Raw genomic sequence first — 144,179 nt, 5'->3', positions numbered from 1 at the left:
CCCTTTGTCAACTTGACACACAAACACATCACTATTAAGCCTCAACCCTTACTTTCTTATTCATCCCCACGATCTAAATAACTTTAAAAGTCCCACAGTATTTACATATTAAAAGTTCAATCCCTTTAAAATTTCCAATATATTTTAAATTTTAAAATCTTTTAAAAATTCAAAGTCTCTTAACTGTTGGCTCCACTAAAATACTTTCTTACTTCAAGAGGGAAAAATATCAGGGCACAATCACAACCAAAAGCAAAATCAAACTCCAACTGTCCAATTTCTGGGATCCACTCATGACTAGGCTTCTCCAAGGGCTTGGGTCACTTCTCCTGCTCTGCCCTTTGTAGCACACACCTTGTCTTCTGTACTCCACTGCTGCTGCTGTTCTTGGTGGTCATCACATGGCACTGGCATCTCCAAAATACTGCTGTCTTCTGCTGTAACTAGGCTTCACCAATAGCCTCTCATAGGCTCTCTTCAAGGTACTAAGCCTCAAATCCTTTGTATGACCCCTTCATCTCTGGGCCATCATTTGCAACTGAGGCTGCACCTTCACCAATAGCCTTCCATGGTCTCTCACAGTGCCAAGCCTCAGCTGTTCTTCATGACCCCTTCATGCCTTCAAAACCAGTACCATCTGGGTGACTCTTACACAGTACCAAGTCCAGCCACAGCACAAGGTACAACCTTGGATATCTCTGGAACCTAGCTTCTGTACTCTTAGAAAACACTTCCCAGAAGATTTCACCTCGGTGATGCTGGTCTCTTTTTAATCACCACTAATTTCTTAGCTCCAGCTTCAACAGTCCAAGTAATGCAAAGTTTTTACTTTAGTAGTTCTGGTATCTTGCTAATCACAGCTGATTCTTCAGCCCCAGTTAACCAAAACCACAGAATCATTACAATCAAAATAGCAATGGCCCTGATAAGAGTCTTTAATCTTCCCTCTGAAATTTCACAAGCCAGGCCTCCATCTTCTGCACTGTTCACAACATTTGTCTTTCAAGCTTCTTCACAAAATCCCACAGAGCTCCTAACATTCTAATGACTCTTCTAGCTCAAAGTTCCAAAGTCCTTCCACATTCCTTCCCAAAAACATGGTCAGGTTGTCACAGGAATACCCCACTATGCTGGTACCAATTTGTCTTAGTCAGGGTTTCTATTCCTGCACGAAGCATCATGACCAAGAAGGAAGTTGGAGAGGAAAGGGTTTATTCAGCTTACACTTCCACATGGCTGTTCATCACTAAAGGAAGTCAGGACTGGAACTCAAGCAGGTCAGGAAGCAGGAGCTGATGCAGAGGCCATGGAGGGATGTTCCTTACTGGCTTGCTTCCCCTGGCTTGCTCAGCTTTCTTTCTTTTTTTTTTTTTAATATTTTTATTTTCTATATTCTTTGTTTACATTCCAAATGATTTCCCTTTTCCCAGTTCCCCCCTCCCCATATGTCACATAAACCCTCTTCTCTCCATCCATTCTCCAATCACCTCCCTCCTTTTTCTCTGTCCTTATATTCCCCTGCAATGCTAGATCAATCCTTTCCAGGATCAGGACCCTCTCCATACTTCTTCATGGGAGTCATTTGATATGCGATTTGTGCCTTGGGTATTCAGGGCTTCTGGGTTAATTAATATCCACTTATCAGAGATTGCATTCCATGTGTATTCTTTTATGATTGGGTTACCTCACTTAGGATGATACTTTCCAGATCAAACCATTTGCCTAAAAATTTTGTGAATTCATTGTTTCTAATTGCTGAGTTGTATTCCATTGTGTAAATATACCACATTTTCTGTATCCATTCCTCCTTTGAGGGACAGCTGGGTTCTTTACAGCTTCTGGCTATTATAAATAAGGCTGCTATGAACATAATGGAGCATGTGTCTTTATTGCATGCCAGGGAATCCTTTGGGTATATGCCCAGGAGAAGTATAGCAGGGTCCTTGAGGACATGGGCACAGGGGAAAAGTTCCTGAACAGAACACCAATAGCTTATGCTCAAAGATCAAGAATTGACAAATGGGACCTCATAAAATTACAAAGTTTCTGTAAGGCAAAGGACACTGTTAAAAGGACAAAACAACAACCATCAAATTGGGAAAGGATATTCACCAACCCTACATCTGATAGAGGGCTAATATCCAATATATACAAAGAACTCAAGAAATTAGACCCCAGAAAACCAAATAACCCTATTAAAAATGGGGTACAGGTCTAAACAAAGAATTTTCACCTGAAGAAATTCAGATTGCCGAGAGGCACCTTAAGAAGTGCTCAACATCATTAGTCATTAGGGAAATGCAAATCAAAACAACCCTGAGATTTCACCTTACACCAGTCAGAATGGCTAAGGTCAAACACTCAGGAGACAGCAGGTGTTGGTGAGGATGTGGAGAAAGAGGAACACTCCTCCACTGCTGGTGGGGCTGTAAGATGGTACAACCACTTTGGAAATCAGTCTGGCGGTTCCTCAGAAAACTGGACATAAAACTTCTGAAGGACCCTGCTATACCTCTCAGCTTGCTTTCTTATAGAACCTAAAACTACCAGCCCAGGGATGGCACCACCCACAATGGGCCCTCCCCCTTGATCACTAATTGAGAAAATGCCTTACAGCTGGATCTCATGGAGGCATTTCCTCACCTGAAGCTCTCTTCTCAGTGATAACTCCAACTGTGTCAAGTTGACACACAACCAGCCAGTACAACAGGTGTGTGCGCTCCCCAATATTTACCCATCCTCCATCCAAATGATTTCCCAGACCCTTGATATCACTTAGAAATGGGACATATTCTAGAATGGTTAATTTGGACTGTCAATTTGATGGGATTTAGAACCACCATTGAGACACACCTCTAGGTATGTCTATGATGGAGTTTCTAGATTAGATAAACTGAGAGAGGAAGTCTGGCCCTAAATTCAGGGAGCCTTGGGATGAGTTCCTGGACTTCCCCGAAAGAAAAGGGCTAGCTGAGCCAGCCACCTTTCTTAACTTCCTGACTGCAGATGTAATGTAACCAGCTTCTACACGCTTTTGCAACAGTGGCTTCCCTGCCATGAAGAATTATATCCTCAGACTGTGAAACAAAACAAATTTGTCAGGTAACATGTTGCAGCAATGATAAAAGAACTAATTACACACTTACACACACACACACACACACACACACATATATATATATATATATATATATATATATATATATACCAACAATATGAACCATGAACCATATATATATAAACCAACCTGAAACCTTAAATGCATTTCTCTACATCCACCATTCTGAGTTAGCATTGATGTTCACAAAAATCCAGCAAGAATCTCATGAGTTAAATAGAAATTTGTGGACTGGCCTGAAAAACCAACCACCATTTATAACTTGGTTTCTATGGGGAAATGCATTCAGAGTTCCAAAAAACTGGCTCACATAGAGATTTCTGGAACACAGCCTGGTCACAGCGCTGAGAACTGTAGGTGGCTTCTCAGTATACCCAATTAACATGGTCACTGTAGCTAGTTAGCGGAGGGCTCTTGTTCCAGACTCAAAACTCTGAGGAATGTTCTGGGGAATCTCCTGAAGTGTATCCCACCCCCTTCCTTCTGGAGCTGAATGTGACCTAGAGCTGAAGGGGACACTGGAGAACACCTAGAGCCACGCAGCACCCAGGGGAACAAACCTGGTGTTATCTGCTTACAGACTTCCAAGACAGTCACTGCTTCCTAGAGACTATATAGGGCTAGCACGCTTCAACCATTGATTCACTGAGCTAATTATGTGAAGTCCTTCGCAACCCCACCCTGATAACACCACTGCTATTTCAAGTCATCCTTCAAACCCTGCTCAGGTGCCAATGTCTTGGAGAAGCTGTCCCCAATCTCCCACCTTCTTCCACAGTAAAATAAGACCGATCTGCAGTGACAGTTAAGCGAAGGTGTTTCAAATGATGGACACTCCCGGGTGACAGGCCAGAAGAGTTTTCCACCTCTTAAGTTATGGTTCTCAGCGCCTGGCACCTGTCAACCTCTTCTGAGCAGGTGGCAGTCAGAGTGGGAAGAAGATGGGGTTCTGATCTCGGGAAGGACTCACCATCCATTTCTGACACTGGCAAGAAATAGAGCGAATGTATTCACTGGGCATTTGCTTTGTGCCTGGCATTGTGCTGAGAACTCATGGACTTACCAGCCTCCTTCTTATGTTTAAATCTACTGCTAGTCTCTGCACTATGAATGGGGACATTGAGGTATGGGGGTGGGGTAGAGATGGGGTTGAGGGGCTCCACAGCTCCCTCTGCTCCCTGCTCGCTTCAGTTCCTTCACACGGGGCCTTCCTTGTGCAGTCCTGGCAGATTACCTGAGCCCTCTGGGCCTGTGTTGCCACATTTCAAATAACACCCACTACTCCTATTGTTGCAAGAGGCACAGTGCTCAGCAAATCTGAAAACAGTCCCGGGCCTCCTGAGATTGTGGGGTCACCACGCAAAGTAGGAAAACTGTGAAGCCCCAAGGACTGGGCTCCTGCATGCAGGACACATTCCAGAAGCTTTACTGCAGGCAACCATGGCGGGACTTTTCCTGGTAAAACCCAGTATGAGCCGGGCTGGGAGTAGAGCAGAAAGGGGCTCCAGAGTTTGGAAATCAGCAGTTTCCTAGGGAGTCCAGCGGCTCCATAGCGGGCATCTTCCCATGGGGTTTTCTCCAGGATTTGTTTCTGACTTGCACTTCCTGCCTATTTTGCATCTGCCCGTTTATTTATCAGGCTTAGGGTGTGCCCCACCCCCAAGTCCTGTTTCTGGGAATTAATACTATATTGGAGGGGAGTTGCCCATCACCTCTCTCAGACTCCCAAACAGCCTGGGAGTGCAGCTCTCCCTAGTGCTTTCTTTGCACAGGTCCAACCCTTGCTACCCTGGAACTTACACCACACATAGTCTCCAGACCTTCTGTTTCCCGAGAGAGAACACCCAAGAGGTCCTAATCGTGAACCTCTGCGCCACAAAAACAGACATCACAGGGAAATGCTTGTTAAACGGCGTAAGGAAAGTGCTCATTTTTACTTTTTTTAACTTTATTTTATATCTCTGTGTATGTGTAAGCATGCATGCACACATACATGTTCGCATGTTTGGGTGGAGATCAGAGGTCAATGTTAGGTGTCTTATTCAATCACTCTGTATCTTATTTTTTGAAATAGAGTTGCTCTTACCAATTTGCTAGACCGGCTAACCAACAATCCTCAAGGATCTTCCTATCTCTGCTTCCCTAGGGTTGTTGCAATTATGGTATCCTGCCACACCTGACTTTTTCTGTGGGCACTGGAAGGGCAAACTGAGGACATAGTGCTTACATGGGGACCCGAAGAGCTGTCTCCCAGCCCTCTGTTGACTCTATAATGAATGGAAATACCAGGATACAATGTAGTAGATTTATACATGTCTATTGTTATAGGTGTTATATAATATTATATAAATAATATCTTATAAAGTTCATAGGGTAGAGTAATTATAAGAACACTTCATTCTTTTTGCATATTTTGCCTTTTTAAAACACATTTGTATAAGCATTTATTATCAACTTAAATTCATTTTTCAGTTATCTAAAACCTTAATTTGCTGTGTTCACTTTCTTGCCCATAAAAACACCAAAAACCTCTTTCTAGCCAACACAATAAAGTCTGAGAAATTTCTCATGCTGGAAGTTGTTAATTTTTTTCTAAATTAACTTTTTTTTTCTTAAATATTTATTTTATGTATGTGAGTACACTGTTGCTGTCTTCAGACACACCAGAAGAGGGCATCAGATCCCATTACAGATGGTTGTGAGCCACCAGGTGGTTGCTGGAAATTGAACTCAGGACCTCTGGAAGAGCAGTCAGTGCTCTTAACCACTGAGTAATCTCTCCAGCCCCAGAAACTGTTATTTTTAACTCTTTGGGAGCTATAAACCTTTCAGAGAATCAAGTTGTAGGACTCTCTAGAAAAACATACAGAGAGGTCAAATGTAATTTGACCCTAATGAAATCTATCCATGAATTTCAGGTTAAAAGCTTATGATCCCAGCAAATCCTCCTGTTTCAAGAAGGGGAACCGGGCCAGGAGAGGGAAACAGCTAAATAAGGAGTCTCCTCTAAAACCCCACCTCCCTGTACAGCAGCTCCCACCTCCTCCTGGCTTTTCCCAAGTGCTTCCCAGCCTCTGATACACACCCTTTCTCTTCCCTCTAACTTCCAAATCCTCTTCATTAGTGTCAGGACCAGTCTCTGCTATGTATAATGGAACTCCTTCTGTCTTAGGGTGTCTATTCCTGTACAAACATCATTACCAAGAAACAAGTTGGGGAGGAAAGGGTTTATTGAGCTTACACTTCCACACTGCTGTTCATCACTAAAGAAAGTCAGATCTGGAACTCAAGCAGGGCAGGAAGCAGGAGCTGATGCAGAGGCCATGGAGAGATGGTCCTTATTGGCTTGCTTCCCCTGGCTTGCTCAACCTGCTTTCTTATAGAACCCAAGACCACCAGCCCAGGGATGGCACCACCCACAAGGGGCCCTCCCCTCTTGACCACTAATTGAGAAAATGCCCCACAGTTGGATCTCATGGAGGCATTTCCTCAACTGAAGCTCCTTTCTCTGTGATAACTCCAGCCTGTGTCAAGTTGACACACAAAAACAGCCAGGACACCATCTCTCCCAGGAAGAGTGCATCATATCAGTTCCTAGTGAGCACAAATACAGCAGTGTTTAATAAAATATTAGCAGGCTGAATCTAGACCTATATAAAATAGCCCCACCAGGATCAAGGGGGTTGTAGAGCAAGGATATAAGGCTGGTTCAAGGTTTGAAAATCAAAGACACCAGTGCAATCATAGGGTGTGGTGACTGACACCTGTAGTCTCAGCATCTGGGAGGGAGAGGTAGGAGTTCAAGGTTACCCTTGGCCATACATTGAGTTATTGTAGAGTTTGGGGCCAACCTTCAATATATGAGATTCCTTCAGGGCAGGGAGGTCGGGGGAGAAACACACACACACACACACACACACACACACAGAGAGAGAGAGAGAGAGAGAGAGAGAGAGAGAGACTGATACAGATACAGATACAGAGAGAGAAAGTAACAGAAAGAGAAAGTCATTGTAATTCATCATATCGACAGAGTAATGAACAAAAACTGCGATTGCTTTATCAGATACAAGAAAGCACTTGACAAGATTCAGTTCCTTCTGTGAGGGAGAAAGGCAGCCTGTAAGTACCACTTGCCAAAGACAGATACTTCCTGAGATGCTAGCGGCTGTTGTTCATATAACAAGCCACAGGTACTGCATCCCTAAACAAGTTTGGTTGATCCAGTTGTACCCGTCTTGATCACACATAGGCAGGAAGCATGCCGGGATGTATGTTTGCCCCAGTTGGACGAAAATGGGAAATACCTTGTGGGTTTGCCTTTGTAAGCACATGGCCAATGTAGCTTGCTGCCGTTCTCTGGGAATCCCGAGTCCGGGCACAGCTAGGGTCCATCTTCCTGGCCAGTATTAAATAAAGTTTACTTTAATTGGATAATTGTGGTACTGGCCTTCCTCCTCCGCCTTCTCAGGTTTAACACTCCTTGATTAAAAACTTCAGTCAGGTAGCTGTAGAAGACATTCCCTCACCTTGATAGGGGAATCTATAAAACCGTAAGGTAACAGCATGATCAATGTTGAAAGACTAAATGTTTTCATCCTAAGAGCAGGAATGAGGCAGGAGTACCTCTCACCGCTGCTCTTCAACATTACACTGTCATTACACTGTCAAGGCAATAAAGAAAAAACAAACAAAACTAATCGGCTACAGAGGACTGAGAAGATGACTTAGTGTTTTCCCTAAGAATAAAGACCTAAATTTGGACCCACAGAGTCCACATAAAAAGTCAGGCATGGGAGCACATGCCTGTAATTCTGGTACTGGGAAGGCAGAGACAGGAGGAAGCTGGAGCTACCTCCAGCCAGTCTAGCCAAACTGGTGACGTTCAGGTACAAGGAAAGGGCCTGTTTCAAAATGGAAGGTTGAGAGTGATTGAAGGAGACAACTCTGGCGCATACACACACACACACACCACACACACACATCGCACACATACACACAGACACACATATACATGCACACTTGCACACATACAGACACGCAGACACACATACATGCACACTCACACACATACATACATACATACATACACATACACACAACACACACATATATACACACATGTACACACACACATACAACACACACATACATACTCACACACATATACACACAACACACATATACACATATACATGCACACTTGCACATACACACAAACGCGCGCGCGCGCACACACACACACACACACACGGCCTACAGACTGGAAAAGACAAAATAAAAAAACCTTTTCTAGTCACAGATGCCAGAAATAAGCTTACCGCCACAGAGGAAGAGGCCACCACTCCAGCTGATATGTCTGGACAAGACAAACATTACCCTTGATCAGAGAGTGTGCTTGAAAGAGCAAACACACAGAGGTGGGAAATACACTTGGTTTTGTTCTAACTCAGGTGGTGACTGTGTTTTTCCCCATAGGTTGGGGTCTGACCTCCAGTCTTATAAAATGGGCTAATCTAGAAAGAACTGGATGAAGGAGAAAGTGGTCACTTCTCCAGTCTATCAAACTCCTGGATTACAGCTGGGGACCTTTGTCAGAAGAAAGCCGGTGGGAGTAGATGAAAAGCCTTACAAAGTGGAGGAGATAAACTATTTAAACTATTTTTCCTAAACCCAAGTCTATAATATTTGAGAGAAAAGACTCATTTAACATTTCTTACACAGATAACTAAAAAAAAACTCCTTAGCAAGGCTCCAGGACTCAAGCAAGCAAAATAGCCCAGCTATGAACAATTAGACTTCCATTATTCTAATTATCTTATTTGCAACAGCACAAAGACAATAAAATACTTAAATATAAATCATTCTTCTGAAAAGTATCAGTGAAGGAAATGGAAGAGGATGGATATGAAATCTCCGGGAAAGAGAAAACTCAATACTGCTAAAGTGTCAGTTGTCCAAACATTGATCTGTAGATTCAACTTGGTCTCACGCAATACTGGAGGAAGACTTTTTCTTTATAGATAAAAGCAAGCCAACTGTAAAATGTATTTAAATGGGCAAAGGAATTACACTAGTCAAAGTGGCCTTGAAAAGAAAGCATACCATTGAATTTGATACTGAGGGGCTAGAGAGATGTCTCAGCAGTTAAGAGCACTAGTTGCTCTTACAGAGTACCTGGATTTAGTTCTTAGCACTCACTCGGATGCTCACACCAGCTGCAACTCCAGTTCCAGGAAACACAGTGTGCTCTTCTGGCCTCTACGGGCATTGCATACACATGGTACAATTATGTATATGTAGGCAAAACACTCATACACACAAATAAATCCTTTAAAGATTCACTGTGGAGCATTAGGTGCTCCGTTGCCCAGCATGCATGAAGCCCTGGGTTCCGTCCCCAACAGTATAATCAGGTCTGATAGCGCACATCCGTAGCATGGGATGGATACAGACGAAGGAGGAGTTCGAGGCCAGCCTGAGGCCAGCTTGAACTATATGGGATCCTGTCTAAATGGATTGACTAGTTAATTAATTAAACGAAGTGAAGTGATGTAGCCACAGCAATGGTTGCATTGTGGAATTGGAAGAGGATGACCAAGTACACGAACCAAATGGCAGAGGGACCCAGAAGCAGCCCTCCAGCCACGTGCTTGGCAGGTTTCTGAGAAATGCCCAGAGATAGTGCAATTGAGAGAAGTCTTTCCCACAGCTTTCTAGAACAATTTCACGTAGTACAGTTCTGTGTTTTTCATCTTCCTGTGCATCCGCTCCATTCCCAGGAACTGTCTGAGAGAAATAAAAACTTTTATTCATTCAAGATCTGTATGCAAATGCATATAGCTGGAAAAACCCGGACATCCTTCAACTGGGAGACATTGTATAATGGACTATTAGTGTGTAATAAAAGAAAACAACACCTGATTCACATTTAATTCAGGGCATCCAAGCCATCAGGGTAGACTGAAGCGTTGTCTGTCTACCCGGATAAAATCCTGAGAAGGAGGCAAGACAGACTCCTCTGGTGTCAGCAATCCCTGATCCATGGATTCCCAAGGTGCAGGGGGAGGTCTTGCTGACCCAGAGCTTATAGTACTAAGTCCTGGGAGCACAGGTTTATTGCCCCAGGCTTTACAAACCGGAGGCATATGGCTCCACTGGCTGGAAGCTTATTGCTCTGGGTCTTAATTCCCAGCAGCCCCAGCACCGGGCAGCTGTTACAGCCCCACAGCAGTGAGCAGCAGCAGTGGGCAGCCCTAAGCCCTTCTATTGGAACCCTCAACTCTTAAGGCTTGGTGAGTCACTGCCCCTACCCAGGCTGCTTCTGCTGTCCCCTCCTCCTGTTACCCGTTTGCTCAGCCTGACCCATGCTGCCAATAATGACCACAGGAGGTGAGGCTGTCACTGGAGAGAAGCCTCTTGAATAGATTTCATGTTTTGTAACACCAGGAGATAGCCCAAGAGGGTGTCTTCTGGCTGATTCAGAAAGGGAACCCAACAACCTGTTTATACAGTCAGAAAGGAAGGTGTCGCTGTTACTTTTATGTCCCGTGATGAAAACACTATGACATATTCAACTTTAGGTAGAAAGGGTTTGTTCTGGCTTCCAGTGCCAGGCTACAGTCCACCATACCAGGAACGTCACAACAGCAGCAGCCTGAGGGAGTTCTCACTGCATCTGCCATTGTGACTCAGAAAGGGATGAATATGTTCTCAGCTCAGTTGCTCTATTTCTCAGTCCAGGATTCCCCTCCTATAATAGGTGGGTCTTCCCACCTCAATTAATATAAAATAATCCCCTATAGGCATACCCAGAGGCCCTTCTCCAAGATGATTCTAGTCTCCTGTAGAACTGATAATTAGCATTAACCACCATAGGAGGTGAAGTGGCAGTCAGTGTTTGCACCAAACAGGAGGCACAGCTCTTCATGCAAATGAAGGATTATGCCTGTACCAATCACAAGCCTTGTGCTGGGTAAGGGGCGGGAGGGGGGAATGTTTGCACCAATCAGCATGTGTGGCTCTTCATGCAAATGAAGGATTGTGCCTCCACCAATGACAGGCTTTCTGCTGAATAAGAGGCAGGGGGAAATGGCTGTTAGAGTTAACTGAGGCTTGTGACCACAAAATACAGACACAAGCTGTTTGGAACATCTGTGGCTGGGACAGTACCTTGGGAGTCAGCGTTACATCTCAGAAGCAAGTAGCTGTAGTTGTAACATAACTTCCTCAAGTCATCCATGGAGTATTCAAACTCCAAATCCTGTGCCTCAATCTTCCACATTGCCTCTGCATCTGGCTCTTATAATTAGTATTTCTGTCAGCATGGGTAATGTTGAGTTTCTTTTCCTTTGCTAGAGAGCTATTTTTGTACTGGTTTTCTGTTTGTGAGAATTATCTGTTCTTATCTTTTGCATATTTTTGTATAGGATTCTGTCCTCATTTGCTTCTCTGTTGCTATGATAAAACACTGACCAAAAGTAACTTGAGGAAGGAAGGGTTTATTTCAGCTTACACTTCCTGGTAACTGTCCATCACTGAGAGAAATCAGACCAGAAACCTGGAGGCAGGAGCTGATGGAGGCCCACGGAGGGATGCTGCTTACTGGCTTGCTTACTTACTCCTCATGGCTTGCTCAGCCTGCTTTCTTATACAAGCCAGGACCAAAGCCCAGGTGTGGCCCTGCCCACAGCGGGCAGGACCCACATTAATCATTAATGAAAAAGATGTGCCACAGACTTGCCAAGTCAATGTGAGGGAGGTCGTTCCTCATTTGAGGTTTCCTCTTCCCAAGTAACTATGCTTTGGGTCAAACTGACAAACATTAAGCAGTAACTAGGTATCTAGGTTTTTTCTTAGTTAAAGACTTCTTTCATATTTTTAAATTCTGTGTATGTGTAGTGTCTGTGTGGATATGTGTGCCTGAAAGTAGGTACCCACTGAGGCTCAAGGCATCAAACCACCCCCTGCAGCTGGAGTTACAAACAGCTGAGTGCTATCCCACATAGGTGCCAGGAACTAAACTTGGGTATTCTACAAGAACAGTATGCACTCTTAACTACTGGTCCATCTTTCCAGGCCTCAGGATTTCATTTCACTTTTTGCTGTGAATTGTGCAAGGACCATCTTGGAGCTATTTTATAGATGCAATGCCAGAATGCTCACAGCTTAGAAAGTCAGAGAAGAGATGGCACAAGAGCCCAAGGCAGCCAGTCATAAACCCAGGGGTCACGGGCACACTATTGATCATGTAGGGTTAAGACTCCCAAACTTCTCTTCCTTCCTTCCTTCCTTCCTTCCTTCCTTCCTTCCTTCCTTCCTTCCTTCCTTCCCTCCCTCCCTCCCTCCCTCCTCCCTTTCTCCCTTCTCCCTCCTCCCTCTCCCTTCCTATATTCCCTCTCCTTCCCTCCTGGAGGTACTTGCTTTTGTGTTTCTGTCATTTTTTGTAGACATCTTTTATTTTATACATATGAGTGCTTTGCCTGCAGCATGTCTGCGTGCTCCATGCCTGCTGGTTCCTGGAGGTGAGAAGGCACCAGATCCCCTGTAACTGGAATAACAGACAGCAGTTAGCTGCCATGTGTGGCTGATAATCAGACCAGGTCCTCTGCAAGGGCAACACGTTCTCGTGACTTCTCAGCCATCTCCCCAACATTCCAGAGACACTGTTGCATCTTCTTTGTCCTTGATGATGCAGACCTTGAAATGATCTTTATAATAAAGAGGATAACCAGGTAGGGGGGGGCGCAGCCTGGGAGGTGAAAGCAAGACCATGAACCAAGGCCTGTCTTGGCTTTATAGCAAGACTGAAGTTAGCTTGGGTTACATGTATCAAAAATAAATAAAGATAACCAACCGAACAAGCAAACTGGGAAATGTCCTGGCTTAGGAGGGATGTTCTATTGGCAGGTATCCCCACACCATTGAGCATTCTCTCCATCCCCCTCCCACACCTGTTCTGAAAGAAAGTTTTCCTATGTAGCCTAGGCTGGACTAGCAACTCCAACTCGTGATTCTCTAGCCTCGGCTCTTGGGTTCTGGGTATATACAGGTGTACACGACTAGATTTAGCTATAAGCTCCCATTTTTGTATAGACTTTATGCATGTCTACATATATTGAATAAATCCATAGTTTATTCTTAGAAATAATTCATGGCTTGTGAGGCAAACCCTCACTCTCCTCATCATCTTCGACTCTCCGCCTGCTCCCTCCTCTCCCTCCTTGGATGCCGTTCTAATAGATTTTCTAAGTGTACACTCTCTCTTAATGAATGCAAAGGGATCACTCACTGTGGATCTCCCTCTGCGTGTTTTCTCTGACGCTGTTTTAAGCAACTCCATGTGGCCATGCATACATCAAATCTATTACTTTTGACTGTGGGTGTGGAAAGACAGGATAGCAGCCTCAGCATCAGCAGTCTGAGGATAGGCACGGAGGCGTCCAGTGCAGGACATATGAGGATACAGGGGCTACGTTGTCTGAAACCGAGAGCCACTGCCCTAATGACCCTGCCACACTTGGAATAGCTGTTGTGGCTCTGCGTCCACACAGGGACTGACCTCATCTGGCTGAGTCCACTTCAGAGGCATCCCAATGCCTTTGGGGGCTGTAGAGATGGTGGATGATAAGGGATAGCAGTTTATCTCATGAGCTCAGCCAGCTCTGGGAGAGAGATCTTCGCTTATGCCTGGGGTGGCAGCACAGGCCTGAATTCTCTGACAGGCAGAGAATTTGTTTTCATTCTTCCCTCCCAAGCTTCCAGGACAAAGAACAGAAAACCTACACAGAAGACTGCACACACCCTATGTTTGGGGCAGAGATGGTTTGGCGCCAAGCCTATGCCAAGCCTGATGTGGGAAGCAGGCCTACAGGACTCCTTCTGAATCAGGGCTCAGCAGCAATTTGGGAGGAGAGATCTGAGTTCAAATGCTGCCCAGCCTTCCTAGCTCCAAGGCTAGTGGGAGGGTGGTGGTGGTAGCCTAGGGAACGGAATGGGGAAGATGATAGGCCTGCTTGAGGTCCCATAGCTGACAAGATGCCATTTACACCCAGATCTCTCTCTCTCTCTCCCTCTCCCTCCCCCCCTCTCTCTGTCTTTCTCTGTCTCTGTGTCTCTGTCTCTGTGACTATCTCTGTCTCTCACTGTGTCTCTGTCTCTGTGACTGTCTCTCTCCCCCTCTCCCTCTCCCTCTCATCTGTGCTTTCTCAGCCTCAGGCGCCCACAGGAGGATGCCAATTCCCTGTACTCCAGCCTGAGCCGCCACAAGAATTGCCTTGTCAAGCACAAATCTCTCCATCCTTGGCACGTTGGTGAAAGTGAGTCTACTTAACCCAGGAGGCCTGAGCTGGAGGAGCTTTTGAAAGCTGGAAAGGTCCAGCATTAGAGGAGCCAAGGCCGGATAAGGTAAGGAAGAGAGCCTAGAACTCCCTTCCCCCTCACTAGCCCCAGCTTTCTGACCATGACCAGCCGCCTACTCTGGTCCCTGGTTCCCACACGGTTATCCTAAAAAGGAAAGGCTATCTTGGTGGGGCAGCCCCAAGAACAAACAGACAGGCATGGTTCCAGACACTCCAGTTCCCCAAACCGTCTTCCCAGATCCAGACAAAGGAGGGTGGTCCCCAGCTCAGGCTGAAAGCAGATCTGGCCAGGCTGGATTTCACGAGGAGCCTCTCTGTCCATTCATTGACTGAGTGGAGGGAGGGCGCCCCAGCCAGACAAGCCGAACGGAGGCTGTTCCTTCCTCTCATCCCTTGTCTACCGTCAGCATAGTCAGCACAGGGCACAGCAGCAGTGGCTAGCAAGCAGTCTTGGGTGGCAGGTGTCCGATCTGCCCTCCAAGCATTACGCCACCGAAGCCAAGGGCTTCCATTTCTGCTTTGTAGATAAGCAGGGCTAAATGACTCACCTAGAGTCAAGTCAGTTGTGAGGAGGGAGCGAGGACTCACCTGATGTGATCTGACCCCCAGTCCTGGCTCCATGCGTCTCGAGAGCAAGTGGCTCCATTAATCTGTGGGCAGATCTAGTTCTCTGTAGACTTTCCAGGATTCCCAAGACAATGAATGCGTATTGGATTTGCTGGGAAACACTAAAAGGCACCTACCTATCCTTCCCACTGCCCCAACAGTATATTAGCGTAGATTGCACTGAATGAAGCCTCATATATGGTTAGAATGTCCCAGATGGTTCTGCAGCTATTCCTCACTACCCCTGAGAACTGCCAACCCCAGGCCTATGCCCATCAGACCCAAGGAGGAATAGCTTCAGTCCTCTTCACATCCAGAGGTTGCCTACTGCTCAAATGGGAACATTTCCCAGGCTGATGCTGCCTTCCAACAAGTCCCCAGTCCAGAAGATCACTTCCAAGGCTAAGAGAAGAGTGTAGATACGGCCATAGAACTGGTTATCACAAACCCCATCAAGTGTGGGGGCAGCAGGCACAGAGGGTCAAGATAGCAAGGGTTGAACTTCTGGCCCCTGCTGCTGTGTCCAGTGACCTAGGACCTCGCCTAAACTAAACCCAGCCTGCAGCAGAGGCTGCACATTGGAAAATGGCAGCGATGAAGTATTTTTTCCCCAACGGCTTGCCGTAGGATCACAGGCAGTCATAGATGCCACATGCTTAGCATGAGAATGTTTTCAGAGAGGAGAAAACGAGAAAAAAGAGACGTGCACTAAGTGCGAGCAGCGCTATCCCACGGGCAGACAGTGGCATCCATCTCCCTCAGCTTCCCTAGTGTGGATACAACAGAATCAGCCTCTCCAACCCTCTGCTGCCACGCCTTCCCCACCTGAGGGCTAGCTGTGATTAAATCTTCCTTCCTTAAGTCACTTTGGCCAGGAAGTTTGCCACAGCAATGGGAAACATAACTAGCAGTGAGCTAACAGACTAAAACCACAGAAGCAGCCCCTACTTAACCCGAACTACACATACCCCCAGTTCAACTTCCCCCAGACAGATCTCCAGGTCCCCAGGGCCATCCCAACACCATCTGTCTGTCATGAGACAGAACATAGCAGAGGGGCCATCAGAGGGAAGATAGATCAGACTTAACCCACTGTGGTGGTTCAAATAGGTTTGATCCTATAGATTCATGTATTTGAATGCTTGGCCATAGGAAGTGACACTATTAGGAGGTGTGGCCTTACCGGAGTGGGTGTGGCCCTGCTGGAGGAAGGGCTGCACTGTGTAGGCAGGCTTTGCGGTCTTCTAGACTCAAGCTCCACCCAGTGTGGAATTTCTGTCTCCCGGCTGCCTTCGGAAGACTGTCTCTTGTGGCCTTTGGATGAAGATGTGGAACTCTTGGTTCCTGTAGTACCGCACCGTGCCTGCCTGGACACTGCCATGCTTCCCACCATGATGACAACAGACTGAACCTCTGAAACTGTAAGCCAGCCCCAACTCAGTGTTTGCCTTTATCAGTTTTGCTGTGGTCATGGTTTATCTTCACAGCAATAAAACCCACACTGATCACTCAAAATTATCCCTTATAAATTTTATGGAAGCGTGTGTGTGTGTGTGTGTGTGTGTGTGTGTGTGTGTGTGTATGTGTGTGTGAGAGCCCTGCAAAGTGAGGAGCCTCTAACATTAAACCTCTCGCCGTTCATCTGTCTGGCTCTTACCACACAGACACCATCAGGCGTACAGACGGGCTCCGCGGTTCCTATTTCAGTTTCTTTTGGTTGGCTGGTTGGTTGGCTTTGCCTTTGGTGTTAAAGGTTGAAGCTAGACCCTTACACATACTACTGAGCTGCACCTCATCAATATGTTTTAGTTTTGGTGAAAGGGACGAACGTATCTAGGGAAGTACAAAAAAAGAGCAGAAAGCTCAAAGCATGTAGCTCAGGAGTCCTGGGCCCAGTGCAGCTACGCCGTGGCGCCTCCCCAGCGTCCTGAGCAGCAAACGGGGTCAAATGGTGTTACACGTTAAGTGGGCAGAATCCAGAATCCCCAGAGAGATGGGCCAATGGATATGCCCGTGGGGAATCACCTCGATTATGTTTATTGATGTGAGAAGATACATCTTCCCTGTGGGAGGGGTCATCCCCCGGGCAGGGCATCCTGGACATAAAATGAAGAAGGCAATCCGAGTGCTTGCACGCATGCACTATTTCCCAGATGTGGATATGCTATGACCCTGCTGCCCTGACTCCCTGCCCCGATGAACTATACTTTGAACCCTGAGCTAAAGCAGCCCTTTCTCTCTCTCTCTCTCTCTCTCTCTCTCTCTCTCTCTCTCTCTCTCTCTCTCTCTCTCTCTCTCTCTCTTTGAGACAGGGGGTTTCTCTGTATAGCCCTGGCTGTCCTGGAACTCACTCTGTAGACCAGGCTGGCCTCAGAACTCAGAAATCTGCCTGCCTCTGCCTCCCAAGTGCTGGGATTAAAGGCGAGCGCCACCACCGCCCAGTTAAACCCTTTCTCTCTTAAGTTGCTTCTGTTAGAGTAATTTTGCCACAGCTCCAGGAATAGACACTAAGACAGGGTATTGGTGGCACCTACTCTGACAGTAGAATAAAAACCCAGCATGAGCTGAGACCCCCTCAACAGGCACGGGGACACGCAAGGTGGGGTGGGTTGTCCCTGGGAGGGGCATCTCTGTTGGACCCTAGAAGACTCAGGCAAACAAGGAAGAGTGTGCTGGCAGAAGATACCACCCCCAGGCGGGGCAGCACAAGGGAGCTAGTTGAGAGGCAGACCATGAACACTGCAGCACAGAGGACAAGAGGCTCCCTGAGAGCTACGGCTCGGCTGATCAGCCAGTGCACTGTGTTAAACATAGTTCCAAGGGGTCTTCTGTTTACAAAGAATAAGATATGCTCCCAGACAGGGTATCCTGAAGGCCAAGCAGTCAGGAAGAGTGCTTCTGATGTCACACAAGCATCAGCACTGAGTGGCATGGGAGTCCCCACATAGGCAGCCCCTATGACCATCTCGTCAGGAAGCTACTGTGCCTGCTTCTAGTGTTCCGTTCAGTCAGTCCCCCAGATCTGCAGATAACAGAGATAACTGTGCCCACATTCACACTGGCCTCGAAGGCAGACATCCCCCACCTGTCGGCTACTCCAGTTACTTGATAAGGATTACAATCCTGGTCAGCAGGAGCTCAGAGGGTTTGGGGACAGACAGTGCACTAGACCATGACCTAGGAGCACCAAGACAGAGCTAGGGTCACACTCCCGAGAATGAGGGTGGACACTGGCCTGCGCCAGGACTGGATTCCAGGGAGCCGACTGTCCTGATAATCGTGTTTCCATTCGTTAGATTACATCCCTGAATTTAGTTCGGCAAACAAGGTCACTACTTACCAGTGGAATGCCCAACTCTAAAGAGTTCTACCTGACTCTCAAGACTGCCACAGCTCAAAGATCTACCTAGAAAACTCTCCTTCCTTCCACACCCTCGCCTACAGTCAGGAAAGAAAGCATCCTCGAACACGTGGGAGACAGACACACCGACTTTAACGAGACGAGAAGTTTATTGGATTTGAAAGCAAATCGATTTGCTTTCTTGTTGAGAAGTTGGAGAAATCAAAACAGTCCTTCGCAGTAGGAGCCTTAACAATCATTTTCCCACTGTCTCTTTACAATGCAAATAGACTCAGCTGTAGGTCACTTAGAAAATCCGTGAGCAGGCAGTTTTACGACCTGTTCCTCTGTGTCTTCACCTACAGATACATAGGCCTTAGAGTCAGATAGGGAAAGTGAGACGAGATTCCCAGGAGGGGCATAAGGAACAACTTCTGCTTAAGCACCCAACAGCTACAGCCCCCAGCAGCCCCTCCCACCCCAACAGTCCCAACCCCTCGACAGCTCCACCCCTCCAGACAGCCCCACCCACCCCCAACAGCCCCGCCCCCTCGACAGTCCCACCCACGCCCCAGGCAGCCCCTCCCACTAGCCAGCTGCTTTCCTGTTCCATGAGCCGAACTTAGTCACTCCTGGGAGCCTGTCTTCTAGTGCTGTCCTCCAGAATGGGACGGCTGGCCCTAAGGTCTCTCCCTGCCAACCGGCCAATGCCTCTGTGACTCACAGTTCTTTTCTAGGTTTACCAACTCTGGACTCCTCACCACTTTAAATGTCATCAGATCGGCCCTCACTGCTATTGCATTTGGCTACACTGTATCAATCTGTGTCCTCTGAGGAGGAACTGCAGGTGTCTCTTAGTTATAGCTTTATGATCTTTACTTCCCAAACTTTTCCACAAACTTATACTACTTCCATCATTTAATAAGTAATTGCTTCGCCATTACATTAAAACGGTTTTTTAATGAGTGTGGGTCTCATTATGTAGCCCACCTCCACCTTGAACTCATAATCCTCCCGCATCTGCCTCCAGAGTGGTGGATTATTGGTAGGTACCACCATATCTGCATTAGCCAGCTAAATTTATAAGTATCCCTGGTGACCGTAGTCAGTGCTAACTTGCCTCAACCTGTACCTGACCTCAGCCTAAACTAGTTAATGGAACTATGCATGCATAATTCAGGAATTATGAGTGGTTCTTGTCACAGAGTGCAAGTTGTTTCTTTTCCTTTTCATCAATAGGATTCTTGTTACTCTCTTATTGTACCTAATTTATAAATTAAATTTTATCATGGGGCTGGGGGTGTTGCTTAGTGTGCCCAAGACCCTGGTTTCAATCACCTGCACCAGAGAGAGGGAGAGGGAGAGAGAGAGAGAGAGAGAGAGGGACCTACCATAAGCATATGGATACAGGAAAAAACATATTCGGGACTTGGACTTGGTACTCTACAGTCCCGGGGTCCCCTGACTGCCTCAGAATGCATCTCCTATGAACAGAGCCCCCGCTGCACTCACTGGAACATTGCTGTCCACCGTCCACTGCTTTCCTCTGACTTTGGTGACTGGACCCAAGCTCCAAAGGCCACAGTTACAGTGGCGATCTCCCCGCTCACCTGTCTCCTGTGTACACAGGCAGCCTGGAAAACTACATTTCAGCGGCTTGCCAAAGAATCTTTGCTTTTCCTGGCTGGCCATAAATATGTTGAAAAGTGTGTGTTTTGCAGGAGCGGGGGGATCCTTTGGTAACAAAACTCACTGGGTATGGCTTGCCACGACTTAATGAACTATTCCAGAACGAGCATGTTCTTTGTAACGAGCTCCCAGGCCATCTGTTTAATAATTCCAGAGTGCTGTCGAGTGGCATTAAGCTAACGTGCCAAAAGCTGGATCCTTCCCGGTTTGAAAACCGGGACATTTTGCTCCCTCTGGCTGCTTCATCCCTCCTCTTCCCTCTGACCCACCCCTCCCGGTACTACCTCCCCCACTCAGGGTGAGCCAGCCGCCTCATCTCACAGGGAGAACAGAACAGCAGCAGTAACAAGGGGCGGGACACTCACGCCAGACCCAGGCTACTGTGGCCAGGCTCCTGGTTCACGCACTGCCATGTCACAGCTAACTAAAGTTCTAGTCAGTTGGCATCAGTTGCCACTGTCACCTAAACTGGCGAAGGGGTGGACAGATGTCCAGAGGTTCTGGTCCCTGTGTTGCTTAGCAACTCTTACTCAACAGCATGCAATAGCCAAGCCTTGGTTATAAGCCTGGATTTTTACTGTAAAAAGCCCCATTTCTTATTCTTTACCCAACTCCTCATCTGGACTTTCAGCTTAGTATCTCTGGTATATCCTGTGTGGACCAACGAGGCCATGGGCCACAGTAAGTGGATCCCCCGTGGCTTTTCTTGACTACGGTCCAGTTCCTGTGACGATATCCTCCACTTCCTGACACCAGGAGAAACTGACAGGGCCTCAGAGAAGACCCAGGCAGCAGAGCCTCTATCTCCCACCAGTTCAGAGAGGAACCATATTACGTCCTTGAAACTGTCAGGTTGTGCCCAGCCCCTGGGACCTGGGAGGATGACACAGCAAGCAGATTTTACCTTCTGATCCGCCTGCAGAGCCCTGAGGGCCAAGGCCCAGCAGACAATTCTGATAATCTAATACTCACCAAGGCCTTCCAGGCTTGTAATTGAATTCTGTGTCCCTACCAACCCAGTCCGGGGGCCTCACTCAACTTCTGCCTGACAAAACACTGGGTCAGGCATCTAGGGAGGGGCAGTGACCTAGCAGGTCCTTGCCAGCTTCCAGGATCCAACATCTCTGCTACCACAGGCCAAGGACAGCCAGTCTAAAGTGACCACCCCGGTGCCACCCCGTCACTGCTTTTCATTTCTAGAAGGATCGCCAGTCAGGAGAGCTTCTAGGAGAGGCTTGCCTTGTCTGTGGAGGAACAGGTGACTGGCGGCAGGATTCTATCAGGTAGGGAAGGAGAACCTGGAGATGAGAAGCCACAGATTCAAATAACATTCAAATGGCAAGAAGTAATCCTGCCTGCATGGGCCTTCACAGCCTTCAACCCCAAGCCCAAATTACTCCAGAGCAGTTTCCAGGAACTTGGACATCCAGACTGCTCCCCACTTGAGGACAAGGTCACTGGTCTCTCTGTCCTCTCCTGTCCCCCTCCACAGCAAGCAGTGTGTGTCCAAGCGCCACTTTACCATTTCAGCAGATCCTCAGTGACCCAATGACGGGCAGGCACGGCCACGCCCCCTGCTGGACCCACCCTTCTGGGTCACACGCTCTTGCTATTCTCCACGCATACCCTTAGGGGGCTCCCCAGCACCTGTCACTCTCCAGCGGTTTCTAAAGCCCCTTTAAGTCCAGGGATCTCTGGGGCTTTAACCCCGCCCCGCCTCCGCCCAGCCCCCCGCACGACCCCCCCCCCCCTCCGGTGTCATCTCCTGCTACACTAAGCTCTCTAGTTCTCTAGCTCTCACATTCTAGTTTAGTCTTTCCTGGCCTGTTACCTCAACTCAAGATTGCAACGTGCAATCCTAGTCCTACAGGAGACTGTGTGAAGGAGGTAAGAGGGTGAAGCAATAGCGGGCGTTCGCTCCAGCAGGAAGGATCGCATCAGGATTTGCACTCAGGTGCCTGGTCTCCTAGTTCAGTTTCTTTCTTTTTTATATTTAATTATTTGTTTTATATATGTTTTTTTCTTTCTTTTTTATATTTAATTATTTATTTTATATATGTTAGTACACTGTCACTCTATTCAAGCACACTGGAAGAGGCTATCAGAGGCCAGGCATATTCAAACCGCGACAGTGCCCTTGCCTGAAGGTCTCCTCCAGATGACTCTAAAGTGCATCTCAGAGCAGAGAAGACACCAGAATCACGGGGAGGAAAAGAGAAGCGCAGAAAAGAGGAGCAGACTGCTTCCTTCCCGGAGTCTGACGGCACCTGAAGAACAGCCGGGGCTGTCCATTTCTAACAATGCCCTCGGGAGCCGTGGCTGCTGTTCCTTCAGCTCCAGGGGCCCTGGAGCTCAGGTGTCTGTGTATTCCCAGAGCGCCCCTCTGATCACACCAGGGGGGCCAGAACTCTTTGCTTGGTTATCTTGAGTCACACAGGTCTCATCAATGAATCATGAGCCACTTAGACAGGCTCCACGCTCCGACGCAGTATGCCTGTCAGTATAGAAGAGGAGCCGTGAGGACCCGAGCTTTCACTGAGGGCCTTTGGGCTCCTTTGATCCTCATCTACTCCCTGTAAGCAGGCAATAGCACTCCACTTCACAGTCAAGAAAGAGTACCTTGACACTGGGTTAGGCAGCGACTCATCCAGGTAGGCCCTAGTTGAACAGAGGTATCATGGGATTGCGCCTATAGCTATTGTACTGGAAGGTCCTTTTGTAGGCAACCCCAAAGCACGCTCTTCCCCTCTTCCTCAGCCTAGATTCCCACTGGGTCTCAGAACACCCCTGGTCTATCAGATCAGCCAGGGAGTGTAGGCAGTATTTTTTTTTTTAATAAAGACGTCTTAGAAACTTACGGCTTCACTAAACTTACATTACTTCACCAAACGCACATGAGCTTAAGCCCAAAGCGCATCGAGATCTGCATGTCTTACTGTGGCAGAGAGTTTGCAAAGATCACTTATTAAACTAAAACCTCCAAGTCTTGCACACAGAAACCAGCCAGGTCCCTGCTGTGCAGGAGCTGCGAAGAGCGAAGTCGCCCTCTGCTGGGCACCAGTGACATTGCAAGAGAGCTGTGACATGGGAGGGCCCTGTGTCATCTTGGCTTAGGAAAAAAGCAACAATTTCTTTAAGGCAGAATGTCAATTGAAAAAAAAAAGAAAAGAAAACAGACCCTGTGGAGAGTCTTTTGGGAGGACCTCTAGGAAGGAATCTGACATTGGACAAGGACAAGGAAATGGGCTCCAGCCTGGAATCTGACATTAGGCCAAGGAAGTAAGCTCTTCCAGGCAGGAATCTAATTTTAGGCTATAATAGGGAAGTAGTTTGGGCAGGAATTTTAATCTTAGGGTGGAACAGAAGAAGTAGGCTTCTGGCAAGAATTTGGGCTTGGACAAGGAAGTGGGCTCATGTATTTTGGTCTTCCTTGGAAACAACTGTCACAGGACTTTGCCTCTTGTGTTGCTTATTCCTTTGTACTGCTTGTCCTTAATACTTGCATGTAAAATGTAAAATGGTCTAAAAGCCATCGGGGAAAAAATAAACCTGCCTCAGAATCAGAACTGGCTGGGGTCCTGCTACAATGTTGTCAAATTGTCTCTTTTTCTTTTTAATTGAGAGACCCCCAACTCAATGTTTTTAGACCTCTAAACAACTAGCCCAACACAGAGTAACTTGTTTTCTGCTTTCAGCTTGAGAAAGATAGCCCACCCTGTTCTAGTTCCAAAGTTTAACTATACAGTACCCCAAGGATGTTTGCTCCAGATAATCTCTAACCTTCCTTACTTCCTCATTCTGTACTTCCCCATTCCATGCATATTTTGTCCTCCACCCCTTGCCTTGTGAATTGTGTCCTCCAACCCTTGTCTTGTGATTTTTCCCCTTTAAATACCCCTGACTTCAGTTGCACAGGGTCCTCAGTCCTCTACCCCTGCGTGGGGTATGGCTGTGGAACCCAGAATTCTGGAAATAAAGAAATCCTCATGCTACTGCATCGAGACCTTTTCTCGAGAATGATTTGGGTGTCGCCTTCCGAGGCGTGGGGTGCTGGGGCACCCTCGGTTTTTGGGGTCTTACATAATCCTCACTCCTGCCCTGGAAAACCTGTTGACTGACTGGGCAGGCTTGGTCAAGACACACTTTAAAATAAAAGGTATGCTAGTTAGCTCTTTGCTAACTTGACACAGCCAGCGAGGCTCCTATAGAAGAGGGAATATCAAATGAGGAAATGACTCCATCAGTTTGCCCGGGAGGCCCATGGAACATTTTCTTAATTAGTAATAGATAAGGGGCTGGAGAGATGGCTCAGGGGTTAAGAGCATTGACTGCTCTTCAAGAGGTCCTGAGTTCAATTCCCAGCAACTACATGGTGGCTCACAACCATCTATAATGAAATCCAATGCCCTCTTCTGGTGTGTGTGAAGACAGTTACAGTGTACTCATATACATAAAATAAATAAATAAATCTTTAAAAAAAAAGATTAGTAATAGATCTAGGAGGACCTCGCCCTGAGGCCACCATGGGCCGTGACATTCCTTCACATGTGGTTCTGAGTTGTACTTTAGAAAAAAAGCAAGTGGAGCAAACTGTGGGGAGCAAACCGGAAAGCAGCCGTCCTCGGTGGTCTCTCTTTGATTCCTGCCTTCCCTCGAAGGACTGTAACCAGGAGTGTAAACTGAGCTAACCCTTCCTCCCCCAGATGCTATTGGTCATCATGGTCTTTGTCACAGCAACAGAGAGATGCAAACTGATGCAAAATGTTTATTTATTTTGATTTCCAACATAAAAAGTGCCCAGGTCACCACACTCGGTCTTGTCTGCAAGCTGGTCAGTGGGTCCACAGTCATTTCTTCTTTCCAGGTGGAGGGGGGCTCCTTGAGGAGAGCCGCCATCTTTCTATTGAAAGAATAGAAAATACAGCCTAACTCCAGCCTTCTAAGGAGCCCCAAACACTTCATATTCCAGAGCCCGCTCTTTGTTAGAAACTAGGTAAAAGGTCACAGTCCAGAGCCCGCCCTTTGTTCAGACCTAGACAGAAAGGTCTTGAATAGGTGATCCTGGCCCCACAAGGTAACTGGAAATGAGCTAAGCTTATCTTGCTTCTGTAAACTGCTTATGCCATTACCCCTATGTAGGAGTTCACGCAGTTATAGACATCCAAGAAATAGGAAACTAATTGGTCCACTGAGCACGGGCTCCGATAATTTAAACTGATTGGCCTAAAAACTATGGAATGGTACAAATCGATTGGCTTGCATTTCGTGGGCTCTCGATGCTAAGGAATGATTGGTTGGTGATTTGAGGGCTTCGTTGTGAACTTATAAAAGCTGTCCCAGTTCTGGGGTCCACAGTCCTCTAACCCTGCACGGTGTGGAACCCAGAATTCTGGAATAAAGAAATCCTCATGTTATTGCATGACTGTTTCTCACGGGTGATTTGGGTGTCACCTTCCAAGGTGTAGGGTGCTGGGGCACCCACAGTTTTGGAGGGTCTTACATTGTCTTGGTGCATTGCCCGGGAAGTGCGACTTTCTTTCACACGCGAGAACCAACTCGGAGGTAAAGGGGATCCCCTCTGGAATATGTGTGTGCCGGCTGGTGTCTGTCCTGAGTGTCTGTCCTGCTCTGTTTTCTGAATCTGAATCTTAGGAGACGCGCGGGTTTTTTTTGTTTTGTTTTGTTTTTTTGGGGTTTTTTTTGGTTTTTTTTTTTTTTTTTTGGTGGGCAGTTGTTCTCTGGCTTGTGAGACCAGAGGACTGTGGTGAGTAGACCACAGGCTGCGACCCTGAGAGACGTCTCAGGTGTTTTGGGGGAACTCCAGGGACCCTGAAAGATTCCTGTATGAGTTTCGGAGAGGACACGGTAGTTCTACTGAACTGGTGAACTTATACGCCCTCCCGGCCTTCTGGTTTTCTAATCTGGTTCTGTCCCTCTCAGTGGAGGCGAATACTTATCAGTTTTGTGTGTCTTTGTCTACAGTTTGACCACTAGACGGGTGCTGCGGTTTGTTTTCTGTCTGTCTCACTGTGTGTCAAAGTCTGAGTCTATAAGCCTTTCTGAAAATTTCGGTTTTGCTTGCAAGCTTCTAGGGCTCGGAGAGCCTGTCTGGTACAGTGCATTTGACTGGTAGCTGCTAGAGTTGAGACCGCAGGGGGCGGGGGGGGGGGGGGGGGGGGGAAACTGGAGGAAGCTGGACCCTGGAGAGAACTGAATAAGGCTCTCTTCCATTTGTAGACTGTTGTATTCCATAGCTGCCTGCAGCTATTACGAACTGGGTTGCTGGAACAGAAGCTGAGGGATGGATGGGGAAGGGGCGAAAAGAATCAGGACCAAGACAGCATTTCACTGATCAAGGCCGGAAACTTTAATGGTTTAACCTTTTAACAGTTTGGGCAAACCCTTCCCCCCAGACTCTGATAATTTCTGGCTGAGTTCCCATGGAAGTTGTCTAGCTTCTCTTGGAGGTCCTCATCTTGACTGCTCCTGCAGCTGGGTGGGTCACCTGCTTAATTCAGGAATTCCTAGACCTGGAGGAACAATGAACTTAACCTACACTGAGCTTCTCCACCCTAGGATAAAAATTCCTGCTTTAACCTACTTCCCTATTATATCCTAACAGCAGATTCCTACCCGAAGCCAGGGATTGCCCTTGACCAATGTCAAACTCAAACCATGTGCATGACTGCCCCAATATGGCTCTGTACAGTAGACAGCAAGTCAGTAATGGTGGAAGCCATGTTTTGCTGAAATCTGTTTTATCTGGTCCCGGCAATGTGTGCAGGGACACCTGGTGTCTGAAACTGGGCACCTCTAGAGGCAAATTGTGTGATTTTTCTTTCTCTGTGTTCTTGAATCTAGAGGCCTGACGGTGGCAGAGTCAGGCTGTCTATGTGGTGTTATTTTGTATCGTTTTGTGTTCTTGGACTTAGACGGACAATATTATTTTGACTTTGACTGAAAAGCAACTCTGTCTGTGGTGCCAAAATCAGGTCACATGACTCAAGCTCGCCAACTTAGAACAAAAGGAGAGACAAAATACTTGGACTCTGACGCCCCCTGGTGGGGAAAATAAGTCTTGACAAGACGCTAAATGTGGCAGGTGTGAGTATTCTGGTATATTAAGTTGGTACAAATGGTTTATTTTAACTTGTTTAAATTGTTATGATCATGTGATGCTAAACTTTGTGGTTATATTATTCCTCTGGGAGAGAGGTCAAAATAAGGGAGACTTCCAGAAGACTAGATTCTAAAATATTAAGTGAAAAAATCTGTCTTTGTGATACTAAAATCTTTATAATTGATATTAAGTTCAAGGCATAAGTTCTTATTTGATACAGGTTTTATTTTGATACAAAATCAAGGTTTTCATTGGTATAAATACTAAATTTGAAAGTACAGGATTTACACCCAGTTCTTATTATTACTGATCTGAGATGTTTAAGCCTATGAGTTTAGGGCTAAATAGAGATATAAGGTTCTGAGTTTATTGTTAGGGTGTTTTCTAGGTTTTAATCAGAAATAGCTGAAGATAGTTTCACAGACAACAGTCCACATTACTTTACATAGATAGTTGGTTTTCAAAAATGTCAAAAATCCAAGGTATATGATGTTTAAGTCTTAAAAGCTGTGTTAAGCTTTCTATATATTTTCAGTTAATATTGGTCACTCTTAGATTTCTGATGGGGTTGAAGACTGTTAGTCTCATAGACAGCCCAAGATGTTTAATCCTGAGAAAGCTGATATAGATTTAAATAAATGATTTCCAGGTGACATAAAGTTTAAAGCCAGGATATGAGTCAATTCTTACAATGTTAATTCTTAAGTTGTATTGCCATATTCTTAAGCCATATTAGGGAGTCATGCCACATGGTAGGAACTTGACATTGGTCAAGGACAATCCCTGGCTTTGGGCAGGAATCGGAGGTTGGGGCATAATAGGGAAGTAGGTTACAGTAGGAATTTTTATCCTAGGGTGGAGTGCTAAGAGTGTACTTGACATTGGTCTAGGTGAACTTCTCCCAGCCTTTGTTGAGCATGGATTCCTGTGCTAGTCAGGATCCTGCTCCACCTAGCATGGAGAAGCTCAGTGAAGGTTAAGCGCATTGTTCTTCCTGGTCTACAAATTCCTGAATTAAGGAGGTGACCCACCCAGCAGTAGAGTCAAGAACCACCAGATGACTTCACCAGAACTCAGCCTGGGGTCTGGGGGGAAGGGCTTGCCCAAACTGTTAAAAGGTCTGACTGATATTAAAGTTTCAGCAACCCAGTTTGTAGTAGTGGCAGGCAGCTATGGAATGCAACATTGTTAATTCTGACCTTTTAAGATAATACAGATGAAAAGATTTCTGTTTAATTGACAGGGATGATAAACTAGGTGTTTTGTCTATCTTATAGTTTGTAATTTACAAAATGGTAATATTATGCTCAATTGATATTTAGAGAGGACCACAGAATGGAGCAGGAGAGGACCTGAGACCACCTATCCTGATACCATAGTAGCTCTCTCACTAAGGGTATATTTCCCAAGAGACTAATCAATCTCTTTGAGACTTTTATTTGTAATACAGGAAGCCAAAGGCATTACCTCCTCAGACAAAAGGTAAGAGGCACCTGAAAGACCAACACCAGACTCCATTGGCAGGTCTCGAGGGCATGGCAGCCCACAAATTTGACCAAGGTATGTAAGGTTAAGCAGGGACCAGATGAGTCACCTGCAGCTTTTCTAGAGCAGCTCATAGAGGCATTCTGCCAATATACATGCTATGACTCAGGGGCTCAGAATATAAAGCTACTATGACTATGGTTCTTATAGATAGGGCTAGTAGAGATATCAGGAAAAAGCTTCAGAGGCTAGAGGGATTTGGTGCAGGTTGCTGAGAAGGTCTGTAGAAAGATTTAATGTAGGTTGTTGAGAAAGTCTATAGAGAGATTTAGTGCAGTTTGCTGAGACAGGGAGACAGAGGAGGAGAAGAAACAGAGAAAAAGAAAGAAAATGACAGAGAAGGAAGGAGGGTACAGAGAATCCTGGATATAATAGTTAAAAAAAGCAGAAAAAGGAGACAGAAAAGGACCAGTGTGCATACTGTAAGGAGAGAAGCCACTGAGCCAGAGTGTGCCCTAAGAAATAGAAGCTGGGAGCAGGATTTCCCAGGTCTTGGAAAAAGATTCTTCTGGAATCTTCCTTGTTGTCTTCTCATCTTTTTCTTTCAGTACTCCAACCAAACACCCTCTGCTACCCAGAATTCCATATGACCTTAATGAGAGCATACGATTTCCCTCCATACCAAGTCAATGAACAGGAATCCCTGAGCAGGCTTTAAACTCTGCTCCCAGGGATAGGTTTCTCCTGACCACGGCCACTCGTGGCTACATTAACGAGGGGACTTTAAGGGGAAACACCAGTCTGTTTTGGTTAACATCAACACATTGAACCTGGCCTGTGATGGCTGGTGTCCTATCAGCTGCTCACAGATCCAACAAACAATAAAACTAGTGTCATCGGAAGAGTCATTAGCACAACAGGTTGAATGTACTAAACACCGGAGGAGAGGCTCCTGTCACCAACTGTAACGTCTGGTCCTGCTCACACCCTAGATTCCCTCTTCCGTCTCAGGATGGATTACGATCTGATGTAATCCATAAATCCATAAATCAGGATGGATTTATGATTGGAATGGTACCAAGCCCAGTTCAGAGCTCAGTCAATGGAGACTCCATAGTGGCCGCTGCCTCCACTCAATCCAACAGCATGCCAGGAAGAACAGAACCAAAAGGTGACTAGCTCTCATAGCACTTTTGGGGGGCGGGGAGGAAAATCTGTTTTTTTTTTTGGAGACAGGGTTTCTCTGTATAGCCCTGGCGGTCCTGGAACTCACACTGTAGACCAGGCTAGCCTGGAACTCAGATCTGCCTGCTTCTGCCTCCCAGAGTGCTGGGATTACAGGCGTGCACTACCACCACTGTCCAGTGACTAGCTCTCTGCAGAAGAAAACGTGGCGGTGCCCCCAAACCTGTGTGCATCCACATCAGCCGCACAGCATCCTCTCCACCATTACCCCCAGCCTTCATGTGGTCCAAGCAGCCTTGCAGGGCAGCCTGCTCACAGTATTCCCAAATGCGACCTGTGCTGCAACCCTACTGCTAGAAGCTACAAACGATAGTAACCTATCTTCACCTGCGGGGTGGGGGTGGGGGCGGGGTGGATAATGACATGAGACACACAAAAGCATCTCTCCAAACCTGACCCACTTTATTCCCTGTTTGATGGACGAAGCCCCGAACAGCCCCCACTCCCTTTATGTCTCTTCCACACCGCACCCAGATGCTGTTATCATATCTGTCCACCTTTCCTGCTTCTCATTCTGTTCTTTCCACCTTGTTCACTACTGCTTTGATTCCAGCCTCATCATATCTTCTTGGTTCCTATAGAATCTTCCTGGGCTGGAGAGATGGCTCAGTGGTTAAGCACACCGACTGCTCTTCCAGAGGTCCTAAGTTCAAATCCCAGCAACCACATGGTGGCTCACAACCATCTGTAATGAGACCTGATGCCCCCCTCTTCTGGTGTGTCTGAAGACAACTACAGTGTACTTACATATAACAATAAATAAATCTTTAAAAAAAAAGAGTCTTCCTAATAAATGCTACTGTTCCCAAACATCAATTCTCCTCTAACTCAGCTCACCACCAAGAGCTGCCCTGATGCTCCTCCCCACACAGCACCTCGGGGACCCCCTTTTGGAAGTACACTCTGCTTGCAGTTATAGGGCTTTAAGAACTGACTGGGCCTCGAATTTTAAGTGAACCCCTGCCCCAAGCCTTCTGAGTGTAGGGATTACTGGGCGTGTGCCTGGATACACTTTAAAAAAAATAATAAAAGGAATCTATTTATTTTACACCATTGCTCTCTTCAGACACACCAGAAGAGGGCATCAGATCCCATTACAGATGGTTGTGAGCCACCATGTGGCTGCTGGGAATTGAACTCAGGACCTCTGGAAGAGCAGTCAAGGCTCTGAACCGCTGAGCCATCTCTATAGTCCCCTACACTTTTGTGTTTAAACGGATACTTCCTACCTCTAAGTGTGGAGGTGTTTTTGAGGGTAACAGCATGACTCCCACAGCTGGCATATCTGTGGGGCGTTCCCAAGGCAACTGCTCTCTTCCACAGTTCCCCCTGGATCCCTGCTGTCCCCTCCGTGCCTTGTCCAGTACCTAAATAGTACTCTCCTGCCCACATCTCCCGGTCTCTTTGCCGGAAGTCATCCTTCGTAGCCATCCTTCAAACTGCTGAAAAACCGCACCCTTCCTCAGGAGCCCCCTCATCCGCCCCTTCCGCCCAGCCGGCTGGTTCAGCAGACTTCTTTTTGTCCTGTAGTGACCTTAACATCCAGTGGTTTTTGTAATGGTTTGCTTAACCAGAGAGTATCAGTTCACTGAGGGCGAGGACTAGCCCCAGGGCCTGGCCCGCTGCCAGGCACTCAGCCGGGCTGATCCAGTGAAGTGCGCACAGCCCACGGAGATAGCAAATCAGAAGCCTGAGGCTAAGTCTGACCTGTGAGGTTTCAGTTGGTCTCACCCTTCACAGCTGAGCGAAGCTGAAGATCACTGATCCAGGTGATATGGCTGGCCAGGCTCGGGACGCGGGTTTGGTCTTCCTTTTGGTTGACTCTTTAGCCAGCCAGAAATGTTCCAGGAAATGACTAGACCAAGGTTAAGTGGAACCAGTGCCACAGTTCCTTGAGTTCACTCCGTCCCTCCCTGGGGAGGCTCCCTGCAGTTTCGGTAGCCAGCACAGGGTGAAGGTCAGAGTATCAGGTCCTCTTGGTGGAGGGACAGAGGGGAGGGAGGTGGGGACCGTGACCCGTTAGCAATGGATCTGGATGGCCTTTATTTCTTCCCGGACCTACAGGTCTGTTTGAGCTGTATGTACCAACACAGCCACATGTGAACCTTCTTAAGTCAGAAACTTTCACTTGAAAAGAAAAGAAAAAAAAATGAAAGAAGAAACTTAGATTTTTTAAAACCCCATTTAGGAAACATAACCTCTTTTCATTTATCTTTTTTGTTTTTGTTTTGTTTTGTTTTGTTGACACAGGGTTTCTCTGTGTAGTCTTGACCTTCCTGGAACTCTCCTTGTAGACCAGGCTGACCCCAGATTTAAGAGATCTGCCTCTGCCTCTGTGTGCTGGGATAAAAGGCATGCATAACCATGATGCACTTCATTTACCTTAATTAATTTTTAAGGCAGGGTCTCGCTTGTATCCCTGAACCTTGCTATATAGACCAGACTAACCTCAAACTTGTAGAGCTCCTCCTGCCTCTGCCTTTCCTCTGGTCACCAGGAGTCCTACACAGTGTAACAGTAACAGGCTGCCCTACACAGTGTAACAGTAACAGGCCTTCACACACATGCACACAAGGAAAGACTGAGCTCCCAGGAGTCCCTGGCAGCCAAACCTCCAACGTTGGTTCCAGCTAGTTAGTGCCTGAACCGATGCTTACATGAATTTGAATGTTTCACTACTAAGAGAAAGGTTTGCATTTTTCAGTGCAGTCAAAAATGTACTAAGGGCAAAGGGCCAGGGAGCTAATCAACAGAGCTGAGCTAAGCTTTGGAGGCCATCAGACCGCCTAAAGCCAAGGGCTGACACATTCTCTCTCAGCACCCCTGAGCGATGCCACAGACTCTGCTGTGACAGCGACTGGGAGCCTGCAGCCAAGAAGCAGAGCTATAACCTTGGCAATCGGATCTTAGAACAGAAGAGCATCTGCAGTGAGAATCACAATTCAAACCAGTGCCCCGAAGATGCAGTCATGGCCAAACTAGAAAGGATGCCAGCTGTGGAGCCAGCTGTGGAGCATGCTCCTTAGAATGGTGGCAGAAACCTTCTGTGTGCTCAGAGGGATCCTGAGAATTCCCACAATGCCTGCCCAGGGCCTCTGTGGGAAGCCAGTAAGCACTCCCAGGCCCTGGAAATAATGGCTGGTTTAAATAGGAATAATTATCACCTCTGGTTTGGAAAGTGAGAAACCATGCTTCTCAAAGGGGTGGGGGTTCTTCTGAAGTCTCCCCCCAGTGTCAGAATAGTCTGTTAGTGGTGAGGAAGTCAGTCAGTTATGACCAGTTTTGTCTTCTGGGTCCCCTGGACCTAGGTAATAACTTGCAACTATGTTTTGTGCCCACACCATTTAAAAATTGTCTTCTGAAAAGTGTATAGCAGTTAGTGATGCCAAGATAGCAACAGCTCAAAGTTTACCACCCTCACTGCCGGAGGTGGTTTGTCTATTTCAAAAAGAGATACATACTATAAATTATTATGTTTTAAGGTTTTATTTATTTTTATTTTATGAGCAGTTTCCTGTGTAGACCAACAGATAGATAGATAGATAGACAGACAGACAGACAGACAGACAGAGATGCATCACACCTGGGAATGCAGTATACACAGATGCCAGCGGATTCGTTGGAGCAGGAGTTGCAAGCCACTCCACATGGGTGCTGGGAACCAAACTTAGGTTCTTTCCAAGAGCAGTCCATTCTCTTAACGGCTGAGCCATCTCTCCAGCCCACCACCACACAACTTTATACTACTCCATCAGCTCCAAAGATAGCCCTTATCCATTACTACTCTGTCTTCCTCAACAACCAGCAATCTATATCTCCTATAAATAGAAGAACATGCAATCTTTTTGTAAGTGGCCTTTACCATTTTTTAAAGATTTACTTATTATATGTAAATACGCTGTAGTTGTCTTCAGACATCCTAGGAGAGGGTCTCAGATCTCATTACGGATGGTTGTGAGCCACCACGTGGTTGCTGGGATTTGAACTCAGGACCTTTGGAAGAGCAGTCAGTGCTCTTAACCACTGAACCATCTCTCCAGCCCTGGCCTTTACGATTTAATGTGATTTAAAGGTTGATTCATGTATCTCTGAGCTTTTGGACTAAATAAGACTAGCCTCTTGAGGGACAGTTGAAAGGTTTCTCAAAAAGTCCCCAGTATTTTATTTTCCTACCGGGAGAACGTAAGGACTAGCTTTCCATTTCTCCAACACTTGATAACGCACAACTCTTAAATACAGACTTAAATTTGTATTGGTGGAAAGAATCAGGGGGTTCATCATGGTCTACACATCCCAAGTCACACTCCATGAAGGGAAGCCAAGCAAGAGCTCAAGGCAGGAAGCAGAGCACTGGGGATGACACCGCCCACAGTGGACTTGGCCCTCCCCATCAGCCGCCAATCAAGAAAACGCCCTGCAGGCTTGTCTACAGACGATCTGAGGAGACCTTTTCTCAACTGAGGCTCCCTTTGCTTAGATAACTCTAGCTTCCTCTAGTTGACAAAAAAAATTCATACCACACCTACTGTGCCTATCCTCTGCACTCCATGAAGGTCACACTCATCCTGCACATAGGTGCCCTTCTGCCTTCATGCCATATGCATATGTATGTATATATGTATACATGTTGATAATTATTAAATCTAGATCTTTGCATTAAAAATGCAATATTTTGCCCTTTTGGGTCCTGCATTATTCTCTTGTTCTCCTACTTGTCCTTCTCCTTTGAAACATCTTTTTCTATCCACATAGTCCCTTCTAATGGTGTGTGTGTGTGTGTGTGAGAGAGAGAGAGAGAGAAAGAGAGAGAGAGAGAGACATTTAGTGATGCCAAGATATTAACAGCTCAAAATATACTATCCTCAATTCCAAAGGCAGTTGATATATTTCTAAATTATCATTTAAAATGTTTTGTTTATTTTCATTTTATGAGTGTTTCCAGGATAGATAGACAGATAGAATAGATAGATAGTAGACAGACGCGTCGTATTCATGCAGTGCCCTCAGAAGCCAGAAGAGGGCATCAAATCCATGAGAACCAGAGTTACAGACAGTTGTGAGCTACCTTATGTGTGTGCTGGAGACAGAATGTTTGCAAGATCAAGTATACTCAACAGAGCCCCGCCCCCCACCTCATTGTGTGTGTGTGTGTGTGTGTGTGTGTGTGTGTGTGTGTGTGTTCGTGTCTGTGTGTGTTGGACATGTTTCCTCATAACAGAAAATAAACAGTATTTGGTTTTCTTATTTTGCTTTAACATGCTGATTTCTAGTTCTGCCCACTTCACTGCAAATGACATTTTATTCTTCTAAACTGCATGGTATAGAAATGCATTGTATCTAGTCTTCTGCTGATGGCATCTAGGTTGGCACTATACCTTGTCTGCTTGGGGACCGGCAAAGCAGCCACAGATGAGCAGGGATGAGCTTACACTCCCTTGGGTTTACATCCAAGAACAGTACAGTTGGATAACGTGGTAGCGAGATCTAGTAAGTGCTTTCCTCCTCAAGTTGTCTTTGGTCATGGTGTTTTACCACAGCAACAGAAAGCACACTAAGACAGTAGTCAGGTGAGCGAGGAAGAGCCAAGACCGGTTACATGTGAAAAGGTTACAATGAATCCCATTGTTTCCATCCCTAATAACTGAAGTCTGTTTGTCAGTCCTTGGCATTTTTTGTGAGTAAGCACAGTGCTCCTTAGAACAGCCTCTAAATATCTTTTGCAGTACTGCTTTGGAAGGTGTGGATTGCTTTCGTAAGTGGCTTTCTTGAAATATCTAAGTCTCTTCATCAAATTTATATATATACATATATATACATATTTTTTTTTTTTTTGGTTTTTTCGAGACAGGGTTTCTCTGTGTAGCCCTGGCTGTCCTGGAACTCACTCTGTAGACCAGGCTGGCCTCGAACTCAGAAATCTGCCTGCCTCTGCCTCCCAAGTGCTGGGATTAAAGGTGTATATAATTTTTTTAAGACTTATGTATTATTATATGTAAGTACACTGTAGCTGTCTTCAGACACACCAGAAGAGGATGTCAGATCTTTATTACAGATGGTTGTGAGCCACCATGTGGTTGCTGGGATTTGAACTCAGGAAGTGATCAAAGAAGACTGCTCTTTGGAAGAAGTCAACCATCTCTCCAGACCCCTTCATCAAATTTAAAAGACAAATGTTGTTGCATGTAGCAATCTTGGTTGGAAGTTACCTTCAGGTCTTGAAATATAGACTTGATCTCCTGATCTACTGAGGTATCAGCAAACAGTCTTACAGTCCTGTTGCTGCGACTACCCTGCTGTGATGAACCGTGTTCTCAAAGCGTGTGGGGGGGGGGGGGAGGTAGGATGCGTGCCCGTGTGCCCAGACTTAGGTGTTTAGAAGCCAGAGAACATCAGGTGTCTGTAATAGTATTTCTTTGTGGGGGTTTCTACGCCCTCTTTGTTCCCAAGCAACCACTGGATGTTTCTATACCTGCGCTAGCCCGTTTTAGCTCCCAAATAGCTGACACAGAGACCTGGTATTTTTAGTACTAGGCTGCAGGCACTGGGCTGGTCAGGTTCTTAGCTATTCTAACCTCTGAGGCTGCCTATTTCCCAGCTGCATGATCCTTCACCTGCATCTGAGTCTTGCCCTGGCGCATTCTGGTCCAAGTGTGTCCTTAGGTTGACTTCTCTCTCCTCCTGTCCCTCAACACCTTCTTTTCTCCTCCTCCTGCTTCACTCCCTTTGGGACCCTGTCACTGGGATTGGAAGTCCCACCCTATTCTCTTCTGCCCAGCTAATTGACTGATCAGCTCCTTATAAACTAGTAAGAAAGTGATGGAAAACAGTTTATATGTAACACTGAAACCGGGATGCTTGGCCATGCTATGTCCAGGCTGTTACCAGCTATCTGGGCCTAGACATAGACATCTGAATACACAGTGCACAAAATCATCCCCCAACAGGAGTCTTCCTTTACTGCTCTCCACCTTAGTTTTTGAGGTGTCCTAGTAAGGACTACCACTGCTGTGAAGAAACACCATGACCATAAAGCAAATTGGAGAGAAAAGGATTTCTTTGGGTAACACCTCTACTGTTTATCACTGGAGGAAGTCAGGACGGGAACTCAAGCAGGACAGAGACCTGGAGTTAGGAGCTGATGCAGAGGCCATGGAGAGAGCTGCTTACTGGCTTGCTCAGCCTGCTTTCTTATAGAACCCAGAACCAGCAACCCAGGGGCAACATTACCTACAATGGGCTGGGCCCTTCCCCAACAACCACTAATTAAGAAAATCCCCGAGGGCGGTGGTGATGCACACCTGTAAGCACTCTGGGAGGCAGAGGCAGAGGCAGAGGCAGGCAGATTTCTGAGTTGGAGGCCAACCTTGTCTACAGAGTGAGTTCCAGGACAGCCAGGGCTACACAGAGAAACCCTGTCTCGAAAAAATCAAATCCAAAAAAAAAAAAAAAGAAAAAAAGAAAAAGAAAATCCCCTACATGTTTGCCTACAGCCCTTCAGCATTATGGAGGCATTTTCTCAACTGAGGGTCTGTCATCTCTGATAACTCTAGCCTGTGTCGAGTTGACCCAGCCAGTACAGAGGGTCTCCCACTGAACCCAAACCTTACTATCTGCACTGTGCTGGCTGGCCAGTGAGTTCCTGAGGTAAGCCTGTCTCCCTCCACCCCACAATGCTGCAGTTACAGGCACACAGGCATGTTCTCACGTCTGTGCTGGTGCCAGAGATTCAAACAGGTCCTCTTGCTTTCTTACCCGCTGTGCAGTCCCTTCAATCAATTGCTTATTAAGCGTTTGGTTGAGGAGATGAGAAATGTACCTCACACAAAATATTGGTGCCAAGAAGCGGGGTTCTTGTAAGAAACCTACCCATGTCAGTAGCAGCTCTTTGAATCCGTGGGAAAGCTGGCAGGGCAGTGGTGGCTCATGCCTTTAATCCCAGCACTCGGGAGGCAGAGGCAGGCAGATTTCTGAGTTCAAGGCCAGCCTGGTCTACAGAGTGAGTTCTAGGACAGCCAGGGCTACACAGAGAAACCCTGTCTCAAAAAAACCAAATCCCCCCCCCCCCAAAAACAAACCAACCAAAAAAATATAAGTATATAATATATAAAATTATATATAAATATATATAACATATACTAAGATGTATATAATTATATATTAAGATATAGTTATATAACATATAATATATAATTATATATAAATATATAATATATTAATATATAGTTATATAATATATAATTATATATAAATATTGTATATATAAAAATATTGTGTGTGTATATATGTGTATATATACACATATATATATATAAACTTTATTTCGTTTTTGGCAGGGACTCACAGTTAAAAAGACTGCCTTGATAACAGGGATCAGCATGGCCCGTGAACAAGGACGACGCACAGAAGTGTGAGGAATCCATACTCTGCTTCGTGTCAGTCTCCCTCAATGCTCCGTGTGCTGGCTGGGTTTGTATATCAACTTGACACAGGCTGGAGTTAGCACAGAGAAACAAGCTTCAACTGGGGAAGTGAGATCCAGCTGTGGGGCATTTACTCAGTCGGTGATCAAGCGGTGGGGAGGGCCCATTGTGGGTGGTGCCATCCCTGGCCTGGAAGTCTTGGGTTCAAAACACGCGGTCCCCAGCAGTCAATCATGGAAGCATGCTGCTTAATGGCTTGCTCTACGGCTATTCTTTTTTTTTTTTTTGGCGGGGGTGGGGGGGGGGGTGGGGGGGTGTGGGTGGGGGGGGTGGGGGGGGGATACAGGGTTTCTCTGTGTAGCCCTGGCTGTCCTGGAACTCACTCTGTAGACCAGGATGTTCTCGAACTCAGAAATCCGCCTGCCTCTGCCTCCCAAGTGCTGGGATTAAAAGTGTGCGCCACCACCGCCCAGCTGCTGCTGTCTGCAACCTTTCTCGCCTTGCAGTTATAATCTTTTGGCAGCCATGTTGCCTTGTTTCCTCCCACTTCTCACGTTTCTGTGTACCAATCTGAGCATCCCTTGGTCTGGATACTTCCTAGTTTAATTTCAGTATCTTCTCAGGGAGCAACACATTCTTGAGGGTTCAGCGCCCAGTACCACTTACAAAAGGGAAAAATCAGCCATAGCAACAGCACCAGTAACAACCAGAGGAAGAGGCAGAAACACACTTAAAACCCACCGCCACACCGGTGGCAAGGGCTGTGGAACAGAACACAGCCAACACTGTGGAGGTCGCTATCAATTTAAAAAGTATTTTGAGTAAATATAGAAATAGCAAATGAATGAGGTTAAGGAAAGGAGTACAAGGGGGAAACTAAGACCAAAATTTAAACAGAAGGAGCCAAGGCCAGGCTTGGCGGCACAGCCTCCATCCCAGCACTCAGGCGGCAGAACCTACATAGAACGTTCCATGCCAGTCAGGGCTATATGACTTGGTGAGATCCTGCCTCAAAAAGAAAAAAAGGGGTGGGGGTGGGGAATGGGGAAGAGTGTTGTGAAGAGAAAAGGTTAAGAGCAAAAGAACATTACCAATAATGAGAAATTTAATAATCAAAATTTTAAATATAAAGGAATTTTAAAAATTAAAGCTGCAGGGTGATGGTGGTGTGTGGGAGGCAGAGTTCAAAGCCAGCCTGGTCTACGTGGCAAATTCTAGAACAGCCAGAACTCCAGAGAAACCCTGTCTCAAAAAAAACCCCTAAATAAATAAATCTATAAAAGCTTCAAAAAAAAAAGAAAAGAAAAAGAGATAGAGTATAAAAGTATAACCTGCAGAGATGGCTCAGTTTTTAAGGTGCATGTTGAACTGAGTTCAATGCCCAGCATCCGTGTAAAAAACAAACAAACAAACAAACAAACACCTGACCTGGGGAGACAGGAGACACGTGGCCACTAAGCTGATCAATGGGCTTCCTGTTCAGCTAGAGACCCTGCTCAAAACAATCAGACTGGGGTGGGGGAGGGGTGGGCAGTGGGGTGGGGGTAGGGAGGCGCTGGTGGGATGGCTCAGTGGTGAAGGCACTTGCTGTCACGTCTAAAGAGCTGAATTCAGTCTTCAGAAGTCACATTCCAGAAGTAGAGAGGACTGACTCCCACCAGCTGTCCTCTTGTCTGCAGTGCCGCCTGGATTGCCTTTCACGAGGGGCTCTGCCTTCCCTGACCCCCAGGAACTGTCTGGGAGGAGCCCTGTTCTTTTCAGAGGCTGTTCCCTGCCCAGCTCAACTCCTTGGTGACTTCCAGTGGTTTCCTCTCCTCCTCTCCTTGTTAGCCTGACTCTTCTTAGTCACCATATTCACCACATCAGAGAGAGGCAGGTTCCAAATCCGTCATCTTCCCTGGATGCGTTGATACCAGTCGTCTACATTGGCTTGAATCTTGACACCTCTCCTGCAGGTTCTTGTTTTGTGCACCTGTTTCCTGGCCTGTGGTGGTGCTCTGAAGACCGGAGAGCTTTAAGACCTGGCTGGTGGAAACTGGTTCTGACCTGGCACAATGTAAACAAGATGCTGCTTCACAGGGCCACACCACAGACTGAGATGCCTCTACCGTCATGCCTTTCCCTCCCTGATGAAACAGGAACGCCCTCCATCAAAATACACCTCATACAGTGGTTTGGATAGGTAAGGCCTCCATAGACTCCTGTGTTTGAATGCTTGGCCCATGGGGAGGGGGCACCGTTAGGAGGTGTGGCCTTGTTGGAGGAAGCGTGTCACCGTGGGGGTGGGCTTCGAGGTCTTCTATGTTCAATCTACGCCCAGTATGGCACACAGCTGCCTGAGGAGGATCCATGAGAACTCTTAGCTCCTTCCCAGCACTCCATCTGCACACATTCAGCCATGCTTCCCACCATGACAATAATGGACTGAACTCTGCAAGCCAGCCCCGATTAAATGTCTGCCTTTAAAAGAGTTACCTTGGTCAAGCTGGGCGGTGGTGGCGCACGCCTGTCATTGCAGCACTCTGGGAGGAAGAGGTGGGCAGATTTCTGAGTTCGAGGCCAGCCTGGTCTACATAGTGAGTTCCAGGACAGCCAGGGCTACACAGAGAAACCCTGTCTCGAAAAAAAACCAAATCCAAAAAGAAAAAGAAAAAAAAGAAAAGAAAGGAAAGAAAAGAAAAGAAAAGCAACAGCCTGGAGTATGAGCCATTAAATATTTGACTGGCATCTCTCTGATGGTATTGTTGTTGTGCAGTTACTGGATGTTTTTCTGTTTTCTAGGTAGAACTATACAGATCCTTTACCCATCTCTCTCTTCTTTCAGTCTGACTATTTATCGCTGGCTGGCTTAGAGCCTGCTATGTAAACCAAGCTGGCCTGGAACTTACAGACAGCCACCTGCCTCTGTCTCCCAAGTGCTGAATTAAAAGCGTGTGTCACCACAGCTGGCCTTTGTCCACGTGTGTGTGGTTTTTAAATTGAGTCATAAGAATAGATTCAGATACAAGTCTGAGCCCTCTAAATATTTTCTCCTATTGGGTGAGTAGTCTTCTATATCTTGGTGGTATCCTTTGAAGTACAAAAGTTTTAAATTTAAACAAGGCAAAAATTATCAGAAAAATAAAAAAAAAGTTTTGTTGCCCATGTTCTTGTTCTTTTTGTTTGTTTGTTTTTGTTTTTTGGTTTTGGTTTTTTGAGACAGGGTTTCTCTGTATAGCCCTGGCTGTCCTGGAACTCACTTTGTAGACCAGGCTGTCCTCGAACTCAGAAATCCGCCTGCCTCTGCCTCCCAGAGTGCTGGGATTACAGGCGCGCGCCACCACCGCCTGGCCATGTTCTTGTTCTTAAGCAGCTAACAGGAACCAGCTTCAGAACATATGCATTTCTAGTGGCAGACTAAGAGAGCCAGAAAAGGGTTTTTAGTCTACTTAAAACTCTTTTGGTGCTATCATAAATATTGAATACAGAAATGGTATTAAATAATTAAGTATTAAAACAAAAAGTCAAGCATGGTGGCACCGACCCTAAACTCTGCTCCACGAAAAGAAAAGAATATCAAGTCCAAGGCCAAACTAGACTGCATGGTGAAACAATTGTTTCAGAAAAAAAAAAAAAAAAAAAAAAAACTGTCATTGTTCTGACGCTGGGCGGATAGTAGCACAAACCTCCATTAACCCCAGCACGCAGGAGGCAGAAACAGAGCCAGGCAGATGTCTGAGTTCGAGGCCAGCCTGGTCTACAGCAAGTCTCAGGACAGCTAGGGCTACCCAGGGAAACTCTGTCTCAACAAATAAACTGTCATTGTTCTATTTTTATTACCCAACCTAAGAAACTGTAGTAACAAAGCAGATAGCTATGGCCCTGTCACACCCCTCTCCAGGGATGCCCATTACCCCCAAAGGCGGTTTTTATTTTTCTCAAGCACTTATGTGTACTCCTTATCAATATGCAGTGTTACTTCTTTTGAAAGGAGCTTTACATAGATTTAAGTACTTGGGCTTAAAGACAAGTCTCAGGAAAGGGAACAGACACATCCGAGGGCTTCTAAAGACGCAGCTGCAGTCAGGCCTCTTAACAAGAGCTCCTGAAGTTTTATCTCTAATGGGTGCTAAGAAACTTAAAGGGTCCCCAGTGAACGGAGATGGTCTGCATAGGATTACAGCTGACTCTACGTCACCACTTCTGCCTGTTCAGATCTCTGCTCTCTTGCCTTGGGCTTCTCCAGTTCTTCCAAGGGGTCCATCTGCCTGTGGTGCTCTACCTGGCTCCAAGTTTCTCTTCTTCTGTGCACGCCGGGGTCCTTCAGGACATCACTAAGGGTTCTAGTTGAATGCAGGGAATCATTTCCAGGTTCCAGGACATCCAGCTTCCTATGAGTCTCCTCAAAGAATCGTGGTCTGGAGGTGAAGCTACAGAAGAGGCTCTCAGTCCCCAAGGGCACAGACAGAACATGGCAACACTTCTCAACATCCTGCTTCAGTTTTTAAGTTTCAAAATAAGTGACATCATTTAATCTTTTGCATTTTGCTTCTTCTCTAATCCCACTACTGAGACAAAATCATGTTGCTGTAGCTGATGTGAGTACACAAATACACCTCTACTTATTCATCTTCACAGTGGCTTAGGAGAGTGGTGAATACATCTGGATGGATTCATACTGAAATAGCTCAAAATGGAAAACTGGCAAGAAGCGTTTTAAGCACATAAACTTTCTCCTTAAAACTGGTGGTGGTGCTGGGCGGTGGTGGCACATGCCTGTAATCCCAGCACTCTGGGAGGCAGAGGCAGGCAGATTTCTGAATTTGAGGCCAGCCTGGTCTATAGAATTCCAGGACAGCCAGGGCTACACAGAGAAACCATGTCTCGAAAAAAACCAAAAACCAAAACCAAAACCATGACTTTCCACTTCTCATTCATCCTGATCCTTGTCTTCTTCCTTTTAAAGCTATAACCCACAGTTTAAAAACACATTTTACTTCTTGGCCCTGTGTACACGTGAAGAATTATATCCATATACAGCATACAAGGATGTCGTCTAACAGTACTGTCTCCAGTTATTTTCAATGACCCCGCTTTTACAGAAACAACAAACTGGCTTATAGACAGAGTGAACTGTCCTTCTATACATTACGACCACAGGTGACATGATTAAAGGGACCATCCCAAGAAGGCACTTGACCCTGATGTACAGACGTGCTCAACTTTACTAGATAATTCCAGTTCCCCAATTATTGAGGAAAATTATGCTCCCAGAAGCCAGGAAACAAGTTGCTACTGTTGTGTCTTTTTAAAAATGTATGTCCATTCCTAACTATAAAAAAAAAAGTCATTCTGTAATACCAGTTTGCAACCTTTTCTTGCTTATAGGACATCTGAATTTTCAGGATTCACAACTATAGAATGTCTGAAACAGAAGGTTTCCAGAGCCAATCCAAAGCCTGAGCTGATCTGTGCTTAGCTGTGTGGTCTTGGTATGTATGTTCAAATCTCTGACCACTCGCCCAATCAACCATTTATCTGCTCAGAAAGGAATCTCATTCTCCTCTGGCTGGAATAAGATAAAACCAGTAGCAAAAAGAATTGAGGAGGGCTGAAGAAATGGCTCAGTGGTCACTAGTGGGCACTGCTTTCAAGAGCAGTCTGGTTACAGCACTCATGTCAGACAGATCACAGCCATGTTACTCCAACCCCAGGGGACCTGACCACCTTTGACCTCCACAGACACTTTGCATTTATCCCAACCACACACACACACATAGACATGACTAAAAATACAATTGTACTGGCTAGTTTCGTGTGTCAACTTGATACAGGCTGGAGTTATCACAGAGAAAGGAGTTTCAGTTGGGGAAGTGCCTCCATGAGATCCAGTTGTGGGGCATTTTCTCAATTAGTGATCAAGTGGGGAGGGCCCCTTGTGGGTGGTTCCACCTTTGGGCTGGTGCTCTTGGAGAGCAGGCTCTTCCCCTCAAAGGAGGAATGGATACAGAAAATGTGGTATATTACACAATAGAATACTACTGAGCAATTAGAAACAATGAATTCACAAAATTTTTAGGCAAATGGTTTGATCTGGAAAATATCTTCCTAAGTGAGGTAACCCAATCACAAAAGAATACACATGGAATGCAATCTCTGATAAGTGGATAAATACCCAAGGCACAAATCGCATAACAAAGGACTCCCATGAAGAAGTATGGAGAGGGTCCTGATCCTGGAAAGGATTGATCTAGCATTGGAGAGGAATATAAGGACAGAGAAAAAGGAGGGAGGTGATTGGAGAATGGATGGAGAGAAAAAGGCTTATGGGACATATGGAGAGGGGAAATCATTTGGAATGTAAACAAAGAATATAAAAATATTAAAAGAGAGAGAGAGAGAGAGCAGGCTGAGCAAGCCAGAGGAAGCAAGCCAGTAAGAAACATCCCTCCATGCCCTCTACATCAGCTCCTGCTTCCTGACCTGCTTGAGTTCCAGTCCTGACTTCCTTTTGTGATAAACTCCAATGTGGAAGTGTAAGCTGAATAAACCCTTTCCTCCCCAACTTGCTTCTTGGTCATGATGTTTGTGCAGGAATAGAAACCCTGACTAAGACACAGGGTTTCTCTGTGTAGCCCTGGCTGTCCTGGAACTCACTCTGTAGACCAGGCTGGCTTCGAACTCAGAAATCCACCTGCCTCTGCCTCCCAAGTGCTGGGATTACAGGCATTCACCACCAGCACCCAGCCTATATGATATTTTTTTAAACCTTCTTTTCTTTGCTTGGTGTTTCCCTTTGTTTCTTTTTTTAACAAAGATTGTTGTCTTAGTCAGGGTTTCTATTCCTGCACAAACATCATGACCAAGAAGCAGGTTGGGGAGGAAAGGGTTTATTCAGCTTACACTTCCACGTTGCAGTTCATCACTAAAGGAAGTCAGGTCTGGAACTCAAGCAGGTCAGGAAGCAGGAGCTGATGCAGGGGCCATGGAGGGATGTTTCTTATTGGCTTGCTTCCCCTGGCTTGCTCAGCCTGCTCTCTTATCGAACCCAAGACTACCAGCCCAAAGGTGGTACCACCAACAAGGGGCCCTCCCCACTTGATCACTAATTGAGAAAATGCCCCACAGCTGGATCTCATGGAGGCACTTCCCCAACTGAAACTCCTTTCCCTGTGATAACTCCAGCCTGTGTCAAGTTGACACACAAAACCAGCCAGTACACCCTGTCTCGGAAAAAAAAAAAAAACAAAAACAAAAAAAAAATTATATAAAACACACAGTTGTCCTAGACAAGTTTGTATGTGTAAATCTGAATCTGTCTTCATGCCTCTACTCAGCGTCTGATCTGTAAATTTATAACTATCTGTAACACTTCTTTTGGATTTTTTGGTTTTTTTGGAGACAGGGTTTCTCTGTATAGCCCTGGCTGTCCTGGAACTCACTCTGTAGACCAGGCTGGCCTCGAACTCAAAAATCCGCCTGCTTCTGCCTCCCAGAGTGCTGGGATTACAAGCGTGCGCCACCACTGCCCGGCTCTTTAACACTTCTTATCCCATGTGGAAATTGAGAAACAAACATTCTTTTAGAACTTTGAAGGCCGAGCTCACAGTCAAGGCCACCGGGGAGTTGGCTATCGAATACTTTCTGAAAACTCCAGCAAGAGCACACAGAAGTCCTTTGAACGGCTTTTTTGAGTACGCAGCTTGAACCCAGAAAGTCTATAGCACTACCCAACAATGAATCTTATCCCCAAACAGCTTTGTCAGAGACGAGACCTCCTTAGAGCTATGAAGCCCTTTTACAGAACCAACAATGTGTTCTCTACATTAAAAAAAGGAAGCGCAAGTCTCAAGTCCCATCAGTATCCAGTTTTCTGAGGTTATCTGCTGTTTTTGTACCCACCTCTGACTGACAAGCTCTGCCACGGGATAATTCACCCTAAAATCAAATGTGCTTGCCTTTCAGTCAGGTACGGAGTGAAGATCCACTTTACCACCTCACTCTTGAGATTCAAGTGTTTATTTGAAGGGAGCAGATCCAACTCCTCTAAGGTGTCAGTTACCAAAGCACAGAGGGTAGAGGGTACACACAAGCTTCTTTCAGCAGTGAGTAGGAAGTTATAGATAAAACTAAAAAATGGGGTAAGTCTACCTCCCACCAGCCACTGTGCCATACTCTTTGCAGAGTTGACGCACTCACTGGATATGCGACGTCCTTCACCTACCCAGCAAATGCAGCACCAAGGTCCAGCAGAAAGAAATCATGGTTCCCCATCACTCACAGGGACCCCTGCATAAAGCCCTGTGATCTGAAAGGCAGGGCAGAGGTGTGGTGGGACCGGAGCACCATAGTTTCCGGGGTAAGCGGGCGTTTCCTTCCTCCGTCTGACACTCAGGCTCAGCGCTTCTGAGTTCTCCGCTCTTGTTCTGAGTCAAGGGTCCACTGTAGCCTGGGAACTTGCCGAATTTTACGCATCGGTTTGACCCTGGTACCCACATGATGGGAGAGAGAACTGATTGCTATTGTTTTCTGACCTCAGTGCATGAGTGGACACGGGGTATGTGTGGGCATCAAGAAAGAAAGGGGGGGGGGATATAAGTATTTTATAATTTAGACTTATTTTATGTGTACACTGGTATGTATGTCTGTGTCTGGTACCCTCAGAAGTCAAAAGAGGATATGATATCCCCTAGACCTGAAATTATAGTCAGTTATAGACTGCAAGGTGGGTGCTGGGACTTGAACTTAAGCCCTTTGCAAAAACAGCCAGGATTCTGCCACTGAGCCATCTCTGTCTGTCTCTCTGTCTGCAGTCTCTCTCTCTCTCTCTCTCTCTCTCTCTCTCTCTCTCTCTCTCTCTCTCTCTCTCTCTCTCTGAAACATTAACAAGTTTATATAAGTACTGAACTGGATGGAGTAGAGTCTCAAAATGTTAACTAATTTATGCTAAAATCAAAAGTATTAATGGTAGGACACACCTGTAACAACAGCTCAGAAAGCCAAAGCAGAACACACTGAGCCATCTCTTAAGCCCCAAGTTTCTGATGATGGTGATGATGATTGATGATGTTGATGAAGAAGCTGTGTATGATGGAACACACGTTTAATCCCAGCACTTAGAGGCAGAAAAAGGCAGATCGGTGTGAGTTGGAGGCCAGTCTGATACACACAGTGATCCAGCCAGGGCTACATAGTAAAACTCCTTCTCAAGAGAAGGGGGGTGGGGGAGGGAAAGGAGGAGGGAAGGGGAAAAGTGGGGGCAGACAGGCATCAGAGAAGAGAATTATACTTACCAAGATCTAGGAAGATTGCTCCTTCCAGAACAGGAACAAAGCTAAAATAAAACTGTACATATGTGTACTACATGTATTAACTACATCTCTATACATGATTGCTCTGTAATTTTTTTCCTTTTAGATTGGAGTAACAGTGAAGTGGTGTCTATAGTTAAAACCAAACCAACAAGGCAGTGGTTTTCAACCTCCCCAATGCTGTGACCCTTTGTATGGTTCCTTGTGTTGTGGTAACCCCCAATCATAAAGTTCTTGGTTGCTACTTCATAACTGTGATTTTGCTACTGTTGTGAATAGTAATGTAAATCTTTGCTTGTAGACCCTGTGGTGGCTGTGACCCACAGGTTGAGAACCTCTACAATAGAGGCAGGCAAGCCACAGCCTAGCAGAGACTCTAGCGGGAAGGCCTAGTGAGACAAGTGCTAGCCACATATTGCTTTTTTGGCTTGTGCCTATTCTACAAATGGCTAACAGTTTCCTTGTAGAGTTACAGAAGCATTTGTGTGACCATAGACTCTTGGCAGGTGCTCCTACGTCTGGGTTTCAAGTACAAGGCAGTATGAAGAAGGCATTTCAAACAAACCGGAAGCGGCCTCTGCTTGGGAAACAGAATCACTAAGTGCTGGATTCAGACACTCTGGAGTTGTGACAGGATTTAGGAGCTAGGTCTCTCCCTGGAGCTCCATTCTTCATGTACGTCACAAAAGTCATGGCATGCTCATTTATGGCTTCTACTGCTTTTGCAACCAAATAAAACTCTGAAAACAAAACCAAACTAGGGGAAGAGTTCATGGGGCTAACTTAATACAGTGTTAAATCACATACAGTCATGGTGGTCAGACACTGACATGTTTTGTTTTTTTTTCTGAAAAGTGATTAGTTCTAAATAGAATTTTGTTCCTGGGAACAATGGTTCCTTCAACTGTGCTTAAAATCTCACTGGTCCTAGCTAAAGAGAGAGATACAGGCTTCAGGGATGCAAACGTAAAGCTGTCTTTCCTTTTTTTCTTTTATTGCTTTTTATGTGTTGGGGGCATATCCCCAAGTGTGTATGGAGAGGGGAGAGGAGGACTACCTTGGTGGTCCTCCTCAGAAATGCCATCCTCCTCATGACCGAGTGGGCCAGCCTAGGCATTACGCCCCAAGGATCGATTGATCAGTCCTCTTGTCTTGTACCTCCCCAGTGTGTGAGCCAACTGTGCTCCTAGAGTGTGCTACCAGCTTTCAGGAAAGCAAACGCAGGATCTGGATTTGGCAAGTACTTTAACCAACTGAGCCAACCCCTACTCCCATTAAACTATTTCCCCTGATCTGACACAGGCTACTACTTTAGTAACATCATAGAAATAGACACAGATATTGATTAGAAAACTAGGCTTCTTATAATGGTCTGTTAACAAAATGTAACATGTTAAACCTCCAAAGGATAGCTTGGGACAGGTTTCAGACACCACCTTATTAACGGACAGGAAAAAAAAAAACATTCTCCAAAAGTATCGTTTAAATACACTCTATTTTTATTTTATCTTAAAATAGTTTAACCTTTATGCTACAGACTTATTTCAAAAAACAAAATCTTATCTTGCACCAAAAAATATATATATAACACTCTGTTTATTTTTTTCTCCAAAGACCATTAAATACTAAATGGAAACAAAACCTAAATAATGATGTAAAGAACCAAATTTCATTTTACAAACTTGAGTTGCACATTTGGAAAACATTACTTCTACGCAATGATTTGTCATCACTGCATCAAGTCCACGCTCAGTCCCAGCAACAGCAGATCTGTGAACGCCAAGTGCACTGTCCTAGCCACACAATGGCTGACAATTCATGTTCAAGGAGAAGAGCAAAAGATTCCATGACCTTTGCACTCTTTAAAGAACAAAGCAACAACAAAAACATTTCCTAGTTTCCAGTGATTTTTTTAAGATCACTACCCTTTGAAATTTGTTAGAGAATAAGTAGTGTTTTAAATAAAAAGAAAAAATACAACAGCATTGAACTAAAATACGTGATTATTTTAAACAAACAGTGCACAGTCTGAGGAAGTTTGGTTAGGGTGCAATAGTTTTATATACACATGAAAGTCACATCACACACATACAGGAGAACAGGAATCGGGGCCCAGCTCTTTGCCTTTTAAAAAAAAAAAAAAAAAAAAGGAAAACAAGTCAAAACTAAGACTAAATTGTGCCCCAGGCTTTTGCAAGCTTTGTGACACAGTACAAAAGAAGCAGGCAACATCTGTCTTACATTACTCACGGTGCTAATTTGCTAACAGTAGGTGAACAAATGACTGAACTAGCAAACCAGGCAGGCCATGCTCATAGCTGTGCTGACAAGTGCATGCTCGAGCTGCTCTCTCACCACTGACGGCATCCAGTTAGTCTACATCAGTGGTTCTCAACTTCCTAACACTGCAACCCCAGTGAAGGAGTTATATGCCGCCCCGCCCCCAGGGGTCATGACCCACAGGTTGAGAACCACTGCTCTGTAGCTGAACTACAGAGCTGCCACAGTGATGCTCAGCCAGGTTTCTGCTTCTGGTTCTTCAAATTGGAGGGGAAGGGAATTAATCACATTTGTAGCATAAAAACCAATCTGTGATCCTACTGTATCCCTCAAACAAAGTCTTGGCAAAGCATAAAGAACTCATTGTACCAAATGTAAAAGTCTGATTAGGAAACAATACTTTTAAAGAAATTTCTAATGTTATAAGAGTTGTATGTCACAGAATTTGATTAATACTTTGCCAGAAACCACATTTCCACTCTCCTGGACGTAGCAATAACCAAGGAGTTCAACTGCCCTCTTAATTAGTTATTAGATGGGAAATGAGAAAGTCCCATACTTGCTAGAGAGAGCAGACTGCCTCACGCATCCCTTCACTTCTTGCATATTAACATCTAACGCTCCGTTCTGATGCACCAAGTCAAGTAGTCAGGGTCATATATCAGGAGTATCTGTGTGCAACCTAAAAGAAAGGGCCAGAAAAGAGCCTGGCTGCAACTCCTTTCCATCCCAGTCCGCAGTACCCAAAGACGGGGCGGCTAAATAGACTAAAGAAAATGTCAGGGGAAACCACCTGCTGTATAGACTTGAACGAAACATTATTAACATGAAAATAAGTAATGCAAAAACATTCTTTAAAATGGGGCTGTGCCCTGATACTGGGGGGGATAGATATAAGCTGCAAAAACTTCAAGTCATACCCTCCACTGTATTCTCTTACCAATGATTTTCTGGAAAATATAGACCAGAAATTATGTTTCTCTTTTGTTGAGTATTTTAATTCAAGTAAAAAAAAAATGTAACAGTAAAACTCAATAAATTAAACCTAAAGCAAGATGTGAAAGTCCAAAGATATACCAGCAGTGAATTTTTAGAAGCTCTGTTTTGCTCTGGCCTCTGGGTCTTTGGTTTCTATCTATGACTGTGGCCAGGTGAGAGTGATCAATGCTGCTCTGTAACTGGAGACTTGTGATTTTAAAGCCTAGTTAGTAGCATAGTAGTAGACTGAAGAGAACATGAGAAGTTGGTGAGCAGAGGCAAGTCAAATGAGATACTGCCAGAAAAGACCAGCAAGCACATGCTCAGATACACCCCTGCAGAAGGAGTCTACGAAAGAACGGAAGCAACCAGGAGAAGAAGAATGAATAAACCTGTCTTTATGTAAGGAAAAAGAAAGGCCAGGCAGATGGAGCCAGGCAGGCCCATGCAGAAACATGCAGGCAGGCTGTGTCTCATTCCTCCCAGGGCCTCCACACATCCACCCTGCAGAGTAGGTCCTTGGTCAATGTGTGTGCACTGAATGAAAGTAGGTCTCATCCTGTAATGAAGAAGAGCCACCCAGGCATTTGAGGAGGGAGGGCAAAGGGACATAGCAACCCCGCATGAAAACAAAAGCAGACATGTGCTGTCGTCTTCTGAGCAGATGTCACTCCACTCCCCTGTGCACAATACATAGTCTTCTAATTCTAGGTATTGCTTTTTAAAAGTACTTCACTAGTAACTACAGCATTGTAGGAAAAAAAGGTAGTAACTGATGCCACAAAATTCCTCCGCTGGCATTTCCTAATTCCCTGAAGTTTCTATTACCCTTTACTAATTGTTTTAAATACTGCTAAGACTTAACAGTACTATCAATGTGCTTTGCATCTCATTTCTTATGGTATACTTTGATTTCTCTTGTATACATATTTTTAGAAGGCAGAGAAGAAAGCTACCCAAACACAGCCTGGACCCAGTTAAACAGTGGTCTGTGGAGCAACCAGACACGAGGAAAGGCACTGTCCACTCAGATTTGCTAGTGCCTACAGGCTCAGATGCTACCTGGCCGGCCTTTTACAGTCTGCCCACTCAAGGAACAGGTTCCATGTCTGCTTACTGTTTGAATAAAACAGGAGGAAAAAGTTGAGAGATACGGATTTCCCACTCATCTCTCAATGCACTCCTCAGATATCCAGAAAAATCTCAAAGAATTATGAATTATTGCAACAAAGAGACCAACTGAGTCCCCTTAATAGTATTTGGAAATAAAAGGGGACATTTCAAATATTTGTGTTACAGCAAACAGACAAAGAGCAATGTCAGGAAAGAAGGCAGAAGAAGTAAGCTAAAGGAAAAATATATTTTATAATACTTCTGTCTTCCACATCTAAGGAAGGGTTTTCTAAATGCACATGCCCTAGCAGGCGCCGATGAGGACCTGACTGACTGTGTGCAAATGCCCGAGACCAGGAGTGACACTGACGCAGACAGAGAGTGCTCACAGCTACATAGTAATTTCATTATACAGAAAAATAAATATAAGATTCAAAACCTGAAATCCACTTTGCCTAGTAAGTAAAATATTATTCTAAATGGAGGGTGACTTTAAGGTAGGTCACCAAGCAAAATGAAGCTGTCTAATAAAATCCACCATTCTCATATTCTTGTTGAGGAAAACAAAAATTATTTCTCTGTGCTAAGTTATTTTCCTAAGTGAATTATTTTAATAAAAGGGGGGAGTTATCATGAATTTCCATCCCACAAATGCCACACCCAGCTTCGGAAGCTGAAGCTTGGAAATGAACTTCCATGTCACAGAGAGGAGCTGGAGGGAACAGTGCAGAGGGACAGTGACACCGCATTACAGTAGGTATTTGCGTCTGCTATCCTCATCCAAGGTAAGGTCGACGACCTCTGCTGGCGAAGCCCACGTCTGCTGCGGAGTCACAGCAGTCCATGACTGTGTCGGCCGGGAGCCAACATACTGCGTGCCAGAGCCATGCTTCCAGGAAGACACACTCTGGATCACACCTCCTCGGGGGTGGACACACCTGCGATGATGGAGAACAAAGGCCAGTTAATCTCACCGAGAGAACGACATTCGAGGTACTGACCAGTCCTATCAGACAAGCTCCTGACCCACCAGAGCCTTTTCCTTGCCTCTCTACAGGCCTGTCTCCTCCTTCCTGCTGCCACTCTGATTAACCTTTAAAAGACTGAGGACCCCAGTCAGCTCAGGAGTTGTGCTCCAGTCAATTACTAACAGCAGGGAAGATGACTTTCTCTGGACCTACTTAAATCTCTGGGATTCCTATGATAGGAAAATAGAATTCTCAACAGAATGAACAACCTTAGTTGGGACAACAAGAAAAATGGGTAAAATCTGCCTGTAAAACAATTTTGTAACACAATTAAATAACCATATTTTAATTAGTGAAAATAACACCATTTTACAGGTTGTATTTCTAAGACTGTGGGAACTCACTCTGTGGCTCAGTGAAAGGAGCAAGGCAGAAGCCCAGTTTATACCACACTGGAGGGAAAAAAGGCTCGGCTGATCAGTCACACGAGTTCACCAGGAGAAAACTACTGTAGAAACATTAGCATCACGAATCTCATATTCTAGCCAAATGATAAAACCAGAGCCTCCCCAGAGGAAGCACAAGAGGAGTCTTGACTCCAAAAAGAGAAAGGCAGAAGGCTGTAGTGCTAGCCCCATATCAGAAATTATTGAATGTCCCCATGTAACTCATGTGTGAGGCGACAAGCAGCATGCATCTTTCTTGGCAGTCAGTAACCAGAGTTCAACCATCACCACATATCATACACATAGTAATAATAACGTTGGGGGGGGGAGCCTTGCATATACCTCCCAAAATTACGTACACATTCTTTCAAGGGTTAGCCTGCCGACACCCACCCCCCCAAAAAAGCAGAAAGAACACAGCCGCTGAGGCAAGGCATATCAGAGATACAAAATCTGTTCAGGAACGGGCCAAGTATCTACTAAGCCAGAGGCCACAATATACTCAAAGACTAGCTAATCAAAGTATTAAAATAAGGGCCACACAGCATAATGTCTAATCCCAAGTCCTACAATCACTAAGTAAACACAGACTGGGTGTTTATAAAGTGGAAAACTGGCAAGTAGAAGAGTTTAGGCTAAGGTTGTCCTGCCAACATTTTGAAACCCTGTTTCTGATGAGTAGAAACAAACTATTAACTTTGCTAAGCAGTTATATATATATATATCATCTCACTGAACAATCCAAAAAACCTATGAGGTGGAATAACATTTTTTTTCACATATGGAAGCAGGCTTAAGGTGGGTGACAGGATTTACCTTGGTCACAATGTTTAAGAGTCAGGTCAAGGAACATTGAGGCAAGTCTACTGTACATCAATGTACATGTGTGTTAAGTAAAATGAACCAACTAAAAGTATGATGTTCTCTAAAACGTCAAAAACTCATTAGCACAGCACTCTAATTAGAGTAAAGCCAACTAGAAAATTAATAAGAATTCAGGGACTAAGTAGCCACCAAGACAGACGCTGTAATCTCTGGCAGAATTCCCAGAACATAGGGGGTTCTCCTACGGAGTCACGGGGAGTGGTTTAGAGGTCTAATCTGTATTTCAGAGAAGAGGATGGAATGCAACCTAAGTACAGAAGGACAGTGAAATCCCATCTCCGTTCAGGCTTACTGTCTTCCAGCGACAGCTGAAATACCACTCTTGATCCAGGGGAATGCTGCCTAGTCCCAGGAGTATTTGTTAAATATCCAAACAGATTCTAGGAAAGTATTTGGTTTAGGAGTAGGGTGTGAGAGTGAAAGGCTTAGAACCTGCATTTACTACTGAAGAACGAACAGCCAAAGCCAAGGGGAACACGAATTTGACTACTTAAACAGCCACTGCTGTACCATATATGGTACAGCAGCTCCAGTCACCATATGTGATATGGGACAGTTAGGACACCGGAACATCTAAAAGAAGAATGGATGAGATCAAGTCCTGACACCTGGGTGTCTTCAGAATTTAAAACTCTCTGGTCCAAAGCTTTCCTGACACTCAACAAGTTGTAGCCAGAAGGCTAGTTCCCACAGAGAGCCACCATGAACTAAACAGTCCCATCGAAAGGTGCCATTCTGCCCTTCAGATATCAAAGCCAGGAGTGAAACAAACCGGCTTCTAGAAGGCAAGTGTTGAATGATCAATTCTCCACAACAATCCAGCCATCACAAAATAGAATACACTTAAGACTCAGGCTGGGGAGCGAAGAGGGCTTATTTCTCTTATAGAGGACTCAAGTTCAGATCCTAGCACTCACCCTGGGTGGCTTACAAGTTTAACTCCAGCTCCAAGGGTCTGACACCTCTGGCCTCTGATGGTACCTGTACTCCTCCCCACACACAGTTAAAAACAAACATTTTCTATAAGATTCAAGCTGAGGCATCTTTTAGAACTAGAAGATGCGAACATGACCTCCAAAGTCAGTAATGACTAGGATTTGTTGGAAGTCAGAATCACGAGCACAGCAGGACTGGGCTGGGAAGTCCAAGACCACAAGTGCAATCACAGGAGAATGCCTGTCTGCGCTCTGATCTGTTTGCTGGCTACTTAAATATGAACAGCCTGCAAAAATGACAGTGTACACTATGATTTGTGTAGCCAGGAAATGAATGAAGCACAGTGAGGCTTTTTTCTTCCTTACGGTGAAAACAGGGAGGGCGAGACGGAGAGAGGGAGAGAATGAATAACTGGGGTTAATGTAGTTCACGTGGGCGTGTGCACACATGCAGGCCAGCAGGCAACTTCAGCAGTTTTCCTTAACTGCTTCTCTGCCCCCGAGACACAGACTTTCACTGAATCTAAGGCTCATCAATCCAGCTGGACTGGCTGCCAGTGAGCTTTCGGGATTGCCAGCACTGGGTTAGACACGGCCGCTGGGATCAGGAAGCAGGTCTTCATGCTCTGTACCACACTTTACTGACAGAGCCACCTCCCCAGCCCAAGAACTTTTTGTATAGTACAGAAAGCAGGCTAGTGTTCAAGAAACATTTCAACTATAGTGTAAAACAGTATACACTAGAAAAGTAATTTATAATGTATAATAACAGGGATGAAATTTTTCATAAGGTAAGTTTTCATGTAGTAAGACTGTGTTTTTATAAGCTCCATAGAGCTCTCATTAAGGCTCAAAATTTTGAGGCATTAAAATAAAAAACGCCAGGCGGTGGTGGTGAACACCTGTAATCCCAGCACTCTGGGAGGCAGAGGCAGGCAGATTTCTGAGTTTGAGGCCAGCCTGGTCTACAGAGTGAGTTCCAGGACAGCCAGGGCTATACAGAGAAACCCTGTCTTGAAAAAAACAAATCCAAAAAAACCAAAAGACCAAAAAAAAAAATTTTTTTTTCATACATAATCCATATACTTTTCTGTATTATGAAAGGCATGGGATAGGGAGCATACTTGGCTGGATTTTAACTGATCCGGTCCAATTCTAGTGCAGACGCAGGCTGCATACAATCTATACAGGACTGGTAACCCATTAAACAATGCAGAGATGTATTTTGAAGAAGCCTTTGATTCTGTTTTAACAGTCTCACTTTGTAGTTCAGGCTAACCTCCAACTGGCTATTCATATGCCTCAGCTCTCAAATACTGGTTATTATGAGTATATAGCACCATGCCTAATAATTTTAAAATTAAAAGAATCTTCAGACCTCATTTCTCAAATTTCTAAAAAAAAAAAAATATAAACAATAAAATCTGATAGGATTCCTTCTTCCTGCGCTGGAGCCAACAAGGGAGGACCTTCCTGAGGTGATCTTTCCACATCATAGACAGAACAGACTCTACCGACTAACACTGACAGGTCTACTCTCCCTTCTAAGAAAACAAAATAGAGAGTCATCATTTTTCCATTACAGAGTTTGAAGGTACCCAGCTATTTTTCTTAACTGAAACAAAACTTAAAAATCATCCTTGTGTTTTTAGGGAAATTCTAGTTTCCTTCCCTGTTCTTTTTTAGTATTGATGTTGACAATTGGTCCCATGAAACAATCTGTCTTAAATGCAAAAAAAAGGGGGGGAAAAGATTCTGTCAATTCACTTGCTGAGTATTAAGGCATTAATATCTAAAGTGTTAGGAGTCTTATTCACAATAGTCTCTGAAGAGGCTACTGAACAATCTTCAACACAGTTCCATACCCCAAAGAAGTACTATAGGCAGTAACCCACCTAGGAAAACCATCAGTGGAGCTGGTGGAAGGGAAGGGGGGGGGGGGCGCGGGGAGAAGGGAAGAAAACCATTGGCATGAAGACCAAAACATCTACCAAGCCTTATGTGGGCTAGAGACCTGAAGTCCATCTTACAAGCACAGAACATACTGTCCCAAGATCACCATAAACAAAGCACCCTACCATTATTAGTTCAGAGAGGATACTTTCCAATCTGTGGTCAGATAAAATGGTCAGACATGGTCCAGTGTGGTTCCCACGCCTGCCTGGCCCACATAGCAAATTCCAGATCAGTCAAGTCCAGCTACAAACTGAAAACTTGGCTCAAAAATACATAATCAATAAATTAGGTACGTAGGTAGGTAGACAGAACAACTCAAGGACCAAATTTGATTTTCTAAAATTCTTAGGAAACCCATGACTATGTAGAATAACAAAAGCAACGGGAAGGGGGAGGGGCAACTAAATCCAAATAAAATATCTACACATGCAAACAAAATGAGAACAAAAAGATATACAGTGCCCAAACACCTAGAACCTTTCTCCGACTGATAATTTTACCAGAAGCCTATCAATTGCATAACTGCAATCCAAGACCTGTTTAAAAAAAAAAAAAATCTCTAGATGAGATACAGGCAGGCAAAGGGGCAACTCTGACCATCAGGGAAGCCTCCTCTTTGGGTGTCTCAGAGTTTTAATCCAGTGCAGGAGTGAGGCTCACCTAGCTACTCCTGCAGAAACTGTTGCAGAAAATACTTCTAGAACAATAGAGCAATCATATGAAGACTACTCACTTTAGTCCTGGATCCAAAGGACAATATAGAAGATAATCTCAAAATGAAACAGGATTTCCTTTGAAGTCTCCAACAGAATCTACAAAATCTGTATTCTACTGTATACAGCAGAAGTTTCAAAATGGTTTCTCACTCCCAATTCAAACCAAAGGATAAGAATTGCAACTTATGCCACAGGCCTATAAGAAAAGGTCCTTGAAAATAATGATAGTCAAAATGTAATCTAAGTCATATGACTTGGTTCAAGAAATAGTACAAAATAGGTACAGAACAAGATGGCAGTCCAGACCAGCTGTACTGGCTGGTTTTGTGTGTCAACTTGAAACAAGCTGGAGTTATCAGAGAGAAAGGAGCCTCCCTTGAGGAAATGCCTCCATGAGATCCAGTTGTAAGGCAAAATCTCAATTAGTGATCAGGGTGGGAGGGCCCATTGTGGGTGGGGCCATCCCTGGGCTGGTGCTCTTGAGTTCTGTAAGAAAGCTGAGCAAGCCAAGGGAAGCAAGCCAGTAAGAAACATCCCTCCATGGCCTCTGCATCAGCTCCTGCTTCCTGACCTGCTTGAGTTCCAGTCCTGACTTCTTTTGGTGATGAACAGCAATGTGGAAGTGTAAGCTGAATGGAACCCTTTCCTCCCCAACTTGTTTCTTGGCCATGATGTTTTGTGCAGGAATAGAAACCCTGACTAAGATACCAGAAGTTTTCAACCTGTGATCTGTGAACCCTTTGAGGGTAATGAATGACCCTTTTACAGGAGTTGCCTAAGACCACAGGACCATCTGCATCAGATATTTACATTTTGATTCATTACAGTAGCAAAATTAGTTATGAAGTACCAATGAAAAAACTGTATTAAAAGGTTTTAGCATTAGAAAGGTGGAGAACCACTCATTTAGACCAAACACTTAAGTTCAGAAGGGTATAGCAGAGACATCTATACACAAATGAGTTAGGGATAAGGAAGCACTGGAATTTAAATGTTTGTAATGATAAAACCAATCCTAGACACCACAATATTGGTTGTAGGGTCAGGAGCTGGAGCTGGAGAGAGAGTGCAACAGTTGAGAGCACTTGTTGCTCTTGCAGAGGACCTGGATTCAATTGCCAAATGGTGATTTACAACCATCCATAACTCTAACTCCAGGGGATTTGCTGCCTTCTGACCCCTGCAGGTAATAAACACAAATGTGGTGCACATACATACATGCAGGTAAAGCACACATTAAAAATAAACGATTAAATCTTTTTAAAAAAGTTTTTAAAAGGAGCTAAAAATTTCATGATGAAAGAAAAGTTGAGCAAAGAAACTAAAAAAAAAAAAAAAAAGGCATCTGCCATTTCTAAGCAAAAGAACAATAAAGCAGGGAGATGTGACAGGGACAGAGGATTAGCACAGATACAGAATAGCATAGCAGGAAACCTGGAATCCCAAAAACAGGAAAGGAAGGGAGGGAGGGAGGGAGGGAGGGAGGGAGGGAGGGAGGGAGGACAGAAGGTTGGTCCTAACACAGGATTTAAAGGAATAGTGGTTTTTAAGAAACAATGAAAGAAATAAACCAATGGCAAAAACATTTTAAATAAAGGGGAGGAAAAAAAAATCAGTAGTTCTTTCTTCTTAATCTAATGGGGAAAATCAGATTAAGAAGAAAAGAGGCAAAACATAAGACAATTTATGACAAAACATCTTTTATTAAGTCATGAAAATATAAATAATAAAGATAAAAGTAGAAACCTATAAAAAGCCGAGCAGTGGTGGCATATGCCTGTAATCCCAGCACTTGGAAGGCAGAGGCAGGCAGATTTCTGAGTTCGAGGCCAGCCTGGTCTACAGAGTGAGTTACAGGACAGCCAGGGCTACACAGAGAAACCCTGTCTCGAACAAAACCAAATGGGGGGGAGGGGAAGAAACCTATAAAAGATAAAAGTCATCTCCCCCAAACAAGGAAAGCAACTATAAAAACAGAAGTGAAAAAGGATTCCACAGGCATGCTTCTGCAGAGAGGACTGGCTAGTGACACCCAGGACATCACTAATGTCTACAGAGGCAGAGCTGCTCCTCTGAACTAAGTCAGCTTTCTCAAAGTTCATTGGTTTAGCTTAAAAACTCCATCAGGAAGTATGATGAAGCCTTACTAGGTACCTCAGTTCAGACACACTTGAGTGTGTCACTGCAGTCTACACTTCAGTCTTTGTATAAGCTATACATAAAATACCGGCAAATATTTCATTAACATGCTAACAAAGGAATAAAATTAGAACAAAGAGCCAGGTGTTCTTAAACAAAGACGGTAATTGTTATACACTTTATTAGAGCACACACATACAACTTAACCCTTGGGGAGAAGAAATACTGGTTTTGAGAAACAGAATACATAGATTTAATATGTAAATTCTTGGTTTTTATGTAAGTGTATTAAGACAAGAAAATACATCTGAGAGGACTATAAAGAACTATTTAAAAATATGAAACAAACATGTGCCCGTGAGCAGCACATGCGGTCAAGTCTTCCACCGCTAAGACACAGCTCCAGCCTTATAACCAAGCATCTAAAAGGAGTCAGAAAGGTGTGGCATACACGCTCAATTCCAGAGCTTTGGAGGCAGAGGCAATGGATCTCTATCAATTCTAGGCCAAGGTCAGCCATAATGACCTACCGTCTCAAAAAAGAAGAGAAAAAAGGTAATTTTTTTTCTGCCAAAGGCCAATTACAGTCTGCTCAAACTACTCAGCTCTGTGGCTGCAGGGCAAAAGCAGCCATATGTTATGTGCAAAATGAACCAACAATAACTTCATTAGGATAACTTTATGAATTTCTTAGCAGCTCAACAGTTAGAGCACACAGTGGTCTTCCAGACGTGAGTTCAAACCCAAGCATCGCCTCAGCAGCTCACAGCCTTCTGTCGCTCTGTCCTCCAGCTCTAAAAAACTTGATACTTCTGGCTTCCACAGTCACCCGCACTCACATACAAATACACCCACCCCTACACAATTACAAATAATAAGACCTTAAAAAACTAAAAATGTAAAGCTCCTCTTATCTCTCAATACATACAACAAGCTGAGGCATGCCCGATTTGGCCTGTGAACCAGTTAGCTAACTCCCACCTTAAAGAACACCAAGGGTCACAAAAATTACCTTCCTTAACACAACACAATGTTTCCCAGATATTTTTTCATTCTAAACCAGCAAGAGGTATGGTGTCAGGTGTTTGTCCCCCAGTTGTTTGCTCCCAATATATTTCAATGTAAAATAAAAGGAAAAAAGAAAGAAAAAACAAAAACAAAATCCCACCAAGAATAAGTGGACAGAACAGCACATAGATACTTTCTTAAGAGCAAAACTGTTGGGGCTGGAAAGATGGCCCAGCAGTTAAGAGCCATCTTATCAGTCTTCTTTGAAAGATCAATGTAAGCCTGGAGATATGGCTCAATGATTAAGAGCCCAGACTGCTCTTCTGAAGGTCCTGAGTTCAATTCTCAGCAACCACATGGTGGCTCACAACCATCTGTAATGGGATCTGATGCCCTCTTCTGGCATGTCTGAAGACAATGTACTCATATACATTTAAAAAAAAAAAAAAAGCAAAACTATTTTGGTATGTAGACATTTATTTAAAAGGAGGGGGATAAGTCAGCTGTAGTGTACACACACCCATCACTGACATGTTCTTTTTGTTTGTTTTATATTTTTTTAGATTTATTTTATCATTTTATGCATATGTTTTACCTGAGTGTGGGTGTGGGTGTGGGTGGTGCCTGCTGAGGTCAGAGGGCAGTAACTCCCTGGAATAGGAGTTAACAGTAAGCAGCCACACAGGGGCTTCGAATAGAACTCTGGATCTCTACAAGAGCAATAAGTGCTCTTCATTACTGAGCCAATTCTCTAGCCCCAAATAATATGTTCTTTATATGCAACCATATGAGATAAGTTCTAAAACTTGGGTTAACAAAAAATATTTATTAATCCAAAGAAAGCTGCAGCCAGGCTATGAGCTGTACCATTTTTTATCACTTTCTTTTTCTGATCTAAATAAGGTCACAATTTAAATTACCAGGATACCAGTTACTAGCCCACCTTGCATGCTCCTGAACACCCACAATCTCCACTTCGCTATCTGAAGAGGCGATATTAATTTCTTCATTAAGTGGTGCACTACCAACAGATGTTTTGTCACTTGCTAGGAATCCTGGATCCAAATGACCTGAGAGAAAACAGAAACAAAACAGTTTGATCTCTTTAGACAGCAAAAGTTCACTGACAAGTTACTCATCTAGGTTTAAAGCAAGTTAGTCACAGCAAAACTGTTACCATGTCAAGCAGGGGCAGACAGAACTCTTGTTATTTTTTGTTTTCTTCCCTTTTTCCATTTTGTGTGTGTGTGTGTGTGTGTGTGTGTGTGTGTGTGTGTGGTGTAATGTGCATGTGTGTAAGTGTACATGTGTAGGCATACATGTGGCGACCCAAGGCTGATATCAGGAATCATCTTTCATCTCTCTTTAACCCTATTCACTCAGACAGGGTCAATTCAGAGCTTCCTGATATGGCCAGTCTTGGCAGCCAGCTTGTCTCCACCTTCAGGATGGAATCACAGGCAGCCTGACATGCGCACCTGGCATTTAGATGGGTTTCCAAACTCCATTCTTCACACATGGATGGTAAGTATTTTAATCGCTAAGCCATCTCCTAAGACACTCTGCTGCGTGAAAACAAACCAGCTAAAACAAAACTATAAAAATATAAAGGGCTGGAGAGCAGCTCAATAGTTAATGTCAAGAGCACGTGCAGCTCTTCTAGAGATCCCAACTTTAGTTCCCAGCACCCACATCAGGCAACTCATAACAGCCTGGAACTCTAGCTCCAGGATATCTGACCCGCTCCTCTGGCCTCTACAGGAACCTGAACTCATCATATATTCATATATACATACCCATATATACATGCATATAATTAAAAATAAAACCAATATCTTTTTAAAATATATAATATATGGACATGACAAGTAGCTGTACTTTCATGTGACCCAAAGTCTTTTTATTCTATACTTCTGCTCCTTAGAACAAAAACTAAATACTTTGACTAGTAATCTATTTAAATATAAGTATACATTATATATATATATATATATATACATATATATGTATATATATATATATATATATATGCACACACACACACACACATACACATCACTCATATTTTGCTCTGTAGTGCTTTTTGCATTCAACCCTAGTCTACTTTTAAATGACCTGCAGAACCACCTAGAGACCAATGGGGTAATTTTCTACTGCTTATCATAATAGAACAAAATTCTAAATCAAAAATCTGCAAAGGCATACACAGAACCAAAGTAACCAAATTGATACTATATTTACAACACTATGCTTTGTAAAAGACTTAATATGTTTTCCTTCTCAAGAAGGACGATCTGGCAAAGTCTGATCCCAAAATCCATATAAAAGCAGAGACAAGATGCAGAAGGAGCTTTGGGATTTCTATGACTGAAACATAAGCTGCATGCTGTTGACAACTCTCATTAGACATGAACAAGCCATGAGTGCTAGAAACATAAACCTGTTCAATGCTCTGAGACACAAAGACTTCTTCACAGGCCTCTCCATAAACTATTCAGTACATGGTACAATAAAACGCTTCTAATGTCACAGAGCTGACAGGAAGGTTAATGGCACAACATCAAATCAAAATACATGCTCTAAAAACAATCCATATATGAGTTAAAATAATTCAGCTATGTCTCCAGCTCTTAAATATACAATCTTAACTGAACTTTAAATCCCTAGATGGCCAGCAATAAAATTCAGTGGCATTTATCCCACAAGCTAGATAACCTGAGTTCGGTCCCCAGGAATACAATGGAAGAAAGGAATAGAACTTTTTCCTGGGAGTCTTCCTAGAGATTGTTCTCTCTCCTCTCTCCCTTCTCCCCCCCCCACCCCGCCCTCCCTCCGGCGCGCGCTCTCTCTCTCTTTCTCTCTCTCTCTCTCTCTCTCTCTCTCTCTCTCTCTCTCTCTCTCTTACACACACACACACAAATTTATTCCTACAAATTAACACAGTTGGAGTTAACACAAAATTTTATTTATTCTTTATGAGACATTTGCATTTAAATATGCTGCTATCAAGCCGGTGGTGATGGTGTATGCCTTTAATCTTAGCACTCGAGGTGGAGATAGGCAGATCTCTAAATTAGAGGTGAGTTCCAGGACAGCCAGGGCTACACAGAGAAACCCTGTCTTGAAACTTCCAACCCCCATCTGCCAAAAAAGTTATGGAATACTCTACACTTAACAAAAATTCTAATGAAACTTCATACAAATGAGACCAATGAAAGGTGGACTTTACAGACAGGTCACTCTCTCCTTCTTGTCACTCGCAAGCACCACTGAGCAGTCCTGTGCTTTCACTCCCATCAACCTCTTCACAGAACCCTTATGGGGAAGCACAGGAGCCCCAAATCGAATCATTCTAGTGCTTGAATCCTCTAGCCCTGCAAACCCATCTTGGTGAATTCTCTCCAAGAAGAAAAGACGCATGTAAGTTAAATATTACAACAGTCAACAATGGGCACTACAGTGCTAACATGAACTTGAGAACAGATACTTATAGCATTTAAAATATAATACATACTACTATAAAAATGTACAGACAGTAAAGAATGCTGTCAAAGTAGTCCAGTTTAATGATATTGTTAGTTCTTATTGTTTAATGTTATTTTTACCTACTTTTCTTCTATAAATGCAGAATAGAAAAAAATCAATACAATGACTCCTAATGAGATTCTGCTATACTCATTTATCAGTGCTTAGCCCAATACCATCAGAGAGGTTTCCTGTGGAAGCTGACGGGAGTACACACAAGCAGATGGAGACCACAGCCAAACAGCAGGTGCAGACAGAACCCAAACTGGAGATTCCCACTGGATCCCTTCATGCTAAGCTCGGGGAACTTCATGGACGAAGGGGAGGAAGGGTTGTAGGAGCCAGAGGGGTCAAGGACACCAGAAGAACAGAACCCACAGATCAACTAAGCTGGGCTTATGGGGGCCAAAAGACTACATGTGTCTGTACTATATCATCTGCAAATATATTATGGTTGTTAGCTTGGGTGTTTCTGTGGGACTCCTAACAGTGGCGTGTGTCTGACCCTTGCCTGCTCTTGGGATCCTTTTCCTCCTACTGGATGGCTTCTCCCAGCCCTGATAGAGGGGTATGTGCCTAGTCCTACAGTAACTTGCTATGCTGTATTCAGTTGATATCTTTGGAGGCCCACTCTTCTCTGAAGGAAAATGAATAAGCAGTGGATCTGGGAGAGAGGAAGTGGGGTCTGGAAAGAGTGGAGGTCAGGATGTATTGTATGAGAGAAAAATTTTTAAACAGAAAGACAGAAAGGACAACCTTGCCAGAAAGAAGAGACTGGCAAGTGTAAACGTTGGTGAGATGGTCAGTGGGTGAAGGCACCTATGGACAGGCCTGACTGCCTGAGTGTGATCCCTGGATCCATATGGTGGGAGGAGAGAACCTACCTCTCCTTCCACCTGTGCACCGTGGTACATGTGCCCACATACACAGAAACAAGTCCATGTTTAATGACTAGAAAGAACCAGAGAAGCCGGGCGATGGTGGCGCACTCCTGTAATCCCAGCACTCTGGGAGGCAGAGGCAGGCAGATTTCTGAGTTCAAGGCCACCCTGGTCTACAGAGTTCCAGGACAGCCAGGGCTACACAGAGAAACCCTGTCTCGAACCCCCAAGAACCAGAGACTGAGGCTATATTACAGTCTTCATGGGTCTGTAAAATTATTTGGATTTCATGTGCTGGCACTGGAAACAGGCACCAAAGTTTGAAACCCATGTACAAATATTCACTACACAGCACCCACTTTTGTTAAATCTAGGACGTTGTTTAAATGGGACTTGGCTAAGCCTAGAAATAACAAAGCTATTCTGTCCTAATACTTGGTGTGACCAAGTGTTTAACCCACTTTGCCTTGATGCTATGCACAGGGCTCCAGCTGCATGGTGGGGGAGGAACAGATTGACAACCTCGCTCATTTCAAGTTTCAATGTCTATAATCAATAACTCAAATACATTTAATGGTTTAACTATCTGTGAGCTCCTATAATAAATATATTATTCATGTTATGGTATATATTATACTAGGTAGTAAGAATACTACAGGACACAGGGCAGACACAGACACAGTTCTCAACAAATCTATAACATATTCCGAGATAACAAAAAGTGAATTGTTACCTGCAGCTTCAAAAAAGCACCCAGGAAGGAGGCAGGGGGCCTGGAAGCCAGAGTAAAGGCACCTATCTGTAATCCAAGAACCCAGAAGCCAGCCTGGGCGATCTGTCAAGTAGTCAAGTGGAATCACAGATCAGCTACGTTCCCCAGACTTAAGTTTGATCGGAGAAGCTGAGCTCCCAGGGAAGACTGGGCACAAATAAGAGGGAAAGTACCACAAGGAACACTGGTGCCATTTAGGATCTAAAAGACTGTTGAGAGTTAAAATAGAAAAAGTCATTAGAAACAAGGCTGCAATATTGGCAGAGTTGAGAAATCTCAGGTAGGAGTCTGGCTTTGATCTTGGAAAGTGAAAACTACTGAAAGACCTACAGAGTGATGTAAGTCAGATTTGTATTTTAAAGACTCCCTTTTGGAGTACAGGTCTCCAATTGAGAGAAGGGTTGGAAATGCAGACCTTGGAACCAGTTACATGGCTACATATTCCTGGGGAAGGTGCAGAATGGGATGCCAGAGATCCGCTATATGAAAGAACGCAGGAAGTCAGTGATGCAGCATCCTGCTGATTCAGGGAACTCAAGGAGACAATGAAGACATAACTTTCAGATATATGACAGATAGTTGGAGGTAATGTTCAAAATCTCTTTGACTCAGAGATCTAGAGCAAAACAGACTGATAAATCAACAGCAGCCCTGAGAGAAGGGTCACCAGAGGGAAAGCACAGATGATCACCACCTAAGAGATGGCATACAAAAGGGAGTCTATGGGAGAGAAAAACCAACAACAAAGGGTAAGATGTGAGAAGGGCTATTATTCATTCTTGGGAGTTCTTTCTCAATTTTTCTTATTCTACATTCTCTCAGATGGGGGAAAAATGTGAAAATAAACAGTCGACAACAAGATGACCTTGGAAAACAAAGTCTCAGGAATGATTGAACCATACAGCAAAACAGGCTGAGGGCAATCAAGAACAGACAAACTGTAAAAGGCAGAATACGAAGGAAAGGAACTAAGACAGTGCTAACAAGTGAGATGGATTTTAAGGGGAGTGCACATGCCCTATTGTAAAGATGGGGTAGGCCGTGGTGCACACCTTTAATCCGGCACGTGGGAGGCAGAGGCAGGCAGATTTCAGGCCAGCCTGGTCTACAGAGTGAGTTCCAGTACTGCCAGGGCTACACAGAAAAACCCTGTCTAGGGGGCGGGGAGAAGATGGGGTAGAACAGGTTAGATTTAGGGAAAAGGGAAGAGATAGAGCAATGATAGGCAGCTGACATGATGTTCACTGAATGTGACAAGGATGCCAGAAATGGGTTAGAAATGTAATGTAGTCATTATGGAAAAAGAAAAAAAATACTCCTAAGGAAAGAGCCTGAGAGTCCAGGTAAAACTGCAGATTTAGAGAAATCCCTTAATGTAACCAGGAAACAGTCTCCAGTTAGGTTAGCAGTGTTGACACAGGCTAACTACATTATGCTAGGTGTAGATAGCTGAACACTCAACTCTACTCAACAGCTGAGGACACTAGCCAGGGATCCCTGGGGCCATACCCAACTAGTAATAGTATCAAGAGTACAGAAAAGCCCTTAGTGTAAATCTGGAGTGGTCATACATGTCTGTGATCCCAGTCAAAGAAAGGCTGAGTCAGAAAGGATGTCACAAAACTGTGACAGGACAAAGAGGGCCCTGGTTACAAAAGACAAGAGGCAGGAAGCAGAGAGCACAGCACTGTCATTTTCTCTTCCGCTTCCTCAGAAAGCTGGACCCCACACATCCCAGTCCTCTGCTGTGTTTGGCCACCCACATTCACCTGCCAACAACTCCTCAGCTGCTTTGGAATGTCAGCTCAGTCTGAACTTTCCTTTCACTTCCTTATGCAAACGGGCTTTCCTGAATACTGCCCCTGCCTCTACTCCTCTGGAAAGGAAGTTGCTCCTAGCCCATTTTCTAGTTTGGAGACTGGTCAGTCCCCCACCCTCCAGGACCTGCAGCCTCTTTCTTCCAGAGCTGCTTCCATGCCACACACTGATCCCAACAGGCTCACTCACTCATGAATCATGACTGGAGTCGTCTCTCCTCTCTCCACCTGCACATCAGCTCTCGTAAATGCTCATCTGTGTTCTCAGCCACCTTTAGATAGTGTTATCTCACTAAGTAAGGACTTGTGCCCCAAGAGGCCCTTAGAGCCACTTGTGACTGACTTACAAGATTCTCATTCTGTCAAAGTCGAAAAGATAAAGAAGCAAACTGAATTAACCCTAACTTAAGAAGACGATGTTAAGTCAGTGCTGCTGTCAAGCTCCTCCCCTTTATCACACAATGCTTTAAAAAACCTGTAATTACCCCCCCAACACACACAACACAGCAGAAATGACTAATCTTACTATTTCTGTGCCCAGTTCTAGCACAGGTCTTCTAAGCTACAATTTAACTTTATGGTAGGAATCTGTGATATATCTATATTCTTGAATATTAATCTTTACTAGGCAGGCCCCTCACCCTCACCCTGTATTCAAAGCCCCATCAGAGCTGGCAACATGAACATTAGCTTTTTTTCCTTTAAACAAGACAAACAAAAAACAAAAACAAAAACAAAAAAAACCCCAAAACTATTTCACATTTGTTTATTTACAATATCTTTAAAAAGAAAAGCCATTAGTATTTCAGATTATTATAACTTTATCATAAATCTAAAAGACATAATTTATATACTACTTTCAGATTTTTAGGCCAAACAATCTTTTTTTTAAAAGATTTATTTATTATTATATGTAAGTAACACTGTAGCTGTCTTTAGAAGAAGGTGTCAGATCTCATTACAGATGGCTGTAAGCCACCATGTGGTTGCTGGAATTTGAACTCAGGACCTTTGGAAGAGCAGTCAGTGCTCTTATCCGCTTAGTCATCTCTGCAGCCCCTCCCCCCCAAACAGTGCAACTGTGGCCATAAAAATTGCAGCTTATATCACATACAGTGTCATGTGCCTATAATCCCAGTACTTGGGAGAGGCAGGCAAGAGGATCATGAGTTCAAGGCCAGCCTGGACTATATAGGAAGCTGGCTCAAAAACAAACAATCCAAACCTGTAGTCCAATAACAAGCTACCTGGTAACAAATGCCTATAGTCCTAGTACTTGGGATCTGATGTCCAGGACTCCCAAGTGTGAGGCTAATCTGGGCTACTGAGATTCAAGAGTATCTCAGACTTCTGCTTCTTTGAACTCCAACTAAAATTGTATTGTTGGGTTGTTTTGTTTTCTGTTTTGTTTTGAAACAGGATGTTACTCTGTACCTCAAGCTGGCCTCAAACTCACAGCAACAGTTTGCATCCTTACTCAGTCTATCTGAGTGACAGCACTACTTAGCACACTGGTGATCACTCTTGCTGTGTGCTATACAAGTAAGGTAACAATAACCTGTGGTGATGCAGATACTAGTTTATAGACAGAGAAAACAGAGTTCTTTATGAACCTATGGCTTCACTTAGTGACTACTGGCTCAAAAGCAAATACAATAATTCAAACATTAAGTTAAAAAAAAAAGGTAAGCCCACAAAAAGTTAAAAATGTACATCTTTTGCTGACCAGTGTTTGCCCTGATTTCAAACTTGTTTTTAATATCTGCCTGTCACTCAACTCTTTTAACTAGGTCAAAACTAAAAATATTAAGTGCTGACTATTCATTTGTTTACTTATTTGTTTGTGTAGGTTTTTCCAGACATGTTTTCTCTTTGTAATAGCCTTGGTTGTCCTGGAACTCACTTTGTAGACCAGGCTGGTCTCAAACTCACATAACTCTGCTTGCCTCTGCCCCCTATTTATGTATTTATTTGCTTGCGTGCTTATTTATTTATTTTTCAGTGCTACCTATTTAATACAGTAACATTATCTAATTGCTTTGAGAAGGAGGCTAGCTACTCTGTCACCAATGGTTACTCACATGACCCTAAATACATCAGGGCTGTGGACTTGCACTAAGATTCTATTATTAAAGTGAACATATGAACAGTCTGTTCAGTTAACTAGAATTTTCTTTTATCTGTGAAACAGGGATACCAGATTACCACAGAACATTTAACTTACATTCAAAAGTCAAAGCAGAGAAAGTGCCAAAACTAAACCAACAATTATGACTTCTATTAATATTTTATAATGACTCATAATATTTAAATCCATATAATGGATTCCTACTGCAAAACCTAACATTCAATTTTATTTATTATTAACATAACTACATTGACAGATCTGGGAAAAAATGACTTTGAAAGAGACTATAAATAGCTTCACAAGAAAATGTCATGGGCGCTACTGAATAGCAGTAATTGTATCTAAAGATTGACCTACCATAATTTATGGCCCAACATGCACACATATTCTATGTATTATAATTTAAATAAATTATACACATATGTGAAAAATGTTAACAGTGGCATCATTTAAAACAGAACTCTAAATGTTCAGTAAGAGAGTAAGTTGTGATATACTCAATAGAATGCTAAACAGCAGTGGGGACCAAAAAAAAAGAGCCAAACTCATGCTTAGCAAACAGAAAGCTCATGAAATGTTTAAGTAAGAAAACAAAATTTTAAATGACTGTCTGCAAATCGATAACAATTCCAAGACTCCACATTCATAATTTCCACCAACTATGAATAGAAATACTGAGGGAGAAAAACAGCACTTGAATTAAACATGCGGTCTTTTTGTCAGCATTCCCCAAATAACAAACAACGATAAAGGCTTGTTAGTAATCCAAGGACAATTGAAAACAAAAAGATGTGTGTAAATTACATGCAACCATTATACCATTTTATACTGGAGATTTGTTCTTTCCTATAGACTTGGATTTCTTCTGTCAAACAGAATCTCACTCTGGCCCAAGTTAACCTAAATTTACTCTGTAGCCCACACTGGCCTTAGACTTCAAGTGACTTTCTGATTTTGGCCTACCAAATGCTGGGATTACGGGCCCAGCCCCTATGGCATTTTTTGTTTTTGTTTTATTTTATAATCCAGAGGTTCTGGAATGCATTCCTCACAAACACATTAAGGTATGATTAGGCCTAAATCTGAAGATGTAAATACTACCCTAGATAGAAACTGATCAGTTTTCTGTAGATCAAAAATTTTCTACATTAAGAAACAATGACTTCATGAAATTCTTAGACAAATGGATGGAGCTGGAGAACATCATACTAAGTGAGGTAACCCAGTCTCAAAAGATCAATCATGGTATGCACTCACTGATAAGTGGATATTAGCCTAGAAACTTTGAATACCCAGGACATAATCCACAAATTAAATGATGTCCAAAAAGAATGGAGGAGTGGCCCCTGGTTCTGGAAAGACTCAGTGCAAGAGTATAGGGGAATTCCAGAACAATGAAGTGGGAAGGGGTGGATGGAAGAATAGGGGGACGGAAGAGGGCTTATGGGACTTGCGGGGAGTGGGGACCCAGGAAAAGGGGAAATCATTTGCAATGTAAATAAAAAAATAAAATAAAATAAAAAGAATTACATGGGAAGCTGGATGTGGTAGTACATGTCTTTGCACTTGAGAGGCAGAAGACAGGTGGACCTCTGCTGAGTTTAAGGCCAGCCTGGTCAACCAAGGCTGTTAGAGAAATCCTGTCTCAAAAATGGGGGGAAAATTACATAGACTAAAGAGATGGCTCAGAGGTTATCAGTACTGGTTCCTCTTCCAGAGGACCCAAGTTTGATTCCCAGCACCCACATGGTGGATCACAATTATCTGTAACACCAGTTCCAGGGGAATCTGATGCCATCTTTTGGCACCAGGCATGCAAATGGTGCACAAACATACATGCTGGCAAAACATCCATACAACGTGAAAAGAGAAGAGGAGAGGAGAGGAGGGGAGGGGAGGGGAGGGGAAAGGAGGGGAGGGGAGGGGAGGGGAGGGGAGGAGAGAAAAGAAAAAGAAAAAGAACAACACGTCAGCTCAAGAGACAGCTCAATGTTTTAGAGTAGTTGCTGTTCTTGCAGAAGACACAGTTACCACTCCTAACACCTACACAGTGGGTCACAACCACCTGTAACTCCAGTTCCATGAATAATAACCTATTCTGGCCTCTATAAATAATGCATGTACAAGGTGCACATACAGAGAAGCAGGCATACACACACCTGTGCTTACACATACACATACCCACAAAATAAAAATTTAGCTAATTAATTTTAGAGGCTCTTGGTTTGGGTTGGGTTTGATTTTATGAGATAGGGTTTTTTAGATCAGGATGCCCTTGAACTCAAGAATTCTCCTGCCTCTACCTCCAGAATGCTGGTATCAAGCCATGCACCACCACACCACACTTGGCTAATTTAAAAAAAAAAAAAAAAAGAACATTCTGGAAATTGTGACATTGTTTATTTATATCCCCCGAGAATGTACTAGAAAGTGGTCTATATGTAATGACATAATTAGGAAAGCAGGAAAATAAAATTGGATGGAACAGGTTACTTCTTCAGCCATGCATAAGAATAAAAACAAACTGCCTAGTACATAGAACAAACTAAATCACACAGCTTTGGAAATACGTTATACAAAATTTGGCCAGTATTTTTCATTTTAAAATATTACTTCTTTTCAAAGTACTGACATAGAATACTAATACATTCTTAAGAGACTCTTGTTGGGCAAGTTAAGTATTCATACACATAAAAATAAAAATCCAGAAGAACAGCTGAAACGAAATCTAATTTCCAAATCAGACAGAAAAGTTAATCAGAAAGTCAGTAAGCTATTCTTCTTCAATGTTCATTAAAGATAGTGCAAGAAAGAATTCAGGACAATGACCACTGGCACTGTTTTAATGCAGAAAACAAATATATACAAAACTTCCCATAAAGTAATACTTTGGGTAAGGATTAAACTACCAACCAATGCTTTTTGTTGTTGTTTTGTTTTTTCAAGACAGGGTTTCTCTGTGTAGCCCTGGCTGTCCTGGAACTCACTCTGTAGTCCAGGCTGGCCTCAAACTCAGAAATCAGTCTGCCTCTGTCTCTGCCTCCCAAGTGCTGGGATTAAAGGTGTGCACCACCACCGCCCAGCCCAACCAATGCTTTAAACCAATGAATATAATCCTTTTAAAGTAACAAAGAAAACATATACTGAATAAAAAGTCTTTTTAAGGTTTCTTTTCCTTTTAACTTAAGAACTAACCCTTTAAAAAAGTTCAAATAAAACAGAATATTTGAGAAAGAAAGTGAAAAGAAGCTGGAGGCACGCTGGGAAGTCTTCTGACAGGCAGTGAAGTTCTTTCTAAGTACAGCTTTAAGAATGTCAGAGACCTAAAATAATAGGACACAAATCAAGGAGATTTTCCCTGAAATGATGGAGACAGAAAGTGAAAGAAGGGCTTTACCAGCAGGGCAAGAGCGAGCTTCCTGGGGAGAGGTTAAGAGGGACAGCTCTGCAGATGAAGAAGCGCACAGAGAGGGCGTCCACAGCCCCTCAGAAGCAGGAAGGCGGCTGTCAGAGGTAAGGCAGGGAAAGAACTGGCCAAGGAGTCATCTGGGTTCCTTTTCATAAAAGCATCTTAATCAAGAGTATGCCTCCTGGAACTTACTATTGCCTACACTTTTATACATTTATATATTTTTATTTGCTTCCTTCTGATTAAGAAGTAAAATGACATGCTATTCATTGTTATACCTGGTAGCCTGGAGAGTCACAATCGTTTAATGACAGATGGTTGTGTACAGCCTGCGCTCTTCAGCAGGGTCTACTACCAGAAGAAATGGTTGGTAGGACTCATGCATAATGTCATTAGAGAAGGGGTAGGGGAGACCAACCTGCCTCTAGAAGCTCGCTGGTCCTCCAGGTAGCTCCTGTGTTCTGGCCGCCTACTGAATTACTGTGCTCTTGAACTACTGCAGCCGCCAATAAATTGTCCACATTTATGACTTCTGGGTCAGAGCTGGTGTCAGACATATCATAATGAGCTACAACTGGAGGTCCATCTAGGGAGGAAAAAAAATGTATACTTGTATCTAGCTTGTGGGGTAAGAAATATCTTTCCAACTCATTAAGAGCCACTAAATGCCAGCTGCCTTAACTGTTACTGCATCTGATTAGAGCTGACTTTATACATCTAGTATTTTGAACATAAAGCTGAAGTAGAAAAGATAACCCAAGTTTACAAAGATGAGGGACACATGTTGGAAAGAGGAAAGGAGCATTACTTACTATGAAGAACAGAAGACAAGACTGTAGTGAACAATGTAACGCTGACATTTCTAAACAGCAACAGATTTTAAAAAGGCGATGATTGCACAAAGAAAATGGGGGGGGGGGACTACAGTAAATTGTTGAAATCTAACTTAATGGCTTTAGAAAAAAGAATCTTTTAGTAGCTAATATTAAAAGCTCCTAGTAGACTTGGAGAGGAAAGTCATATGTACATTTTTTTTTTTTATTTACTAACCAAAGTTGGCACGGGAGTTCTGGTCCACTAACTAACTTATTGACTTTCAGTGAGGCCCTTTATTCAGTAACAGGGATGTTACACACTTTACAACACTCTAAAAAAGACAATCCCACAAAATCCACTCTCAGGATTTTGCTTTGGGTATTCATTCTACAAGGAAGAAAGGATATTTCTATTTTCTTTTCCCTGAGAAAGATAAGCTCATTCAAGCAAAGGACAGCCACCTTGTGAGGAGGTTTTAAAGAAAGCTGAGAAAGCTCTTTTCGGAAAAATAAGAGCATGCTTCAACCCCCAAATCCTATCACTGACTGCAGGGGAGTCCCAAAGTAATCTATCACAGTAATTCATGCTCCAGTAGCCCAGTAGCCATGCTTATACGGTGAGCACATGCTTTCACATGATAGTGCCACCCTCTTCTTAGCACAGTAGCAAAACAGTATTCTGAAACCATTTTCCTTCAGGAAGTCCCTCTACGCCCATTTTAGAACAGAGCTGAAGGGAATGCAGAGTCCTATCCAACAGCTAGTTATGAAGAGAGCAGGCAAACTGCTTTCTCCACAAATCAATGAGTACCAAACATATGATTATGACACTCTTGCCTATGAATATATGTATCAGTGAATCAAAAAATATCATACAATGAAGGTTTATTGCTTTAATACATACATCCATTGTATAAACTATCACTGAACACACACAGACTGCATATGGGGTATTATCCCATATTTTATGTGGCAACAGTTTTTTAAAATAAAAAGTAATCAAACATAAGAAAGCAAATGAGTTGTCAGATGTCACTATAGAAAGGACAGACATATTACAATATGAAATTCTGACGATCATGGCAATTATAGCTGACTATTAAAAATCATTTCCAGTTCCCTTACAGGGGTAATCAAGTTCATCAAAGCCCATAACATTTAACAAAATGGTAATGAATTTTAGTTCAAACAGCAAAATCTGCTCATTTGAGGCTTTTCTTAAAAAAAGTGCATCTTTCTATAAAATTTTCGTCAGACTTCAAAATGATTATTATGGAATCATGATGGTGGGTGACGTCCAAATCCTTAGGCACAGAGGGCAAAGGGGGCCAAGTACAATATTGACTATGTGACCATAGGTTCTATTTTTGAAAGAGCTTTTTGGGTTTCTTCAGATGTTTGCAATGAATTATTTACTGATTATTCTAAAATTAATATAACCAATAACAATTCAGAGCCATTTATCCATTTATTCCCCTCTGCTGCCCCCAAATTGAGGAAAGAGGTCACCAGTCAAGTCAAAATTGTACTACTCCTACATGTATAATCATGCAAATAAGTATAAATGTATGTATACATGCAGAGTCACATCACCTACCCATGGGAATAACTTGTCTGAAAGTCTTCATCAGTAGAAAATACAAGCATAAACTTGTTATCTGGCTTCATTCTTGTATCTTCCATATTTCCAAACTGCACACCTTATAACTTAGCTTAAATTTAGTATTTATCATAAACAAAGACAGCAATATTTTCATATTTTAATTATACTTAACAGTTAAACTATGTTCACTGTCAGTTTTCATTTCCAATGGATTCAAACAATGACAACTTAGAACTCTACAAATTTTAGCAAAGTACTTTTCCAACTTTAACCTTCAGCGAGAAACCACTATTAAAAAGATCATGTGTCCCGAGGTCCACTTACACAGTCGTTAGTAAGCCAACACTAAGTAACCATAAGGCTGGCACCAGGGTATGATCTCTAAAAGTATGTGATATTAGCTAACTACTGGTGACGGTTTGTGACAGGATTCTCTGGCTGCACAGAATGGAACTGTTTTATTTACATTTCCTATGGGAATGTGTGACAACACCCATTTGCGTGGACAGGTCAGAAGACAACTTCAGGAATCAGTTTTCTCCTTCCATCATCTGGGTTCTGAGGATCAAACTCAGGTCAGGCTTTGCAAAAGCACCCTTATCCACTGAGCCATTCTATAACCCTGTCTCTGCTTTTTTATGAAAACTTGGTGTGTTAACAGAAAGATGGACCACTGCCAGTTCAGGACTGCAGAGTGAATGAGGCTCATCCTCCTGCCCTCTTGATTATTCCTGTATGCTGTCTGAACAACTCAATTCCTACTAACTTGTTTTAAAATTGTTCTAACTTCCAAGAATATTAAAATATTCACTTCAAGTAGGCCTACATGGAAACATTAACCTTTTAAGATTCAATTATTAACATAAGCATATTTTATAAAACAAATAAGGCTACTCAAACTACATCCTCCCATCTGTCTACTGAAACCAATCACACATAAAAATCAGCACATAATAAATTTGCTAGTTGTTGTAAATCATTAAAGATATCTCCTTATACATGTAAACTGAATACAATTAGTTAATAACATCAATGTGTAGTTTATCCATGTGCAATTTTCCCTCACTAATTGCTTTTGGGGGAGGACCCAGAAAGCTAGGACTACAGACATGCACCATTATGCCCACTTAATAGAAATATTTGAGTGTCTTATAACTTGTTGCAATTTCATAGGAAGAAAAGTCCTAAAATCAAGAAGTCCACCTTTTATGTAAGAACATCAACCCAAAGCTAGGGAAGTAGCTCAGTCGTCAAGAACCTGCCTAGCACGCGCAAGGTTCTGATTTAATTTCCAGCAACACAATACACCATGCTAGGTCTGTACTAAACTCCTATATGAATAGGTTCTAATCAATCAGTCTCTACACACACACACACACACACACACACACACACACAATCTTAATGTGAATGTGAATGCACCAATCCTATCATTTCTCAGAAACCATTCACGTTTTGTTGTAGGTTTGAAACAAGAACTGCTACTGGCTTGTAATTCTCCACGTAGGCTATGCTGCCTAGCTAACAAGCCTCAGGGGTCTTCCAAAATTAGAGGACTGAAATGAGACATTTACAGTGTCACTTGGCTTTTTACCCCGGAACTAAACTCAAGTCCTCAGGTTTGTGCTGCAAGCACTTCACTAAGTGAGCTGTGCCCCCCAGGCTGGTTCCATTTCAAAAACAAATGTTGATGAATCTGTATTGCTATTTGTTCCTAATAAATCTTTCTGATCTTCAACCTTCTCTAGTACTGATACTAAATGTTTAATAAAATTAGTTTCTTTTTCAAATGTGTTCTAATGGGGGAAAAGAATCAAAATCACACCAAATAAATAAATAAATAAATAAATAAATAAATAAATAAATAAATAAATAAATATTTCTTTAATATCCTTATCCATAATGAATTTTCCTTTCATATTCGGTAACTAGAAGTATACTGTTTTATAACTATACAAGGTAATCGCACAATTTAATTGCTTCCTTATCCCCCTTTTCCAGCAGTGGGTCTCATAAATACCGGGCACTACCATTAAGCTACACTCACAGCATTTTTAAAATTTTGAGACAGGGTCTAGCCTAGGCATTTATCCCCACCCCACTCTTTCAGAACAGATGAAAACCCTACATTCTTAGAACTATTAAAGAATGACTCTGGGAGCAAGTCTTGAGATCTTGGTAGCAGATACAAAAGTTGTATTTTCTACTGATAAAGACTTTCAAACAAACTATTCCCATAGTGTTGCTAGTGGCTAACAAGGAAACAAAGTGTAGGCTTAAGAAACCAAAGGAAAGGGACAGACTTCAAGATACAAGGAGGGTGACTTTTAGAAGAATCTACTTTTAAAAACACTAATCTTACTGTATTAGAGAATACTAAAATACAAATTTATATTTGTAAGTGGCAAAAATGCTTGAGAATATTTATCTTGTTTTTTATTACCATCAAAGGAAAAAAAACCCTACAAATCCAGAATTTGAATAAATACGTATCCAAAGGAACTCTTAGAAAAGAATTATGACAACAGAAAACAAAAGTAAAACAAAGAAGTGTTGTCTCTAAACAAGCAACTTAAGTATAAAATGCTGTGTGAGTATAGTTTTCTTCTGAATAACATCATAAAGCTATTTTAATATAAAAAGTCAAGTGGGGCTAACCAGAACTGAAATTTTATGTATACATTTTATGTTTATGAATTATACAGCTTTTAAAATAAAAAGGAGACAGTGTGCTCTAAACTTTTTCCACTCTGCTCTTCTCAATTACTAAAAAAATTAAGCTTCAGAAAGTTCCAACCATGGAAATAGTTTTAGGAATTACACTACCTCATACTGATAAATAGTAAGTCATTTTGTTCAGAAGAAAAGTCACCTATAATGGATGAGAGAGTTCCATTCATCACTGTGAAAGGAGAAAAGAGGTAAAGGATACTTCAAGAAACTCAGAATACCCAAAAAAGTTGCTCTTAAAGAAAATGACAGCTTAAGGCATCAGCACTCTGTACAAAGATAAGAAGAAGGTGCCGACTCAAGTGAACTCAGTGAAAAGATAAGGCAGTGTCATTTATAGAGAAATTTAAGGAACCTATTATACACATAGGCATGGAGCATTTGAAGACTAAAGCACACACTATGCACTACCATAGAGCACATGTATCACATACTAGTTTAACCATCGCTCCCAGTCTAGCTCCTTGCTAAAGATTCATTCATTCATTCAACATTTGACTGGGTCCTTTAAACAGACCCAGTCTACATTTTTCCATTTTCCCAAATACTCTTTGATTCTTTAAAAGATACATATATGTATTTAATGTATGTGAATGTCCTATCTGCATGTATGCCTGCATGACAAGAGGATATACTGGACAGGTCATCAGATTCCATGAGATGTTGTGAGCCACTGTGTATTGCTGGGAACTGAATTGAGAAGCCAATGCTCCCAACCACTGAGTTATCTTTCCAGACCCTGAGTTTTAACATGCTGACCAGTAGAGCACATAGTTTAATAGACAGACTTTTATGTTTAGAATGGTATTTTGTCTTCCTTTCAGTATACCAATTCCAAAATTGAAAATCATCCTAATAATACTGTGTAAAATCCATTATTCTAACTATAAATTATAACCCTGCTAGTTTTATTGCAGAAAGATGATGTCTTCACTCAGGAATACTTAGTATGAATTAGCTGGTAGGAAATGACTAAAATTACAACAGAGTTCTCAATAGAGTAACAAGAAACATTTCTTTTTCAAACTCTTTATTTGATCTATTAGTTACACTCCAGATGCACAGGTGTATAAAGATTATAAAGAAAATGCAATAAAATAAAAACAGCAATTAAATAACATTCTTCTCAAATCTTGAAGGTTCTGATAAAAATGACACAGTATGTGGCAGCCATCCCCTTTTCTTTATGACAATCTGTAAGACTGTGATGACCTAATACAGCAGTCTGACCATCTACCCCATGCTTAATGCTCTAGCCTCCTGCTGACTCCAACTTCCCTGCACATCAAAGGAAGGAAGAACAGAAATTAAGACTCCCCCCAAAAGCATAGAAATGAAGTCATTTTCAATGTTATCTACATTAATAAATTCATATACCTTCTAGATAAACCAACACATTTTTTGTGTATACCATGATTAAAGGCACCTATGCCATTTTTGGAGAGGATCTGAGATGAACCTAAAAGAATTTTATATAACAAATTAATAAAATATTTAACACATATATAAGTTTAATAAATTTGATAGAACTATTTTAATACTATACATTCTAACATGTGACATAATACAAAATCTTCTCACTACTCCCATGCATTATTTAAACCATTTTTGAAAGGACAAAAAAGTATAAACTAAATAAAATACAATACTTTTAGAAGACTGCGTTTTGGTAAGTCAATTTTCCTTTAATTTTTATTATGTACTTATGAAGCTAACAAGACACCTGCATACCACTTTTCTTATAGCTGTAATGTAACTGCCATTAGGTAAAGTCAACTACAATACTAAAAATGAAACTTAAGACCTGGTATGATGATATACAACTGTACCCAGAACGTGAGGTGGAGCCAAGAGGAACACGAGTTTGAGGTTATTCCTGGCTACACAGTAAGTGCAGGCCAACCAGCATCACAGGAGACCCTGTCTTTAAAATAAATAAAAAAGTAAGAAAATTAAGAAGAAAGTTACCAATAAGGTCCGAGCAAGGTGACAAAGGCTTGCAATCTTAGGATGTAGCAAAGCTGAGACAGGAGGATTACAAGTGCAAAGGCAGCCGCACAACAAGGCCTTGTCACTAACAAAATAAAGTTATCAGTAATATCAATTTAAGATGCCCTGTTGAAGAAAATGATGTACTAAGAAACTTTCCCATCAACAACGACAGTGTGCTTGAATTACAGCAGCTTCATAAGCTGAGAGAAGTCTATACTCAAGAAGGCCTGTCTTAAAACCTACATGACGCCGGGCGGTGGTGGCGCACGCCTGTAATCCCAGCACTTGGGAGGCAGAGGCAGGCGGATTTCTGAATTCGAGGCCAGCCTGGTCTACAGAGTGAGTTCCAGGACAGCCAGGGCTATACAGAGAAACCCTGTCTCGGAAAAAAAAAAAAAAAAAAAACAACAACAACAACAAAAAAAACAAATCCAAAACACCAAATAAATAAATAAATAAATAAATAAATAAATAAATAAATAAATAAATAAATAAATAAGTAAATGAAATACATGACAGTAAGCAAAATAAATTCATTGGTGTCTTTGGGGGGCTGTTTGTTTTGTCTTTTAAAGACAGGATCTCATTACACAGCCCTCACCAGCCTTGAACTTGCTATGTTCACCAGGCTAGCTTAAAATCAACAGATCACTTGCCTCTGTCTCCCACATGCTAGGATTAAATGCATGTAACAGCATGCCAAACTAGCTCTCTTATGTATTTTTATTTGATCTGTTAGCAATAATGTATGCCCAAAGATACTGTCTTAAAAGAAAAGCCGCCCCCTCCATTTGAACAACGGTAACTAAGTTTCTAAGTGAGCAGACCCTCCCCTCCCCTCCCCTGGGGGTACTGCATTAATGAATGACTGGGTCTATTCCACCAGTATAGACTACAACACAAGAATTTGCCTCTAGCCACTCATCAAATATAATTTTGATGACTTCAGAATTAAGATAGGTACATATGTGTGTACGTGGCACATCCCTGAGATTAGACTTTTTGTTGCTTAAAAACAACAACAAAACAGAAAGAAATGAGCAAAGGAAGAAACGAAACAAGGAAGAAGGAAAGGGAGGGAGGGAGGAAGGAAGGGAGAGAGGGAGGGAGGGATAGAGGGAAGGAGGGTGGGAGGGAGGGAAGGAGAAAATTAAAGGTAAGTCTCTTATTTTAAAAACGCCATGCTGGGCTGGAGAGAAGTCTCTTATTAAGTGAGGAGCAGCTGCTCTTGCAGAAGACTGGAGCTCTGTCTGCAGTAGACAGTGGCTAACAACCACCTGTGACTTAGGATCCAGGGGACCCATGGCCTTCTGACCACAGAGGGCAACTGACTAACTGTGTGGCACACATACATACATTTGAGCAAAACACTAAAACAAATAAAATATTTTTTAAATTAAAAACTCATGTAAAATATCAAATCTTAAGCTTTTAATTTCTCATGTATTCTAAACTAAAACTTTACTTGAACTTTTAAAGTTACCTCAATCTTAATAATACCTATAAATATATATCAGTATAGTTGTTACTATCTCATAAGTGGCTCTAATAACCAGATTACTTTAATCTGCTAGTAAGATTCTCTTAAAATGATTAGGTATAGAATATTTCAGAATACTAAACTAGTAAATACCAAGAAGAAAACAGACTGCAAAAAAGACTATCAGAAAATGTTAAAAATGTTAAACTTAGTTTAAGTGGGGATTATACCCTTTAGACGCCACAAACTAAAGTGAAATGTGGTGAGGAAATAAACTGGACAGTGGGAGCAACAATGTGTTGTTAAATCTTCAACTTAACTGTCTAATTCTCTATCTATTCCATGACAAAACCCCACAAATGAAAACAATCACCTAATAGATAAAAGACAATTCTATACACAGATGTTAAGAGACTGTCCAATTCAGATAAAGGATGACACTCTGATATAAAAGCATTTCAGCAATGCCTGGATTAGTGCTGTAGGTTGAAAGATGCTTCCTGCCAGGACTATCCCTTTACAGACTACAAATAAATCTGAACAGGATGCACTTTCTATCACTATTTCTAAATTGTTACACAACTACAAAAATTCACAGGAAATGAAGGGTACTAGGCACTTCCATAACAGCTGCACTAAAGGCAAATAATCCACTTCTTTAAATGTCTATAATACAAACTCAAATTATTTTAAAGGAAGAATTTTGAATCTGTGCATTCTGGAAATGATGCTATCATTAGAGTAAATCTATTCTCAAAACAATAATCCTTAAAACAGTAGTAATATATTATCTTTAAGGCACTGTGTGAAAATGAAGTCAGAATTTTTTGTAGGTTTCTACTGCAAAATTACCCTTAAGGCTAAAATCTTCAAACTCTATAATGCCAAGTCTTAATCTAAGATAAACCCTTACTATTTTAGTATATATTCTTTAAATTAAATCGGTGTTATGGAGTTCCCGCTTTCTACCGAAACTCACTTCTACATCTTTATCCAAACTTTCCAAAATAACAAGTACTTAACATCTCTTCAAGTACTTAAAACATTATTCTATCACTTTACAATGTCAACTATTACTTGAAATTTCCAATTCATTGAAGTTTTTCCTTGTTTTATATTATAGCTAAAGTAGTGGTACATGCCTTTAATCTCAACATTCTGTAAGAAAAGGCTGGTGGATCTCTGTGAGCTCAAGGCCAGCCTGGTCTACATAGTAAGTTCCAGACTAGCCAAAGGCTACACAAAGACAACAAAACTAAACAAAACAAAATAACCTATAGAGCTCTAATTCAACAACAAAAGGAGACTATATCCAGTCAATGCAATCAATACCAGCAATAATTTTCTTACATGCTAGTCCTAAAAGAATTGGTCTTCTTATTTTAAAAATAAATATAATTTTCAGTCATGCTTAATAAGTTAAATATCTTATCAGAAAACAAAACAGAACTCATATTAGTGTATGCATGCATTAGAAAAGTTATAGTAACATGCTGAAAAGTAGTATTTTCTAATGTCTATTAGTCTACTTCTAATAAAATTTTTGATTCTAGAATGAAAGTAAAGACAAATTAAATTTCCTTTGAAAACATCTCTCAATTTTGAGGAAAGATTGTTGATTAATTTAAAATTCAGTTACCTAAAAACAGTATGTTCCTTCTGTTAATATGAAACTTCAAACACTCAAACACACACACACACACACACGTATATGTATATATTTATATAGACTGACAAAGTTTGTAGCTATACTTTCACTTCAAAGAAAACCTCATCAATCATAAGAAACTCCTATATCTTTACAAGGAAAAATCTTGATGTTCAACCCTTATCCTAACAGATTAAAAATAAGGTTCATAAACTTTGAGCTCATTACACAGTAAAAAGAACATCAATCTACAAAGATATTCTTAGGCAAAAACATATTAAACCTTCCACAATTAACTCATAATTCTCATATACTTACAGTGAAAATTAAAAAATTACAAGTATTTGTTTAATTCAACCCTTCTTAAATAAAGGAAAACCTTGGCTCAGACTATTCCTATTAATGAAAAGTTGCAAATATCTGCATGCTCACTCAGTGATAGCTGCTTGGCATGTATGAGGGCGGCCCTGGTTAAAGCTCAATACCACCAATAAAGAAACAGGCTTGGACCAGCTCAGGCAGCACAGCATCTGCCTGGCACCCATGCTTGGGCTGGATCTTGAGTGCCTCAGGAGAGAGACACCACATCCATCCCTCAGCTACACAGTGCTCAAGAGTATCCTATGCTAGGTCAAAATTAAGTAGGGAGAAACGAGTTTTATTTCCACATAAGATTGCTGATAAATATTAAGATGAATTACAGGTTTTAATTTTTTTAACATATAAAATTCTAAATAGCGTGCCTAATCTATAAAACACAAAAAAAGAATATTTTTTTCTTTTTCATTGATATGAAGGAAAAGGCCAAATTTCTCTTGCAAGAAAAATAAAAACTTAAAAAACAGTTAATAATAGCAAAATTACATATCCCTAACTCAAAGTCTTTCATGCTAATTTGGCTGTCTCTCACCATACTCCTACAAATACTCAAAAATATGTTTTTAAATTCCACATACAAATACATCTATCTACCATCCTACAGATTTTTCTTTGTCTTTGTGTCAGGGGCAGAGGAACTTTATAGATCTCCAGAGATGACTTTGAGCTCCTGGCCCCCCTGCCTCTACCTCCCTACTCCTGGGATTAGAAACAAACTGGTCAATCCTGCCATGTTTATTCCCTTTGGAGACCTTTAAAATGATTAGAGGTTATTTATTTTCGGTCTAAGGAATGAAAACAAAATTAAACTAGTATATTAACTAAATATTTTCACTAGAAACTTTAAAACCCATTCAATTGCCTGATATCTATCAGGGTTAATTTAAAGCTCAAGATTAAAGTTGATTTATGTATGATGAGAAATACAATGTTGCCCAATAAGGACAGTTTCATTTTCCATTCTTTCAATTCCTTACAGTTAACTGAGGACCAAAATAATAAAGGGAAAATGCAGAAATGACTAACTCAATAATTTCCATAATATTCCGAGTAGTGTGAAGAAATCTCCCACAGCCCTGAGCTCAAGCTCTGAATCTTCCCTTTGTCCAGAGTATCTCCAAAGAAAGCTGCCATGTCGGTCAGGAGACTGTACCTTTGTCCAAGAAACCTTTCATACAACCCAATGCTAGGCCAGTGCTAGTCACCTTGCCCTGTAGGCACTGTATCTGTCATCTAACTACATCACAATAAGGGTGAATATAGTCCAATGAGATATTCTGAGACAATAACTCACACAGCTTGTCAGTGTATTTTTATGTTTTCTATTTTATTATTGTTATTAACCTTAATATGACTAATTTATAAACTAAGCTTTATAGTAGAGATGCACATACAGGGAGAAAACAGTATATACAGGGTTTGGTGCTGTATAAAGCTTACAGTAGCCACTGGAAATCTCAGAACACACCCTCTCCCAGTAAGGGGAACTATTGCACTATTTTCCTCTTAAAGAAAACCAACCCAGTAAAGTGGCCTTTACCATATTACCCCCCCCCCCCTCAAGGAAGGATTTCCTATAACATAGACTGACCTCAACCTATTGATCCTCCATCCTCAACCTCTTAAATACTGGGATTACAGGCCTGCAACATCATACCCTGATGTTCCATACAATATGTTGCATAGATGGTACAAAAGTAAATATTTACTCAAGAAAGTAATACATGCTTCTCATGTACAATATATTTAAATTTAATGAAGACTACTGACAAATTCATTAAATAACAAGGAATCTAAATGCTTATGTAGTACATTTTTTTCATAATCTTCATAGAAAATTTGAATCAGAAAAATCTAACCAAACAGGATTTGAATTGGAGTGAGGTTTATGAAATGGATGAGAAGAGAATCTCAAGTTATCAACTACCTATTTTTACTGAGTTGTTTTTGTTTTTTGTTTTTTGTTTTTTTTTTTCAGTTTTTTGAGACAGGGTTTCTCTGTGTAGCCCTGGCTGTCCTGGAACTCATTCTGTATACCAGGCTGGCCTCGAACTCAGAAATCCACCTGCCTCTGCAGGTGCTGGGATCAAATGCATGTGCCACCACTGCCCAGCTTTACTAAATTTTTTACTCAGAGTTTTCTTTTGCATGAACATAAAAGAGAATCATTCTTTTCCTACCTATTCTTGTAAAACACATTTTCATGTTCCAGCCTACAAAATAAAACACAAGCTAAACTTGTGTTTATCAAACTGCTGCTTTCTGTTTTAAATACTATTTTATTTGTTTTTGGAAATGGTTTCACATAGCCCAGGCTAGCTTCAAACTCCCTCTTCAGCCGAAGCTGACTTTGAACTCTTGGTCTTCCTCCCTATCTCCCAAGTGCTGGATATATGCCACCAGACTCAGCTAATACCTAATTGAAAACAAAACAAAAAACAAAACCTGTTTACTACGCAGTCTTTAAGTAGCATCAAAAGAAACTTTTAATACCAAAAGTATACTTTTTCCTTAATCCATAAAGTAGACAATACACTTTAATGACATAAAGTTTAAGTTCATAGGTGATTCAGAAATTTTCCCATTTTTAGCAGGATTAACTAGAAAACTACTCTCTTTGGGAATTCTAATACACTGTCAACCTTCAAACAGGCAAGGAACATAAAAGTAACTAAGCATTGTGTGGCAGCACTTGCGAGATTGGATCAGCATTTAAGCTCATGACCGGTGAGGGAATTCTTGGAGTAACCAGCCAGGTTTTGGGCCCCTGGGCTCAAGGATGTTCATAGTCTTAACCTGTGTCAAATCGAGTTAGTTTCCCAAATACATTCAGGACCTCGGTCTGTCTCTGTAACTTAACAAAACAGTCACTCAGTCTTCTAGAACACTGCCTATGAAGTTCCTATCACACACCACGCCCCTTTGTCAAGTAATCCCAGCATTTCCTGTTTCCTTGAACACACATTCAAATCTCCTAACACAACTGATGTCAGCTTTGAGACACAGAGGCCACTTAACAAAACATTAATAATCTAGAAAAGTATATTTTTATCTCAACACACTTAACTCAGGAAAGTGGCAACAGCACTGTTTTTTGGCTTGTCCGTTTGTCTGTCTTAAGCCTGACAGATACAGGACTGGTAGGCAGTGTTAAAATTCACCCACCAAGCCAAAGTCACCTTTTAAGAATCTGGAGTGGCTTAACAATAACACAAACCAGGATGGCTCCAAGATGTTTAAAGTTTAGTTTGTTGTTTAAAGTTTTCAAAATAATACTTACTGTACAGTTCTGGTTGAGAACCACTGTGTGTTTGAATATTTTAACTGTGTTGGCTTTAGAATTCTAAAAGATAATACTTTGTCAGGTGAACCCATAACCAACCATTACAAGATAATTCTCACCTAACTGATAGCTCCTGTTTTAATTTTTTCTTTTAACTGTATGGAAAACTACACAAAGGATATACAGAATCTATGTGTACTTCTGGACAAGTCTTATAAAAACCTTAGTGTCTGCCAGGGTGTTAAATGGACTGTATGCCACTGGGAGCAAAGGAGTCTTGTATTTAAGTTTGGGGTAAGCAGGCTAAGGATGTAGGATGTAGACTGTTTGCCTAGCATGCATGAAGCCTTGGTTCAATTTCCAACACTGCATGAACCCAGATATGGTGGCACATTCCTGTAATACTAATATTTGGTGGGTGAAGGTGGGAGTTCAGAAGTTCAAGGTCATCCTCAACCAGAAGTCAAACTGGGCTACAATAAGATCCTGTCTCAAAGATAGATAGATGGATGGATGGATGGATGGATGGATGGATGCATGGGTGGATAGAGAGAGAGAGAGAGAGAGAGAGAGAGAGAGAGAGAGAGATTAGACAGACAGACAGACAGTATATTCCCTATATAGGATATATTAACAGTTCTAAGCTGTCCTGCAGTTTAAAAAAAAAACTTTTCACATAATCTAAGCATATTCCAAATATGCCCACTGCAAACAGTACCAGTATCTATAGAACGGTAGTTTCACCAGATTCTGGTTTATGATTTGGCCCTACACAAACTTTTTCCTTCAGCAGGATTGTCTTGGTTTGCGCCTCTAACAAAACTAACAGTTTTAAAATATTCATCTTCACACTGCTCTTGACTATGCTGACCACAACAGCTTTTCTATCCAACTCCCATTCAGTCTTATCTCCTGTATGCTTTATTATTATTCCTATTATTCTTAGTAATCAACCACCGAATGATAATAAATGCATTTATTATCTGGCTACTCAAGGAAGAGTTTATTTCCTGAGGGAAGAGACTTCATTCACCATTATGTCTCCAACACTGTATAATAGGTACAAGAATATTCACTGAATAGAATGACTAACATCAATGTTGAGGTGTACCATCTACCTCATAGAGATGTTGTATGAAGAACAGCCCTAACCTTGGGATATAGCTCAGTAACAGGTCACCTGCCTAGCATGCCTAAGGCCTTGGTCAGCTTTGATGCTCAGCACCACCGAAACCCAAAACAAAAATGGAAAACACAATCTAATCAATTGTCCTATCATGTTTACTACATGTTCTTTCTAAAAACAGGACTCATTTTATTGCTTAGTGGCTACTTATAAAGATGCAGAAGAATGCCGGGCGATGGTGGCACACGCCTGTAATCCCAGCACTCTGGGAGGCAGAGGCAGGTGGATTTCTAAGTTCGAGGCCAGCCTGGTCTACAGAGTGAGTTAGTTCCAGGACAGCCAGGGCTATACAGAGAAACCCTGTCTCAAGAAAAAAAAAAAAAAAAAAAAAAAAAAAAAAAAGATGCAGAAGAATGCCTCCTTATCATTTCTATACCTATATGCTTCTGCACATTTCTTTAATCCCATTCTACCTAATAATAAAAACCCTTCAAGTTTGTTACCTACATTTTCTCAACTTCATCTTCCTCCTCTTCTGACTACCCTTTCTCCACTAAATCCATTTTTTAAAAAAACGTTTAAAAACAAATGCCTTTTCTCTATATACATGATTCTTTGAGAAGGATGTGCCTTCTGCTATTGTATATCAGCTTAAGGAAAACCAGACCAAATACAACGTAGACTTTGTTTTCCTTGTGGTTTTTGAAACAGAAGACACATGGTCTCATTTGGTGGCTTAGATTGGCCTTGAACTTGCTATTCAGCCCAGTCTTGAATTAAAACTACTGCCTTAGCCTCTTGAATGCTGGATTATAGATGGTCACCATCCTACTTGGCATAAGCAGAATTTAAAGAGTAACCATTTCCTTTTAGCCCCATTACATGTACTGGGTAAAAATAAATGTAGGGCACAAATCAGAAAGCTGATCATACTGGTATCACCTATTTTTGGATGACTATAATAATAGGTACTTAAAATCTTGTCTTTAGGAAATGATGAGAGAACACTTATACTAACTAAAGACTAAAGTCCCAGACTCAAAAGGATGACCCCTGGCCCTGAACACTAACAAGTGAGAATTCTGAGAGGTACAAGACACATTTGTCAAAAGTCACAAAACTTAGAAAAACTAAGTGAACCCTAGCAGTACATAATAAGGACTTTAAGTAATAACAGAAGGTTGATGTGGGTTAATCATTGTTTAAAAAAAAAAGGTATACTTTAATTTAGGTTGTTGATAGTAGGAGGCTATATGTGGAGGCAAGAATGTGGAAGAATTCTTGTTAAAATTTTCTGTAAATTGAAAACTACTAAAAAGTACTAAAAAGTTTAAAAGCCCAGTGGTGGTGGCAAATACCTTTAATCCCAGTACTTGGGGAGGCAGAGGCAGGCGGATATCTGAGTTCAAGGCCAGCTTGGTCTACAGTGAATTCTAGGATAGCCAAGGCTACACAGAGAAACCCTGTCTCCAAAAAACATTAAAAAACAAGAACGATAATCTCATCTTAAATAAGCATTGTCTTTTTATTAACACTAAAGTAGTCCGTGTTGTAGATACAAACACAGCATAGACACTCATTTTAGATAAGGGTGCAAGTAATGCATTTAGTGCTTTAACGTGAGAGGCTGCCAAAAAATATCTATTTCAAAGGGTATTGTAATATCCAGACAAATACACTTAAACAATGTATGTAAAAACACTTGGGTGGACGTAGTGGGCAAATCAGGAGGAGTCAGCAGGACCACTAGTCAAGGCCAGTTACCTAATGAGACATTGTCAAAAAATTTTTTTTCATTTATATGGAGAACGAAGGCACCTATGACTATAAATTAATATAGAACTGTGTACACTTTACAGCTTTGATTTCTAAAAACCAGACCCAATTTTTTAGAATACCATACCCACTGGCACCTCAACTGACCAGAATACCAGTTTTATATTCTCATCACCATCCACCCGATCATCCTACACAGCCTGGTTTACTTAACTGAGCAGTTCATTTGAAGAGTTTTAAAAGCACTGGTGCCCAAAGTCAAACCTTAGAAGATTCTGACTTGATAGGGCTGGAGCGTGGCCTGAATACCAGAATTTTTCAACAGCAATTAAAATACAAAGCCAGATTTAAAAACAAAAACAAAAAACACAAACAAAAAAACACAAATGAATCTTATCGGCCTACTCTGTATTTACGAAGCTTAAAACAGCTTCTACCTGACTATTTTGCCTCTGTATTTTATTAATAACATTATCTAGCAGAACTCCTAAACAGATTACTTCTACTTCCAGATTACAGACTTTATCTACCCTAAGTAACATGAAGCTTTTAGTCCCCAAGGGTCACTCCATACTCAATGGAGGCCAATGACCAGGTGCTTCATGGGAACCATTACGAGTCTCAGGACTATGTATCCTCACTGCTTAGACTAATAAAATTTTTTCTGTAACAATTAAATACCCAGTAGATTAAGAAGAAAAAAATCCTACAAATTAAGAAGAAAAAAAGCACATGTGCCAAGAAGAAAATATGTGACAAACATAAAAAATTGTTTACCAGAACAAGCGGCAAAGGTAGTTTTCAACTTGACTAAATAGGAAAGTAATACAAATTGACCTGAAGCTCTAATTCTTCTACCAAATCAAGACTAAATATATATTATCTAGAGAAAGAATACATAAACACTCAAACTCAAGATACAATAAAAATGTATTTTTTAGACACACTATTATGACATATGATTAGATACCCTAAATGTTCATACTCTTATTTGTAACAGCAAAATAGAAAAATGGCCCAAATGTCAAACAATAGGGAAGTTTATTTTTATAGTTAATTCTTATAGTAAATTATCTAAAATCCAAATAATCTCGAGAATAATGTGTTTAAAGGTTCAAAATGCAATGATACAAAGAAAAAGACAGATGTATATTCTATATGACAAATTTCAATATTGATAGAAGATATACTTAAATGTTAACAAAAGTAGAATTACTGGAGGCTAGAGAGGTGGCTCACTGGTTAAGAGCACTTGTTCTTGCAGAAGACCTAAGTTCAATTACAGGCACCAATATGGTGGCTCACAGCCATCTATAACTATGGTTCCAGGGGATCAAAAGCACTTTTTTCAGACTTCTACAGGCACCAGAAAGACATATGGTGCACATAAATGCATTCAGGCAAACCATTTATGGAAGAAGAATTTACTATTTTTTAAAAGATTTATCTTTATTTTTAATTATGAGTGTAAGTATGTGTGTGTAACTGCCAGTGGCATTGTGAGCTATCCCATGCGGGTGCTAGAACCTGAGCCTCTGAAAGAGGCTGAACCACTGAGCCATCTCCAGGCCCAAGTCTGTTACTTCTTAAGAATGTTTAATTCTAGACAAGAATTAACTGAATAATAATAATAATAATTAATAATAATAATAATAGAAAAATTAGCTAGGCAAGTCTGTCATAATGCATCTGAGCATATCTATATTTGTGGTGGATGTTAGATGCAGAGATGCTGGCTTCAGTGGGGCTGAGATGGTCTGACTACGCATATGAATTATCCTCAATAACACCTATACCCACTGCAAAAAAGGTAAACCAGCTAAGACAACTGACTCTGACCTAGCACAATGGATACTCTTTGACCACATAAAAGTAGGCCATAACAGCCAAGGTGAGACAAAGCTACCTTAAGGCTCACCCTATGGTAACTATTAATGAAAAGGAAAAGTTACGGTAGAAAATATTTTCTGGGAGGCCATATAAATACACTGATGCACACGTTTACTCAGGAAACTAATTCCCTTAATTTAGTAGTCTAATGCCCATTATTCTTATTAACTAAAATCAAAATACTTCCAACAAACTTTACATAGCTTGAATGATTTTACAGAGAAATGCACCCCCATGAAACGTAATGTTCATAAACAGTAAAGAAAACATAAGCCATATAAATGCTCCAATCAAAAACTGCAAAGGGAGCCGGGTGGTGGTGGCTCACGCCTGTAATCCCAGCACTTGGGAGGCAGAGGCAGGTGGATTTCTGAGTTCGAGGCCAGCCTGGTCTACAGAGTGAGTTCCAGGACAGCCAAGGGCTACACAGAGAAACCCTGTCTCAAAAAAAAAAAAAAAAAAAACCAAATCCAAAAACTGCAAAGGTAATATATAAAGCATACCAAAAAATAAGCCAGGCATTTTTGAAAAAAGCCTTGAGTATTCAAGATAACTATCACATAGCATTTTTACTCTAATTTACTATAAAATACTATGAGTTTATAATATTTCTAAGTCGTCCAAATGAAAGCAGTACCAGATTATCTTCTTGTTCCTTCAAACAGATACTAAAAGCATCCCTAATCCCAAAAACTTCAAGAAAATGATATAATATAATACTAAAAAGCCTATTAGTTAATTGATCTTTCTAAAAACTTCTTAGCCGGGCGGTGGTGGTGCATGCCTGTAATCCCACCACTCTGGGAGGCAGAGGCAGGCAGATTTCTGAGTTCGAGGCCAGCCTGGTCTACAAAGTGAGTTCCAGGACAGCCAGGGCTATACAGAGAAACCCTGTCTCGAAAAAACCAAATCCAAAAAAACCAACAAAACAAAACAAAACAAAACAAAACAAACAACAAACCCCCCCAAAAAAACCAAAAAACACTTCTCAAACATTTCTTTCCAAGGTATCAAAATAAATCAGTAAGATTGTACTAGTCTGCATCACTATCTGCATTCTTTAAATAAAAATATACTATTAAATTACTTGGCATATAGTACAATGATACTTCCTTCAATTTTTAAGATGTGCCTAAACAAAAGCTTACAAATTTTTCTGAATTACTAAACTGGTTATATCTTGACAAAATTACATAGTAGGAAACTTTTTAATGTTCCAATTGTTTTCCATTTTGTGTAAACAGCTGGACTCAAAAGTCTCAGCATCCAAAAGATTGTCTTAGACAGATCCAGTGTCAGTCCACTGGAATGTCCGTATTGTTTCACTCAGGTTGCTTCATAGTACCTTCAACAACCACTCTTGCTATAAGGTTAAGTGTGCCTCCCTTCTTGCCCAAAGTCATATGACTCAGAAAATTAAAAAAATGTATCTGTTCCAATAGAATTGTACAAGATCACAGTTTTTCAAACATAACAATATGGAAGACCTGAAGTTCCTTATATTTAAACACTAGGTAGTTCAATGTTTGCTGCTTTGCATAATTTCCAAAGAGACCATTTAGGCCTGTCCTGTATGTGAACACTGACACTTTCCTCTCCAAAAATCTGAGCAGTGCATACCACAGCCATACAGTAGCCTGCATCTTCAACTACCATTTGATTTCCCACAATTACCTTAGAAACTGTTACTTCTCAAAGGACAAAAGTTAATAAATAAGTGATATATAAAAAGTAGAAATATAGCAAATATTAACTTACTTCAATGTTTGATTAGTTCACAATTAAGAATAGATGGCAAACAGAAAGAATAGCAATGTTTTGAAGTCTTAAAAATGACTGTTAGTCAAATATGAACAAAGGACACTTAGCCTACACATTAAGGAAACAGGAGTGTGTTCATTAGACACTACTCATTTCACCTCTACAACGGGACTCTAGCTTTAAAAAGAATTTTATTCACCCATCTTCTCCCTTCCCACAAAAAGGCAAAGTGTTGATGTGATTACATGAAAATCTGTTTAACTGGAATTAAATACTGTATCAGGAGATCCATAATAAATTTGATTAACAAATTAGAACAGACTATAAGAATACATACTTTTGTAAGTATTTAATAAGGCTTCCTTAAAAATAATAGCAAATAGAAAACTGAACATGCCTTAGAACCACCCAAAGGTCTGCTTCTTTCATGAGCCACATTTAACTTTTTCTCATTTAGTTTTAATAATAAGAAACTACTAAAGGAATTTAATCAAGATATTATCACAGAAAAGCACTTTTAAAGACTGCTTAAACTCATATTTAATATGCTATATGAAAGAGAATTGTTTGTTATACATTAAGCACCTGTTAAGGTACTTTTTAATTCATTCTTGCTATTGAGTTTACATGGTTATGTATAAATTTAGATAACCAATATGCTTTTTCTTGAAATATCCTTTGTAAATCAGAAGTGAAAACTAAAATGAAAAAAAAATCACCTATAAACTTTTCCCTTCTTTAGTGCAGCAATAAACACTGCTGTTGTGACCTACTAAGTATCAGTTACTTTACAAAATATTCCTAGTCATATAATTCTCTTCAATAATGAGAATTCTTCACTTAAGAACCATTCAGATTAAAAAAAAAAAACATTCAGATATCATCTTCCTTCCTCTATGAAATCTCAAAGATTGCCTTTGTAGCACACAGTATTAGATGCAACACAGGGAAAACTGACATACTAAACATATAATAAACTATAGACCCTTTTATTTATGAGAGCTGAAACAAGCCAATTTTCAAGTAACTTTTTAAAGCCTGGTAGATGAAGAGGAAAGTTTTTTGGACATTCTTTACAATTTGAGTGACAAGGTAGAATAAAAAAATGTGCAATACGGGTAACTAGTTTATCATCCACTAAATCTGAGGGAAAACGCAAGGAAAAAAATGTTTTAGGAGGACCAGTAATTAGAAAGCTTTAATGAAAGAATGTATCATTTCAGACACCATAAGCTCAAGTGCAGAGGCTAGGTAATAAAGCAAGGTGCCTAGTCCTGAGGAAAATGTACTTGTACTTAGTAATAATGCTCACAGAGTTTTAAATCTATGCAGTGCTAAAAAGGCAATGACAGAAGTTCAGATAGTATGTTACAGAGAAAGACCTGTGAGAATTCCATTTCTTAAAAATAATCTTGTCCCTATCATTAACCACTTAATGTTTTTGCTGATGTGCTAAAAAGTGCACTGGCAACTCAGAGTAGGTTTGTTTTTTAAGTTGGCCATGTCTTTTTAATAGACTGCAGTCTTCAAATTTATATAGAGCTGCAGGTCTCCTGGATTTTTTCAAGTGTCACTCATCTAACTGAGTCTGACAGCTGAGAAAGGCCACCAGGTGCTTACAGTCAGTTTAAAAAACATCCTCTACCTGGTATCTCTGCAGTGATTGTCTTGCTGCTCCCTGAAACCTCTTCATCATCATCTGATGAACTCGTGCTTGAGTCACAAGTCAGGTCACTATCACTGGTGCTACTGTCCTGTAGCAGGTTGTACTTCTTCCTTGCAGCAGCTTCCCGTTTCTGCCTTAGTAGTCTGATCCTCTCCTTGTGCTTTTGGCTCCGATGACCTTTAACCTTGGTGACTCGGCCATTCTGCTTATCACTGGATTGCCGGTTTTTCTTGGCAGCCATAGTAGATGTCTCACTTTCAGAACGGGACCGCCTAGACTTTCGTCCAACAGTGGCACCAGGCACTCCTGAAGTATCTCCTTCTGCCGTTGTTTCTGCTTGTGAGGGTTCATTCTCTTCAACAGAAGACAATGTATCTGAGTCAGCCAAGTGGCCACTAGAGGAAGGGGAAAGCATGCAATGATTGGAGGAGTCACTCTCATAAACCCGGCCAGTCGTGGGCTTGTCACTCTCTGTGGATGCTAACTGAGACTCTGAAGAGTCCCTTCTCAGTTCCATCAACAAACAGGGCATGGAAGAGAGAACTGTAGAGTCGGCTACACCATCTTTTGGAACTTGAGATTCCAGTTCTACAGAGCCATCTTCTTCCTTGGCTGTCTCTTGTTCAGATGCTTTTGGTGGGGCTGCAGACTCAATGAGTTCTTCTACTTTTCCCACTGCCTCCTCCATCTTCATCTCAGAATTCCAAATTAAATCATGGAACAGAGTCTAGGAAACGATATCAAAGATGCGACAGGAAAGCAGCCTGTGTGAAAACACATAAAGTCAATGACTAGAAATGGAACATTATTTAACCTATATAGCATGCTATGTTTCTTAGTGGCAAAAGGCACCATTTACACAACAGACCTTTAAGACACTATGTGCCCATAATCTGCTTGATTGGCAGTCAGATTCAAAGAATTTAATACCAGCAAAATCCTAGCAGTCTCATCTACTAAAAATAGAATATTAATCTCTATTGTGATTACAGCAAGTAACCAAAGAGTTAAATTTAGAACTTTAGATAGGGTTGGAAAAGTAGCTTAGTAATATAGTGCTTGTCTGAAGTACATGAAGTCCTGAGTTCAGTCTCCAGCACCAAAATAAGAAAGGTTTAAAAGACTCAAGAAAAAAATCTTTAAAAAACTTTAATATAATTAATGTGTACTTGACTTTAATATAAATGAAAAGAATGGTTTAGAAGAAGCCTCTTTTGGGGCTGGAGCTGTAGTTCAGTAGATAATAAATAGGTTTGCCTTGCACACAAGAAGCTCTAGTCCAATCCTCACCACTACACAGTACTAGACATCTACATGCCTGTAATTTCAGCACTATAGAGGTAGTGGCAGGAGAATTAGGAGAAAGTTCAAGATCATCCATAGTGAATTTCAGCCAATCCTAGGACACATGAGACCCTATATCCAAAAAAAAACAAAAAAACAAAAAACAAAAAACAAAAAACAAAAAACAAAAAAAACCAAGTCTGAGCTGGATGGTAGTACAGGTATACAATTCCAGCTACTTGGGAGGCTGAGGTCTGAGGATCCTAAAGTCAAGACTTACTTGGATAACTTAGAAGACTCCCTCTTAAAATGAAAAATAAAGTGACTAGAAAGCTACCTTGGTGGTTAAAAGTACTTGCTGCTCTTGCAAAATACCTGAGTTTAGGTCCCAAAACCTAATCTGTTCCTATCTATAACTCCAATTCGAGGGGATCAAACACCCCTGATATACATACATACATACATACATACATACATACATACATATATACACACACACACACACATATACATACACACACATACATACATACATACATACATACATATACAGGCAAATACTTCTACACATCAAAAACAAGTCTTTAAAAGCATAGATATAAAGGGGGAATGAGCTAGAATGTAGCTCAGTAGTAGTGTTTGCCTAACATGTTCAATGCCCCAGTATCATCAAACACCTAACACAGTCCAGGAATCATTGTAACTAAAACTATGGTTTTTATACTCAATTTCCAAAGGAGAAGAGATTGTAAAAGAGAGAGCTATCTAATGTACACTTATGGGTTTATGGGTTTTTAAGGGGTTGGTGGTGTGTGGGGTTTTTTTGTCTTTTTTTTTTTTTTTAATGTTGTGTTTATGCTGGTGCATCTAGAGGCAAGAGGAAAACCTATGTCATTCCTCAAAAGCCATCTACCTGTTTTTTGAGAAGATCCCTCACTGGCCTGAAGACAGCCAATTACACTCTGCTGTTTGGCTAGTGATTTTTAGGAGGCTATCTTTGCCTCCCCAGCACCTGGCTTTTTAACATGGGCTCTGGGTATTAAAGTCAGGTCTTCTGAATGAGCCATCTCCTCACTGTTTTTTGTTTTTTTAAATCAACTCCATGCTTTTAGGGAAGTGAGCAACCAAAGTAATTATATGCATCAAACCTGTCTGCATTCCCCTGAATAGGACAAATCCCAGAGGAGAATGAAGGGAAAAGGCCAGCTGAGCATAGCAGCATGCCTGTGTAGTATAGCATTTGCAAGGCTGATTCTGGCCTGAGAGGTGGGCATAAGCCTAGGCTACATGTTGAGAGCCTCTCTTGAAGGCCAAATTCTGCTCTTCCCTTAGCCTATCTACTGAATGAGTCTCAGGTCAGGTGTTTTGTTTTAAGAACAATAACTACTAAAATATAGTTCAGTTACTTTGTGAATCCAGGAAATTCTCTGACTAAGTTCAGGTTTAAGGAAACATCCTATACGTTTTATACTTTATATACTATATTTAGAACCTAATGTCTTCACCACTCCCAGAAAACACACAAATCTAATTAATCATGAGCAAAACACAATCTTTAACCACTAGTTTGTAACCTTTTACATTGTTAATTTCATTAACTGATGGCTGCTATGAATGCTATGAAGCAAAGCAAACCACTCCCTTGCTCTGTACAGAAGGTAACATAATGAATGACCCATAGGTCAAAAACAAACGTTTAAATCTTTTCTTTTTTTAAAAAATTCTTTTTTTTAAAGATTTATTTATTATATGTAAGTACACTGTAGTTGTCTTCAGATACACCAGAAGAGAGCGTCAGATCTCATTACAGGTGGTTGTGAGATACCTTATAGGTGCTGGGATTTGAACGCAGGACTTCTGGAAAAGCATTCAGTGCTCTTAACCACTGAGCCATCTCTCCAGCCCAGCAAACATTAATCTTAACAGTATGCTAATAATGTATAATGCAGCATCTCCATCACTTGGGTCTACCAAATATCAGTTCATTTTATGACAAATCCAGAAAATGTCAGAAAAATTCTTTTATTGATCTAACATTTGAAGCATCATTTTTTACTGATTTAAACATGATATTCTATATACTTTTTTCCTTGCATAGCCCTGTTCTCTAATAAAATGGGCACTGTGAGTTTCCTTAACAAACTCAGAAAGACTAAAATATTTATTCCCACTAGAGTATTTACTAATTTGAGACACTCTTGTATAGCTTACTTCACAAACATATTTGTATTTTTTACAACTAATTTTTAACTAAATAAAAAAAACAGATATTTAACAGTTCTAAAAGAAATGTAAGCCAACAGAGGGATCATAGGCTAAATCAATAAATGAAAAGCATCACTAATAAAGTATGCTAACCTCATGCCGGGCGGTGGTAGTGCACGCCTGTAATCCCAGCACTCTGGGAGGCAGAGGCAGGCGGTTTTCTGAGTTCAAGGCCACTGGGCTACAGAGTGAGTTCCAGGACAGCCAGGGCTACACAGAGAAACCCTATCTCGAAAAAACCAAAAAGAAAGAAAAAAAAAAAGAGAAAGAGAACACGGACTCTTCTGCTGAGGACCACTCACACTCTAGAAGTTCTTCTTTTTTTAATTTTATCATACATTCCGGCCACAGTGCTCTCCCACTATTAACAGTTCTTTGCTTTAAAGTTGACAAAACAAAAAAACTAAAGTCAAAGTAAAGAAGGGAGCATTAGACTTTTTCAAAGTATTACACTATAACATGGGACTGAAAAATAATTTATTGCTCCCTTCCTCAGTGCTGCACTGGAACAAGGGGGCCTTGTTCCACCTAGAGACTAGCACATCACCCAGCAATGGCAGTCTCCCCACCTTCATCCCTACTGTCCACCATGGCTTATCTCCATATAGGCCTGCATCTACTCTGCTCTCATCCTGCAAGATGATGAGATGTCCTGCACAGGTAATATCAATGTTCTCATTATAGCAGCTGGTGTACATTTTGAACCTTTCAGCCTAACTTATTTGCAAAGTCCCAGCCAGTGTCAGAACTGGGAGTCTCATCTGCAACACAGAGTCTGCTGGACCTGCTCATGCAGTTGGTATTACACTTAGCAGGAGCCCTGCCCTCTGCTGCATCAGAACAAGAAAAATGAAGCAAGAAACAAGAATCAAGAGTGGGCAGATGAGGAGAGATGGAATGGTAGTTAAGAACACTTGCTGAGCTAAGTTTCTAGAACTCACACTGCGTAGCTCACAACTGCCTGTAGCTCCAGCTGTAGAGGACATAAGCTTTGCTCTGACTTCCTCAAGCACACACACACATGTTGCATACATTATCATATTCGTATTCCCTTCTCCCCTCCTCTCCCTCTCTATGAGTGTGTGTCTGCCTCTCCAAAACCCACACAAATAAAAATGAATTTTAAAAGAGGAAAAAGAAAAAAATTCAAAGACAGCTATAATGACATGAGCTTTAGTCTGATTCTGTTGCTTTTTTTAAAGATTTAATTGTTATTTAAATTGTTTATGTGCATGTGTCTGTGCCAGAGTGTATGTTTCTGCAAATGTATGTATGCAGTGTTCCTGGCCAGAAAAAGGAGTTACAGGCAGTTACAGTTGTTCAACTTGGGTGCTGGGAACCAAACCAAATTTGCAAGAACAAGTGCTCTTAACCAACACCAAGCAATCTCTCTATCCTAGCTACGGTCTTCTGACTAAACTCTTCTGCAACATGTTCAATAAAAAGCTAAAATCTAAAGAAAAAAACAATTATCGAGTTAAAATGCCCATGACTCTTGTTTTCTCAGAGAATAAGTTATGTGGATAGAACAAATGAATATGAACTACTTTTTTGTACAACATTATTTTCAATATTATATATCAATCAAACAATTAACTTGCATTTCAAAATCCTTAAACTTAAGTTTTAAATGAGATTTGTCACAGTTGCCTAAATATGTCAACAGTACTCTGGTTAAAAACCGCATGAATATTTCCAAATCAATCACAAAGAACTGGCATTAACCATAAATAGAACCAGTGAGCACATCAAGGTCTCTCCAAACAATGTGGGCATTAAGGACAAGGCTCTTCATATAAAATGACGTGGAGCAGGTGCAGTGAACAAACATTAAGTGCGGCAGCTGGGGAGAGTGCGGCTCAGTTGGTGAAGTGCCTGCGCACACATGAGGACTGAGTTTGGATTACACATTTATAGCCCAGTGTTTGAGGGGGGTTCTTAGAGTAGTTCACTGGCCAACCAGCCTAGCCAAATCCATAAGCTCTTCTAGTTTGAGTGAGAGACTGTCTCAAAATAGGTGAAGAGTGATGATCTAGGGAAAATAAGTAATATCAACCTGACTTCCATACACATGTGCACACATGCACACACCAACACAAACATGAACATATAACATGCAAAAACCTTAAATAAACAGAAAAGGTTAAACTATCTGTTTAAGAACAAGCAATTTTATTTTGTCTATACAGGGCACAGAATCTCTGGAAGGATCCTTAACAAAGTAGAAGAGAGGGGCAATGAATAGAAGATGTTATTATATGCAGTTTTGTACCTCTGGAGTTTTGCTACCATATACAATAAATATCTTTCAAAGCTCTATCATAAAATTAAGTCTTGCCAGGTGGTGGTGGCACACGCCTGTAATTCCAGCACTCTGGAAGGCAGAAGCAGGCGGATTTCTGAGTTTGAGGCCAGCCTGGTCTACAGAGTGAGTTCCAGGACAGCCAAGGCTATACAGAGAAACCCTGTCTCGAAAAAACCAAATCAAAAAAAAAAAAAAAAAAAAAGTAAGTCTTCTGAAAAAGGGCAGTGCTTTTATTTTGGACACTCTACCATTTGGGTCATTTTTCATCAATAAATTCTATAAAGCTTTCCCTCTAGAATATAATTGTCTTATAATGAAACACAGGGTTGGATCTAAAAGTAGCAGAAACCCAAGCTAAATAAATAAAGTTCTCTAAACATGATAGGAAAGATATACACAGTTTAATCATGCCAAACAATCAAATTATCAAAAAGTGGACTTTTTTCTTTTTATATTTTCTTTTTGATATTGCAATGTAATTATATCACTTTCCCCTTTCAATCCGTCCCTCCAGACCTTCCCATATATCCCCCTCCTTGCTCTCTTTCAAATTCATGGCCTCTTTTTTTCTGTTGTTATTGTGTGCATGCTTGCATGTGTGTTTGTCTATATAGTGTGACTTTTGTTTTTATGTGGGTTTTCAGGGCTAACCATTTGGAAACCAATTTGTGTCCCCTTCCCTGGAGAAGACATTTTTCCTATTCTTAATGTTCCTTAGTTGTATTCCTTTGTGTATTCTTTTTTTTTTAAAGATTTATTTATTTTTTTATATGTAAGTACACTGTAGCTGTCTTCAGACACTCTAGAAGAGGGCATCGAATCTTATTACAGATGGTTGTGAGCTGGGATTTGAACTCAGGACCTTTGGAAGAACAGTCAGTGCTCTTAACCGCTGAGTCATCTCTCCAGAGCCCTTCTTTTTTTTTTTTTTTTTTTTTTTAAGATATTTACTTTATTTATATGAGTACACTGTAGCTGTCAGATACACCAGAAGAGGGCATCAGATCCCATTACAGATAGTTGTGAGCCACCATGTGGTTACTAGGAACTGAACTCAGGACCTCTGGAAGAGCAGTCAGTGAGTGCTCTTAACCACTGAGCCATCTCTCCAGCCCTCCTTAGTGTATCCTTAGTGTACAGTAGAAGTCTCATGAGCTTTCCCCTGTCCAAAAAGTGGATTTTTGGGTAGGGAAAAAAAATCAAATAGCTAAAAGTAGAAAATTATGTTTTTTTAAATGTGAAGCCAGAGTTGGCAAGATGGTTCAGCAGATAAAGGTATCTGCTGCTAAGCCTGACGACCCAAGGTTGATACTGGGATGCACACAGTAAATAGAGTTCTTTGTCCTTTGACCTCTACACGTACACACACACATACCTAAAATAAATAGGTAATTTTAAAATGTTAGGAACAGAAGATGACTCAGCAAAGAAAGGCACTTTGCACAGTAACCTGAGTTTGAACCCTGGGAGTCAGATGCTGAAAGTAAAGAACTGACTCCCGTAAGGTATTTTCTCACTACCACACACACCACAGCAGGTGCATGCCCACCCACACACACACACACACACACACATAAATAAATGTAATTTTTTTAAAAAAAATCTTTTTTTAAGAATTATTTATTTTACATATATGAGGAGTAGTACACTGTAGCTGTCTTCAGACACACAAGAAGAGGGCATCCGATCCCATTACAGATGGTTGTGTGCCACCTTGTGGCCTCTGACCGAACTCAGGACCTCTGAAGAGCAGTCAGTGCTCCCAACCACTGAGCCATCTCTCCAGCCCAAAAATGTTCAAGAAAGCATCCAGTGGGATTTATATCATTGAAGCTTCTAGGTTAGTGTTTGTCGTGAATGCACAGTGAGTATAAATATACACCATCATTCCTGTTATAATGGCAATCTCATCCATGCTATTCTTCCTGTCAAACTAAAGGGAGCCTTTTCCTACACAGCTATTACAACCATCCCTGTCTCTTCTCCCTATGACCAGACACAAATGACTGTTCCTTGACTCTCATCAGCCCACTCATTCACTAGCATCTTCAGTCACATATCCATTCAACCTATTCATTTCTAAAATCCTTTCAGGTGTGGCAGCTCATGCCTGTAATCCCAACATATAATCAATACTCAGGAGGCTGAGGTAGTATGAATTGGAGGTCAGCCTGGGATATAAGAGAAAAAGAGGCTCACAAGATGACTCAGTGATTAAGAGTGCTTGCTGCTCTTATAAAGAGCTTGGTCACAGCACCCACATGCGATGACTTACACACCTACCTGTGTATAAACTAAAAATAAATCTTAAAAATTAACATAAATAAATAATTTTTTCTAATTACCACCTCAACTTCACATCCTCCTTTCCTGGATTTGTTTTTGTTTTGTTTTGTTTTGTTTTGAAGATAGGGTCTCTCTATGAAATCTTGGCCTGGCCTAGAACTGACTATGTAGATCAGACTTGCCTCAAACTCACAAAGATCCACCTGGATCTGCCTCCTGAATGTTAAAATTAAAGGCATCACTGTAACTGGATCCTGAATTCTTAGGATACTTCACTTTGTTGTAAGGGAATAGTATACCCAGTCATGGGACTAGTCAAGAGTGAGTTGTCTAGGGCTAGAAAGATGGTTCAGCAGTTAAAAGCACTGGCTGTTCTTTCAGAAAACCTGGTTCAATTCCCAGCACCCATATGATGGCTTGCAACTGTCTGTAGCTCCAGTTCCAGAGTATCTGGTACTCTCACACAAATATACATTCAGGCAAAATATCAATGCATATAAAAATAAATCTTAAAAAAAAAAAAGAAAAGAAAAGAAAAGAAACACTATGTCATAGGGTGGTGGTTGTTGTTGTTTAAAGTGAGTTATCTGGCAAAACATGGGACTCCAGAATTTTTGGTACCATGGTTTGGTACAGAAACCCATAGCAGTGGTAAGGAACCCATTTGCTACTCCAGAAAAACTGCACTGCCAAGGGTAGTACTGCACAGAAGCACTCATTAAATTGCTTACAAGAATGGTTCTGGACTAGCAAGGGCAGTGGTGGTGCACGCCTTTAATCCTAGCATTCAGGAGGCAGAGGCAGGCGGAGGCCAGCCTGGTCTACAGAGTGAGTTCCAGGACAGTCAGGGCTACACAGAGAAGACCTGTCACGAAAAAAAACAACCAAAAACAAAAACAAAAACAAACAAACAAACAAACAGAATGGTTCTGGACAATAAAATATTTTGTGATTACTAACTGGCTAAACAAGGAGTCTGAGATATTGTTGATACTACATGCCACATTTCAACAAATTCCTCGAGGAAACTGAGACCCAGTTATAGAAAATAAAGAAATAAGCCATGTTTACAAATCATCCCAGTTTCCTTGGTCATTTCTTTAGCTGGTTGCTTTGCAGTCTGGTTTTTAGAAACAAAATAATTATGCAAACTGGGGCTATCATATTCTCTCAATTTTGCTCTGTATTATCCTTTTAAACTTTGAATCAAGAAATGTAAGTACCGCTGGGCGGTGGTGGCACACGCCTGTAATCCCAGCACTCTGGGAGGCAGAGAGTGGCGGATTTCTGAGTTTGAGGCCAGCCTGGTCTACAGAGTGAGTTCCAGGACAGCCAGGGCTATACAGAGAAACCCTGTCTCAAAAAAAACAAATCCAAAAAATAAAAAACAAACAAAAAAAAAAAACCCAGAAAAAAAAAAAAAAGAAAATGCAAGTACCAAACAAAAGTCAGCCATCTCAGTGGGTAGAGGAACTTAAAAGAGAAAACCAATTCCTGAAGGTTGGCTGCTGACCATGTGCACTTTGAAGCACATGCACACTCACATACATACATGAATTCATATGTACATTCACAGGTAAATAAATAAATAAATAAATAAGCTAGCAGAATAACGATGATCCAATGCTTTGAGATGATACACAGCCAAACTTGCAAAACAGACAAAACTGAATCTGCGACTGAAGCCTTGAAAGCTTGAGCTGGTTAGAATGGCTCAACTGGTAAAAAGCACTTGTCAAGCAAGCCTAATGACCAGAGTTTCATCCCTGGAGCCACAAATAGAAAATAACAAACCCCCAAAAGTTGTCCTCTACCCTCCATCTAGCAATATGGAAGACACCTGAACTGAACGAATGAAAACACACACACACACACACACACACACACACACACCATTATTTTTTTTTAAACATTTACTTATTTATTATATGTTAAGTACACTGGAGCTGTCTTCAGATACCAGAAGAGGGCATCAGATCTCTTTACAGATGGTTGTAAGCCACCATGTGGGTGTGGGATTTGAACTCATGACCTTTGGAAGAGCAGTCAGTGCTCTTACCCGCTGAACCATCTCTCCAGCCCCCATTAAATTTTAAAAATTAAAAAAAAAAATCCTAAAAGTATCTCCTGTTAACTTGGTTGAGCAAATGCCACTATTTAAGTTTGTTTGTTTAAGATTGTTGTGTGCATGTGTATTCATCTGTGTGAGCTTATGTGCACAACATGCCTGCAGGGCCTCTTAAGATAGAGAGCGACCTGATGTAGGTGCTAGGAGCTGACTGCAGTAAGTGTGCTAACTACTGAATCAACATACTTCCAGCGCTGCTATGCAGTAGTTTTCATATCAACTCTGTTGCTTTCCATTCTCTTCTCATGTGGGATCAGATCAACTAAAATAGGTTGACAATACAATTGTTTTGTTAAAAAACAAATTATGGTACATTCTACTGAAGAAGCACTGGGCTAGCAAAATGACTCAAAAGGTAAGAACACTCTTGCTTCAAAGCCTGACAACATTGAGTTGTCCACAGGACCCAATCGGACTACTGACTGCCCAGAGTTGTCCTTTGACTTCCGCATTAGCCCCATGGAATGCAGGCATGTATTTGTAAACACTTGCATGCACATGCACTAGCACACATACACAGAGAGAGACACAATAAAGAACTGTAGTACTCCTGCACCTCGAGGCATTGCAGGTGTAGCTGCTATGTCACATGTTCGTCAATAGGTGGCAGAAAGGAGGGAGGCTATGTCTTCATTCTGTGTTCTGATCTATGAACATCTAAATGATTAGTAACCTAACATTCCCTGAAAAAAAACAAGCCTGAGACCAACACTGTCTGGTGTCAGAGGGTCTGAACAGGGGGAGCTAGCCAGATAGGCCTGGACTGTAAGCAAGTCTGAGGCTAGAAGAACTCAGCATGGGACCATAGGCCCCAGGCAGGAGTGCGTTCAAGATAGAGGGCCTCTCCGGTGGGCCAATAGAGGAGCAATCCTGAAACAACCACTGGTTTGTACTAGTCAACAGCAGTATGCAGGAGAGCAGGTACACCGTTGGAGCTGTGTGTTAGCAGTCCCAAGGATTTGAGCATGGAAGAGCTAGCCCTGCCACTGTCTCCCTGTGGTGGTGTGGACAAAAAAAGAGATGCCCTCCACCTTCCTGACTCACTACTTGCAACAGGCAGGAGACCTGGCCCTAGGGTCATAAAGACTGGTACCATGGGGCCCAGACAGGAAGCTAGCCTAAGATGAACATCAGTCTGGTGTCCCTCCGGTCTGGGAGGGGTGAGGGAGACCATGATCAAGATGACCCCTGCCATAAAGCACAAAGAAGGCACTGCATTCCCAAGACCACTCCTGAGAGGACCCCAAACACTTAGAGACCTCAGATACCACTAAGAAGAGCAAGTAAGTGGTGGAGAAATGGAAGAGAAAGAGAAACAAAAGGATATAGTCACAACAAAGAGAGGGAGAACTACAGACTCAAGGGTAGTAAGGAACAGCCTGATGTGAGTAGCTGGTGATGCCCCCTGGGACCATAGGCGGGGTCCTATGCTGACACTGGGAGCTATGTCTGGGTCCTGGCTCTGCAGCAGCAGAGGTCTGTACCACCAAAGGTAAGGGTGCCAGCCCAGGAGAGCAGGAAATATATTGATGAAATGACTTACTACTTGCAACAGGCAAGAGACCTGGCCCTAGGGTCATAAGAACAGGAGAGCTGGCCCTGCCCCTCATAAGCTGCAGTACTTTGGACAACAGGCCCTGCCCCTCACCTGGGCAGCACAGTAGAACTGACCCTGATGGTTAGGGTTCGGGTGAGCCAGCCCCAAGAGTGTATGTGTGGGAGAGCTCGTCCTGTCTCTTGTCTGCCATGTGGCAGCATTCCCCACCCTTGTCCCTTGTCCCCTAGGGCAGGTGGAAGAGTCTGTCCTGGGGTCATGAAGGCAGGAGAGCTAACTCTGTTCCTCAAGTGCTACAGAACTCTAGAGAGCAGCCCCTAAACCTTTACCTGGGCAGCAGGGTAGAGCTGGCCTTGAATGTGGAGATTGCAGGTGAGCCAGCCCCAAGGGTGTGATCACAGGAGAGCCAGCTCTGTCTCTTGTCTGCTGGGCAGTGGCACAGATGAGGGAGAAACACTCACTTACCCTTCCTTGTTCTTCACCATTTGTGGCAGACAGAAAAGCTGCCCCCAGAATTATAAGAGAACTGGCTATGTCCCTCACTGGGTGCAGTACTCAAGAGAGTGGGCCCTGTCCCTCACTGGGCAGCAGGGGCTGGCCCTGGTGCAGGGATTACTGGTGAGCCAACCTGGACAGCAGGAGAGCAGGAGAGATGACCCTTTCTGGTACCTCTCAGGCCCAGATCCAAGGCTTTCAACTGGTCCACCCCAACATTTACCCCATCAATGAACTGCTGTAGTGGATGAAAGGACCGGTTCTATAGATCCAAAACTACAGGATCTCCATGACACAGGGCAACAACGGGATATCTGAAAAGGAGCCCAATGAGATTCCAGTATTGATTGAGTAGCAGAACCTAGAGAACTCGTGCCAGACCAAGTCATTGCAATGAACATTTATTTGCAAGCAAAGAAGTGTAGAGAGAAGGGAATACTGTGGGAAACACTGGCATACACTACAGCTTTCACGCGATTCTTCTCTGTTGGTAGGAGGGTGCAAAGGTGGAGGGCAGTGTAAGGGGAGGGGGAGCTGAATGGGGTTAGGGTATATGATGTGAAGGTCACAAGGAACCAATAAAAAGTTTAAAAAATCTTTAAAAAAAATTTTTTTAAAAAAGAAGCAGCAGCTGGGCAGTGGTGGTGCACGCCTTTAATCCCAGCACTTGGGAGGCAGAGGTAGGCGGATTTCTGAGTTCGAGGCCAGCCTGGTCTACAGAGTAAGTTCCAGGACAGCCAGGGCTATACAGAGAAACCCTGTCTAGAAAAAACAAAACAAAACAAAAGAAAAATATAAAGTAGAAACAAATTAAGCACAATTATATTAATATGGGTAAATTTTAGAAATAATGATAAAGGAGCTGAAGAAAAAAGGTACCCAAGGTATATAAAGCTCAAAACTAGGCAAAGTGACAGGTTATGCATAGACATTTAGTTGTTTCTGTATATGAGTGAGTACACGGTAGCTGCCTTCAGACACACCAGAAAAGGGCATCAGATCCCCTTGCAAATGGTTGTGAGTCACCATGTGGTTGCTTGGAATTGAACTCAGTACCTTTGGAAGAGCAGTCAGGATTTTAACCACTGAGCCATCTATCCAGCCCCCTAAAATATCTTTTAAAGCAAGGGAACATTTACCAAAATGTCAAGGTAGCAGTTAGGTGGAAATGTGAAGGTTGAGTACAGAGCCATTTAAAAGTATTAATAGAGGCAAGTATGGTGGCTCAAGTCTATAATCCCAGCACCCAGGAAACTATGGAAGGAAAATTATGAGCTCCAGGCCATTTTAGGCTATATAAGACCACCTCAAAACAAAACAAAGAAACAAAAAAGACCAGGCTGTGATGAGGAAGTACTTGCTGCACAAACGTGAAAACCTGTGTTCAGATGCCCAATATCTATGTAAAAGCCAGGCATTGCATGTTCATTTGTATGCAACCCTAGAAGTATGGGAATAGTGGATCATGGGAGCTCACTTGGAGAGTCTTTCCCAGAAACTAAGGTGGAGAGTAAGAGGATAGCATCTGACCTTGTGTTACATACAGGCTTTCTAGCTATAGGCAAGTTTTAGGGTTAACAAATCTCTCTCTCAAAAAAAAAAAGCGTGTGTATCTGTGTATATATGTATACATGTGTGCATGTACACACACACACACACATAACTATAAAGCAAAGCAAAACTAACAAGAACCATTTCACTTCTCTGGAAATCCACCAAAAAAAGCATACAAAAGTAAGTGCTGATGCTTAAAAACTGCATTTTTGTTGACAACAGAAGTTAACATCCTTGCCTGAGGCTAACTTCAAAATCAGCAGATTCTGGAACAAGTACTGAGAATCTACAGTTAGCACTGACAAAGTAGCTTCATTTTAATATGTAGAAATAAAGCACACCTATATCCTATTACAGACAAATGATGATCTTAGCCAACAGAAGTAGCCAAGAGCTCTACTAATCTGAAGGTATGGTTATAAATGATATCAAATGTATATCAGCTGATGTGTTACCTTGTATGAGAAATATCCTTCCTCCCCCATAGGCTCATGTATTGAACCCTTAGTCCCCAATTGGTGGTGGGGTTTAGAAAATTCCTCTTAGGATGGGGAATACTGCTAACAGAAGTATGCAATGAAGGTAGGCTTTGAAGGTTTCTAGCCTCATTTCTCCCCACTCCATCCCCTACTCCCACTACCACCACCCACCCCTCTGCTTCTGTATATGAATACAGATGTGATCAACCAGTTTCCTGCTTCTGCTAACATGTCTGACTTCCCTGCCAAGATTAAATGTTACCTCCTTGGAACCATAAGCTAAAATAAAAACCCTTTCTCCCTTAAGTTGCTTTTGGTCATGGTATTTTATCATTACCAAAGAAAGGTAACTAAAACAGATGAAGACAATGAGCTCTGTTGTAAAAAATATTTTAGAAAACAATAGTGGTGGACAGATTTTGTAAAGGCCTCAGCTTTAAAATGCATTCCACGATCTACATACAGATCCACTAGGAGAATGAAGTTTTACTAGCTCCAGGTATCTGGTACATCAGTAAGCAGTATCATAAATGACAAAAGCAGCCACTAAAATAACTTAACATTTTAAGAAGGAAAAAGATATTGGCCAGAGAAACCAGCAGCCATACACCAGAGTGAAGACATTTCACAAACCTGTTATCTAAACAGAGTGTAACATCTTCAAAAGGATGAAGATCAAATTCCAAACCTGGAACAATATTTTGTCTAAGATGCCCAATTTTAAATTTTAACAAAAAGCTTAAGACTTCCAAAAGAAACAGGAAACTGTGACTCACAGAAGAAAAAAGTAGTCATTGGGAAAAATTGTCAAATGTTATCTTAGTAAAGACTTCAAAGGAGCTATTTTAAATATGTTCAAAAGCCGAAAAAGGGGGCTAGTGTACAACCTCAGTAATAAAGAGCCTACCAAATATGCACAAAGCCCTAACCTCAATTCCTTCTCTCTCTCCCACTCCCCCCCCCCCCCCCCCCCCCCGCACACACACACTTAAAATCTTTTCTTACTTTTTTTTTTTTTTTTTTTTTTTTTTGAGACAGGGTTTCTCTGTATAGCCCTGGCTGTCCTGGAACTCACTCTGTAGACCAGGCTGGCCTCGAACTCAGAAATCCACCTGCCTCTGCCTCCCAGAGTGCTGGGATTACAGGTGTGTGCCACCACCGCCCAGCTTAAAATCTTATTTTAAAAAAAGCCCAGTGGCTGTGATGGCCCATGTCTTTTGTTGTTGTTGTTGTTGTTTTGTTCTTGGTTTTTTCGAGACAGGGTTTCTCTGTATAGCCCTGGCTGTCTGTCCTGGAACTCACGCTGTAGACCAGGCTGGCCTTGAACTCAGGAATCTGCCTGCCTCTGCCTCCCAAGTGCTGGGACAGAAGGCATGTGCCACCACTGCCCAGCCTGGCCCAAGTCTTTTTAATCCCAGCACTCAGGAGGCAGAGACAGATGAGTGAGTCTCTGAGTACAAGGCTAGCCTGATCTACAGAGTGAGTTCCAGGACAGCCAGGGCTACCCAGAAAGATCCTATCTTTACAAAAAGAAAAAGAAAAAAAAGAAGAAAAAAAATAGCATTTTGAAGACAGAATGGACAAAATAATAAATACCATTATATATTTAATGGCAATCCTCAAAAAGAGGATAAAACACAAGAAATAAAATTGGGGGAAAAAAATTTCAAAACCCAGTGGTAGGTAGCATCCACTTGTAAGCCCAGTACTTGAAACACAGATTCAGGAGCTCATATCTTTCTCAGCTACTAAGCAAGTCCAAGACTAGACTAAGCTATAAAACACCTTGTCTAAAAAGAAAAAAGAAAAAGAAAAATTAACAACTCACACATACTCTAAAGCTGATTTAAAAAGAAGAGGAGGTGGTGGTGGCAGCAGCAGCTCAAAACCCTCAGAGAGGATAAATTGGCAGTAGTTCACATATCCACAGTACAGGTAAGCAAAAGACAATAAAAATTCTGAAGTAAGCAGAAGTAATCCATCCCACATAAAGGAGCCTTATTTCGGCAGTTTGGTTTCTCTTTTGAAACAAAAGGCAGAATCAGTATACCCACACTTCCAAAGTGCTGGAGTAGAAAGCTGCCAACCAAGATTCCCAAATCCAACAAAACTATTCTTTCAAATTTACAACAAGAAATGCTTCACAAACCAAAAGAAAGTGGTATGGGCTAGAGAGATGGCTCAGCAGTTAAGAGCACTGACTGCTCTTCCAGAGGTCCTGAGTTCAATTCCCAGCAACCACATGGTGGCTCACAACCCTCTGTAATGGGATCCAATGCCCCCTTCTGGTGTGTCTGAAGACAGCTACAGTGTACTCACATACACAAATCTTTTAAAAATAAATAAATAAATAAAAAGAGAGGGGGGGAGAGAGAGAGAGAGAGAGAGAGAGAGAGAAAGAGAGAGAGAGAGAGAGAGAGAATGGTATGGGGGGGGGAGAAAGTGGTATGACCCTAAAATAATGAATTATGACAACAGTGGGAATGTGCTGAGTTAGCCTACAGGAGGCCATATACTTTCTTATATCTTATCTTCCATTTAAAATAAAGAAGGGGGCAAGAGAGATGAACCAGCCTGTAAAAGCTCTTACCATGAAGCCTGAGGACCCGAGTTCAAAGCCTAGATCTACATGGTAGACAGAGATCCAATTCCCACAAGTTGTCTTCTGATCTCTAGTAATACCATGGCGTGCGTGCATGCGTGCGTGCGTGTGTGTGTGTGTGTGTGTGTGTGTGTGTACATGCACACATATACATACACAATAATTGAAATGTACAAAAAAGTACTTGTTTCATTTATATTTCACGTTTGAATTATAAATCTGTATTTATAATTCAAACAAATATCAAATACATGAAAATAATAGCTACCTAGCATACCTCTACAGTCCCACTACTTGGAGGTAGAGAAACTCAAGATGATCAGAAATTCAAGACTGCACACACAATAACAATGGAAAAAAGGCCATGAATTTGTAAGGAGGGGTCAGAAGGGAGGAAAGGGAAGGGAGGAAAGGGAAGGAAGAAATGTTATTACTATATTATGATCTCAAAAATAAAAAAAGTAAAATAAATTAATAAAAATAACTAAAAAGAGGTAGGAATGAACATGCCTTTAATCCTGGCACTCTGGAGGCAGAGAGAGACAGACTCCCTGGAGTTTCAAATAGGCCTGGTCAACACAGTCAGTTCTAGACCAGTCAGGTCTACACCTTAAGAACCTGACTCAAAGACAAACACTGACAGACCCAAAAAACAAAACACAAAAAACAAACAAACAAAAAGATGTACTCTATTGTTCCCTAGATACATTCCCTCTTTGAGATGTTTGAACAAGAATGGCCTCCATGGGTTCCTACATCTGAATGCTTAGTCACCAGAGAATGGCGCTACTGAAAAGATTCAAAGGATTAAGAGGCATGGCCTTATCGAGGAAGTGTGCCACTGAGAGTGGGCTGTGAGGTCCAGAGTCTCTCGACCTGTGGAAGAAGATGGAGCTCTTAGCTACTGCTCTAGTCTCTGCCTACATGCAGCCATGCTTCCTGCTATGATAATAACCTTCTGAAGCCATAAGCAAGACCCCAGTTGCCTTGATCATGATGACTCTTCACAGAAAAGAACAGTGACTAAAGACACTCTTCTACTACACCGTGAATACCTAAATAAGGATTATATAGTAAGTACCCTCAACACCCAAGAATAATTCTGAGTTTATACTTAGTGTCTAAATGGATCAAAGCAGAATAGAAAGATGGAGGTAAAGAAAAGCATGCTGTTACGATTTGAATGAGAATGTTTCCCACAGATACATGTGCTTGAACAGTTGGTCCCCAGCTAGTATTGGCAAGATGGGTCACTGAGGCTGTAGCCCTCCGAGGCTGTAGCCCTACTGACCTCTGTACTTCCTCATCCTTCAAGACAGAAAAAGGCCCATGCTTCAGCCATCATGCCTTCCCTACCTCTCTGAATGGGAATCCGAGGAAATCAATCCTTCCCTCAATGAATTCTCTTGCTGCACCACTCCCCCAGAGGACCCAAGCTGAGTGCCCAGCACCCATGCACCTTGACTCAGGCTGGCCCAACACCTCCTTCTGGCCTCCTTGGGCAGCCACATGCATGTATGTGACACATGCAAACATATGAATAAAAGATTCAAGTTCAAAAAATAGTCGTTCTCATCTACAAAGCTGGTTTTGCCTACAAAAAACCTCACATACATGATGATGAATCATGTTTACAACCATAAAATGTCTTAACCTCCTGGTGACTTATATATAGCTTAAAAAAACATTTAATTCATGTATTTACTTATATGTATGTGTACCATGTGTGTGCAATGCCCACAAGGACCAGAAGAGGGTGTCAGATTCCCTGGAAATGGAGTTACAGATGTTTCTGAGCCTCCATGTACGTCTGTAATGTTGGACCCAGGGCCTCTAGAGGAAGGGCAGCAGTGTTCTTAACTACAGCCATCTCACCATCCCCTCTCTTACTTTTTGACTTGTTTTAATTTTACCAGAACTAATTCTTCTTTCTATAAACCTGTACAAGGCACACCATAAACTGCTTTTATTTAAAAACTATATAGCCAGCCGGGCGTAGTGGCGCATGCCTGTAATCCCAGCACTCTGGGAGGCAGAGGCAGGTGGATTTCTGAGTTCGAGGCCAGCCTGGTCTACAGAGTGAGTTCCAGGACAGCCAAGGCTATACAGAAAAACCCTGTCTTGAAAAAACAAACAAACAAAAAAACTATATAGCCTTGGCTGGCCTGAAATTTACTGTATATATTAGGCTAGCCTCAAACTTAGAAAGATCTGCCTATCTCTGCCTCCCAAGTACTGAAATTAAGACGTGCACCCATGCCTAACACCAAAACACTTACACACTGTATTCTTTTAAAAATGTAATTTCAAAATCATACATACATACATACATACATACATACATACAAACAAACATACATACATGGCATTACTGTTCATTTCCATAATAAACCCAACTCTGCTTCATTCTGATTCATCCTAAGGTCTAAAAGTCAAGCCCCAGCCAGTGTTTAAGGAGAGGGTCCTGAGAAAAACTCTTCATGCAACAAAGCCGGTAATTTGAGTAACATGTCTTGCTGCCTCTAACAAATTAATTATGTAAGATATCCATAAATGATGGGGCTGGGGAAATGGCTCAGCAGTTAAAAGTCCTTACTGCTCTTGCAGAAGTCCCAGATTCAGCTCCCAGTACTCACTTAAGAGCTCACAACCGGGCTGGTGAGATGGCTCAGTGGTTAAGAGCACTGCCTGTTCTTCCAGAGGACCCGAGTTCAAATCCCAGCAACCACATGGTGGCTTACAACCATCCATAATGAGATCTGATGCCCTCTTCTGGTGTGTCTGAAGACAGCTACAGTGTACTTACATATAATAATAAATAAATCTTAAAAAAAAAAAAAAAAAAAGCTCACAACCATCTGTAACTTCAGTTCCTGGGGATATGATACTTCTTTTGAGAGCCCAGGCACACACATGGTTCAAAGACTTACACTCCACAGGCATACATATACACAAAAAGTTAAAGTGTTTTTTAAAAGTTATTCCTAAATGAGATAATAGTAGTATCAGTAAAGAGAGATTTGAGAGTAAAAGGAAACAAGGTTTCAAGACAGATCAGGAAAGTTCTTTCAAAGAAGAAAAGGGGGGCTTCTGGAAGAACACTCCTAGGTGACAAAAGCAGACTACAGAAAGGCTAAACTAAGTGGTGGGAAAATAATCAACTTGGGTGTTTATGGAGTAACACTTACAGGAATACAACCCTCAAACAAACAAACAGAAAATACATGAAGTGTGATGACACATGCCTATAATCCCAGACCTATGAACTTGCTAGACTTCATGAGTTCTGGGCCAATCGAAGCTACACAGTAAGACCATATCTAAAGGGGGTGGGAGGGGGGGAGGAGAAGTCAAAAAAGACAAAAAAGGAAGAAGAAAGAAAAGGAGGCAAAGCAACCTGTGAACTCACTCAGTATCTTACCTTTTCAACTATATACCTTTATAAGCAATCATCAACTATCATTTACACTGCTATAATGACGGGGCATTTCTGCTAAGAACAAACTAAAACTGCTGTCCTTTACCCTTATAACAAAATATAAACTAAAGTCATTTGCTGTTACAAGTTTATTGCTGCCACAAAAAACTTTTCAACTGAAACCACAAGTTGAGACTATAAGCTGATAAAAGTTCAACGTAAAAAATGACATTTTCCTGGACAGAAATGTAGATGTGAGGAGGGTCCATGTACACAGATCTGTTTTATCTCCAGTACTACAATAAATTAAGTTAATTAAATTAACAGAATACTTTAAGGCAAGATTTTGCTCTACAGAATAAGGCATTATAATTGCTAGCACTGCTACAACTATTACTTTAATCATCACCCTAAAACTGAAAAAGAAAACAAGCAACTAATATCTCAAACACGGTCTACATAAACCAGTTAGCTTACCTTGCCATTTCATATATATGCTCTACTACACTTTCATACTAGTATTAATATTAGATAACTTAAGAATTTTAACTGTGCTGCCTTACATATTAACATAAGCAAAAAATAGATTTCTAGTTTTTTTTTTAAAAAAAACTCAAAATTTTTGGAGAGTCAAAGTTTACTGATAAAATAAGAAAGCTGTTGCTCACTAAGACTAAGAGTATATGAAATTTTCCCTGGCACAAAATTTAAAGAAGAAAAAGTCTTAGAGTTGAGGTAAATTCTATTCCCTTGTAACATACAGCTAGGTCAAAAAATACACCTGCTGTTTAAGTAATCTAGTTTCAAATACCAAATGATAGGGCTTTTATCAGTCTTCTCTGAAAGATCAATGAAAGGGTTGGAGATATGGCTCAATGATTAAGATCCCTGACTTCCAGAGGTTCTGAGTTCAATTCTCAGCAACTACATAGTGGCTCACAACTATCTATAATGGAATCCGATGCCTTCTTCTGGTGTGTCTGAAGACAGCTACAGTGTACTCATATAAATAAAATAAATAATTTTTTTTTAAAAAAAAGAAAAAGATCACTACATTTTATATGCTGGAGGGGTGCTAGAAAAAGAGAACACTCATTCCTTTTAAGAGGGGAAGAGTAAATACAGAACAAGGGGGGGAGTAAAGGGAATAGCAGGGTACAAGTGATCTGATAAGGGAAGTGGGAACGGGGAGAGCTTACGAGCAAAAGGGAGGTAACTAGAGGAGGAGGAAAGAGGGTAAGTTAACAATGAGGATATCTGAAAAAGTTATAATGAATCATTGTTATTAACTACCTAAAAACTTTAATATGTGTAACTGTATATTTATACACACACACATATATGTATATATGTATATGTTAAACTTTTCTTATCTGGACTGGCCAATGCTCCCTCCAAGAGCCAAACACCACTTAACAAAAACCCCAATATAAAACATGAGAAGCTCTCTTTTGAGATGTTTGCCAGAGCTTTCCAAGAGTACCAAAACATAGTCTATTGCTATTTTTAAAAAAGATTTATTCATTTATTATATGTAAGTACACTGTAGCTGTCTCCAGACGCCCCAGAAGAGGGCATCAGATCTCATTACAGATGGTTGTGAGCCACCATGTGGTTGCTGGGAATTGAACTCAGGACCTCTGGAAGAGCAGTCAATGCTCTTAACCGCTGAACCATCTCTCCAGCCCCACAGTCTATTGCTATTGTCCACCCCCAGAGGTGGTAAGCAAATCCCTATTGCTGAAGAAAGATACCATGCAAGTTCCAAAGGAGGGAGGCAACCAACAATCCTACCCAGCTAAACAGCCTAGGAGCCACATCAATAACCAGTACGGCACCATAGCAGCATGGCACACATACCTTGGTGGTAATCAACATCTCTCTAATTGGACTGAAGACTGGTTCAACAAGTACTCAGGGCTAGGGAAGTCATGAATATTCAACATGGAGATGCAGAGCTGGGGACTCACTGGAGCCTTCACCCCTATTGATTAATGTTTATGGTACTGAAAGGTACCATATCAGAGGAGGAAAAAGGTAACCACCAAGCCAGCTACAACCCCAGCTATCTACAATAGTGTCCTGCCTGCATGACACTCTGGTACAATAGTGGCACCAAAAATTGTGAGAGTAATCAATTACTAGCTGGTTAGACTTAAGGCCCACTCCATGAAATGGAACCCATGCCTAATACTGCTCAAGTGGACAAGAACATGAGATTCGATTTGGCATGGGGAAACCCCAAATACTATTGTTCTGCTAAAAGAACACAGCACTAAAATGACTCCTAACAACTGCTCTACCTATAAATCAGGATTTTGCTCAGCCATCATCAGAGAGGCTTCCTCTTACCATAGATGTTAACTAATGCAGGGAGCTTCTGACAGACAATGTGCAAAGAGTAAGAGACTTTGCTACACTTATTTCTTAAACAAAGACAAGTCTTCTTAAGTCTTTCTTAAACAAGTCTTCATCAAACTCCTCTCCTCAGAGCACAGGGAGCTATGGAGAAGTGGAAAGATTGTAAGAGCCAAAGGAGATGGATGATACCAAGGAAACAGTGTCTTCCAGATACAACAGGACTCGTGCACAAATGAACTCACAAAAACTATGGAAGCATGCGTAGGGTCAACACAAGTTCAAAGCCAAAGTCCCAGTACTGTACTAAGGATGGGAAATGGGGCCTGGAGAGATGGCTCAGCGGTTAAGAGCATGGACTGTTCTTCCTGAGGTCCTGAATTCAAATCCCAGCAACCACATGGTGGCTCACAACTACTGGAATGAAATCTGATGCCCTCTTCTGGTATGTCTGAAGATAGCTACAGAATACTTATTTATAATAGTAAATATATCTTTGGGCCGGAGCAAGCAGAGACTGATTGAGCAAGGTTAAGCAGAGCGAGCGGGGCCGACCAGAGCCAGCAGAGGTCCTATTCCCAGCAACCACAGGAAGGCTCAAAACCATCTCTACAGCTACAGTGTACTCATATACATTAAATAAATATATAAATCTTTAAAAAAAAAAATGGGCAAAGGGCATGATCTCCCATCCCTAACCAACTGCCCTCTTAGAAAGGAAAACAGAGCCAGGCAGTGGTGGCGCACACCTGTAATCCCAGCACTTGGGAGGCAGATTTAAGAGTTTGAAGCCAGCCTGGTCTACAAAGTGAGCTCCAGGACAGCCAGAGCTACACAGAGAAACCCTGACTCGAAAAACCAAAAAAAAAAGAAAGAAAGAAAGAAAGAGAGAGAGAGAGAGAGAGAGAGAGAGAGAGAGAGAGAGAGAGAGAGAGAGAGAGAGAGAGAGAAAGAAAACGAAAACGAAAACGAAAAAACGAAAAAGAAAAAGAAAAAGAAAAAGAAAAAGAAAAAGAAAAAGAAAAAGAAAAAGAAAAAGAAGAAAGGAAAAAGGACTCAAATGGAGTCTACTGGTCATATAAGCCACAATGAAGAGTAGGCCTCAGGTCCAGCAGTAGATAGCAACACAAACTCAATAGTGTTTTGTAGATTTGTTGTTTATATTGCTTTGTTTAGCATTTTTTAAAATCATACTGGTCTTTTCCTTGTACAGTATGGTTTTTGATTTTTGTGGTTTAATGCGTTTGTTTTTGTGTGCTTATGTTTCTTGTGCTTTCTTTCGGTTTTGGTTTTGTTTGATGGTTTGTTTGTTTGTTTGTTGGGGGGTTGGGTTGGTTTTGCATGGAGTTGGGATTGGTGGGAAGGAAGAAAGAATCTGAGAGGAGATGGGGAGAGGAAACCAAAAGCAGAATATATTCTGAGTTTCCAATTTAAAAGACACAAAAAAGAGAAGAAAAGAAATAGAGTTCAAAGCCAGGAGTGGCAGTATACACCTTTAATCCTAGTACCACCCCTACCCCCCCACACTCATACAATCCCACCCTCCCAACACACACACAAACACACATGCGAGCGTGAATGAAACTGAATGAAAGCTGCCTTGAGGCAAACACCAAATAACTTAGTAACAGATCAAAATTTAGGCCAGGGCAAAGTAGGACAACCCAATGATACTCTTGAGCTGAGAGCATCATAGTGGCTTTTACCATTAGCTCTAAGGAGATCCAGGTAAAAACAACATGTGCCAACAGGTCTCAGAAAAGTTCCAGGAAACAGGGAGATCAGTACCCAGAGGATTTGAACTCATAAATCTGCCTGCCTCTGCCTCCCAAGTGCTGGGATTACAGGCGTGCGCCACCACTGCCTGGCTCTGTTTTCCTTTCTAAGAGGGCAGTTGGTTAGGGATGGGAGATCATGCCCTTTGCCCATCACTGCTTGACTTTTACTTGTGTAGATGTCTTAGTCACTGTTCTATTCAAGTGAAGATACCGTGACCAAGGCAACCCTTATAAAATAATTTATGCCAGGCAGTGGTGGTGCACCCCCTTTGACCCCAGCACTTGGGAGGCAGAGGCAGGCAGATTTCTGAGTTCGAGGCCAGCCTGGTCTACAGAGTGAGTTCCAGGACAGCCTACACAGAGAAACCCTGTCTCAAAAAAACCAAAATAATAAATTAATTAATTTTAGTTCAGTATCATCACGGCAGGGGGCATGGTAGCATGATAGCATGCATAGCAAAACTTACCCCCCAGTGACATACTTCCTTTATTCTAAAAAGGATACACCTCCTAATCCTTCTCAAAGAGTGCCACTCCCCAATTACTAAGCATTCAAATATATGAGCTTATATAAGCATTCTTAAAACCACATTAGAATTCAAATGTATATCATCTATATACATCTATATAGTCCAGAAACTGAAAAAAAAAAAGCAAGCAAGCAAGCAAGCAAAAAAAACAGCATTGCCAACTTAGGGTCTTCATTACCCAAGTTTAACCAAGTAGGAACTAGCCTCGAACCAAAGGTTAACAACAAGGAAATTTCAAAATATACAAAGGAAACAAGACATAATAGCATGAACCTACACTACAATCCCAGTGCTGAAAGGCTGAAAAGGGGGAACAAAAATTCAAGGGCAGGCTATAAATAGGCAATGTCTTTAAACATACATATAAAGTTTAAAAAAACAATAACAAATTAGTGATATAGCTCAGTGGTCCTGTGCTTACCTCAAATGTATGAAGTTCTAGGTTCACACAGAAGGATAATCAACTCAAAGAAAAATCAACTCAAACTATAAAATACATATTCAAACTCCCAAAGAACAATCCTATACAGATTTTCTTTAAGTCTGTGTAAGAAAAGAAAAATGAAAAAGGAGGAAGAGAAGAAAAACACACAGAGATATACACCAAAAAAGCAAATAAATGGGTAAGAGCAATAACAACAAAAGCCCGTGTACCATGCAGAGCCTGACATCATAGAAATGAATGAGGTGGAGCTGTAAGACACCTCAGAGGGTAGAGATGTCTGCTACCACACTACCCGAGTTTGTCCCCTAGAACCAACGCCAACATTTTTACCCGACATCCACATGTTCATGTGTCCTCCCAACATACTCACATACTAAAATTTATTTAAAAATTCTTACAGATCTAATATACGATATTGATATTCCCATATTATATGATTTAATGTTTAGAATGGTAAGTTGTATAGTATAGTTGACATCTTCGTGACATTTTTAAAAAATTTTTTTAAAAGAGAGTACTGTTGTATTCCAGTTCTAGAATTGGAGGAAAACTTGATATACCCATTTCTACTACAAAACTGGTAAAACTCATGAAGAAACACACAAACACATGTCCTATAGCCAAACAGAAAATGAAACACATATTCAAGAATCTTTGCCTATAACTCCAGGGCTGGGGAAGCTACGGCAGGAGAATCACAAGTTCGTGGCCAGTTTTGGATTTGTTACCTGGTTTGGATTTTAAAAGGGTTTTGTTTGTTTGTTTGGTTTGGTTTTTTTAGACAGGGTTTCTCTGTGTAGCCCTGGCTGTCCTGGAACTCACTCTGTAGACCAGGCTGGCCTCGAACTCAGAAATCTGCCTGCCTCTGCCTCCCAAGTGCTAGGATTAAAGGCGCGCGCCACCACCGCCCGGCTAAAAGGTTTTAAAATTCGGTTTTATGTAGCCCAGGCTGGACTTGAACCAAAGGTTAATTTCAACTCTAAGTCTTCCTGTCTCCACCTCTCAACTGCTGGGATTACAGACAGGTGCCACCACACATACCTTTTCAATTTTAAATGCTAAATATATTAGTGCTAATGTTTAGGCTTTTTAAAAAGCTATAGCGCCGGACGGTGGTGGTGGGGCATGCCTGTAATCCCAGCACTCTGGGAGACAGAGGCAGGCAGATTTCTGAGTTCAAGGCCCACCTGATCTACAGAGTGAGTGCCAGGCCAGAGCTATACAGAGAAACCCTGTCTCGGAAAAAAAACAAATCCAAAAAACAAAAAAGCAAAAGACAACAACTAAACTAAACTAAAATAATAAAATAATAAAATAAAATAAAGTAAAAAAAACATAAGCAAGATGCTGTAATCTGGAGCTTCAAATGTATCCCTGTATTAGAGCATGATGCCTTGGGTTTGATCTCTAGCACATAAAAAACAAAGTATACCTACACTTACAACTATCTTTAGATAATTCTATTTTAGGTTTTGAGATCAATTTATTAATTTTTATTACTGATCATAACTAGCCTGAAATAAATACTCATTTCTAAGAAAAGAATATGTAGGTCAATAGCCAAGATATATTTAGAAAGATATATTTAGAACACTTTCTAAATTTCCACTCTGCTTCAAGCCTAGACCATGCTACACTTGCAACCTCTTTTAACCAAATATAAACATTCTAAACATCTAGGTTTCTACAGAAATGAATTAGGTTGTAATGCTTTAAAGACAAGAGCTGTTGCTGGAGAGCTAGAGCTGGAGCTCACTTGGCAGCTTGCACAGCATACACGAAGCCCTGGGCTGGACGCTCAGCACTATATAACCTGGGTATGCTAGGGCATGCCTATAATCCCAGACTTAAAACTAAGGCTACTCTTCCTTGAGAAGCCCACGCCCACCATACCCTAGGTATGTATGTTTTCTTTCTTAGTGCTTCCCTTACTGTTGACCCTCTGGGGTAAGATCTGTGCTATGATATCCTTACTAGGGCAAGGCATAGTGGCATGCACCTTAAATCCCAGCACTCCAAAGGCAGCGGTGGCAATGGATCTCTGCTAGTTCCAGGCCAGCCTGGTCTACATATCAAATTCCAGACCAGCTAGGGCTATATAGTAAGAGGGAGAAAAAAAAGGAGGAGGAGGAAGAAAAGGAGGAGGAGGAGGAAGAGGAGGTGGTGGTGATTAATTAACCCAACTTTGCTTCAAATCAGTAAGTAAAAGTTTGCTTTTATATTACACTGAGGGTTGGAACAAAACCTAACACATCTAGGCAAGTGTTCTACCACTGGGCTACATCATCAGCTCCTTTTTAATTTTATTTTGAAACAAGGTTTGACTCAATTGGTCAAGGGGGCCTTCTACTTGCAAGGCTTCTACCTCAGCTCCTTCCCTAAAGAGATGGCAAATACACAACTACACTAATATTTAAAACAGAGACCTTGCCGGGCGGTGGTGGTGCACGCCTGTAATCCCAGCACTCTGGGAGGCAGAGGCAGGTGGATTTCTGAGTTCGAGGCCAGCCTGATCTACAGAGTGAGCTCCAGGACAGCCAGGGCTATACAGAGAAACCCTGTCTCGAAAAAACCAAAACAGAGACCTTTACAATAAATTTTCCTCAGCCACAGACTCCTAAAAAAGTATGCCAACCATAATAGTCCCTGACTGCAATCTCAGGGTTTGAGAAGCTGAAGTTCAAAGCCAGTCTGAGCTTTAAAACAAGATTCTGTCTCAAATAAGCCAGGGACTTAGAAGGCAGAGAAAGGAGAAATGGTGCAAATTCATTGGCCAGCCTGGTCTACATATTAAGTTCCAGGCTATCCAGGGCTCCACAATGAAATCTTGTCTAAACTCTACCCCACCCTAAACACACACACACACACACACACACACACACACACACACACACACACACATAGTCATACATATATGCACACAGCTTCCTTAGAAGTTTTTCTTGAAGAAAAGTGTCCCTAGTGCATTCCGGTTGCGTCTGTAACGTCAGAGACTAAGTGGCTTAAACAGCAGAGCTTATTTCTCCCAGTCATAGCAACTAGCATCCTAGTATCAAGGTTTTGGCAGATCTGGTATCTGGCCAGGGTCTGCTTTCTGGCTTACAGAATGCTCCTCCCTCCTCACTGAATCCTCACATGATGGAAGGGAGAAGCAATCTAATACCTCTCCAATGCCCACAGCCAGTGTAGCCTGAACACCCCTGATCTCTTCTAATCTTTCTCTGGCCTCTTTTATAAAGGCACTAATCCCACTCATTCTGGCAGATCCCTTATGACCTAACCACCTCCCAAAGCCTCACCTTAACACCAAGGATGGGAGTAAAGATCTCAACACAGAAATTTTGGAAAAACAAAAATTAAGACCATAGCAAAAGGCTTTCATTAAATGTTCTAAATAACCCCTTACTCAGTCTTAATATTTACCACAAATGGAAAACAAGTATAGCTGAGCATGGTAGGGCATATTCAAGAGGCTGAGACAAGACCTGGGGATAGGGCTCAGGTGGAAGAGGGCTTATATCTACATGTTGTGCCCTGGGTTCTACTCCAGGATAGAAACTTGGCATGCCTATAGACACAGAAAGATTAGGACTTAAGACACAGGAGAGCTTGTGTTAGCACACACAAGTACTGATGGGGATGGAGAGTGAACCCAGGTTTTTTTGTTTGTTTGTTTGTTTGTTTGTTTGCTTTTCGAAACAGGGTTTCTCTGTGTAGCCCTGGCTGTCCTGGAACTCACTCTGTAGACCAGGCTGGCCTCGAACTCAGAACTGCCTCTGCCTCCCAAGAGCTGGGATTAAAGACGTGTGCCACCACCACCAGGCGTGAACCCAGTTGATAAGAATACTGCTCTCGAAGAGAAGAGAACCTGGGTTCCCTAGCATCTACACCAAGCAGCTCTTGACCACCTGTAACTCCAGTTCAGGGGTTCCCATGTCCTCTCCTGGCCTCCAGAGCACCTGCACCTACACCAACACACATATACAGTGCATATGAAGACAAGCAAACACATAAATAAATAAAAATATATTCTAAACTATCTCTTTAAAGCACTGAAATAGAATCTTAATATTCTGGCCAGGCGGTGGTGACGCACGCCTGTAATCCCAGCACTCTGGGAGACAGAGGCAGGTGGATCTCTGAGTTCGAGGCCAGCCTGGTCTACAGAGTGAGTTCCAGGACAGCCAGGGCTACACAGAGAAACCCTGTCTCCAAAAAAACCAAATCCAAAAAACCAAAAAAAAAAAAAAAAAAAAAAAAAAAAAAGAATATTCTGGTTTATTTTCTCTGAGCACAGACTTTCCCAATAAATATGTTCTTAACAACACAAGGCTTTAGAAATTATTTTTCAAAAGATTTATAGGATATGCAAATAGTATGTAGACAATTAATTGCCTAGATCTATGGCTCAATTAATACAACCTATTAGTAGTATAAGTCAATACTATGCTATTTTATAAATGTAAATACTGCTTTTTAATAACTTTTCCTTAAACATAAAACCAACATTGTATTACCTGATTGGGAAATAAATTCCTTGAATGCTTGTAATACTATACTGAAAAAAAAAAAAAACCCCTAGGGCATGGTTCAACATGTAAAGGTAACTGTTACCAAGCCTGACCATCTAAGTTTGAGCCCTGAGCCCACATGGTAGAGGAAAAGAAAGGACTCCTACTTGTTGTCCTGTCTTCAACACACATTTCTCTAAAGTTGCAATCAAAAGGACCCCTTGTAGCCCAGGTCCTTGGCATGCAGGCCAGACTGGCCTTTACTCCTGGCTCTGTTTATCTCTTAATCACAGAAACAGAACAGGATACGTACATTCTAGAAACAAAGACAAACTACAAACACACAAAGATCAAACTAGAATGAAGCAGAGCATTCATTAAAGGCATGGTGGCGCATGCCTTTAATCCCAGCACTCTGGAAGGCAGAGGCAGGTGGACTTCTGAGTTCAAAGCCAGTCTGGTCTACAGAGTGAGTTCCAGGACAGCCAGGGCTATACAGAAAAACCCTGTCTCGAAAAAAAAAAACCAAATCCAAAAACCCAAATAAAATAAAATAAAATAAAAACAGAATGAAGCAGGGCTTTCAAACAGTGCTGTGCACAGAGATGCCATGTGTTTCATAAGCTAGGAATGCAAATCAGTGATGACAGAATGCTTGTCCAGGATAAGCAAGGTCCTGGGGTCCATCCCTAACACTGGAAAAAAAACCAAAAATATGTTATTTTACACATCATAGACAAGATGGCCCTTCCTGCAGTACTGTGAACAAGGCTTATACCTACAATTTCAACATACAGGAGGCAGAGAGGCAGGAGGCTGTGAGGTCAAGGACACCCTGAGATACAAAGATCATATCTTTAAACAACAAAGGCCCAGAGCTGAAGAAATGACTCAGTGGTTAAGAGTACTTGCAGAGGCCCAAGTTCTGTTGCCAGGACCTACATGGTGGCCCACAGCCCATTCTTCCAGTTCCAGGGTATCCCATACCTTCTTCTGACCCCCACTGCACACACACATAAAGCTCACACTTATTACATGCAGGTCAAACACTCTTAAATAAATAAATAAATAAATAAATAAATAAATAAATAAATCTTCCAGGATGTAGCTCAATATAAGAGTATTTACCTAGCATGCTATGTTTAATCCCCAACATCAGATAGACAGCTATAAAAGTGTATTAAATGGAGAATTGCAATACTAGCCATCATCTAAGAAAATTAACACTTGAGTTAATTATTCAGACTATGGTCACAACAAATACATAGCTTTAAAGAGGGTTTTGTTTTTTGTTTTGATAAGACAGGGTTTCGTGTAGCCCAGGCTCCTGATTTTTCTGCTTACACCTTCCAAGTACTAGAATTACAGGCATAGACCACTAGAATTACAGGCAAAGACCACTAAGTCTAGTAACAACAGTACAAGTATCAATGCTTCAAAAAAACATTTTGTTTCCCAACAACTTTCAATTATTTGTAAGGATTTTGAGAAGCTGTAGCACAAATAATGTGAACTATGCAGGAACCAAAGATAGGATTGGAGTAGAAACACCTACAGATAAGTTTAAAACAAGTCTTTTCTCCACAGCAAATTCATCCTTCCCCAATTCTCAGAAGGAAACTAAAGAGGCTACACACACACACACACACACACACACACACACACACACACACACACACTCCCAACTGGAAATGATGAAACAGGAGAAATTCATTAATGGAGCTGGCCAATTACCACCAACAGAGGCTATCATCACACACAAAACAAAACATGTGCCTCCTGAGGCAAGCACTCAACAGTAACTCTAAAGACTCTTTGCCAGCCAAGGAAAACAACCTGACCAAGAAAGAATATACATGCCGGGCGTGGTGGCGCACACCTGTAATCCCAGCACTTGGGAGGCAGAGGCAGGTGGATTTCTGAGTTCGAGGCCAGCCTGGTCTACAGAGTGAGTTCTAGGACAGCCAGGGCTACACAGAGAAACCCTGTCTTGAAAAAACAAAAAGAAAAAAGAAAAAAGAAAAAATATACATCACAGAAAAGAAACCAAATAATTCTCATAACAGAAGACACCAACTTGCAAACATGCATGGGCCTGAAGAACATACGCATCATCACTATAGAACTAACAAATTCAGACTGTGGGAAAATTTTGATTTCTTCATACATGACGTGTAAAGAAAAAGAGAGGAACTAGAGATTACTAAACAATACAAAGACTGTATTTGGTTCTTGATCTAAATAACCATAAAAACACATTTACGAAATAATGAAGAACCCTAAACACTCCCACAAGACATTTGGAATTATTAACTTTGTTGTTGAGCTTTTCTTTCCGTAAGGGTGAGACTGGTTGGAAAATAAGCGTCAAAGGGTTGGAGCACACAGAAGGAGCCCTGATGCTGATAAAGCTGAGCGAGCTATCGGGAGCATGTGGGATCTGAGCAAGCTATCGGGAGCATGTGGGATCTGAGCGAGCTATCGGGAGCATGTGGGATCTGGCCAAACAAGCACAGAAATACAAACTGCCAGGCTGCAACCACGAAGGCAGCTTTGCATATCTGCCAGCCAACTTCTCTGAACTGATAGGAGCAGGATGAACGGGCCTGGAGTGATAACAGCTACTCACTCACTCACTTCACGGGGCAGATGCTATCACTTCTAGCATGCACCTGGCCCTGCACCAGGACCAGGAATACAGCAGCATCAAGTAGGAGGCTAAGGAAGTTACCAACTGCAAAAAGCACTTCATCAAAGAAAAAAATTCTAATGCATTCACTCTAAAGCACCATTACTGTAAATCAAGAATAACTTAAGATACAAGAAAAATGTAACATACAAGATTTAATTTCTCTCAGACATTTGCTCTCGCCATTCTAGCTTTCTCCGAGGATGATTCAAAGTATCCGTCACCACATATGCTGGGATCTCAGGTTCAGAAGGAAGGCAGGGAGGAGGGAGGGAAGGAAGGGAGGGAGGAAAATGCTGCTGAAAATCTATCAACTATACATACCTTCAGGCTCATAGCAAGTTGTTCTTTGGATTGCAGCTGAGAAAAACAGACAACACTTGATGGTTAAATGTTAATTTAAGCCAGCCGGGCGATGGTGCACATCTTTAATCCCAGCACTTGGGAGGCAGAGGCAGGCGGATTTCTGAGTTCAAGGCCAGCCTGGTCTACAGAGTGAGTTCTAGGACAGCCAGGGCTACACAGAGAAACCCTGTCCGGAAAACCAAAAACAAACAAACAAACAAAAAACAAACAAACAAACAACAACAACAAAAAATGTTAACTTAATGTTTTTCGAGGCTCAGTGGTCCAAAGGCTTTTGCAGGGAATTCAGTTCCCAGTCCCCGTTCTCAGGAGCTCACAGCTATCTCCAGCAGGCTCAACAGCCTCTTCTGACTCTCTCAGGCATCTGCACTCACATGTACATTGTACACTCACACATACATACATTTTGGGGGGGGAGGTTGGAGGGGAGAGGGAGGGGAAGGGAGAGGAAGAGAGGGTAGGAGAGAAGGCTGCTCTAAAGGGTGGGGGGGGGGGGAAAGGGCTGAAGAGATGGCTCACTGACTGCTCTTATGAAGGTCCTGAGTTCAAATCCCAGCACCCACATGGTGGCTCACAACCATCTGTAAAGAGATCTGACACCCTATTCTGGTGTCTGAAGACAGCTACAGTGTACTTACATATAATAAATAAATCTTTAAAAAAAAAAAAAGTGGGAAAAAAAGGCTCAGTAGTTTAAAGAAGACTTCCTGCTCTTACAGGAGAGCAGTCCCCAGACTGCTCCAAGTTCAGTCCCAGAACCCACCAAAGGCAGTTTACAACTGCCTGTAATTCTAGCTGCTGGAGATCCAACACCCTCTTCTGGTCTCCTTGAGTAAACACAAAGTGGTGGCACATATTTACACAAATAAACACTGATACACATAAAAATAAAACAAATAAATTTTTTAAATTTTATGAATATAGCTACTCTAAAAATATTAATAAGTTTACCGCTGATGCTCTTTGAACAAACACCCACGCTAATTTATTAATACATAAACTTGAATTCAGGTGGAAAAATGCATTTTGCAAAGGAAATGGCAGTATATTTAGAAAGAAAGAAAAGACAGACAGGCAGTCTGTCTGTTTCCAGGCACTTAAAGCTTATAGAGCCATTTAAGAAAAAACGCTGCTTTCCAAAACCTTATTGAAAATGGCTTACAAAGGAAACCCCAGCTCTGGCCTACAATTGTTGTGAGTGCTTTCCCCTTATAGCATACTTCCTCTCACTCACATTCTAAGCAGGAAGGAAACTTAGGAATCATCTGGTTCCCTAGAATCATTTCCTTAGCTAGAAACTATTTTATCTACATACCCATCTCCACCTGGCACTTCAAAAATCAGTAAATGGGGTTTCAATTAACTACTTTGTAAGATTCACCTACATTCACACAAAGTAGGATTTGCTGATAAGAATTACACTTTTTCCCAGCACTCTGGGAGGCAGAGGCAGGCGGATTTCTGAGTTCGAGGCCAGCCTGGTCTACAGAGTGAGCTCCAGGACAGCCAGGGCTATACAGAGAAACCCTGTCTCGAAAAAAAACAAAATCCAAAAAAAAAAAAAAAATTACACTTTTTATCTAACTAGAAAAAAAAATTCCGGTAAATATGTAAATAAAACCAAATTCATACTTTATAGACTTACATTATCTACCTATTGGCCAAGTGAAGAAAAGTTCCTTATTTTAAGTAAAGCTATGAAAAATAACAGAGTTATATTTATAAGAACCAAGTCAAACCCAGAAATCCCAAATAGAACTAACCAAATCTTTCATAAAGGTTAAAGCATTTTAAAGTCACATTAGGAATCACCAGCTGCTGATGCTACATTTTGATAAGTCTGTATTTTTTATGTATGTGCACACACACACACACACACACACACACACACACGGCACGGTTTGCATGTTTCCTCTTCTAGGAGCTCAGAAACACTGAAAAGGAGAACAAGTTACTTTCTTAGCCTTTCTTAGCTCACTCTGCTCTTCCTTTACCACAAGACCTTGTAGGCTGAGTGCGAAAACTGACTGAACATCAATCCCACTCTTCTGGAGAGAGGCTGCCCACACAAAAAGCACTATTTCTTTCCCTGAAGTTCAGTAATGAGAGTTCTAAAAGATAAGGAAAGTAGGTACATTTAAAAGACAAAGACTGACAAAATTGTCTTTATAAAGTTCCATGACAATAGTCAAATTCAAAGTAACAAAGAAAACCTAATCAGGGCCAGAGAGAGGGCTCAGCAGAGGCACTTTCCCACTGTGGTGGTTTGAATAAGAATGGCCACATCCACTCATATATTTGAATGCTTGGTCCCCAGTTGGTAGAACTGTTTGGAAAGAATTGGGTGTGGCCTTGTGTCACTGGGTGGCCCATGCCTCGCTCAGTCTCAGTCTCCCCACTCCCCATCTCTGCCTACTCCTTGTGAATCAGGATGGAAGCTCTACCTACCTCCTGCCTTCCAGCACTCTGAATGCTATGTAGGGGATCACAAATCCCAGGCCAGCCTAGGCTATAATAGCTTGTTTTTAAGTTCTTATTCTAACTGAGAGATGGGGAAGCAGCTTAAAAAAATTTCACAACCCCCCATTAATGAACCAAGAAATCTTTGCCACTTGGCCCTATTCTGTCTTAACACAGCCATTCCCCTCCTGACAGCACAAGGCAACTCAGAGCTTGAAAGATGTGATTTCACTTAGACCCGTCCCTAGCAGAAGTGCTTGTCTAGAAACTCACCTCAAACATTAGGTTCAAAAGCTGAAGTTTAGGGGCTGGTGAGATGACTCAGCGGTTAAGAGCACTGACTGTTGTTCTGAAGGTCCTGAGCTCAAATCCCAGCAACCACATGGTGGCTCACAACCATCTGTAATGGGATCTGACAACCTCTACTGGGATGTCTGAAGACAGCTAGAGTGTACTTACATATAACAATAAATAATTTTTTTTTAAAAAAAAAGTTGAAGTTTCTCGAGCATGCTCCATCACAGCTCCACGGAACTGCTGGCAAGTGTTAGGAATCAATAGCTTAGGGCTGAGGATAAAGAGGTGCCAAATGAGGCCAGGGCATATGCCCTTAATCCCAGCCCTGACTGACAAGGCAGAAACAGGTGGGATCTCAGTGAGTTACAGGCCAGCCAAGGCTACATAGTAAGTAAGACTCATCTCACCAGAAAAAAAAAAAAAAGTCCCACTTGAATATTGTCTTCTTTGTTCGCATCTCTTCTAGTATCATTTTACTGGTCATTATGTCTATTCCATTTTGCCTACATAATTATCATTAACAAAGAAAAATTTGGGCCCCAAATCTTTCTTAAAATAATATATTAAAATCACTAGGGGAGGCAAAAGCAGGTAGATCTCTATGAATTAGAAGCCAGCCTGGTGGCTACAAAGTTCCAGGCCAGCCAGGGCTATATAGACTTTGTCTCTAAATTAATTAATGAATTAATATAAAAAACAAAAATAATATAATTAAATCAGGATGCAGAGAACACACATTAATAATGTATTTTCTGGAGTTTATAACTTACAGAGTAAATACAATATACTCTATAAGTTATTTTCATACACCTAGTTATATGCAGGAAAATGAAGGTGTAAGATAACTTTTATTAAAGTTACTAAATTAAGGATTGGGTTGCTACTACATCCAAGCTTTAAAAGAGGAGGAAAATACTCAAATTGTCTATCCATCGTGTCTCTTCATGTACGCATTGGTGCAAAACTGTAAGATTAGTGATCCCACAAAAACAACTTCTTGAACAATGAGTAACCACACAAGCTCACAGAAATTATTAGTTCCGTAGTAAACATATTTATTTATTTCTGAGACTCAATCCCACACTATAATCTAGGCTGTCCTGTATCTCACTCTGTCACACATGTTGGCTTTGAACTCAAAGCCATCTTCCTGCCTCGGTATGTATTACAGGCATAAGCTAGTTCATACCTGGTCATACCTGGTTCAGTAAAAAAGAATTAAAGTATCACTGCCAGAAATATGAATACAAAAAAATTCCAAAGTATGATATCAACACAAATATTATGAGCAAAATCTGAAAGGCCATACGCTGAATGCAGAGCACTAGCACGGCGGTTCTCAGTGTCCTGATGCTGAGACACACACCTCCCCTTTTTTTTGAGGGTGTTTTTTGAGACAGGGTTTCTCTCTGTAGCCCTGATTGTCCTGGAACTCACTCTGTAGATCAGGCTGAGCCTCGAACTCAGAAATCCACCTGCCGCCGCCGCCACCGCCGCCGCCACCGCCACCGCCACCGCCACTGCCACCACCAGGCAGCTGCAACCCCTTAATACAGTTCCCCATGGTGTGGTAACCCCAACCATAACATTATTTTGTTGCTACTTCATAACTGTAATTCTGTATTGTTATGAATCATAATGTAAATTAAGTATCTGATCTGATAATGGGACCTCTTAATTTGACCCCCAAATGGGATGGGACCCACAGGTTGAGTACGGCTCTAACAGAATTGCATTATACTTGAAAGTTAAACTTATCTTCATTATGTAGGGCTTGAATTACATAAAACAAACAGCATCATGACAGTCTCCTATGAATACACATGAAGTGTGAATAATGCCAGGAGTAATGGCACACACTTGCAATCCCAGCACTCCAGAGGCAGAGGAACAAAGACGGCCACAAATTCATGGCCAGCCTGAACCCTGCCTCTCCCCAACATACACAAACACCAATACATACATACATACATACATACATACATACAAACAAGCTAAATTACAAATGCACTGTGAACTTAATATGAAGCTAACAATGGCCAATTTCTTGTTTCAAAATCCGATCCACTGTCCATAAAGTTGAGATGGCATTTCATTAAGAAATCTGACTTATGGAGCCAACAAGATGGCTCTGTAAGTTAGACACCTACCCCAGTGCTTGGGCCCCACATGATGTAAATAGAGAACCAACTCCCACAAACTCCAAGGACCTCCACTTAATGAAACAGTACATGTACCCAAACATAAAAATTTAACTCAAACTGAAAAATCTGAGCATGAAAGAAGTTGAGGCAGGAGGACTGAGACTGGCCTGAACTACAAGGTTAGACTGGTTTAAAAAGGGAAAAAAAATCTGACTAACTTGTCTCTCAAATTCTACACATTTATTTTGATGTTTACACCTATGTTAACAACACTTGAAATCCTAGCTATTTGGAAGATGAATGCAGGAGAATCAGGAGTTCGAAACCAGTCTGTGCTACACAAAACCCTGTCTCACACACACTATACACACAATTGTGAGGGAAAGGGGGACAGAGACAGAGTCAGTATAGTTTACCATTTTAAGAACTCAGCGCTAAGCTGGGCAGTGGTGGCACCCGCCTGTAAACCCAGCACTCGGGAGGCAAAGGCAGGCAGATTTCTGAGTTCGAGGCCAGCATGGTCTACAGAGTGAGTTCCAGGACTGGAAGGAAGGAAGGAAGGAAGGAAGGAAGGAAGGAAGGAAGGAAGGAAAGAAAGAAAGAAAGAAAGAAAGAAAGAAAGAAAGAAAGAAAGAAAGAAAGAAAGAAAGAAAGAAAGAAAGAATTAATTAATTCAGCGCTACATGGCCAGCATACAGTTACACACCTTTATTCCCATCACTTGGGAGGCAGAGGCAAAAGGATCTGAGTTCAGGGTCAACCTCGTCTACAAAGCTAGTTCCAGACATCCAGTACTACACAGAGAAACCTTGTCTTGAAAACCAAAAACAAATACCAAAACAAACAAAAAACCGCATTACTGAGAAGCATGCTAAAGAAAGTCAATTTATATGTTAAAAATATTTTTTTTCGTGTAATAGAAATGAATTAGAATTTCGGTCAAATTCTTTTTAAAGTAGTTTATAGGTCACTGAAGTCAAGTCCATCTTGTTTCCTAAATTCAAATTTAATTAATAACTACGTATTTATCGACAATGTACTATGCACAATACACTCTTGTTTACGTTATACTAGCATATAAATATGATCCTCCAAATGGGAGGGAGTTTACTGCCGTAATTCTTCAAGATAGGAGATGACACATATGTAGGTCTCTAAACTGCTTGTTAAACCAAAAAGCAATGCTCTGATTACTGGAGAAATCCAGAGTGCCAGGATCAGCAAAACTACATTGCAAAGTTAATAGCCTCCATCCTTAAAATATCCCAAGAGGAGAAAGAGAGCTATTCAAACTGTTAACTTGAGCCTAATGATACTATACAGTAATAAGCTAAGCAAACTGTCAGGCCCAGTTATAATTAAGTGGCCCAGCCTTTACAAAGCATCATCGGTGGTACGTTCACCCAAACGGATGCAAAGAGTCAGGTACAAGGGCTCAAACACAAAACCAAAAAGCACCGCAAGCACAAATTGCCCAAGAGGTGAAGGATTCGGAAGGGCTGCACGGGTTCTCTCCCTCAACCGGGGAGCCTCTCTACTTTGTGACAAAGATCGGGCAATTTAAAGGTGAGAATGAATGGCAGACGAGTCTGACAGGGGGCAGCTCCATTAAAAAGAAAAAACACAAAACACTACAAAAGTAAGTGCTTTGAGATAAACAGTGGGACGCGATAGTGATGGTGTACTCTGGGAAACGGGGAGGCAATAGAGTCCTTAATCCGGGGGTCCTCAAAGTACATCTGCGATGGCCCTTAAAGTTGACAAAGTCGCAGGTCAGCGTCGGAGACCCACACACATGGATTCCGGGCATCTGCCGACCCGCAGTCGAGGAAGCGGCAAGAGGCCAGCACCAAGCCAGGGAAGCCCGTTCTCGCTCCGCCAAGGCCACCGCGGGAGGAGGCTCTCCGCAACTCGGGCTGGTGTGGGCGCCAGGCTCGGGGACCGAGCTGGAGGAGGGGCCGCCTCCGCTGCTCCCGCGGGCCGGGCTCCGCAAAGTTGCTCCAACACAACTCTGCGGCCTGGGGGCTGCGGTCCCTTCAGCCCGCCGTCCCCTCGGGGCCAGCGGCCGGGGAAGGGCACGTCGACGGACGGGCAGAGGACGCGAGGGTCACCGCGGCGGGCGGGCGGGCGGGCGGGGGGTCCGGGCCGCGCCTCCGCCGTCGTGACCCCGCGCTCGGACGCCGCAGAGCCCGCAGCCCGGCCGTGCTCCCCTCAGCCGCACAAGCACCTCCCCGGGAGGCAGCCCCGACCCCGAGGCTCGCCCCGCAACCAAGGCCTCGGCCCCGCACCCCTTGGTGCCTCACCTGCGCCCTGCCGTCCGTGCCTCCTCGCCGGCCCCGCGCGCCCCGTCGGGGCACGCGCCCACCCGGGCGGCGCTGACGGGCCGCAGACTCGGGCCGCGGCGGCCCGGCCGCCCCCTTCTCCTCAGACAACTCTCAGCAGCGAGCAGAGGAGCGTGGCTTGAGCCCCCGCAGCGGGGCAGAGTAGAGCTCGCCGCCTCCGCAGCCTCCAACACCAATTCCCTTCAGTCGTCCGCGCCGCCCCAAGAAAATGTCACCAGAGGCCGTTCCGCTCTGCGCCTCACTTCCGCCCGGAACCACAGAGCAGCGCCTGCCGGCTAGAGCGGCCGCTGTGGCGGCGGGAACCTTGGCTAGCTGGCGGCCGGCCGGGAGCAAACTGCGCAGCGCCATCTGGCGGCGGGGACGCGCGCGCGCGCCCTTCGCTGAGCGCGGGCTCCAGCGCTCCCGCTTCCTGGGCTTTCGCGCGCGCCCTCCGTTCGATCCGGTAACGTCGGACTCGGAGGGCCGAAATGCCGAGCCGTGCAAACTCCGAGCTTTAAAAGCACGGGGTTCCGCGTCCCGAGGGCTGCCCAGTACTCACCCACTCGAGAAGCCTTTCCGAAGGAAGCTCACGATGCCCGAATCGTGGAGTCACTCCGGCAAGGTGTCCGGTCCCTTCTCCCGCCACTTTCCCGCAGGGGCCAAAACCAGCTCGGTTCCCTGGAACCGCTCGTCTCCAACACCCGCACTAACGTCCTGTTCAAGTTTTGGCTCGGGAAATGCCTCGGGGCTTGCGGCGAGCGCGCCACCTGCCGGTGACACAGTCCTCCAGGGGACCCCGCTCCGCCAACACACGCCTCAGACGCCCAAAATTCCACCTCTGCAGAGTCACTCCTCGGTTTGGCAGCCCGCCTTGATAATGGTGACACACACTACTGGGAGTTTTGCAGACCGGTCCTTAAAATGGGCGCAGAGCACGTGCTGGGCTCGGGACCTTGAGAAAATGGGATGAGTCTCCACTTGGCAAGTAGAGAGAGCTCCAGAGACGGACGCCGAGGACAAGTTTACAATGCAAGGACTGACTCCCTACAGGCGGTGCAGGTTTTGGAGGAGAAGAAAATGATAGTCATCTGCACCTTTTTTTTTAATACTATGGGGAATTGAACTGGTCCCTGCAGATGCGAGGCAACTGTTCAACCCTCATTTACATCCCCAGACCTTTTTCCAATTTTGAGACAGGGTCTCACCGTTTTCCAAACTGGTATCGATCTGTTCTGATTTCTGGTGCGGAGTCTGGAGACAACGCACACGGAAGAAAATGGAAGGAAAAGACAGAAAACAAATGTGCCTCTTGATAAGTGGCTGAGGGAAATGTGTTTAGCGTCTACCACATCTCTGCACTGTTCAGATAACTTTTCCGTGTCATTGAACTTTCTAGCAAAGACCCCATCTGCCCAGGGACTTGTGAAACAAAGGTAAAGGTTTCCTGAGATGAGTTCTCTCCTGGCTGTTTTTCACTACCCTGCATCTCAGACTTCAGACCACAGGAGGAAACTGGACCAAGGCCCCTGATTTTGGGGCCCAGCCAGCCTTTATAGTTTCTGTTTGCTATGGGATATCACCCCATCGTTTCTTACAGCGTCTGCAGAAAGAGAGTTCACAGTAAATTTCTGTTAGTAAATTGCCTCTCTGCAAGACAAAAAGATAAAAAGAAAAGGCTCACACGCTCAGTCAACATCAGTTGCCTCTGCAGACTAGGTCGATCTGCCCTGGGGTTCACTCAGGATTATTACCATCATCATCCTGTTAGGAGGGAGAGAAAGAGAGAGAGGTGCAGGTGAGCTCAGAAGACAAGCCCTGGGAGTCTGTTCTCAGTGAGGATCCAAGTCACCCAGGCTTCCAAGGCAAGCACAGTTTCTCACAGGTTTCTTACCAGCCCTCTCTCAAGAGTTTGCAAGTATGTTTTAGTCACATGTAATAGCTGTACCATTTGTGGGTGGGTATGGCTTGCCACTTCAAACCATGCAGGGTACATGATGAGCCCAGCATGACTGGCGTAGCCACCGCCTCAGACAATTTCTTTTAATTGAGAGCATTTAAAATCCTCTCTTCTAGCTCTTGTGTTGGGTCCGCTGTTCAGCCACAGCTATCCTAGCCTGCTGCTACAACGCAGTGCACACTCTTCCTCCAATACAGCTGCACCTGTTCTTTTTTTTTGTTGTTTTGTTTTGGATTTGGTTTTTTTGAGACAGGGTTTCTCTGTATAGCCCTGGCTGTCCTGGAACTCACTCTGTAGACCAGGCTGGCCTTGAACTCAGAAATCTGCCTGCCTCTGCCTCCCAGAGTGCTGGGATTACAGGTGTGCGCTGCCACCACCACCACCCAGCAAGCTGTACCTGTTCTTAACTATCTCTCTACATTCCATCCTCCCTCATGACTTCCCCAGGCTCTGGTAACAACCAGCCTACTCTGTACTCCGGAGAGGGGAACTCTTCAACCTCTACCTGTGTCATAGTGTCAGTTCTTCCCACCAAGCCACATCATGGCTATCCCATGACCATCTTGGAGCAGAAATAACTGTTGGTCCAGTAGTCACGGCAGTGGCACGGAGCAATCCAGTGATAACTAGGTCTATGGTAGCAGTTAAGGGGACTGCTAACACATCCTGGAAAAAACAGGGGTTTGTCATGAGATCTTAGCCTGGAATTCTAGTCATTACCCACCCTACCCCGAGTTGCTACATGATCTTGAAGGTTTCTAAGAGACAGATGGATAGATAGATAGATGGATGGATGGATGGATAGATAGGAAGATAGATAGATAGATAGATAGATAGATATGTGGAAGATCAACTGAACGCAGCACTCCATGACACAGCTTCCCTAAAGTCCCCACCCACTCATGAGGAAGCATGGCGGCCTCACGCTCCCATAAGTAACCCCTCACCTGCACTTCTATAACAAATAAACCAGTAAGCTCATTGGTTTACAAAGTTGGACTCGAGTGGAGATCTGTCCCACATGTCCTATCGGGGACAAATAGACATTTCCCCCCATGTTTCCCCTGGAAAGTCAGTGCAGCAACATTGAAGTGAGAGCCCGCAGTTTCAGCACGTGTCCTTTGCTGCCTGCCATGTTCCACTTACCATCCCAAACCTCCAAGTTGCAACAAAGGGTCAAATTTCACTTCCTGGCTGGATGCTATTCTACTGTGTATCACATTCATATCTTGTGAATAGAGCTGTAGTAAACTAGCAAGCACAGAGATGCATTTGATATACCGGTGCCATTTTGTGTGTGTATATGTATATATACAACCCTGTACACTTCATTCCCAGTCCGCCATTTTGTGTGTGTATATGTATATATACAACCCTGTACACTTCATTCCCAGTCCGCCATTTTGTGTGTGTATATGTATATATACAACCCTGTACACTTCATTCCCAGTCCACCATTTTGTGTGTGTATATGTATATATACAACCCTGTACACTTCATTCCCAGTCTGCCATTTTGTATGTGTATATGTATATATACAACCCTGTACACTTCATTCCCAGTCCGCCATTTTGTGTGTGTATATGTATATATACAACCCTATACACTTCATTCCCAGTCCATGACACCTCTATGGTTTTAAATAAAGAATCACCCTCTATGCTGGCTGCCTGACCTCATCCTTTCTGGAGTTGTTAGGATCAGAGTCTGGACCCTGGCAGCTATCACAGGTTAGGCTACCTATCCACAGTAGACTAATTAGCAGACAAGTGCTGTAGGAAAGGGATCCACAGGCATTACCACATTTAGAATAGGATCAAAGGAGTCTAGCAATGTTCCTCTACAACTCCATTTTCAGGATTCAGACATGATGAGGGTTAGGTTTAAATAGAGAACCAAGCCAGGTACAGTAGCACTCACCTTCAATCCCTGCACTCAAGTGACAGAGACAAGGGCATCTCTGTGAGTTCAAGGCCAGCCTGATCTATAGTTTCAGGCCAGGTAGCGCAACTACAAAGTGAGAACTTGTTGCCCCCCCCCCAAAAAAAAAAATTGAGCTGGAGAGATGGCTCAACAGTTAAGACTGCTCTTCTAGATGTCCTGAGTTCAATTCCCAGTAACCACATAGTGGCTCGCAACCATCTGTAATGGGATCTGAAGCACTCTTCTGGTATGTGTCTGAAGACTACTACAGTATACTTATATAAATAAAAATAAGTCAGGCAGTGGTGGTGCATGCCTTTAATCCCACCACTAGGGAGGCAGAGGCAAACAAATTTCTGAGTTCAAGGTCAGCCTAGTCCAGAGAGAGAGAGAGAGAGAGAGAGAGAGAGAGAGAGAGAGAGAGAGAGAGAGAGAGAGAGAGAGAGAGTTCCAGGATAGTCAGGGCTATGCGGAGAAACCTTGTCTTAAAAAAACCAAACTAAATACATCTTTTTTGTTTTGTTTTTTGTATTTGGTTTTTTCGAGACAGGATTTCTCTGTATAGCCCTGGCTGTCCTGGAACTCACTTTGTAGACCAGGCTGGCCTCGAACTCAGAAATCCACCTGCCTCTGCCTCCCAGACTGCTGGGATTACAGGCGTGCGCCGCCACCGCCCGGCATTAAAAATATTTTTAAAAATTAAAAGAAGAAATAGAAAGCTGGACTTTTCCTTACTCAGTCACACACAGTTCGAGAAAAGAGAGTTGAAGGACTTGAACCAACTACCCGGGAAACTAGGAGCTCTGGGAGAGGAAAAGGCTATGCCCAAGGCTTAGGAGGAAACCAGGAACCGGCAAGAGTACACTACCTCATAAGTTCCCTGTGGGTGGCCACAGAGGACACCTGGGAGAACGCTCTAGGCTGCTAGGAGCTCTGGAAAGGTCTCTGCTCCATGCCTTTGGGGGGGGGGGGAAGGACAGGGGGGGGAGGACAGGGGGGGACAGGGGACAGGGGACAGAATAAACACAAAGCAGGACTCTACCAGTCTCCACCCAGATTCCTGACACCCTGGGGACAGGTGAGTGACCCTCAGCCTGACTTTGTACTAATGAAGTGACCCTAGGGGGAACCTAGAGAGCTTAAGGGAGGGGCGGTGGGGCAATGGTTTTGTGCTTTGTGTTTTCAGATATTGATCTCTAGGTCCTAACCGCGGCAAGGTCAACCATCTCTGATCTCTATGTTATGTAAAAACTACCCCAGATTGGTAACTAAAGAGCTGTTCAGTCCATCAGCGGTTAGAAGAGAATAGGGTAAGTCTTCCGATTCAAGTTGGAGTTGGGGAGGCGGAGATGGAGATGGAGGTGGGGGAGGTAGGTGAGGGGGTAGGAGACCAGAGAGGGAGAAGTGGTAGACAAGGTCCACAGGGAGGAAGAAGCAGAGAAACCGTGTGGAGATGGGTGGACTAGGAGGCATCGCCATGAGGTTGAAATGAGGGGAGCAGCCATGAGGACGCACGTGGGCCAGAGGGCGCCAGGGCGGGACTCAGCTGCCCGTGGCGCGCTGCATCATGGGAAGTAGTCAGCACGGAGAGCTCGAAGAGCTCAGAGCCTGCCCAGCTTGGGCTTGGAGCTTGTTATTAAATATTTAGTTTATGTATGTGAGTACATAGTCGCTGTTTTCAGACCCACCAGAAGGGGGCATCATCGGAGCCCATTACAGATGGTTGTGAACCACCATGTGGAAGAGCAGTCAGTGTTCTTAACCGCTGAGCCATCTCTCCAGCCAGAAGATTGTTTTTAAATATACCAAGTCTCTGTGTCATTTATTCAGGATAGAGCAAGCATATAAACACCCTTCAGTTATTCAGGTACAAAAGGGGTTAAGGAGGGCTGGAAAAGCCGGGCGGTGGTGGCGCACGCCTGTAATCCCAGCACTCTGGGAGGCAGAGGCAGGCAGATTTCTGAGTTCGAGGCCAGCCTGGTCTACAGAGTGAGTTCCAGGCGAGAAACCCTGTCTCGAAAAACCAAAAAGAAAAAGTAAAAAAAAAAAGTGTGTGTGTGGGGGAGGGTTAAGTACACCCTCCAAGAATTGCAGAATTACAGTTACCATGCTGAGTGCACCTTCTACCCTACCTTCCTCCTCAACCTCTATCCTCTCCTCCAATCCCAGGAAAAGTAGAAGGGCTGGAGATGGAATTCAAAGAGGTTGGTTTGAGGCAAGGTCTTGCTGTGTAGCCCAGGCCCCACCCCCAAACCCCTGAGGCGGGGCTGCCTTTCCCCCTAGAGGCTCTCTGGCTCTTGTGACTCTCTCTCTCTCTCTCTCTCTCTCTCTCTCCCTCCCTCCCTCCCTCTCCCTCTCCCTCTCCTTTCCTCTCCTCCTTGTTTCCCTTCTCTCTCTGAACGTGTATTCTTTCTCTCTTTCTTGCCCTCCCTGCCCCACTTTTCTCCCCATGGCCATGGACTCCCTTGGCCCTGGTCCTTGGGGCCAGTGAACTCACCTGAGAGCAGGTTCTCAGTAAGCCTGCCTTTAATATATTCTAATCTGTCTTGAATTGGCTCATTTCTCCGGTGGAAAAATAACCGAATTCCAGGTATGCACTATACCCACCAATGGCTGATTATTTAATCATGCAAGGCTGTGTAATGAAACCTTAATAAATTCCCCCAAAATGATGGCATTTGAGAAGTTCTACATTGGGTAATGCATAGAGGTTCCATCTAACCTGAGGCCCTTGTTTCTCTCTCTTTTGGACTCCTGGATGTATACCTTAGGGCTGAGATTGGGACTCGGTGAAAGGACTTTTGTCCAACATGAATGAACGCACACGAGTGCATGCGTGTGTACACACACACATGAAAATTGTAAAATCCAGATGGGACAAGTAACTCTAATTCCAACAAATAAGCTGTTGAGGCAGGAGGATAGTGAGTTTGAAGTCATTCTGAACTACAGTGAGATCCTATATGAAGATAATGAAACCGACCATGGTGGTCCACACTGGTGTTCCCAGGACTCAGGAGGGTGGGGCAGGATGGCTGCAGCAAGGTTGAGTCCAGCCGGGTCTACAATAGTGTGTTCAAAGCCAGCCAAGGCAACATAATGAGACCTTATCTCAAAAATGAAAATCAGTACACGGGTGAAAGTATACTCCATCGTTAGTAAGGTTAATTAAGCCCGAGTCCTGTGAATTCTGTCAAATATAAATGGCTATCATAGGAACCCCACCCCACCCTCCCAATTTTCAGAACTAAGACCTTGCTGGGCTCAGAAGCCAGACCATCTAACCTACTGAGCCCTCTAGACTGTAGCATTTAGGTGACACTGTCTGAATGCGGCTGGTTTGTTGGATATTTTATAGGTGTCAAAGAATTGGCAGTCCCTCCTCGCCTCCCCACCCCACCCCCATCCAAAGTGGGGAGGGGGAGTGGGGGGGACCGCACACAATGTCCAAAAATTTGACTTTGTCCTTTTGTTTTGAACTGAGTATGCTAAAATTAAACAAAGCTGGCTCCTAAGCCCGTATACAAGTATTGTGACAGCCTGGCCATTGTGTGCCAACAAAGTTCAGCAAGTGCTCAGGCCGGTTAGTTGTATTCCAAAGAGAGCGGGAGAAGGCTAGATCTTAACCAGATCTGTGGTGGAAAGCTTTGTGAGTAATCTTCCCCACAGGCGGCAAGGAAAGTTCTGTGGACCAGACCGGCTCAGAGAAGACAGTTCGCCTGGCCAGGTTTTAGGGAGAATGAAAGTAGAATCGGGGTTCCTGGAAGAAACCGTGGTCATCTCTCTCCAGAACACTGCTGCGCCTCAAGCAACACAGCTACACTCAGCAGCTCCATTCCGCCGGGCATCCCTATAGCCCTCCTACCCATCATTTTAAATACTGCAGACCTTTCATCCATCTTGTTGTGGTCTCCAACTGAGCATGCGCAAAAGTGCTTTCCTCTATAGCTGTGCAGTGGCTACCCAAGGAAGGCCCAGGCTTCCTCCGCTGCCAGGGGGAGGCCTTCTGGTGAGCAGTCTGTGTTTTTGTCTCAAGGACATGGTTTTGGAAACAAGCTTCCTCTACTCGCTCATCCTTTTTAATTGATACAGGAGCATGTGAGAGCAAGACATGTATCCTTAAAAGCAACGCCGGGTTGGAAAGTGCCTTGGACAGAGGGTAGAGCTCAAAGAGGTCTCAAAGGCTGGGTTGCGGAAGGGCTGCCTTAGACACGCCATTCTCAGGGCAAGTGCATAGCTCAAGCACCTCCTA

At 42.5% G+C, this 144,179-nt stretch overlaps 1 protein-coding gene and 1 non-coding gene across 4 annotated transcripts; one reads left to right on the top strand and one right to left on the bottom strand.

Moving 5' to 3' along the window:
* Nucleotides 1–49,798: 49,798 nt before the first annotated feature.
* On the bottom strand, nucleotides 49,799–136,815 carry Ark2n (arkadia (RNF111) N-terminal like PKA signaling regulator 2N). 3 transcript variants are annotated; one of them, XM_052155172.1, is made up of 5 exons: nucleotides 136,607–136,815; nucleotides 95,757–96,541; nucleotides 74,048–74,215; nucleotides 62,041–62,167; nucleotides 49,799–52,982 (listed from the first exon to the last, which is right to left on the bottom strand). In XM_052155172.1, exons 2-5 carry the CDS (start codon nucleotides 96,469–96,471, stop codon nucleotides 52,793–52,795), a joined length of 1,200 nt encoding a protein of 399 aa, XP_052011132.1. In that variant the 5' UTR covers nucleotides 96,472–96,541; nucleotides 136,607–136,815; the 3' UTR covers nucleotides 49,799–52,792. The 3 variants fall into 3 exon arrangements, with proteins under 3 accessions (XP_052011132.1, XP_052011130.1, XP_052011133.1); XM_052155170.1 differs by lacking the exon at nucleotides 136,607–136,815 and adding an exon at nucleotides 136,030–136,312; XM_052155173.1 differs by lacking the exons at nucleotides 74,048–74,215; nucleotides 136,607–136,815 and adding an exon at nucleotides 136,030–136,312.
* Nucleotides 106,595–106,726, top strand: LOC127664255 (small nucleolar RNA SNORA17). The gene has a single exon (XR_007973120.1). It is a non-coding gene; the product is annotated as a small nucleolar RNA SNORA17 (small nucleolar RNA).
* Nucleotides 136,816–144,179: the final 7,364 nt, after the last annotated feature.

The sequence above is a fragment of the Apodemus sylvaticus genome, chromosome 13 (genome assembly GCF_947179515.1).
Source record: "Apodemus sylvaticus chromosome 13, mApoSyl1.1, whole genome shotgun sequence".
Classification (NCBI taxonomy): domain Eukaryota; kingdom Metazoa; phylum Chordata; class Mammalia; order Rodentia; family Muridae; genus Apodemus; species Apodemus sylvaticus.
Note: the sequence above shows the minus strand (reverse complement) of the source record. Positions and strands in the feature narration are given on the sequence as shown.

Bases quoted from the DNA above. Each gene is read 5' to 3' on its own strand.
- Ark2n (XM_052155172.1), bottom strand. From the start codon at position 96,471: ATGAAGATGGAGGAGGCAGTGGGAAAAGTAGAAGAACTCATTGAGTCT. The intron at 74,216-95,756 runs GTAGAGGATGTT...TTTCCTCCCTAG, and splicing joins AATCACTGCAGAGATACCAG to ATGGACCTCCAGTTGTAGCT. The intron at 62,168-74,047 runs GTTGGTCTCCCC...GTTTTCTCTCAG, and splicing joins CAGCGAGCTTCTAGAGGCAG to GTCATTTGGATCCAGGATTC.